The sequence below is a fragment of the Genypterus blacodes genome, unplaced genomic scaffold (assembly GCF_046128005.1).
Source record: "Genypterus blacodes isolate CSIRO-AG114 ecotype Tasmania unplaced genomic scaffold, CSIRO-AGI_Gbla_v1 ptg000021l_1, whole genome shotgun sequence".
In the NCBI taxonomy this organism is placed as follows: domain Eukaryota; kingdom Metazoa; phylum Chordata; class Actinopteri; order Ophidiiformes; family Ophidiidae; genus Genypterus; species Genypterus blacodes.
The window spans coordinates 6,570,809-6,714,602 of record NW_027466834.1 but is presented as its reverse complement, the minus strand read 5'-3'; the positions used below and the strand labels follow the sequence as shown (position 1 = coordinate 6,714,602).

At 43.4% G+C, this 143,794-nt stretch overlaps 6 protein-coding genes across 6 annotated transcripts; 3 read left to right on the top strand and 3 right to left on the bottom strand.

The window, feature by feature from the left end:
- Nucleotides 1-24,846: 24,846 nt before the first annotated feature.
- On the top strand, nt 24,847-58,665 carry sema4ba (sema domain, immunoglobulin domain (Ig), transmembrane domain (TM) and short cytoplasmic domain, (semaphorin) 4Ba). Its single transcript, XM_076142289.1, has 15 exons — nt 24,847-25,013; nt 39,068-39,511; nt 48,641-48,801; nt 48,935-48,997; nt 49,348-49,446; nt 49,986-50,097; nt 50,213-50,329; nt 50,561-50,718; nt 53,258-53,439; nt 53,561-53,711; nt 53,872-54,082; nt 54,260-54,375; nt 54,818-54,975; nt 55,106-55,197; nt 55,322-58,665. Exons 2-15 carry the CDS (start codon nt 39,394-39,396, stop codon nt 56,092-56,094), a joined length of 2,511 nt encoding a protein of 836 aa, XP_075998404.1. The 5' UTR covers nt 24,847-25,013; nt 39,068-39,393; the 3' UTR covers nt 56,095-58,665.
- A 731-nt stretch (nt 58,666-59,396) lies between these two features.
- On the top strand, nt 59,397-67,287 carry rasef2 (RAS and EF-hand domain containing 2). The gene is made up of 17 exons (XM_076142535.1): nt 59,397-59,789; nt 60,729-60,881; nt 62,328-62,418; nt 62,714-62,809; nt 63,412-63,489; nt 63,596-63,711; nt 63,819-63,887; nt 64,121-64,202; nt 64,329-64,399; nt 64,524-64,713; nt 64,807-64,908; nt 65,369-65,513; nt 65,619-65,700; nt 65,812-65,926; nt 66,009-66,122; nt 66,240-66,316; nt 66,411-67,287. The coding sequence occupies exons 1-17, from the start codon at nt 59,473-59,475 to the stop codon at nt 66,511-66,513; spliced, it is 2,001 nt and encodes a 666-aa protein (XP_075998650.1). The 5' UTR covers nt 59,397-59,472; the 3' UTR covers nt 66,514-67,287.
- fkbp16 (FKBP prolyl isomerase 16) lies at nt 67,199-88,673 on the bottom strand. The gene is made up of 8 exons (XM_076142022.1): nt 88,190-88,673; nt 87,879-88,048; nt 87,244-87,332; nt 70,479-70,696; nt 69,098-69,279; nt 68,808-68,885; nt 67,617-67,754; nt 67,199-67,526 (listed from the first exon to the last, which is right to left on the bottom strand). The coding sequence occupies exons 1-8, from the start codon at nt 88,671-88,673 to the stop codon at nt 67,440-67,442; spliced, it is 1,446 nt and encodes a 481-aa protein (XP_075998137.1). The 3' UTR covers nt 67,199-67,439.
- Nucleotides 88,674-92,025: 3,352 nt separating this feature from the next.
- On the top strand, nt 92,026-114,564 carry LOC142991904 (RNA polymerase II elongation factor ELL). The gene is made up of 12 exons (XM_076142077.1): nt 92,026-92,188; nt 94,063-94,110; nt 104,079-104,206; nt 104,785-104,944; nt 107,520-107,765; nt 108,430-108,554; nt 108,978-109,092; nt 109,341-109,803; nt 110,294-110,357; nt 110,749-110,920; nt 111,047-111,091; nt 111,205-114,564. The coding sequence occupies exons 1-12, from the start codon at nt 92,051-92,053 to the stop codon at nt 111,313-111,315; spliced, it is 1,815 nt and encodes a 604-aa protein (XP_075998192.1). The 5' UTR covers nt 92,026-92,050; the 3' UTR covers nt 111,316-114,564.
- A 327-nt stretch (nt 114,565-114,891) lies between these two features.
- On the bottom strand, nt 114,892-119,884 carry pex11a (peroxisomal biogenesis factor 11 alpha). The gene is made up of 3 exons (XM_076142615.1): nt 119,489-119,884; nt 119,216-119,331; nt 114,892-116,208 (listed from the first exon to the last, which is right to left on the bottom strand). Exons 1-3 carry the CDS (start codon nt 119,542-119,544, stop codon nt 115,640-115,642), a joined length of 741 nt encoding a protein of 246 aa, XP_075998730.1. The 5' UTR covers nt 119,545-119,884; the 3' UTR covers nt 114,892-115,639.
- Nucleotides 119,885-131,116: 11,232 nt separating this feature from the next.
- gnrhr4 (gonadotropin releasing hormone receptor 4) lies at nt 131,117-136,780 on the bottom strand. The gene is made up of 3 exons (XM_076142021.1): nt 136,271-136,780; nt 131,671-131,875; nt 131,117-131,580 (listed from the first exon to the last, which is right to left on the bottom strand). The coding sequence occupies exons 1-3, from the start codon at nt 136,778-136,780 to the stop codon at nt 131,117-131,119; spliced, it is 1,179 nt and encodes a 392-aa protein (XP_075998136.1).
- Between the last annotated feature and the right edge of the window lie 7,014 nt (nt 136,781-143,794).

The window sequence follows — 143,794 nt, the reverse complement described above, 5'->3', positions numbered from 1 at the left end:
CTCAGCAGCCTGAAGATCTGCTGCTTCACAGGCTGGGAGCATTCTGTGAGTGAACATCCATTAGATTTAATTTGATTTTGATTCATTATTTATTTCCAATTTATTCCGAATTATTCGTAACTCAGCCTTCTGAAAACCTGTTCGACATCACCCTGTTTACTGACCCTGGTGTTTTTAATAACTGGTGCTAATTCAAAGTGTTTGCTTTGCAGACCTTCTTTCATCTTCCTGAGATTTCCCAGAAATCATCACTGCTTTTTGAACATACTGTAAATGTTTGTTTGCGTGTGTAAGTTACTGCTGTCTCATTGTCTTTCACACAAGCCAAGTATATAAGTCTTGGACTCACCAGCCAACTTGTTTAAGAAGAAACTACAGAGGAACAAAACAATAAACTCTCCATGTCGAACCCTCACACATTTGCATATGGAGCGTATGATGGTTTGCATTTTAAGGCTCAATAACCTGCCAAAGAAATCAATCACTTAAATCAATCTCATGGAGTGTTTACACTGTATCTTATCTTAAGCAGATATCTGGAAATTAAGATAAGCACATAGAAACACAAGTATATTTAGCCCCACTTTTATATAATAGAAGCCCAATCAAAGCAATTTAGACTTTTTATTTGTCACTGTCTGTGTATCAGTTTATGTATGCAGTATGAGTGTATGAGTGTATGAGTGTATGAGTGTATGAGGGTGTGTAGTGGACAGGCTTCTCTACCCGCCTGCTTGGCCAGAGAGGACCGGTTCCCCTGAGTTCTATTCTTAAATCTGATATCCAAAGTTTGGAGCTCTGAATATTCTAAGTTGGATGCCAAAAACCTCATCCAAAGAAAAAAATATATTTTTTTCTACTGTTGGTTGAACATGACAGGCTGCCAAGTCTCACCCACTGAGTGTGAGAGACAAAAATGACTTAGATCACCCACTCTCACTCTGTAAATCCCCTTATATCTCGTTTTCGTGCAGAAAATTCCCAAATATCGAGGAGAAGCAGAATTTATATTGTCAAAACAGACCTTTAAACGGTTAATGTCTGAACAAATAACTCGCTTTCTTTTTGAAACACGTGTAGTAACATCACTCCAATCGATACTACACACACATTTTCAACCTGAATGATTTGATAATTGATGGATCAAATAAACAAACATCTACTATCGGTGAGGAAACCATGTGGAGCATTTGGTTAGCAAGTGCACATGTACATTTTCAGCCAATGTCCTTCGCTGTAAAGTGATGATGATGAGAGGTAGCAGATGGGTTCTTTTTACGGGCTGCGTTGCACACTGGCTCTGCCCTCAAGATAAAACACACTGGATCTGAAATGACTGTGGTAAAGCTAAAAAACATTAATGGCATTTAAAAAGCTTCAAAATACTTTTTTATCTGCATGAATTATTATGTAATTACATTTTTAGAGCATTAAGAGACTGCATCTTGAGTAGAGCGAGTTGCTATAATTCAGTTCACCTTTTATTCTACTCTAGTCTTCTAACAATCCGTTATTCTGTCCCCCCGCAGTCTTGTGCTTATGTTTTACGTATCAAAGGTGAAAGAATTCAATACTGGAAAATCATAACGCAAGAATAACAATAGACGAAGAACAATCATTGCTATTCATCTTGATGTCTTACTTCTCTTTCACTTATTTACTTATTTGCACACAATCATATTTAATTAAACAGGAATATATAACTGTCCTTACTCGGTTTGTAGTCGCACAAGGTTTGTTTTCAGCCCTCAGCATGAAGGAACTTAATCTATGTGTCAGGTTTTCTCTAAATCCTCTTAACAAAATACTGATTGAGGTACCGCATTACAATCAATCCCATTTCCCTTTACATAAACTGGGACCATAAAATAAGAATATGTAGGCTTATCATGCACAGTAGCCAACCTTCATTATACAGCATATCAGCTTCCCCACAAAGGTGACTGACTCTGTCCAGATGTTACTAAATTATATTCTTTTCAGTTATTTGATGGTACGGTGGAATGAACAGAAACAGTGCAATGAAGTGGATGACATAAACACCTACTCTCTTCTGATGTGATGACTGAGGTTAAGGCACCAAACAGATGCTTGAACAATTCTACAGTGGAGAGAATGGATATCAGCGTGAACATGAGCTTCCAAAAAAGCCCACTAGATGGCACTGGCGGTCTGTTCAAAAACTACACCTGGTCTGAAGATGATAGATAGATAGATAGATAGATAGATAGATAGATAGATAGATAGATAGATAGATAGATAGATAGATAGATAGATAGATAGATAGATGGACGGACTGACAGACAGACAGACAGACAGACAGACAGACAGACAGACAGACAGACAGACAGACAGACAGACAGACAGACAGACAGACAGACATGGTTAATTTTCCATTATAACCTCCCCCGCGTATAGATTCTGTAAAACAGCCCCCTCTAACGGTGATAAGGGAGGTGTGCACTCGCCCACAAAACTGAGATGTTAGTATAGCATTGAGTTACGCTAATTAATTTACTAAATGGCGAATACGGAAGAAAACCACCGCAGACTTCCCCAGTAAATCAGAAACGTGAGCTGAGTCATGCTTTACATTACGTTACATTGAATTTAAATAGCTATTAAAAGCTTAAAAGAAATGGAATTATTAGTCACCTTGCTAACAGCAGAAGCTAGAGCCACACAGAGCTGTGGGTTCGCACGGAGAAAGTTCTTCCAGTGAAGTAAGACAGGTTATTAAGATCATTATTCTGTGTAATTGTTGTGTTGAAGATGCTGTGTATGAAATTAGAACGTTGTTTCTTATCGTTTGGGCGAGGAAAATATGTCATGAATAATACACGATATTGTTTGTAGACGTTATGTCAATAAAGTTAAACAAAATGTAAAATATGATAATAAACCATAGCTTCTGTAGAAGTTAACCACAGTGGTATTTGGTATCTTTGTTATATTTAATGTTGAATTTACAACCTAAATTGAACAATTAATAACTTAAATCGGTAAATTATCGATTGAGCAACTTGATGATTAATCTATAAATGTTTTCTATCTTAGATTCTCTCTCTCTCTCTCTTTCTAACTCACTCTCTCACTCTCTTTTCATAGAATCACGTTCATCTAATCTACATGGTTCACTTCCCCTGGCTCGCCCCATCTTGTGTATCTAAACACGTAAAGGTAAGCACTTATCTTAAATTTACTTTTGTCTCTCTATAATGTAATGCAGGTCACAGCAGTCAGATCTGTTCCTCTTCCAACAAAACCTCCAGGCTGCTATTGGAGAGTGTTTAGGAGGCCACTAGGGGGAAACCATTACATCATTATATGGAATAATTCAGTGCAGTTGAGCATGAGATGGTTTGGTGCTGCAGGAGGTGGACAGAATAAACATTACTCTTGTCCAATTGAATGCAATCTGTGATGTCAACAAGGAGATCAATATTTGCCACCCCCCTGGGACAAAGTATTGGTATTAAAACAGTTCAGACCATCACAAACTATAGCTTCTAAAATCAACCAATGTGGAAGAAATGACACATTATAAGCTTCGCAAAGTCAGTGTTTTATTGCATTGTTTTGTCACGTGTGTTGATATTATGTATGTTATCATTCCGAAGTCTTATTCCCATACGTCACCCATAACACATCATACATTTTATTTATCATTTATCTTTCCATGTGGTGAATCGCAGTCCCTATAATTGGTAAATCCCACGACTAAGCACGGTAAAGTCATTCCACGTCTTCACCCTCAGAACATCTTAATCGATTTAGCCCCCGAATGCAGAGGTGAAGAATTAAAAATGATCTTCTGCTGCATCTATAATTTAGAGGTCACAGATGGACTTGTGTGTGCTTTTCATGATTGATTTGTGTAGGGAGGTTTCTGGATATGCGAGACACTGCTGAGACTGACAGTGGACAGATGAGGGAGGATAGAAGTAGAAAATTCATTGGTCTCTCTGCTCACAAAAGGCAGCACTGCATTATAGTGTGACAGTAACCTTGAAGGAAAAGTACTTGGTATAAGAAAAACAGCTGGCATTCCGTGGTACTTCTTCAAAATGTGTTAGAACGGAGAAGAAACAGGTGAAACACACAGAAGCTGCAGAACTGTTAATGGATGGAAATAAGAGCAATAAATAAATTCTTGCTGGCAACAACAGGGTTGTCTGGGGGGACTGTCTCTCTCTGCATGATGTCATAGCCTGCAGCACCCAGAGGTGCAGGTGCAGACCTGTCCTGGCTTTGACTTTGTTTGTATGTTTTACAGGGAGAATCTGTACCTGAGAACCTACGGGGCTCGGTGCACTAGCTGCAGTCGCCGTGTCTTTACTTTGACGACACACAAGGGGGCTTTAGGTTAATGAACTGGAAGAGATTTTGTTGATTCAAGCAAAGTTAGTTAAACATGGAGGAGGTCACACAATGACATCTTAAACCACTGGAGCTGGAGGATGTTAGAAAGCTTGTGGTCAAACAATATGAATAAAATATGGTTGTGCTCTGTGAAAGTAAGTCTGTTGCTGTCAGTTTTCTCTCTGATGAGTGTGAGGGAATGGATTTTGGTTGGAGGAATCGTTGCTTTTGTCAGCAGGTATATAGAGGAATTGGGAAAAAATGGTTGATAGTTGGTGATGATCCACCTGACTGAACTATTTTGGATTTGTGCCGTCACGATTAATAGATTATAATTGACTGACTCACAAAGAATTTATTAAAATTGCACATTATCGGTTATCGGTCATCCAATTTGAAGAATTATGAGGATTTAGTCAAATTATCAGTGGTATTGGGAATTTGCAGTTTTAATTTCCTCTTATCGTAACAAAATGGAGTCTGAGAAACATACTGTATACGTATAATCAGAGAAAATATACATATATACTCAATTAACAATCAGTAGATGAATTGACGATGAAAGTAATCGATGATGACAGCCCTACTTTGGATTTCTAATTCCTTCTTCATCAATCCAGCCTCGGAAATCACCTTCGATCTCTAAATTTCCTCAGTCTTTGACAGATAAATGGATGCCGTTTAAGTTTCCTCGCCTTCACATTTGTCTTTTAACACTCCTTGCATTTCAACATGAGAGTAGGTTCATCGTTTCAGACTTTGAGTTGATTTCTGTGGTGTCCGGCCAAGTGACAGACACTGAGCTTTTGTTTTTACTCTTCTGATTTAATCTAGCACCTGTTTGCCTTTGCAAAGCTTCAAGAAGGGCTCTTTGATATAGTTGTGTGTGTGTGTGTGTGTGGCTGCACGTGTGTGAGTTTAATCCTTTGATGCAAAATGGCGATGCTACCCGTTATAAGATCTGCATCCACTAATCCACGCTGCAAGGGTGGTGGCCGTGCGGCTTTGATTTGGTTTAATGTTTAAAGCTTAAAGATACTATGGAATATCTATATGCATAATTTAAGACTGGGTCACTCTGTTCAGTTTCAGCTCAGCTCGGTTTGCTAAGATCAAGCCAAAGACCTGCAGTGAATAAATAATAAAGCGCGGAGCTGCTGCAGTCTTTGTCAGAAAGTGTTTCAAACTAGGTTACATGTTTTCTTCATCGTTTGTCTCTGCACTTAAGCATTCTATGGATCTCTGTTATTACAAACACATTAATACCTTTTACAGAATACACTTTGGGTCCCTGTTGGCCTTTTTTTGGAAGACCGATCAGTCTGCAGCCTCTTTTTTAAGGAGTAAAATGTGTGTGGTGTTACAGATCCAGTAGAAGCGGCAGTACATCATGTTGATTGCTCTGTGTGCGCATGATGGGTATAAGCTCAGATATGTGACGAGTCGGAGATTCTGCTGCGGTGGTCCTCGGCTGTAATTGGTCTCGGCGGTCCGATTTGAGTGATACTGGGGTGTAAATAACAATCCTGCCTTTTCGCTGTGACGTCCCTCTGTCCCCGCGACAATCTACTGAACGACGAGGATTTGTTGTAAACAGCTGCTCACCGTACACCGAATGTGCAATTTCTAATTCGAACTCCATCCAAGCCTATTGTTTGCTAAGGACAAACTGTCTGAACCCATTTCAACAAACATAGTGATGTTAACGACACAGATGATTTATAATGTCGCCTTTTAACATCCAAAACAGAATACATTCAAAATGAAACGTTAAGTAATGTAAGATTCGGACAATTAAACAAATCTGCCTGCATAGAAAACTCGACTCTACACTAACATTGCCATCTTCAGCAAACATTCCCTCAATTATATGCTTTTAAATGGATGTTCAGATCAGAAAATAAAGGATTTATTTGAAGTTGGTCCCAATCAGGCCCTGTATTGACCCCGAGATGATGAAACAGGGTTCAAGAATCTTTTTTGTACTTTCTTTCCTTTCTAGTTGGTAAATTCCTTTTCATTTCTGTTTTCCATTTAAACCTCAGTGAGTTTCCATCCTATAATATCAGTCGGCAGCACTGGAACATAAAAGAGATGCTTGAACATTCTTCCCTTTAAAAATTTGGACAACACAAAATCCTTAACCTGCGTCAGAGTATTGGGTTTCCATCCTCTCTCTCTTCTTCTTCTTCTTCTTCTTCTCTGGCCACTTTTGAGTGTGCCTGAGGTCTGGTCAGACAGAAACTGTTTTGTTTGATCTGAATGGAGGGCCTGTAAACGGATACGTGCCGTATTCTTAATAACAGTCAGAGACTAAAAGCAAATCCCCTTTATGTGTCCCAATCTTCGCCGGTGTGTTTCCGAGTGAAACTCCAGTTACAAAGAGAAACCTTCAATGGCAGCAGCAGCTTCGCCCCGGTGCAGCATGGGATGTTGTGCTTCAGGCACTAATTCTCTGCTTTGATTAGGCGTTCAGTTACTTTAGTAGATATCATTTTCACTCTTTGTCACCTGGTAGATCCCCTTTTTTTCCTTTTATGGTTGCTATTTTCTATCATCAATCATCTTTGTGTCGTGAAATCCAGATAAAAGAGGAACTTTGTAGTTGTTTTTCTCTTCGCCGATGAAACGCCACTCTCGTCTTTGACTTGCTGCAGTAGCCTAAGGACGCGATGCTATTTGCATGAATGCCGTGTTACACAGCAAACAAAATGAAATGTCACTTTTGACACCTTACATCTGGGCAATGACATGTTATCTGCACACACACTGTAGTTCTGATGGGTCGCCTCAGGAGGAATGGTGAGTTAAAAAGCTGGATATGATCACAAAAATATTAATTTACAGCAACCAAGGAGAGGAGTTACTTCATTGTTATTATATTACCAGTCATAGCCTATTCAGAAAATAATTCATTTACCAATCTGCCACAAAACCCAGGATTAGTTTGATTGTATATTGGTAGAGCAACAAAGTGAGAGACCTTGATTTTCCTTCTGCAAAGCTTTTAAACAGTCTCACATTGAAATCTAATCATTATACTGCAAAATGGCATTCAGTCTAACAGCGTTCACAATGGAGATTTAGATACAACATAGATACATGACCTCACACACAGCTACGGTATATAGCTGTGATGTCATTCCTCATACGACAAACAAACCGGACAGACCAGGGAACATCTCGTCTCCAGAAAGACAATGTAATACACCCTATTCAAGATTTACTACTTGTTCATTTATGGCCGACTCAGTGTCAGTGACAGGACTGTTTAACAGATCAGATGTATGCGTCTGCTTATTTCCCTAAGGGGGGGAAGTGAGAAATGTTTTTTTCGTCGCTGTATGAATCTTTACTGACTTGACGTTCGCCGTACAATCGTGCCACTCTGTCAGTATTTAGCAATGGCGTGTTTTTGATGTGAATGTGCTTATTGCAAAGGTGTTTTATTGCACAGGGGGTGGACAACTACTCGGATGTATGTGTTAATTTCTTTCAGGTTGAATCTGATGACATGAGCAGAGGGGTCACTTCATCTCTGTGTTATTAAATGAGGAGGCTGCGGTTTGTGGCGTGGCTGTGTCGGTTTGCCTTATATTGCAGGCTATACCTTATGAATTGATTTTATATTCACCGCATGATATAGATGGACGTCTGCTTACAAAGAGGAAGGAAAATAACTCCTGATTGTAATATCGTATGTGTGACTGCAGCTGGGATGGATGCAGATCTGCAGACTGATTAAGAATACAATGGAGTGTAAATTTAGATATGCACGGCATGCTCCAATGTGTAATTACGCTTTGCAAACGGGATCGCCGAACCCCGCAACGGGCTGTGTGTGTGAGTGTGAAGATACGGGGCGCTCGATTTATAAAAAGAAATTCTCAGAAATCGTCTCTGCAGGCTCCTTTTTCCCCCCAACAATCAGGCAGAACTAATCCTTACATGTCGAGTCCCGTGATTTGAAGACTGGAGATCTATTCGGAGAACGCTTTCATTGAGAGATTTTTAGTCAGCGCGCTAAGGTAACACACTCAGGAGGTGTGATGTTTACAAGGCCGCGTGTGACAGATGGTCCGAAGCGAGAGAGCGGCCACCTCAGATCACAGCGTGCGCAAAAAGTCCAGACTTTTAAACACGTCCCTCTGATTTTGTGTTCGCCTGATGAGTAACACTTGAGCACTCTAGCTATTTCTAGCTTATCTCTCTTTTGTATTTAATTTGCTTTGTGCCCGAAAGATCTCCAGCAGGGATTCCCGGCTCGGATAAACTGCGTGGATGAGCTGTCACGAGTTAGGAATCGTAACATACAGGTAGGGGAGATAAACGTGTGGGTTTTGTGCGGACTCTTTAATGATGAAAGACACCTAGGTTTGAGTTTGGAGCGACTCTAGATTACTCTCACCCCTCCACCGACTACAGCTTAACTCAGCTGCACCGCACATCAAAAGAGAGAACTTATTATTAATAGCACTGCCACTACATTAAGCACCAAGTTACTTAATGTAGAAATTGCATATTATAAACCTAAGATGTCCACTCAGATACATGCATAGATGAGCTTTAACAGATGTACGATTCCTGCATACGTTTGTTTCTCTTTGCGTTTTCTCTTTTATGCATTTCTGAACTAATGAGCTTGCTTTTCCGGCCTATAACCCTCTCAGCTCTGTTTCACTATAGACAAGAGCATTTGTCTGCCCTTTGAGTTTTTTTTATTTTCCCTCAAAGTAGTCAGTTGCAAAGCTGTGGAATGCAGCTTTTTTTTTACAGCATCATCAATGCTTTAATGCAGAGAAAAAAGGGAATTGCTCCTCCCCCGCGAATGAAAGGATAGGGATTGAAACAATATGCTGTCAGGGCTGTTTTTGTTTAATCCACGATTCAGCTGAAGAATGATTCGATGATGTCATTGGTTTGTCGCTGTATGGAAAAGCTGCGGAAGACTCAATAAGGATGATTTTTGTTTTGTCTTTTAGATGAGGAGCTCAAGTTTGGTTAGTTTGGTGGGGAAGACAATAGATATGTACAGGCTGGGAGACGTTTCAACCGCTAGAGTTATTCCCTATGGAACTAAAAATATCTACTCACCTTATCCCAGCGAGAAGCATCCTGGAATCACATTTGCATATTATTGTTATTTGTCGTCGCACAGGTATTGATCTACGAAACCCGGACAGAGCACAGTCGCACATCACCGGGGCTGGCAGCATTGATATTCCAGCAACATTGCTTATGCATCGCACATGTCAGGGCCACACTTTATCATGCGGCAAAAAAAAATCACTCCACTCTCCCCACAGTGGCATCTATCCTGTTAAACACACGTGGATCAATACACTTCCCTGCGGCTGGACGTGTGATTCCCCTCAGTAATCGGGATGACAGTATCAATACCTAGGTTCACTGAATGAGCGAGCGCGGGTCTGTAACAAAGTCTGAGACAACATACACACAAGTCTGTCTTTGAGATACGCAAGGACCGAGTGTGAGAGAACGTCCTGCTGGCTTTAAGTGCCGGAGTTTGTCGAGGCGCTACGCTGCTATAGATTAGAGAGGATGCACGTCACGTTCTGTTCTCTTCCGATGAGCATTTATGATGATGACACGTCAGCTTCCAAGTGGATCAACTGTTATGTCCCTGTCTCTGTTGTTATTGTTATAAATGTCATCATTTTGGGGGATTTTGAAAGACAACAGTTTAATTTACTGCGTCACACTTTTCTTAAACATATATTTGCATCATACGGCCATAATGGAATAAACCTGTTGTGTTGAGATCAAAGAGAGTTCAGCTGGAATCTCACACGTGTCCCCTCCCCCCTGAGGTTTGATCCCTGGCCAGAGCAACATTATTTTTAACTCTCAAGCTTTGCAGAACTGAAACTAATATTTACAGTAAAGTATTTGCTCTTGACAAATGTGAATGGAGAGTCCCTGTGCACTCATAGCCGACTGCTCTAAAGGGGAAAATATCACTGTAAATCTGAAAGTGATCCAAATCTGGATGTATGTGGAAACACGTTCACTAATCACAATTTTATTTTGCAGACTTTTTTACCATTTGACCCTAACCGCGTCTGACAGAGCTAAGCTATAGGGGGGAAAGGAAAGTTTTCCCCTCGCCGGCTCATCTGAACTCTGCTCCTGAAGCAGACAGTCACTTGGCAACTGGCAACTGCGCTGTGGAAAAAAAAATAGGGTTTAATTATGTCATTCTTTATAGTATTCTCTCCTTGTTGCCTGGCATCTGGCGGTCTTGGCTTGGTGTTCACGCTTGCGAGGTTTTTAAAACTGTTGTTGTGGTTCCTCGCCGTCCGTGGTGTTGCCTTTTGGAATGTGAGCAGTTGTCGCATATCTTCTATCGTCGCAGCCTTTGAGGGATTGCCACGCGACCCAGCAGCGGGGCAGATATCCTCTGATCTGCTCCGTTTCTGGGCTGAGCTAAGTTTAGAGGCCTGCAGAGAGGGATGCGCCCTGAGAGGATATCTGGGTGCAGCACCGCAAAAACGGAGGCCTCTGCCCCCGCCCCGTATTGGCTGCGCCCTTCAACGCTTCCGGTCAGCGTATCGTTCCACTCGTTCGGTCTGCAGAACTCAACTCGGTTAATTGAAGATTCCTATTGACCCGTTCTGAATGTGCCCTCAAAACTCAGTCTGTCTTTAAATTCTAACATCTGGAAAGTTTGTGGAACATGTGACGACGTTGGAACAAACTGGGAAAGTGCTTCCCACTTAGCTTGAATCTTTCTTTTTCCAGTACAAAGCCTACAGTAGATGTAAATAGATACCAGCAGATTTGGAACTTTGAATCAAGATAAACCTAAACTAGCACTCTTTGTTTTACCTTAAAGTCATATTAATTGCACGATTCAATGGGGGAGTTTAGATCAGGGAAGAAGAAAGACCCCAGAAATGAGCAGCATAAGGTAAGCGAGCGATACGTTCCGCACCTACCGCAAATAAGATCTAACTCTTTTATTTTTCATGCTGTAGGATTTTCATTCCCCCTTTCATAGAAATCCTTTTTCTCGGCTGTCCAAGTAATCTTCCACAGCTGATATGATGTCAGCATCGGAAGCAAAATGGGTTTCAGCTAAAACCTTTTTTCATTTGTTGGAAGCGGAGAACGCCTGAAGAGGCCAAATCAGGTGAGCAGTGGTGGGCGTTCAGAACTATTTCAGAATTGCAATCGGGGATGCACACAGGCAATACCTACAGAATCACTGTATGTTTGCTGTTTGTTCAGCTACGACAGCTCGTAATCATTTTGCTCCAATTAAAGCACTTGATGCACACAGACACCAAGGATTTAGGATTATCTTACTTACATAAATATATATTTGTAGCCCTTGCTGACTCAGAACTTGGAACGCGTCGGTCGCCTCTCGTGACTCAGTTAACGGTTAGCACTGTTGCCTCTCTGTTAGAAGATCTGGCGTTCTGCTCTGACTCTGCCGCTCTGACTCTGCCGCTCTGACTCGTATAGCTTGCATGCTCTCCCCATGACTGCACGAGTAATCTTAACTGGTTTCCTCACACAGCCCAAAGCCATGCAGGTTAGGTAAACTGGAAACTCTTAAATTCCCCCGCGAGGCACGAGGATGAGTTTGTCTGTCTGTGTGTGTGTGTGTGTGTGTGTTTGGCCCCTGTGATAGACCGGCCACCTGTCCAGTGAGCCTGTTGCAGAATGAATGCTGGGACAGGCTCCAGCCCCCCCCGGCCCCCCTCCCTCCCCCCATGGCCCCCCGCACAGGATAAGCGAGCATAGAGAATGGATGGACTCAGGAAGGACTGATTACAAAGCCAACATATCAGCATATTGGAACCATGACAGTCCCTGCTGCTTATGTAATAACTGTTTGGCTTTCTCAGCTCATCACTCTCATGCTTTACTGTTTCCCTCGTGAAGTGTATTTAAAATCATCCACAATCTGCTCCTGTACTTATTTGGGATTATGGTTCAATTTACATTCAGTTACGACAGATACACTTTTAAAATTGCTCAAATATATATCTAAATGCGTTTTACTTGGCAGCATCCCTTTACCCTCTCTGTTAACTGTTCAAATATTCTCTATATATACATGCAGACCTCTGATGTTCTTTGTGGATCACCCCCATGACTCCAATTATCTGTAGTGATTAGTTATTTACATTTGAACTATAACCCCACTCTGTCATTAGGAGTGTGGCAGCCAGGTTGTTGTGGCTCATAAACAGCGAGGTAATGTGTTTACAGTTCACTGAACTCCCTGACATGCGTGCGTTTAAGCTGAGCCCTCAAATTACCGACAGCTCAACCGCTCCAGGTAACCTAATAACTTATCGTTTGGGAAGGATGTGTCACTGAGACGTGCTGGTTTCTAAACGCAGACTGAGAATTTTTAAAGTTGGTGAATAGACGAATATAAAATGGATAATGTTACAAAACTAGAGTACAGGCAGGTATATTTTAGTAGAATTAAAAGTTGTCTATTGCCAAAATAAGATCAAAGAATATGCTTTATGTGACATACAGATAAGACGGGGATAACTGCTGACAGTACGACATCACCACTGAAGAATAAAACTCATTTATGCCCCCGTTGCAAAACTCAAAATCAATCATCCTTTAAGTAAAACTATATATGCCATTTTAAAAACAGAATACATTTTTTTAGAAGATGAAATCCCTCATTGAAGAAGTAGCTCTTGTCAGCCTTTTTTAAAATCCTCTTGTTTGTCCTCTTCTTTGTAATTTTCCCTAATTTTTTCCACAAACACCAGGAAAAGGACCTGGGTGGTTTTAGTCCCAAGAATGATTATTATTGTTATTATCAATTATGATGTGTGTGTGTATGTGTGTGTGCGTGTGTGTGTGTATGTGTACATTATTACATTACGTTCATTTGGCAGACGCTTTTATCCAAAGCGACTTACATTACATTACATTTCCACCCTTCGCAGAGGGGGGAGCAATTGAGGGTTCGGTGCCTTGCTCAGGGGCACCTCGGCAGGGGCTCGAACCGGTGACCCTCCGGTTCCCAAGCGGAAGCTCTACCCACTGAGCTACTGCCTCCCCATTATATTTTATATATTTAATTTTAATAAATGTTTTAATCAATGTTACTTTTTTTGGGGAGTAAGTGTGTGTGTTCATCTGAAGAGGCGTGTCACCTGGCCTCTAAGCACTCTTTGGATGAAGCGGGCGTGCATTGTAATATGCCTGCTTTGTTAGCTCAGTGTGTGGTGACAACAAGGAGTGTTTCTTGGGGGGATGAGAGTGGGACCTGAATGTTGAAGCGAACATAATCGCTGCGTTGCCGAGGTAACGTAGAACACGACACTGCGGTGAGAGTCAGTAAAGGAGGTGACTGGCCAGGGAACTCTGTAACGGGAGAGCCTGAGGTAGTTTACCTGGAGCTGTTTAGCACTAAAGCCGTATAGCAGTAGGAACTGACCCATGTAGAGGAGGAAATATTTCACACATTAGCATCATCAGTGTGGGGAGCCTGTCACTGAAGCTGCTTAAAACCATACATGTGTGAAATTCCTGTCAGGAAGCATTCTTCAGGAGAGCTTCTCCTAGCTTGCAGAATTGTGAAACCCCCTTTTTTTTGGTCATTTCATTTAACAAATCTCCTATGTGCTTTAGTTTAAAAGATCCATGTTTTTAAACGGCAACAAAAATTGCTCCAAACTCACCGGCCACCACGATGTCATCGCTTCCCTTTCGCCCTGCATCCTCAGATATGAAATCATCCCTGCCAAACGTCGGCGTCTCGTTAGAAGCTCCATCATCGGCCCTGCCCTCTGGTCGGGCGAAGAGAGGGAGGAATTTGTGTCTCTAATATGCTGTGTTTTGTTAGCTTGACTGTAAACACTCGGTCAAATGCTCAGCAGAGGTATGGGATTGTAAAAATGTCCCGCATTGTGCCAGAGCTTCCTCAGAGCAGCTGGACCAGAATCCCTCAGATCCCCTTTGAGTCTCTTGAGGTCATCTTTCATGGTACACCTCCCATTCAGACCCAGGAGGGGTGTGTGTGTGTGTGTGGCAGGGGGGGGGGCTTGAAGGCATGGTGCCAAGGGTGGGGCTGTGTTATCTTTTGGCTGGAAGCACTGTGTATGCTGGGTATTAAGACCACTATTCAGAGGCATAGTAATGAGATGCAACTGCTGCTCTTCATCTTTTTGGCGACAGCAGCATCTGCGCAGCCCACTCTGCCATTAATATCTTTGACATCAAACGAAGCCCCCATAATGTGAATGTTTTACTGGTACTGTAGATCCCACTGAGAATCAATGCTCAATGTATATAAATGTCGTTTTGGTTTTCATTCTTACCTCCGCCGGCGGGATATCTTAAAGAGCTATTTATGGATTTTGATGTAGCTTGATGGGCAGGTTTAACTTAATCAAGGGCAGAACCTATTCAAATGTGGAAGTGGTTGGCCTAACGGTGGCGCTTTAATGATGAAAACCACTGAAACTTTAAAATAAAGCAGTATCTATCCCTATAAGCCTGGCCCATCTGCCCCTAACTAGAGTTTTTGACTTCTTGAAGAATTTCCAAAACAATTTATTTTCTCCTACAATTTTGTGTTAATGTCTGGACCAAGCCGAACAAAAGCTGTGTCTTTAAGTTGTTGATATTCCTTTGTGCTTTGCTATAATTCACTCATTCTAGTCTGTAACCTAACTCTCTGAAACAGCAATCGACCTGATGGTGGCGCTATAACAGCAGCAGGTGATTAATGATTAGTGATTAGAGGAAGAGACCAGGGGGGGTCATTTGAGAGACACTGTGATGATCGGAGGACTACTCGGCCTTGGCGGAGGTATGTGGTATCTGAGTGCCTTTTAGGGAGTATATTTGTCACGCATGTGCAAATAGATAACATGTATGGACCATTCCATTTAGAATTGTTTTCCTGTCAAAACAAATTGACATATTACAGAGCTTTAATTATGTTTTGTGGCCTGCATGACCCAGAGCCTCTTCGCAAAGTGTTACAGTAGCTTCTTGGAAAAGTGGAATACGTCTGTCCGTGCAATTTAACAATTCCTTTAATAGCATTGTCATTTCTAGCATGAGTGATGTCTGTGTGAGGTTTGATATTACACCATTACCGCTAATGTTACCGCCAGATACTCGCTCACTCACTCACTCGCCCTGCTCTGTAGCGAGAGAGAAGAAGCACAGTCGATCACCTTTGACCTTTGTAGTCGGGAGTATAGTCTCCAGGGATTGGTTTAGCGGGAGGAGAATTGAAGATGTTTCTGTAAAGTGTGATCAATCAACACCCGTGCATCATAGCTGACCACATGTGGTGAAATCTGAGTAACTCTACGGCACCTCACCCCTCTGGGTTTTTCCAATTTGCATTATGGAAATAGATTGCTTGTGTTGCTTTTAAAATCAGCCCCCCCGGTCTTGGTACGACTATCTCTTTTAAAACATCTGAAATAGCCTTTTGTTTTCCACGAGTGTAAGATGGTGTCACGTCTAGGTCGCCCCTTGTCCTTCAATACTGTCATTGTTTCTCCTCTTTTCTAATGAAATATTGGCGAATCCGCTTTGCATGTTTGAGACAGAGCAGGTCCTTGGAAGAGAGGCCTTTTACTGCGTGGGGGGAAATCGAAAGTTAGACTGCAGTAATAATATTTCAAGTCTTCTGTCCCCCGCGGTCATAAGGGTTCAGCCAGTGTGTGTTAGCAAAGGTCAAGCCCATCTGGAGCGCTGTTTACATTCTGGGGTACCCTCCTTCCTCAGGCGTGGCGGACTGAAGAATCGTGTCACACTCTGGAAAAGTACAGTCTGCATTCCAAGGCAACCTACAACACTTAGCATGTGCGGAATGTTGTATGTTCCATTTTATAGCGGGAGAGACGGACAAAAGAGCAGTTGGATTGATTTTCTGCCTGCCCTGTCACACTTATTAAGTTCTTCACTGCACACAGTGCTCCTTTTATTTCCTCATTCTGTTTGGGCGGATCGTAACTGAGATGATATTGTTAGTGTATTTGTGAAGGTCACATCTGCAAGTTGTGACAGTGTTTCTCTATTCCCACTTTGTCGGGCTGTTGGAATTAAAACAACACCTGTTATTGAAAAGGTTTTGATTCAGGCGCAATTATTTACTTTATTTGTATTGTTGTTTCAGTTTTATTTATGGAGAGATTGTTGATGGAGAACAGAACACAGATGGCTGATGTGAATTGCCCACAGATTGTATAGGGGCAAGGCGTGACCCTATAGCTGGTGACCAGTCCTTAAATTAAAGCTCCTATAGTCTGTCATTGCTGCCCCCCCGGTGCAGGCTGTGTCATCATCGCCCCTCTGGAAGCGGTTAACCTTCAGTTGGACTTGGCTGACATGCAGTGACAGCTGTCCTAAAGCCTTTCTGTGGAAAATATAACAAATGAAAACAACCTAAGAAAAGTGAGAACAGATTTAAAGGATGATGCTGTTTGAATAGGAAATAATTCAACATGGACCATCCATTAAAGTGACCAACATTGAAACATCATTAAAAACATGATCAAAGCAGAACAGAGTCGCTGTGTCTGCTCTGTTTTTGGATATGGCAAAACTGGATCTACTTTATTTTATCTCCTGCTATTTGTTACTTTATTAATTGCTAGTTTATTCATTCACCCACTTTACTTATTTAGTTTGATCAACAGATCCATCTTGTCTAACCAGTTCATCTCCATAATTTCTGTTGGGATAGATGTCACAGTTTAAATATGAAAAAATACACCTGCCTCCGATTAACTTAGTACAATAGAATCTGTTTCAATTCATCTAGCAACTGAGTTTTATTCTTAATAATATATGAGTGGTCCTAGAAACCAATACATTGCTTCATTTAAAACTTATGTTAAAACGCAAACTGTATCTAATTAAGTTACAAATGCTTTGTTGGTGCTGCAAGGCCTGAATGCATTCAGATTGGAATGCAGCCCAATCTGCCATCCACATATGGAAGTGGTCTAGCTCTCGTGGTATCAAGAGCCCTTATTTATGCAAGATGTCAATATGAGTCCTTACATTGAATTTCATTAGCCAGATAACACATCTGGATGCAGAGGTTACATTTTAATGTCCGGGCCTGTCGAATTCCCCTGTAACTTTATATTGTAATACGTCAAACATAGCGGAGTTCTCAATGAAAGCATCAATTGATAATCTCTTCCTGGGTTGTATGGCGCTCAGGAAGCAGAAGAGTGTCAATTTTAGCTCCAAACCCAAGTAAGACTGAGGAGCTTTGTCTTCTGTTTGTTATATTTGAGAGAGAAGGCACAATTGTTTTGGTTTTCTGCTGTTTGACAGAGTGTGTTTTGTTGGAATCTTCACCAGTCTGGTCCAGTAATGCGCCTCCATCTGACAGCATGTACGTAGTTGTGGGTGTGCATGTGTCTTTGTCCCGGAAGTTTTAAACTCCTGCGGTTGTTACTGACAATTGTTGTGAGTGCCGTTGTCACTGACGGTGGTCTGCGGTGCCACCGGTGTGTAGGTGGTTAACAGCTGACCGGCAGGAAAGGGGACCGACACATCCGTCCCATTATGGTCAGTCTCTGCCTCCCAGATGTGCTTAAAGGAGAACGTTCATGCGGCAGTTTCATTTAAATTTGTTATGACAGCTGAGTTTGAATGTAATCATGGTGGATACATGTTTAACCCCTTACAAGTCTACCTATCTAATGCCAGATTGCCCCCGAGGAATCTCAGATGACCCCTTTTTTTTTTTTTCCCAGAGGTTGAATACCAGCACGGCTTGTGAGCAAGCACTGGTCACGCAATCGAATTACTCCACAACATAGACATTACGTGGGCTCCCATGCCCCCACACGCAGACACAGACACAGCTTCACACACACACACACACACATACACACACAGTTTTTGCCCTAGAGCGATAAGTCACATTACAGCGCATATCATATTAATATCCATCCTGACAACAAACCCCAACGATACGACACAATTAAGAGCCATTAATCTAATTTAATAGCCTGAGTCTAACCACTCAGAGCATTTTACAGTTAAGAGATTATAAATATTGCATTTGCACTTGTACACGCATCGAAAAAGGCTCAGCGTTGACAGAGTGCTGCTACAAGGTGCGCCTCCTTTTCCTCGGTCCACTCCTCTCCCACCCTCCCACAGAAGCAGCCTATGATGTAATGTTCTTGCTGCTGATAGAGCAACCCCCTCTCCTCCTGCCTTTTTTTTTTTTCCTCTTCCCTCCCTCCCTCCCCTTCCAATTTGCTAGTGCCGCTTCTTGCTCTTGCTGGTGGCGGAGAGCGTCGGTGGATGCGCGCGTGTGTGTGTGGTGCCGGTTCAGCTGCAGCCCTCGGCATCTCTCGGGATCCCTGCAGAGCTTCTGTTCCTCTGTCACCACTACGAACGAGAGCCGCTCCTACTCGGCTACCGGGGAGACCTTGTCCTTTGCTGATAAAGGTAATTGTTCTTGTTCACGACAAAGGAAATGCATTGTTAAAGAGGGGAGTAAAGAGAGAGAGGGAGTAAAGCAGGGAGAGTGTGAGACAGAAGGTTGATTGAGTGTCCAGTTAGCTGCCCGAGTAAATTGGTCTGGTTTGCTGAAAGCTTCTTGTCGCCACGGTGCTGGATGCCATGGCAATAGATTAATGCTACACTCAGTGACTCCCGCGGTGTGTGTGTGTGCATATAGTATGGTTTTGGTTTCCATGGTAAAGATGAGACAGATCTGCTTGCTGGCTCAGAGGTAACACAGTCTGTGTCGTGGAAACCTACAATACCTATAGGGAAGTGATTTCCTATCAGTTGTGTCTTTTATACAATATTATAGCGTGTTTCCCCTCCTCACTTGTATTCCAAAACAAATTCAACACTATAACTCTGCTGTACTTTTTGATTATTGTTTGTTTCTATCAATCAGTGAATGATTCAGCGTAGTTAATTGAAACATGCATCTGTCTAGCTTTCCTCTTTTCCCCTGTTCTGTAGAAACTGGGCGTGTGCGTGTGCGTTATAGGCTGGATGCATGACATCGTCGGGGTTATCTGCATGCAGATTTTTTTTGAATGCCTCGCAGATGAATGGTGATTTCCCAGCGAACTGCATAATTGCCTGGTCAAACACTTTGTCTTCGTCGCCATCTGGGTCTTTTAACAACAGAATGTATAGTTTTTCTCCACCGAGCTCGGGGGGTTTGTTGTAAAAAACGTAGAAGATTTTCCCTCAGTTCAGTTGCTTAACCTTGACTCCTGAGCTACACTACGTCAGACGCTAGGTTAATATTTCATGTCTCGTCTGCCCCTTTATAACTAATTCATCCTTAGGATTTTCCCCTGGATTTGAATCATCACTCATTTTACAATCACCGCTCATCCATTCATCTCATTAAGTCCAACATATGGTCACCGCCTCCGTCGCACAGCACATCAGGACCGTTTCCCTTTTGTCGCGACTGACTTGATGAACTAACACATCTTTTAATCACAACCTCATTAACTCTGTAACGGACTAGAAGTCAAAATATTGAGTCTCTCTGGATTTACTCTCTGGACAAGACGCTCTGCACGGATTGGTCAGGTGGGGGGAACCATGTGGTACTTTTAGGGTCAATTTTTTGATTTCCCTATAGGGTAGAGGTCATGTTTACAGTGAAGGTAATTGGTCTTTGAGACACTGCAGACACAGAACATATCATCCCTGAGGCAATTATTCCTCTGCATTGGCTGAAGACTTGGCTGTATAGATACGGTGTGTGCACATGTCACTAATAGATGGGGCAGAATCGAAAGCAAGAACTGTCCCACTCGTCAGTTTCACCTTCGTCGTTATCACCTGGTGGACAAGGTGAATCAATGGACCAGGTGGAGTGTTGTAATGTACGGAGATGCCCTATTGGGACTAATGATGCCATTTGGACCGGGTCAGATATTGCAACTGTGCTCTTGTCTAGCAAAATTAAAAATGTCTCACAAGGTGTTGAAACGTTTCACGCCAGCTATTTTTCCAAAGTATTTCTTCTAAATATATGTAAATTAATAAACACGTGCTTATTTCACGTATAATCCAAAATCCAAATCCCTCAATAACCTCAGCTTCTCAAACCGGGGATGGTATAGCAACCCCTTCATAACGTCTATGACATGAGCTTTGGGAAATCTGTTCAATTAGATTCCCTGGCGTGAGATGAGAAAATGCTTGATTAAATTCCCCCTCTCTCGGAAAAAAAAAGAGGAGGACATGGGTATGGTGTGGTAGCAGGGTGTGTGTGTGTGTGTGGGGGAGGGGGAACGGAGGTAGAAAATGCAGGAAAGTTGAGCTGCTGCCACTCGCAGACTCGGTGGGCCACCTGAGGAGCACCCGAGCTGTTCCTCTCGCGTTGTCTGTTGAATTTTAAACAGGCCCTGCTCGGGTTTTTTTGGAGCTGCGGCATTGGCTGAGGTTTGTCAAATGCTAAATCCAATAAATAGTTTTTTTTAAGCCTATAATGAGAACCAGATGGACAAGAATAGAGGACAAACAGTCTACAGTTTATAGGTGCGTGTGTACAATGTAATGCCAACAACCCCTGCGATGTATTGTACCTTTGTGTAGCTTTAGTATTGTGTTTTTGTTGGCACTGTGTGAGAAAAGTGTTGATTCAACTCTATGGTAATGCTATGATAATGTGATGTTAGTGGCAGCGCAATGTTGTCTTGCAGCATACTGAGAATTATACTGGAGAAATTAGAACAACCGCCAGTGTCATGCATTACAATCTAACACCGCTAACTACAGCCTGGTACTCTTGTGTCTCTCTGACACGGAGTAAGGGATGACTCGGTGGCACATGACTGGCAGTGCCGGGAAGTCATGCGGTTTCGGAGTAGTGACTAATAGATAGAACACGGTGACACGGCGGAAAAAGAGCAGGCTTGAAGAAGTCTAATGAAAGGACCTGGCCTGAGTCATACAGATGATTTCAAAGCCCCGACGCCCTCCCCTAGAGATTGTTCATTGGCATCGGCCCAGCCAGAGGGCACTCAACACATCTCAGCTTTGAGAGCTTCAGTGTCAGAAGTGGTGGGGCGATGGGTTATGGGTGTGTGTGTGTGGCATCCAATCCATTACAGCTTCATCTCCAAATTGGTCCCGACCACACTACAAACTGGATGATCAAAATCTCCCATGCGCCCCAGCCGTCAACTTGAGACGTACACGCTTGATCCTCATGCTACTCAATCACTCAACGTTACGAACCGGTCAGACTCATTCAACCTACATGAGTCACACGCCTCCGTACTGTCACACCTGTACTCGGAACGTGCCAGAGAACTCATTCACTTACTAGACAGCAGTTTTGAAATGAATTCTTCGTCATTTGAAAGTATGTTTAAGGCTTTCATTCACTGGAAAATAAGATTTATTCCAGAGTTAATCCACTGTGATCGCCTGTTTTACAAAAGCAGAATTCACCTCAGCGTTGGATATTTGTGAGTAAACGCTGGAAAATCCAACCTCTTACAAATCAAGACATGTCAGCATGAGTGTTTTACAACGTCCTGGCATCAGGTTGATACACAGTTTATATTTACCAGGCTTAAGACAAAGGAAGACCTTGACCCAGTGTGCAACAAAAGAGCTACTGTGACTGTCATAGCTGTTTTCTTCTGGGGCACGGATTCAGTTTGTTCACCGATTCACATCCGAACGGCGTTTCACAGCTCAAGTTGCTTTCTGATTCTGTTCTTTGAGCCTTTTCCTTTTTGGATAATGAATCTGAATACAGTCGGAATTTTAGAGTGACCTGTCGTAAACTACGCAAAGCTTTGACGTTTTGGAATCATTATTAAAGGTAAACAGTTTTTCACAGATTGGACAGTGCTTGTACTAATGATGACATATTGATTCACTGTGATTACACAGTCACTCCTGAGCACAGTAGCGAGAAACATTGCTGAGCGTGAGCTTCCTGTCTTCCTCCCTTGCGTTCCCTCCCTCGCGTTAGTGGTTTTGTCAGCCCCGGTGGCTTTAAGTAGCCGAGTGGTGCTATCTTCTGTGTTTCCATTAAGCTAATATGTGAAACAAGAGGGCTTATCACTGCACTGTAATTCCTTCACTGTTCATTCATTTATGTAGATGTCAGCACCTTTACTGGCTTAGTGTGAAATATGCTGAAGAGGATGATGAAGCTCGTATAGTCACCATCCCCCCCTGGAATCACCAAAGCTTTACAGTATGTGTCACATGTTACAATGAAGTGACAATTTGTGCTTGCTTGCGGTGTGGAGGTAATGAAACGCAGCCTTTTGAGAGAATTGACAAACAGCAGTCCTCCTGTGTTTGCCCTGGTCTCAGACACGTGTTTAGACGTCTGCCAGATCATACGAGTCGCCTTATGCCGTGTGCTGTTTTACACAGGGTCATCAGCATGGCAGGGGCAGGTGGTCCAACTCCAACCAAGAGGTGTATTGCCAGTAACAAGGGGTAAGATGTCAAAGCTTTAGACTGTAAATAAGACTTTCACAAAGTATCCCCCCCCCCTGTCATCTTTGGAAGTCTCCGAATCTGGACTCTGTACCTCACTGAGACACTCCGAGGCCAACATTGCGATTTCCCGGCACCTCAAACTTGGCAATGCATCTGCCTGCTTAGCGGCGCTTGAAGTGTATAATTAGCAACATCTATTTTTGAAAAACAGGCGTCCCCGTCTCAACACCCCCCCCCCCACTATCTCACACATCTCTCTGTTTACCCTGGGAATATTTTGGGAGATGGCATGTGAAGTTATACGGGTAGATTCCCTCTTTAACAAGAAGCTTTTTATTCAACTGGTCATATACAGCTGTGAGATATTTATGGGAAGGTTTGAAACATAAGCAAACGTGCGTCAGAGTTGTGATTATTATGAAGATACCATTGACGAACCAATCAAAGCTTTGTTTAGAATATGTAAGGAGAAGTTTATGGTTCTTTATGTCTGAGTTTGCCTTTCATATTTGACGCAAAGGCCCCCTTCTCAAGCTTTTGTTGCGTCAGTTGTGTTGTTCTTTCAGTGTCATGGCCTGAAAAGCTTGTCCTTGCCAGTGTCTGTGTATTATTTTAGAACTACTTTGTGGCCCAGCTTCACACGGGCTCCCAAAGTCTTTTAAATCCATGCAGCGAAGTGAATCTCAGATGAATTTTGGTGTCGGTTATCAAGTCCCGACACGTTCCGTACTGTTACATCATTCCAAGTTTGTCGCGTGGGTTAAGTGTTGCCCCTTGTGTGTGTGTGTCGACACACACTGTCCACCGGTGTTTTTCCAGCTCTGTCACAGTGTTTCAACACCGACTGGGGAAAAAAACAAGCTTTGAACTAAGAAGAAAAAAAGAAAAGAGACTGTTCTTTTTTAGAAAAGATGAAAATGCAAATGTTGATGACAAAAACATGAAAATGAGTGAAATCGTTCATAAACCCGCAGAGCTTCCTTTAGAATAAGACCTCAAGTCCGCCGGTTAGCAGCTGTGAAGCTTCAGCAGCTGGGACTTATTGCGCAACATAGCTGGTAATAAGGTTTTAACGCAGCTTGAAGTTCAAACAGTGATATTAAACACACAAAGCCGCGCATACGTAACGATTCTAATTTCAGACGGATTGAAGTGGCTCATACTTTGGGTTGTTGAAAATGACTGTTAATTACTGTCATTAAAGTCAGTCTTTTTATGGGTGCAAACAGCTGCCCGACAAACAACAAACTAACAACACAACACAAATCCTAGAGAGAGCTAAGAAATATCAGCTCCAGTGGCTCCAGTTCAATGTGTCTACAACTTTTTCACTTCATTATTGTGTCAATATTGAAATGTCATTAAAAACTCATTAAGCTGCTACTCACGCTATATTGTCGCCACTCTGGGAGCACATTATACACACGGTTGTGCCTAGATCGCTTGCCTATTTTATTGTGCCGTCTAAAACAGTGGTTTCCAAAGTCTGGTTCGCGACCCCCTGGCGGACCGCGAAGGTTCTGCCAGTGGGACACGAGAGGTCAATAAAATTTAAGGTAAATCTTGTACTTAAGTTTGAAATTTGGAGTATATACATTTATATTTATATTTTATATAAGTACTTTGGAATTAGACAACGACAATACTTCATCTTATTCTCATGTGTTGAGTTGTAGATTAAAGGTTTGGATGGGCAGCAGAACATTTTCAGATTTCAAATTAGGCCGCAGCATGCTCTAAAACATATTTGAAATGTATGTTATATATATATATAATACTTAGATTTGACAGCATGGCTTTGACACTACAGTTAGAAATATGGCAAAGATTTGTCAGAATCATCTCTCTCTCTCTCTCTCTCTCTCTCTCTCTCTCTCTCTCTCTCTCTCTCTCTCTCTCTCTCTCTCTCTCTCTCTCTCTCTCTCTCTCTCGCTGTCTGTGTGTGTGGGTGTGTGTGTGTGTGTGTAAGGGGAGGAGCGTGTGTGGAGTGGCCAGGCTGTAGCTGTAGTAGGACAGCGTGTCAGGCAGAGGGAGAAAGAGCAGAGCAGCAGACTCAGAGCTCAGACTTGTACACCTTTAAACGCCGTCGCCTGTGTTGTGGATAATCTTTGTGTCGCTTCTGGGAGGAACGTGATCTCTGTCTGTGTCGGAGACCTTTTGCACATCTGAAGGGAGTTTGGAGTTCACTGTAGAGTGTAAGTACTGCTGTTATAGAGCCTACTTCTGTGTTCATCAACTGTGCTGTGCCTTTGGCTCCATGAATCATTGATGTGAGCATGCCGACGTTCCTCTTACCTGCTGGAATGATGTCATACTAACCTGCCATTTACCTGCTGGAGACAAACAAGCAAGGGGTTTGTTGTCAGGCTCTCCCTAACAGAGTCAAGTGGGTGTGAGCTGACAGCACACAGCACTCCTCTGTCTCCAGTAAATCATTATCACAAGGTGATAGCAGGGCAAGGGGGGTCATTAAAGACCCAGGCTGACTGCGTGTCTGTGTACGCATGTGTGTTTGCACACTTGCATTTGGGAGTGAGTGAGTGTGTGCGTGTGCCTTTGCTACCCTTGCATTAAGTGATGTTGGCGTAGGACTTATTTTCTTTGGAAACACAGCTATTTACCAGGGTGTGTTCCTATAGCGAGGCGCACTGGCTGGTGTACGTAGGAGTGTCTCAGACTGCAGGTCTAAGCCAGCACAGTCAGCGTGCGACTGGGAGCGGGGCCTCTATCCACAGATACCAGTCACAGTGCACTCACACACTCACACACTCACATTCTCTGTCTGCCCAGGGAACTCTCTGAGTGGAAGCCTTCAATATCAACTTGAAGTCTTAATTGTCTTAGAGTGTGTGTGTGTGTGTGTGTGTGTGTGTGTGTGTGTGTGTGTGTGTGTGTGTGTGTGTGTGTGTGTGTGTGTGTGTGTGTGTGTGTGTGTGTGTGTGTGTGTGTGTGTGTGTGTGTGTGTGTGTGTGTGTGTGTGTGTGTGTGTGTGTGTGTGTGCGTGTGTGTGCGTGTGTCTGTGATAGTTGAGAGCCAGCAGCAGAGTGAAAGTGTTCTTGTGTTGTGGTACTTGTTCATGATGTGCTGTTGGCAGGGCAGCTACGGGACAGAGGCATCAGGTGTTTGTGCGTGTAACTAAACCCACTCACCCGCGTTGTCTTGGCAGCAGTTTGGGAACTTCTGCCAGATCGTTTGGGGCGTGGGTTGGAGTTAATGTGCAGGAACCATAAATGGTAAAGTTTGGCAAATCCCGGTATCTTTATTCTTTCTGCTTACTTTGAGCATCCGCTGCCAAGTACCTTCTGCTTGAACAGCTCTTAAACAATGATAACTGAGGCAACAGAAGCAGGTTGTTCTTTTTTTGTCATTATGTCGTTTATTTCTTAGTAATATGTAGAGATGCTCATTAGTTTTCCAGGAGGAAAGCCGGTATCTTATTTGGCCTCAAAGAAGCTTGATATGCCCCTGAAAGGCCAGTCCATCTGGTCCGGAGGGTGCACACACACACACACACACACACACACACACACACACACACACACACACACACACACACACACACACACACACACACAAATCAGTGTGGTGTGCAACAGGGCAGCTGGACATGAGAGATAACTCTTTCAACAAAAGCTTTTGCAGAAACAGATACTGAAATGATCAGCAAACATCCACCCATTCTAGAATAAAGAGGATCTTTTATGGATCTTTTTTTTTGGACCAAGAAGAGGGTGGAATAATCAACCCGCTCCAACTCGTTTGCGACAGAGAGAGTTTTGTCCTACAGACTCTTATATGGAGATTGGTTTCTCTGCTGCAGCTTTCTAGGGGAAAAGCCGACGTGTGCTGACCTCGTCCTGGTGTTTTCTTTTGGTTTGATCCACAAAGAAAACAGCTTGCAGTAGCATTCTGGATACTGGGGGGCCTTGACAGTGAACTGTGTGTATGATGCTGTCAACAAGGGTTTGGCTCCCAGGTAAAAGGATGGTGCCTCTTATATCAATACCTCAAATCCAGACCCCATCATGCTATTAATGGTCCTTAAAGGGAGGGATAAGATGTTTATTTACGAGGTGATATATGGAGTGCAATGTAGCTCATAGTAAGTGGGCTTTATGGACCAAACTCAGCATTACAACAACTTCCTTTAGATCCATCTTAGTGCCATTGTGCCATTGTTTGTATACTCACAGCTACTATTCTGAGCCGTGGTCTGTGGTCTATCTGTTGTTAGGGTGTTCTAAATCTAGTTCTAAATCACGTTTGCTGATAGAATATAAGCCAGGAACGAGGAGAAAAATATGCTGTTGTGTTGTGAAGCAGCTCAAAGCAGTGAGCGACCTGTTGCAGATTATTGAAGCAGGGGAAAAAAAGAAAACAAAGACAAAGAAATAAATCATACAGCATCACACTTGTGTCACAGCGTAATTCCCTATATGCTGGCCTGGCCCCGTGGAGCACATGTTTCCAATCTTTGTCAGCACATCCCAAGGGCATTTTCTCAGCATTAGACTTCTCTGATCCTTCCTCTTCATCTGTTTACAGAGTCAGGTCCACTCTTTCTCTGTGCATGTGCCTGTACCATATGGTTTGGCATCGTACAGTGAAAGTGTGTGTGTGTGTGTGTGTGTGTGTGTGTGTGTGTGTGTGTGTGTGTGTGTGTGTGTGTGTGTGTGTGTGTGTGTGTGTGTGTGTGTGTGTGTGTGTGTGTGTTTCCTCTAATTACTGAGGATTTTTGTCTGAATACATTTTAAGTAAGACTGCTCGATATGTAATCTTCTGTTAAAGTGTTATACATTTTACAATAACTCCAAAAGTACATTGTTTTTAGCACGGTGGCTTGGCAAAGGAACAATTTTTCAAAGTTGTTTTTATTTGTCACTATTCGTTGATGTCTCTCATATCCTGTTTAGCAGATGTTTTTAAATTTAGCAACGGTTCCAAAGCAGTTCCAAAGTTATTTTGTATCTGAATGCGACGACTGCAACGAGTGACTAAAGGGTTAAAGGAGGGGTGGGGGCTGTGTGGAGTGACCAGCCACTTGTAACCCGAAGGTTAAACAGAGGCCTTCAGGGAGTCCAGTTACTGTGTACTCACTGATGGGAACTCTGCAAACACGCATTCTGGGAGCACAGCAGGCTCTTCTGTTTATTCCCCAGTCGCGCTCTGTGCCACGATGTGGGAAACGACTGCGGACATGGAAAATGTCCAAATTGCTGTTTATACTCCGACGTCTCAAAAGAACGTCAGATATGCCCTTTAACCCGTATCAGACACACACCAAAAACACGGAACAAAACACTCCGGGGGCCTCGCCTTGTTCACTTAATGCCTTATTTTATCTGTACACACGGCTGTTGAACAGCTTTGAATCGCCATGTGGAGTGTGTTTACACGCATGTCAGCACTTTTCTCATGTGCTGGTGTGAGAAATCGCAAAATTGTGTTTTCCGAGATTCCACCTCCCCTGTCACCCTTACACCTGTTCCTTTTTTCTAGGTCCATGAATAATTACTCACCTCTATTTTAACCCTCAAAGGCATGTGCGCATCTATACTTTTAACTTTGAACACACACGTGTAACACACAGTGAGTGTTAACTGTTGTTAGTGTGCCTCTTGACACGAGTGTGACAGTTGCTTTGATTAATGGAATGAGCCTTCAAAGTCTTGTTTAGCAACGCGACCCTTCCCCCCCATTGCTGCGATTTGATATCTCGGAACATTCCAGGTTGTGCCCTTTACTTTGCTAATGGTGCTTCTGACCCTTTTAGACATTCCAACAGCAACCCGCTGATCACAAACATCTAATTACCTCACTGTAAACAAGCCTTGCCCTTGTGTACAGTACCGTCATTCTGTTAGAAGTGACTAAAAGGGAGATAGTTAGGGAGATAGCAACCCAACTACCCAACTACCCAACTTCGGTAACTTTGGACGGGAATAGCACTGGGTCGCCTGTTCCTCATGTTCCTTGTTGATAGTTAGGAAAGAGAAATGTGCAAAGGAGGATGACAGGAAGGTAGAGTGATGCCGGTATGTAGTCATGTCACGCATAGCTGGAATCCACAAACAGAGCAGTTAGCCAACGAGTGCTGCAGTGTTCACATAATGTCCAGCACGAAGACTCCTCGCTTTTACACTGTGGATCCATCCGGCTCTGCTCTGTTCCGTTCTGTGCTTCAAAGTCCGTAGCTCTCCTGCATCTGCCTTTTATGGTAATGCAGGGGAAAATCTGATTTCACTTAGCCCCCGTGTTGAGTAACGGCTTCAGACTCGGGAGATTGTTACGAGAAGATATTTTCTTTTCAAACATCTACACACAAACTGATCTTTTTATAGCAACGGTAACATAATCTGTTTTGACCAGTGCTTTATGTCCCTAGTGCTTGAGATAGAAATGGAGATAAGGAAGGGGGTTAAGTGGAACAGAGACCCCACGACAGCATCAGACTAAAAGCTTCCTCTGGCAGAACAAGCCGGACCTGGAAGACCGGCTGCTCAGGCAGATGTTATAGGTGAGAGGCACAGTAGATAGTGGCGTCTGAATAATTCATCAACTTGGACTGAAGATGTGATATATTAATACGCGGCACAAGCCATCTTCAGGCCCCCTTTCAGCACTTTTTGTGCAAGCGTGAGTGGCTGCAGGGCTCGGATCCCGGCGTCTCTGCTTTCTTTCTGGCAGTTGTCCACCAGTGTCTAGGCTGTCTAGGAGACAGTTATAGATGTGCTGCTCTCTGGCTCGAGCGAGGCTTCGAGACATCTGGCTGCTCAGCATGCAGGTGCAGTAAAAGCTCACAGGAACTAACACTGTTGATGCTTTTGCCTCATTATGACTTCTGCTGCTGGTCAGTGGCTGATTTTTGCCTATATAGTAACAAATAATATACTACATGTCTTGTCTGTCTCTACTTTCACAAGTTATATGTGTTGTATGTGAATTTTCTTCCCTGATTTTAATCCTTTTTGAACCGGTGGATCGTTGACAGTGTAGCTCGGCAGAAATATCCAGAAATACTCTAACCCAGTGGTTCCCAAAGTGGGGGGGGGCGCGACACCTAGAGGGGGCGCAGAGCTACTCCGGGGGGGGGCGCGGCACGGGACCGGAAAAGGAGCGACATGAATAAGTACCGCCTCAGGTAAATGAATGAGAAAAACTTCTGATCTATAAAAGGGGGGCGCGAAAGGAAAAAGTTTGGGAACCACTGCTCTAACCTAATACTGCCTAACTTCCTTATTTAAACGAAACCACACAAAGCATGGTTTTCCAAGCAGTGACGCAGACAAATGCAGAGAACTGAAGTGTGCTGTTTGTGCTTCCCCACCAGTTTGGTTTAGTTTGTGATCGAAGCAAACAAGCATCTGTTTATTCAGCCCATTCCCATAGGAGATCCATCAGCTTAAAACGCACAATTTATAAATAATATGTTGGATCTACGTCTTTACTCCTCTGGAAGGTCAAAGCCCCCACATAAGCAACGGAGCGGACGCTAGGATTTGTCGGAATTCCGTGACTTGCTCGGGGACACTTCAGCGGGGTGAATTTTTGCAGACATAAAAATGTAAATATTTTGTTTAACCACTTTCCCAGCTCTCTAAACTGGTTTATGTCAATCTAATGGGCTTTGGGCCATTTGGAACCGTTCCTGTTTAAAGAGGCAAATGCTTTATCCATTGGAATATTTGGAGCTTTTGCAGATTTGCCTCACTCTTACCAACATCTCAGGGTAAAAAAATAAGACGGCTCATTATTCCCGCCGTGGAAATCGCTCATTTCACGTTCCGTGTTCGTAAATAGGTTGGAGCTAAGCATGTAGTTCAATCGGTGCTGACCTCTTAGCTGCGAAAGTAGGTGAAGATGTCTGAGGACGTGTCTTGTAGGCTCTTATATCACAGTGAAGAGGCTCAGCTTTCTAGTAACAGATCATTTCACCTCCATCTCTCCATGACATCAGCTCCCACCTACACGCATCCAGCCCGCGGGGGCCGGGGAGCTGTGTGGACGTGTCAGGACTCTGATTGGATCTCAGGTGCGCACCAGTGTGGGTTTTCTTTCACTACAAACAAAGAGGTACATGAACTTCAAGGGTCCTTTTGAAGTGAACACCACCACTCTACCAGAACCAACTGAGATTGTTTGAGCTGCAACGGGTATCCTGTATATTTGTACTTCTTCCTCATCTAATTTATACTATACACAAATACAGTCAACACATCACATGATTTACAGTTCTCTACCCATAAACTCACTGCCAAGTTCACTAAACTCTGTCATCTGATAGGTTGCTAATCCCCTTATTATGCTTGTCTGCTTAAATAAAGCAGTCAGTCAGCCTTTAAGTCATTATCCTCGGGATCATTGTGGGCCCCATCATATTGCGGCATGCTAGACCCGCACACAGTCTGATTTATCCCACAGGGCCAAATCTAGAGAATAAACCTGTAAAGTTAAAACCAAAATGAGCAATGCTGACTTGACATATATGCACTTGGAAGACTTATTGGCCTGGGGTATGGGCTGATACTTTGAGTGACAGAAGCTTCTTCTCCCCCGTATGGTTTTCCAGATAAACTGCCCTCGCAGGTCAAATCTGGTCGTCTTGGACGTTGCGTGTCAATGATCGGAATTTACCCTAAATATCGGCATTGTAAGGATTCAGAAGATGGCTGGGATGGCTGGGATGCCAACGCCCTAAGTGACTCCTTAAGACTCGGAGCAAAGAATGTGCAGCCTGCTATTGATCCCTTACTAAGTGAGGTCACCGAATGTGGGGGGTAGCTGCCCCTGATTCGGACCCCACATAAAGGAGGACGGCCACTCCCCTTAAGATATTCAAAATTCAGTCTGTGTGCTAGAAAAAGAGTACGAGGCAGATTCGACTGCTGCTTTCCTTCGCATATTTTAGATGTAGTAGAGAGTGTCAAGAATGTCGGTGCAATATTGTGTTCGCAGAGAATTTCATCTCATCTGCATCTTCCCAAGGTGCATTTTATCATGCAGAGTGAAGCCTGCATTCAAAGTCTTCAATCTTTATAGCATTTATTTTATTTTAAGAATATGCAGTCAACCCACAAAGTCCTCTTGACTGATGACTTTATCAGCCCTTAAACCAGTTCCGACATATTTAATTCACAGTAGGCTTTATAATGTGATCAATAACGGCTCTCCTTTTGATGACTGGACTGCCATTGCTACAGATTTCAAAAACAGACATTCTGGAAAGACATTCACAGAATAGTTTGCAGGTTTTAAGAGAAAAGGAAGTCACATTATAGTTCCGAGCTGCGTACAGGAAGCTTTCAGGGATTGATTAGCTCTCAGTGGATATTTTAGCGACTAATGCATCATTGTAAAAAAAACTAATTTAACCAAGGTTTGTTTTGTGTAGCTTAACAAGGCAATCCAAGATCATTAACACACATTTAATGGGTGTACAGTTAAACACACAAGCCATCATTTAGCCCATTCAGAAGCGTATCACCCCTCTGTGCGAGCGGCAGACTCGTGCGACCATTTTGCGTTGAATCATTTTGCTCGTTCCAGAAATGTGTTTCACACACTCGGAAAACACTGAGTTGCGCTAGAGGCATGTCAGTGTTCTGTGTCATCAGTGAGTATGTTGAGAAACTGACATAGCGAGTCTTTTATCAGTCTTCGCACAGTGATGGATGTGTTCAGCTCTTTACCCAATGGCCTGTAGCCCCAGCTTCTGTCTAAGCCTCTAAGCTACTGGAATGCGTGCAGCTTCTCACTGCGGACATCAAGGGGGAACAGCCATGCTGCTTTGTTTACGGCCTTTCATGGATGTCACACCATCCTAATCAATTACAAAGTGGACAAATTTTCAATGGTTCGCAGCCACTTGAATGGTTCGCGGATTGACAAGGGCAGCAAATATTAAGGCAGCACAAATCCACAATCTCTATCTTCAAATGAAGGATCTGGCTGTTGTGTGCTGAGTGTTTGGTGTAATTCTCCAAGTACATCTGTTTATCAAACTAATTAGATTGGATCAAAGTAAACCTGTTGATTCTTTTGAAACTATGGTAAGTTCAAGTCAAATGTCGGGTTGGGTTATCGATACAAATAACAGTCCCAGAAGGCTCAGCGTTGTTAGACAGTTTGAGTGTTTCTGTAAATATGTAACCTTAACCTAAGCTGTTCATCATAGCCCCGCCCCCTTCCCCCCTTTAAAAAACAACAACTGAAGCCAAACAAGAACATGCCAGATAAATCATCTTTATAAGAGTCAATGTTTCACTCCTGTTTCACTCCAGAGAGACGTTTTGCCCAGATAAATCTTGACAAATGGATGCGTTTAGAGAATGGACGTGAATGTTTCAACAGGCCTGACCTACTTACAGCAGCCAGAAAGATCTCCTCACCTGCGCCTGGCAGACGCCAACTCTTCTTATAAAAACACGAGCTGTCCAGATCCACCGTGCTAAAAAGTAAAATACTGTCCGTTTTTATTTCTCCCATAAAAATCTTTAATGCGTCGGTTGCTTTTGATGACTATACTGCATATGCTCACACACTTTCTTTAAATAGTCCCTGAGCTGTTACTAAGCTTACTATCAAGTGACTACTGTACATGTGTGCCACTGAACACCCTAGTCTGGTTTCAGATGTGGGAGACAGTGAATGTTGGTGATCTTAGCTGAAAATATAGTCAAGTTGAGGCTGAGACTACAGTTAGGGAGAGCAAAGAGACCCGACAAGGTAAACTTTCCTAGCCGCTCATAGAGATGGCTGCTATAAAATAGTATAGTTTATGCTTAAGCTAAAGCTAGCCTATATCTGTTTTAAGATTCTCTTCAGCAGAATGTTTCAATCCAGAGTATTTAAGTGAGCTAGCTGTGTTGCTCATAATCAATTTATGCACTTTCTCATGGATTAACATGTCGCACATCCAACCATCCACCCTGGAGAAGTGTGATCATTGTCATTGATCTGTAGCATTTCCTTAGACTCAATCAACAGCTTATATAACTGTAACGTGTTGGTTTGGTGTCCTTCCTGAAGCAGCCATTTAGTTAGCAGTATTTCAGGTGTAGTGGAGGTGTTACCTTTCACAATATAGGGTGTGACAGGAAAACACACTGTGGAATAGAAATGGGCCATTCAGCAAGATACAGGGAAGGCTACCTCCCTAAAAGTGTATCGCCTTACACTGGACCGTTGAAACCTATCCGAGTGCAGCAGGACGTACCGACTTCTCCTTCAGTGCCTCAGTTATTCACTGTGTTCGGAGTTTATTAGGAAATGGAACACAGAAAGTTTTAATCCAGGTTAATAATGTCTCCGATGTGTTTTGACAGGGAGATTTGGCTCGAGTGCAAGAATAAAAAAAGGAGAGCTAAGCATGGAAACTCACAACGCCAGTACGGATCAGATCTGAACGGGTGAGACTAAAGTTTCCCCTTTGTCCAAATACCGAAAAAGAAAATGTGAGTTTGATAAGTTGATTGGCATTCCTAATTCCAGATGATACAGTCTCCACAGTCTCCTTGTGTGTTCTGCAGCCTCAGTATTATTGAACCTCCCTCCCTTTCTGTCACAGAGCCCCTGCTGGTCTGCTTTGGCCCACTTCAGTTCTGATAGTGATACCAGGCCCGGCGACAGACCTTGCTCAGCTACTTTACATTTCATCAGCAAGCTGCTTTGACTGGCTTTCACATCTGTTATGGAAATTTGCACACAGGAGAAATGGAATGAAATGGAATATCATTTCAAATATTTTCACTTCCAAAGACCAGTTTGACTTAGGAGAATATATAGGTTTCAAAAGACAGAAATGATGAAATATTCTTATCCACTTTCACGGCCATATATTACAATAATCTATCAATAGTGACTGATGGCTTCAAATTGAGGAAGTGAAGAATTTCATGCAGTCAGCTCAACCTTTGACCAAGTGTCACAAACCCCAAGTGGTGAAGGAAGCTTGATGAATTTTTAACTCCACTGAACCCTTAAGTTCAAAATGTCTCCTATCTCTGCTCAATAGTTTAATAAGATTTTAATTGTGCAATTAAAAGTCTTTGGAATAGCATATGGTCGTAATTACTGCGGGATGGTTCACTCAGGGATGAATGAGCCATTAATTACTCTTAGCTGGGTCTGGGAATTGGGCTCAAAATGGGTCGGGGAAGGGAAGACAGGAGAGGAGTGGGTTTTTCCTTTTTTTTTAACACAGTCACCTAATCACAAACACAGCCTGCAGAATTCCTGTCGCACAAGCGGAACTGCAGAATCACTTAAACAGGAATCACAAAATTAATTGCCGTAATGAGAGCAATGTCTGAATTACTCTCTGCATTGAAACTTCTCGCGTAGTCACTTAGTCACCGTCATTGATACTTCAGCTTTGTTACTTATGTTTCTTGTGCCTTACTCACAGATGAGTATCTACAGATATGGGTGAGCGCTTGTGAAATCAGCAGAGAAAGTAGCGTGACACGTTGTAGAACTGTGTCAACACTACTCTCCCACTGCTCGCTAAGGCCAATCAGCTGCTCTGTCCATATGTGCAGGCTTGCTCTTCCGTTAAAGCCTCTCCTGATAGATGATACCCTCCACGTCTCACATCTGCTCCTTCACACATCTGAGAGTCCTTCAGCAGGAGGCGGGGGGAGTGGGGAGGTGGCGATCAGGTTGAAGGCCACATCTGTGAGCATGTGACCTGGGTTGTCCAAGTGGCTTGACGTAGGTGGCCATCATGAGTGTGTGTGTTTGTGTACAGGTGGCTTTTTAAGATGACAGACATGCCAAGATGTCGTATTTATCAGTCAACACTTTTCCAGTCGGGCTGCGTGTGGAATCCAAGCTGCCTCGACCCCTCCCACTCCACTCAAATGGCAAATAGTAACCGCCACGCCACCTGTTTCAGTAGCATAAGCAGCGCTGCTATTTATATAACTCAGTCTTTTTTCAGTAAGTGGCGCTGTCACAAGACGGGCTTTGCCTTCCAGTGATCTATAGTTATGGTTTTACGCCAAGAGATGTATTACAGGCAATGACTGCTAAAGATTACAGGGAATGTCCCTACTTGGGTAAATACAAAGCTACTTCCTCTTTTGTGTTACAATCCCCCGTGACGTGGGAAGATAATGTGTGATTTCACAACATGAACTGCTCATAAGTTTTTACGAGAAAGCTTTATAGCGTCGTATTACTAAATACAACTTTGCATGAAGGCTGACTGTATTCTGCCAGCTTCATTCCCTTGAAAGTAGGGAAACAGTGGCTGTGTATTACATTTTCTTATTGCAGCCACATGCAGGGAAGGAAATGATCATTTTTTTGTTTCACCCCCAAATGTGTTTAATGATTTAAAAATGATTTAAAAATTAACATCTTAACTGATCAGAATAGTAAATACTAATTAATCTAACCAGGAACAGAAAGATTACAAATTAAGCAACATAGACTTTTGTGCCATCTAACAGAACCGAAAGATCAGAAACTATTTCCGGAGTTTGTTATCACATCAAATAAAATCTATTCCATCAGCAGATTATACCTTGAAGTGCCTTTGTCTACAAATGATACCCACTATACTTACTGTAGGTTCATCTTTAGGATGTTATTCCATAAACACAAGCCCAACACCTCCAACAAAATGTAATTTCAAAACATTTCAGCTGTCTTTATTAGTCATTCATTTACCTTAATTAATTAGAATGATTAATTAATTAGTTACGGTCTATTGAATTAGAGTCAGTTGGTTTTGCTCCCAGTGCAAATGTTTGACTTAGTCATTGTCTGTCAAAGCTGTCTGTCAAGCATTACTCATGTCCAATTGTATGAGCAAATACCTTTTGAACAACAATGACATGTGATCTCTCTCCAGCTCAACAGGCTCTATGTCTACTGTATGTTGTGATACAAGTTCCAAAAGCTAGGGCGCCGATGCTGTAGGATTTAAAAGTGATATATATATAAAAAAAACCTTTGATTTATAATGGACAGCAGTATCAGAGCACACTGTCAGGTCAGTGAGGCTGTGAAAGGGATGATTCAGTTTATGCATCATGCAGGAGAGAGCAGTGAAGTGTAGAGCTGCATATAGATTCCTTTGCCATCAGAAGGGCCCTTGTTCTCTCTCGCCCTCTCTCTCTCTCTCTCTCTCTCTCTCTCACACACTGAGTCGGGCCCTCTTCGTATCTCGGTTGGATCGCGTTTGATGCATGCAGGTTCTCTTTTTTCCCCCCGGACTGTCACACAAACCCAGAATTGATGCGAGCCACACCGCTTGTTGGTCAAGTGCCGTCTCACTCCGCGATTGTTCCGCACAAAAGAGACTAATGATGCTTGTGGCAGCTCCTCCCTCTGTCTGTAACACGTTACAGTCCAATGACATCACATAGACTCCTGGCAGAGAGAAAGGATTGGAAATGCGGTCCAGAGTTTAAAGTATAAGCCTGTCCTAACCTGGTCTGCTTTTGTCATCAGATCAGACTGTGGGACAAAATTCTGGTGCCCTTCATAACTTTTCCCACATAGTTTGGCACACACTGCTACAGAAGGTAGCCCTTTTGATTTTACAATTTCATTTACTGAATGAAAACACTGACTCACCTGCTTCTTTCCCGCTGACTCCACAGTTTCTGCTGCATCTTCCCCCGGCATATCATAATTCAAGGACTTTTATCGGCACCGACATTAATATCTAGCCGGGTCTAATTTGAATGAACCTTTGTTGAATATTTGTCAGTTGTGGAATAACTTCCAGGTGTCTAACACTTACAGAAATACCACTTTTCTAGTTGTCTAGTTGACCTTGTTCAGAGCCAGAAAAGGTGTAGGTAGTTAATTTCATTAAAATGTGTTTGTTGGTATTGATTTATTATATTTCAGTCAGTATTTTTGGGGGCAAACGTGTAATAAAGTTGTGATTGTTGTCCTTTGTCCTTCGTTTCACTGTGTGTTGTTATTCCTCAACACTCTCTTCTGGGAGGCTGAGGTGGCACGACTGTCACCGTCTGTTATTCCTTTGTGTAATTCTTTCGTGTCAGTACAGGATTTGAAATTACCCCCTTTGGTTCGTGTTCTCTTTACGGTGGCATTCCTGCTTTTAGAAATGTCATTTACCCGGCTCAGATTTGGGAATGTCTGTGTTTGCGACTTGTGTCAGACAGCCTATTGACTACAAGAGTCATGAAAGCCAGGAATAGCTACACTACCTTTTATCATTGATTACCTTTCCTCACATCAACAGAATATCGCTCGGATGTACTTTAATGAAGCTCTCCCTTTGGCAACTGTAATGGAGTGTTTGCAGATGTAAGTGGGATATCTGTATTGAATTCCCACCACATCTGACTTGACGTTCAGTGCATCAGCATCAGTGTGTGTGCCTCTTAACTCCTCTATTAAAATAGCAGTTGTCTTGTGGTTTTGTTCTACTATTTATACCACAAGCGACGGAATGTGTTCATCTGTTGTTCTCGCCACAGTAAAAAAGCGGCAAAAACAACTCAAATTAAATACTTATGATGATTGAAGCGACTAACAAGGTCCTGAAAAGTAAACTTATGCACAGTTCCTCTAATTTCAAGGCTAGGAAATCGGTTCAGTTCAGCTAGTTCCTGTAATCTTAGCTGTCGTCTAGGTGTCACACCTTTTCATTGGCATCGCGCGTGAACTTTCCAAGAAAATAGCGACTTACCATCAGCAAAGAAACAGGTGCAGTGTGTTTGTAAAGGCTGTTTGTCAGGTATTGCCACTATCAAATTAACCTGAGCTGGCCATTGTTCCTAAACAAAAACATCCTGCAATACACACTCATTCACGTAATAAGCCGTTAATGCGGCGTTGTACAGCTCGTTCACCTCTCTAAACAGGAACAGAAAACAATGCCAATCACCCGCAAATATGTACGTACGGTAACGTGTGGTGACAAGGTCAGATGGATTCTCACGAAGGAGAGAACAGGTTTAGATTTATCCCCAGGCACTTTTCTTGCTTGAGATATGATCAAAATGCACTTTCTCATGACTGTTACATGATCAGAGTTGTTGTTTTCAGGTGACGACGGCCTTCAATGCAGAGTTCTGTCAATAACAAGGAGTTTTTTGATTTGCGTTGGAGCTGTGTAATACTCCACTAAGGTTTCAGTCTCTGCTGCGCCGCGCTGTGCTGTATTTTGTTGCCAGTTTCCATTACAAGGAGAGTCACCCCCACAGGCTGTTTATAGAGCGCACAAATCTGAATGAATGTTCCCTCTGTGCACCTTTTACAGATCTCACCCTGCCGTGTTGGCGTACACATGGAAGCTGACTGGAGGAGCGTTTCTGTCCTGAGAGGCTTCTTCTGAGGTCAGAGGTCTCCATTCCATTCCGAACCCCGGCTTTGTCTGCCCGCCCTGAAGGAGTGCCCCGACTTCACTTTTTTGACAACAGCGCACAGGTCTTCCATTCAAGGAGCCCAGACCTGCATTGAGAGACAGCGGGAGCGAGGGAGAGAGAGAGAGGAAAATAAACAGAGGGTGAACAAGACTCTCTTCATGAATTCGGCAAGATCCTAAAAGGCAAATACTGCATTTTTGGCCGGCGGTCCCGAGGAGCCATGTGGACATTGAGTATGGCTTGGCTCTGTCTCCCCGCCTACACCGTCCTGCTTGTGGGTTACGTCCACACATCCGTCACAGAAAACGACGTGACTCCACGCCTCACCTTCTCTTACAGTAAGTGCCATCTCTTTGCTTCCATATAGATCCGCCATGTCATTGTTTACCTGCTGTACGTGGGGGGATTTCTCGCCCCTAAGCTCTAACCCTTGAATGAGACGCCTGTCGACTGTGTATACCTCAACACGTGTACGTCATTCCTTTACTTTATGGGGCAGGAGGTTGATGTTGAAGTTTCGGGGTGCCTGGGGCTTCAATAGAGGCTTGTGTGAATTCCTTTACATGAACAGGAGCCCTTGACAAGCTGTGAATAAACAAACAGTGGAAGAAAAGTACCTGCAGGTCCCAGTTACAAAGTTAAGAGACCCTCTGACAGCACCCTGAGGTATTTCATATGTTCTATATGTGTTGATTTGCTTATTTTGTTTGTATTTATGCAAACTTGCCAATTTCTCTCTTCAAATAAGCCGGAGCTGTGTTTAGATTCACATCTCATCGCTGTGCAACGGGTTTCTCTTCCTCTCGTGTTCACGTATAATCTAATGGCCACCAGTGCCAAGTAGTGACATCATCATCACTCATGCAATTAATCAAATGTAGCAAAGGATTTCAGATGACATAGGTTGGCTTTAAATATTTTATGGGCCTCGGCGTCTCTTTATTTTCCGACGACCCCGCTGCAGAATTACTTGGATAAATGAATCAAAATAATAGATGAGGACGATCACCCGGGGCTTTAAGAGGACTAATCTGCGGTTAGTGACTCATGTTCAAGCATCATTTGAGCTTGAAGAGACAGCCAATGCCAGTTTCTTTGGCTTGTGTTGATGGATCTCTCTTATTAAGGGGGTAGATGTAGGAGTTTCTGCGCAGGGACAGTTTTGATACAGGCAAATACATCAGCCACCACGCTTGCCTGAGCTTGTACCTTTCTTCGTGTTGGACCTTGATACCAACAGGTAATCTCTCTCACACTCTCTCTCTCTCTCTCTCTCTCTCTCTCTCTCTCTCTCTCTCTCTCTCTCTCTCTCTCTCTCGCTCTCTCTCGCTCACTCTCGCCCCTGCCAGCCTCAACAAAGCCCAAAGCTCAGCCCTGGTGGTGCGTTTCAAAGCAACACACCCCATCGATCACTCACTGAAAAGATGAGTTGATTCTCCCTGTTCTGCCTGACAGAGAGATTAGCTTTGAGGGCATGTTGCCAGTGTTGGAAGACCACCATAAAGCATGCAAAACCCACATGTCATATGCTTTCTGCACAGCCGAGGCCAAGGGAGGATCACTTTTCTATCTTGAATTTTATTTCAGTTTGCTGTAAATCATTTATTTTTGCGTAGTACTATCGGAGTTGTAGTCTAGTTTCGCTTAAACTTGGAGAGGCAGTGACCTTTCTGCGAGTGCTCATACAGGAAGTAATCCAGCTTTTACAACACATCAAAGTACATTTCCCATAAAACTTCAATTTATCTTATCCTACTGACCTACCTTGCCTGACTATAAGCTGTTTCACTTCATGGGCATTACTGTGTATAAATGTATGCTTTAGGTTTGACAGTGGAGAAGCGCCAGGATTTGATATAATATACTGTATATATTGAGGGAGACACCTGTGTGAAAAAGACAAGGATTCCTCTACCGCATGCTGTTGTCCTGGGAAAAGACTTAACAAAAAACAAGCTTCATCCTGATCATGAAGGTTACCAGAGCCTCGTGATAACGGTTTACCTGCGGTGGTTAATGTCAGTTCTGCTCCACAGATATTTCCCAGCCTCCCTTTAGAAGAGTCTTTGTCACATTGTGTTTACTGTATCAAAGCAGGAATACAGAGCTGCGGGCCTTCTGGGAGCAGGATTTGATGCAGTAGAAACCGGTCGGCCCCGTCATGGTTTCTGGCCCTCTCTATCCTATGTGGATGCCAGTTTAGCTTGACAGTTTGCATGCTTTTAACCTCTGTGGCAGAGGTATGCCAGACCCTCTAGGCTTCTTTTTTTTTATCCGGCAACATTTTCCTAGACAGACTGGCCCTCCCCCTTCTCTTTTTCTCTCCCTCTCCTGTATAGACCCTGCCTCTGCCTTAATGAAGAGGGGTAATCCGCCATGAATAATGAATAGGGATTTGTATGTGTGTTATGGTGTGAACACTTGTCTGGTTCTCATTATGCGGCTATCAGGACGGATCATAGGTTCAGAGAGTGGAACTTGCATCTGCTTTTCTCTTTGCTTTTTTGTTCCAGGCTATAATACAGGCCACGTTGACCGGCTTAGTGTGTTATACCTCACGCTTTGAACGCACGCGCACCTAGAAGCGGTTTACGCCGCCCCGTCTCTGCTTGTTGATGTATTCAACCCTCTAAACATCATGCGTGTGGACAGTTGTGCTTTAATTGTGTTTAGGGGGCATGGACGTGACCACACCGGGAGTTCCAACATGATTAATAATATCAAAGCTGTCATGTCTGGAGCAGTCAAATCAACTCCTCGCAAGTAAGTCAGAACGACAGCGGTGTCAAGGGGAAGTGACAGTGCTTTAAAATAGTTTGACCAGCAGTTTAACTCTAGGCTAGACTCTAATAAAGGGCGGGAGTCAACGAAAGTCAATGAAAGTGTTTGGAGGCTGCCGCTTTGATTCATGAAGTATTCGTAGTTTATTAAATGTTAAAATATAATTAACATCTCAAGAGCCGTGCAGTTAAAATGCTGTTCACTACGTCTAACAACCAAACTTAATCCATTATCGGCGTTGTAATCAATTCAATGCGGTTGGTACTTAATTATTATTATTAATTATTTCAGCCATAGGAACAAAGTCATTAAATGTGATTCTTTTTTTAGTACAACATGGTGTTATGTCCCTGTATGTCATGTATCAGGAGCCAGTAATGCAGGCATGTAAACTGACCAGTGTCCATCTTAGCAACCGCTTCCCATCCATCATGTGATGACAGATCATTGATCTTGATATCACCCCTGTTTATGAGGCCCACTCTGTCCGCCAGGGAGCCGATCCATAATTCAGCAGACCTTGTAAAAACACTTTCATCGCTCTGCACGGTGTTTGCGAGGACATCCCAAAGGTTTTTCTTTGCACGCCGCGTGACAACGGGGGGGGACTGTACACGAGGTTAAGAAGCGCTTGTGATACTCCTGCCTAGGTTCACAATAGCGGGCCGGAGTCGCGTTGAGTTCTTGATAAAGCAGCAGCTGGTTGACATTATTGTGGTTAAATCCAGGGTCAGCTCCTGTTGCTTCCTGACCAACAGATCTGGATCACCCAGCAGCAGTCTTCATGGGAAAAAGGGACGATTCATGGGAGCTGAGGTGCAACCAGATTTATATACTGCTTGTTTACAGCCATTTGGGAATTTCCTGTAAATGTAAATGTGTGTCCCAATAAACTGCTGGTCTAAAGCCTCTTATTGCTGATTCCTGCTGTGTGAGTACCTGACATGCATACTTTTCTCTTCCTTAAGGGTAATCTTTGCAATTTGCATCGCATTTACCGTACACGCAGCTCTTCTCATCTGATCTTGCAGCGTTTTTACTTTCCGGCTTTCATTTCCTAAAGCTGTTTTCAGGAGCGCCGGTGTTTCTCGGCATCAGCATGGTGCGGTGGAGACAATATCCTGCTAACAAGATGCGGCCCCAGAAGTTACCAACACAAACAGCGGGCTCACAGCTTGCCTAATGAATCTCCTGGTGAATTGACCCTCTTGGCCTGTTTTCTTAATGCACTCCAGATGCTTCATTCTCCGTCCTTCAGCTTCCCAAGTCGAGTCCCGCACACAATTACCCATTCAGTGGCTCTTATTAGCTAGTTTTAAATCCCCCAGGGTTAGCTTAGTTAGCGCTGCGATACGGCCTGTTTTCTATCTTCTTGTCATCGCACGTTGTGGTCACAGTGCCGCTTTTGACATTGCTCTTACGCTCTGACCCATGTGGGTTCCTGTCACAGTGGCAGTTGTTACATTCTCAACAAAAGGGTCTTAATCACTTCCTCACAGAGCAGGGGGAATCACAGAGGTTCATCTGTTCTATCTCACGCAGTCTTTCATGGAAACGGTAGAGAAGCCAATGTCGTCTGATCCTATGTACGAGCGTATCAGATGTTTCATTTCATTTTTTGTCATTTTCCAATTCTGGCGCTCCCTGCTCCAGGTTATACAGCTTCAAAGCAGTTGTCCAGGGTTTACTAGTGCAGACTGATGAAGTCCAGAGCGATATGTCTCGTCAAGGTGAAGTTAGTTTATGCAACTTCTTGTGTGTACTGTTAACCCTGAATAGATGCATGAATAAGACCTTCGCTTGTCTCTACCTTCCTTTTGCTTCTCAATGGATGAGAATTGAAGTTGTAGTTATAGTCAGAAGAAAGAAGGCTTCATCATTCTCTCGCTTGCTCTTCATCTCATAGAATATATACAAGGCCATTTTTTCAAAGTCCTTTACTGTTTCGACTATGACCTTGTGAAATTACAGATATATGGCACCATCTTTGTACCGAAGTTAGAGATATTCCATGTTTTCTTGTCTGTCAGTCTGCCTTGTTAGAGGCAGCAAATGTGTAATAGGAATGAACAGGCTTTGACCCCGTTGTAAGGAGAGTTTGTTTCATCGCTCACTGGTACTTTGTGATAATCTCCACAGTAGTTCTGCATAATTTAAGTCAACAAGAAACAGGTGCTTCAAATGAGCTTTTCAATCTTCAGATCTCCTGAACATGCAGCTGTAGGAGCTGCTCGTTCCCCCCTCCCTTTCACCCCTCCTTCCATGGCCCTCCCATCATATCGGCGGCCGCTGAAACAGCCTGATAGTTCCCTTACAAAACCAGCCAGTTCGAGCTCCGTCACCAAAAGAGAAATTATTTTACAATTCCCCTCCGGAGAAGATGTTCCGTGCTTTTAATTATCTTTGTCCTTTTTTTGAACACAGGCCCATCAGGAAGCAAAAAAAATGTGGTGGGATTCCTTAAAGCCCAACGTAATTAATTTCCCCGCTACATAGATTAGCAAGTCAGTCTAGGCGAGTATTTCAATTCATTTAGCAGTGTCATTTGCAGAAATGACTTTTAATTACATAATTACGGTAATGATCGCATATTGCCTACAGCTGCCAGAGGTTGAGCCACTCTGTTCATGCACTTGTATGGAGGGTCACAGATGAAGTGCTCCGAGCCTGACAAAGCTGCTCTCTCAAAGTGGAGACCGGAGGAGCGGCGATACGGTGAGGTGTGACGGACCCCCAGCTCAGCCCGCCGCTGTCCTTCTCCTGCAGAATAACTGAGAATATGACAAAATCAGATGACACACAAAACCTCTCACATTACTATTCTAAACTTATTTTTCTTTGAGATTTTCGCTTTTTTTATTTTTAACAGCCAAATGAAAGTATTCAAACTTAAATTGATAATAATAAGGCCAAATAAGTAAAGCTGTAAAGCATCCATTAGCCCTTTATGTATCTGTATAAGGGCAACAATTTCCAAACTGATTGGTCGAGGGCCCATTGCTCCTAAAATAGGAAATATCTTCATTAAAATGTACTTAACTGAAATTAGTGTTACTGTTCATGAGACATACTTAAAAAAGTGAATTTTAATTATAAGAGTTCTTTTGCTATTTTTTGCTCCTGCCAAGCCGTAAGTTCAACCTGTGGTCGATGGTTGATATAGCTTTGATGAAATGGAACAGTCCATTTTAAATCATAAAAGGATGACATGCAGTAGTTGTGATGCTGTGTGTTATACCTCTTCTATTGTGACGTTGGGGCCTCTCGGCTTCTCTCCCTGTGGCTCCTGCACATGCAAGCTACTCATCTAATCTGAAGTGCCTCCTCTAAACCCCGGCCGCTCTGTTTTCCCTCTTTCCCCCCTGTGTGCATCATATAGCGTTTGTAGGACTGCTTTGTCACGAAATGCCCTCCTGGGAATTAACCTCAGACTGTAGAACAACAATAGAGAGGATTCTTTAAGAGGCTGCGGTGTGTGTGTTGAGGAGAGTCTTGTACAGGTTCAAATAGGAGACAGTCGTCAGCGTGTAACGTTTCTACAGGGCAACAGGCTACATTGTGTTTTGACCTCTAGCAGTTACTCCATCCTAATTCTGTGCTCACAGGACTGCTGTTGTCCACTCGTGTCCAGAATGTTTCAGGTCACAGAGTTCACATGCATGCGGAATGGACCGCCTCATAATTTATCATAATTTACAAAAAGAATAGAAGTATAGATATACAGCTGCAGCTCAATGAATTAGAATATTGTGTAAAAGTTCATTTATTTCAGTAACTAAATTCAAAAAGTGAACCTCTCATATATTATAGATTCATTACACACAAAGTGAAATATTTTGAGACTTCATTTGTTTTAATTTTGATGATTTTGGCTAACAGCTCATGAAAACCCCAAGTTCAATATCTCATTAAAAATGGTATATTGTTCAATATTGTAGCCTCATGATGTCACACTCTAATCAGCTCATTAACTCAAATCACCTGCTGAGGTTTCCTGAGCCTTTCAATCGTCTCTCAGTCTGGTTCAGTAGGCAACACAACATGGGGAAGATAACAGATTCTTCTTTATTGAGCTGTACATGTAGATATAGATGTTCAAACCTCTGCATCTATTTGTTAGAATTGAATAAAATTGAATTAAACCTGCTCTCCTGCTAGTAATGTAAAATATTTTAACAATTCGATGTTCCTTTTGGGTTGACATTACTGATAAAAATAAATATATGCTGGGGGGGAAATTATGTAAAATCCAGTCCTTTGTCCTGTTAAGTATAATTGTGTAATATTCTTTTAGGAATCTTCTGACAGACAGTTTCTAATGTGACTTATGTAGTGCAGATAAATATGCATGCCTGCACTCTTGAAGCCTTTCCTGTCGTGCTCACTCGGTGTATGTATAAAACATGTAGTATCTGCTGTAAAGTGAAGGTTTAAGTACGGCTTTAACAATCCCCCATCCCGCGGGAGAGTAAGGTATAGCAAACTAATAGGGAAAGATGATTAATGTTTTCCTGAAAGTATGAATGGAAAGCTTTGCACCATGTCAGACCCTATTTAATGACGCTCAATTACGCTCCCTATTGGGCTTTTTTTTTCCTCCATCAACTGTGGCCGCTAAGTATGACAGTGGTGATCTGACGCCTCTGTGGACCCCCCCCCCTCCCCCCCCATCAAAGCTTCCGTTATGGTGGAAGCGCTGGCCTTTGTCTTTCCCTGTGTAAATCACGGTTACATTTACAAATGGCTCTGTGGGGAGGAACATACGGGGAAATGGTACCGACATGGCGCAGCACTCAGTTTCTTCCTGTAATGATAGTGTAACAGAGAGAGAGAGGGTGAGAGAGTGCAGTACACGGAGCCGAAGCCTCTCGTGGTTTTTACGGACAGATTTAACCGTAATAAGGCCTTCTGTTGCCGTGGTGATGAACTGCCATTAACAAGTTGTTTTCCCAAGGGGGAGGAAGTGTCTCAGCCTGCTGTACCTACCCCCTGAGGTGTGGTTATATCAGGTCACACACACTGCGGGGTATATACGCATACTGTGCTTATTACCATTGGAACCTTAATGAGTCCTTTCTCTATCTGGTCTGGATTCCTTTTTAACTGGGAAGTGCCACAATTGTAATTATTAGCGACAGCAGCTGTGGTTTTAATCCGCCATGTTGAGGTTATCTGATAGTAATGCGGCTTCATTAAGGATGGCAGAATGTGAGGACGCTTCCTGCTTTTGTGTGCTGGCAGACAGTCGTGAGCATCCGCATATTTTAGAGGATATGTGACTTTTTGTTTATCTTTAACGAGCAAACACTCATAGATCAGTGGTTCCCAAACTGTGGCGAGTGAGTGTGTGAGTGTGTTTATACCGTGTGTGGTGCTTGAAGTAACCTCTTTTATGCAGAGAATCAAAGCAATTCAAGTCTATGCTAATTTTATGACTGTGGGAAATTATCTACACATGAAATTGGGTGTTTAAGAAAGAAAGAAGATTCTCTTTTAAGTCTTTTATTTGCGGGATTTTAAGAGACCGAATTATCCAATGTGCAGGCTGTGTACTTATTTTACAAGAAGGTGTCAGTAACTTTTAATTAATGCTCCTACGGTAAACTGCTGCAGTTAGTTTCAGTGCAGCATGCAGGCTTCAGGTCATTGTGTTGTTTATAAGGTGGTGCTTTGAAATAGAACCGTGCTTCCCCAACCTTTGAGCCAAGTACCGTCAAAAAAAAGAATCAAAGAGCATATATTTTTTAAATAAATGTGAAATCAAAACGTTAGATGACTCCCCCACTAAAGTCAATTTGGTAGGTTTTGTTTTCTTTGTTTGGTTTGGTTGTTTTGGCCAATTTCTCAACATTACAAGGGCAAAGTTTCTGCATCAGAGCTTCAGTCACTTCAGAATTCCTTCAGCTCCCTTTCACTGTTTATGTTGGCATGCAATTAAGGCAAGTTGTTCAAACTGGGCCAGGAGTGAAGGCCTCCAGGCTGCTGCGAGTTTGAGATACACACGGGCCTTTAAAGCAGTGATTAGCATAGTTGATGATTTAACCCTTGGCTTCAATCAGGAGGTGTTAATGTCGCTGGAACAAAGCCATTCGCTCTCTGTAGAGGAAAATCTGTATTTTTCTCCTCCCTTTTTCCTCAGTACTGGAAGCTGCAGATGTGCAGACACACTTTCACACACCCACACCCACACAGACACACACACTCAGACCCGTACGCACAGTGATTTCTTTGGATTTATCATCTATGAGCTCCAGACCCTCAGTTGTGGTCTCGCTCTCCTCCAGGGAGCAACTAGAGCCAAAGAGCAATACAGCATGAACAGTCAAACAAAGACAAATGATTTGAATTCCATTTTCACCCAAAAGCCTTCTTGGTGTATAGGTTGATCATGTGCTTCTGTTTGAATAATATCTCACTAAATCACTAAACATTCATTGTGCAAAGTAGATAGCATATGAATGAAAGACAGGCAGGACAGTGACAGGAAGTGCTGACGTCTAATTAAGAACATCTACAGTATATAACATCTATATTTACATGATAAATATTTTCAAGAGGAATGTGCTTAGTCAGGGGCCTCTCAGCATTTTCTATAAACAGCCCGCGATGGTTTGTAAAGGTCATAACGAGAAAAAGGAGATCTTCTTGACATTCATGCATTGCACCTCTTTTGTCTTTCTGTCCAGACGCCAAGGAGAGACTAACCAAACACTTCTCCATGGGCGGGGTCTTCAACTACACCTCCCTCCTCCTCAGCAAAGAGGACAACATGCTGTACGTCGGCGCACGCGAGGTTCTCTTCGCTCTCAACCTCACTGACATCGGCGCGGTAAAGCTGCAAAAGAACGTAAGAGCGCCTCTGCAAACTACATCATATGTCTAGAAGACTATGATGTTGTGTCATGTCATGTCCCGGTGATGCGGTGTGACTGTGACGCAGCTCTTCTGTGTTATGATAACGCTGATCTGTCTCCCTGCAGCTCACGTGGAACACTCCAGAGAGGAAGAGAGACGAGTGCAGCTTCAAAGGCAAAGACCCGCAGGCGAGTGAACGTCCGGTGTGAAGCTGGAGTTTGTCCCCGTCACTTAAGGTTGACGCTGGTTTCTTGTCTCGGTGGAAATACACCACCGAGTGTCCCGACACTGGAAATTTCCTGTCATTTTCCATTTGACAACAATGGATTTTTCCTCTCCTCTCAAATACTCCACCTCTGACCTTTCTGCTCCACAACAATCAAACATTGTGTAATCAGTGGGATGCATTGTGCGCACGAATAAACAGATTAGCAGGAGTTTGATGTTGATAAATGCAGGTTCATAACTTTTGATCTTTTGAAGTGCGGAGACCTTTTCAACCAATCTAACAGCATTTCTGTACCTGTTTCCCCAATAGACGGATTGTTTCAACTACATCAAGATTTTGCTCCGTTTGAACAGCACTCACCTGTACGTTTGCGGGACGTACGCCTTCAGCCCCATCTGCGCTTACATCGTAAGTGTGTGTCGGAAACCTTTGTGTCTGTCTCACCGAGGCTCGCCCATATTTGTGCTGGTTTGAATAGAATCCTACCAATGATGTTGATGTTCCACGCACATTAATTATTTAAAATAGTTTTATTTTAGAAGAACTTGCATGTTGTTTGCTTTGATATTAGATTATAGAGGGGAAAGCATGTGAGATGGGATGTGCTTCTTCCTGCCTGTAAACTCACTTATCAGGGTGGCCCAGGCTCTGCCCAGACAGATGCAATATGAAGTGCATTATTCTTTATTCAGTTATCCCACTGCAAAAGGAAACAGATCAAAATATTTACTGCGTGTAATTGAATTATATGAAGTAGAGATCCTGTTTCCATTCCTTTTCTCCAAATCTCTAAAAGCCTTTTATTACAATCCATAATAATTTACAAACAAAAAGCAACAACCTCCGCTTCAACTTTAAACAAAGATGAACCGACCACCCTGTTATTGTGGGACAAACTAACATGTGATGTGTGTGTGTGTCTGTGTGTGTGCTTGTGTGTTGAGCAGAGCACTGCAGATTTCTCCCTTGTTAGAAGCCAGACAGGGGAGATTGTTACGGAGGACGGACGAAGCCGATGCCCGTTCAACCCTGACTACAAGTCCACCGCTATCATGGCTGGTAGGTCCCAGAATTCCCTGCAACAGTTGATGAAATTCACATTTGATTACACCTTTTTGTTTTAGTGGACCATCGTAGAAATCAATAGAGTAACACCCCTCCCTCCATGTTGCAGATGGAGAGCTGTACACTGGTGCTGTCAGTAATTTCCAAGGGAATGAACCGGTCATTTACAAGAGTCTGAGCCAAGGAACTGCTCTGAAAACGGAGAACTCGCTGAACTGGCTTCAAGGTACAATCATCACGCGGACGCCGCCAACATCTATAAGTGCTGAATAGTATACATGTGATATCAGAAAGCGTGAAGTCGAGATGATGAGCAGTGTTAACGTGCCGTCGGCCCACAGTTCCTGCAGAGCTCATGTTTTCAATTCACCGCGTCGACGTCACTGAGACTTGGGATATCCGTCCTTGGATGCAATCGCATTCACCGACGGGATTGTTTGCGTTGCTTTTCTTTCAGATCCCGCCTTTGTTGGCTCTGCCTACATACAGGAGAGCCTACCCAAGGGCAACCCGGTGGGCGATGACGATAAGATCTACTTCTTCTTCAGCGAGGCAGGGAAGGAATTTGATTTCTTCGACAACACCATCGTGTCACGCATTGCTCGCGTGTGCAAGGTGAGTGATGCGTAGATGAGCATAGAGTCCATCTTTAAGCTCTGCTTTTCTCCCTTCAGCAGAGACATCCTGATCCCTGCTCACATCACTGTTGGAATCAGTGTTCCTACAGTATAGGAGAGTGCGTTGTGTGCACAGTATGCAGCTGTATGTCCTCCCAGTCTCAATCTGAGATGGAGGCCTGTAGCTCACACTCCTTGCGCGCACTGATGCGATGGAGGATTTCTTGTTATAGATAAACATTCCTCCTGCATGTTTTCCGTGTGTTTGGTTCCGTCTCTCCAGATCCTCTCCTCCCTGCGTTCTTATCGCGTTTCAGCAAATATTTGTGTTCAGGCAGAGTTCTATAGCCAATGAGGAATGGCGTACAATTACTGTAGCACAAGGTCTTGCTCGCACAGAAATGGGTTATCACCTGCTGGAATACTTCAACTCTGGGCTTTTAAACTGAAATACAGACCTCACAGTGATGTTGACATTTTTAGAACCTCCGCAGTTCTCTAAACACTATTAATGATCTTCTACAGTTCCAAATCTATCTCTGTGGAAAGGGGGATAATGTCTATCACAGGGCGAAGGAGGATGAGGAACACTAGCTGACAGGTCATTCACCCCCCCGAAGAAAAACATGATGAATGAACAGACGTGTTTTTAGGACATGTTTACCGCTCCAAAAAAACGTAGCGACACCATGTAAGATTAAGTTTAAGAATATAGGCGCTGGAAAAGTATCGACTTTATTTTCGGGACGCGGCTGTCTCCAGGTGTTTGCCCCAGACCGTGACCCTGCTGTCAGATAAAGGAAAAAAAAGGCGCCACCTCTTTGTGTCACGTTTAAGCCGCAGAGGTGGAAGGGAGCCCCGCTGTCAGTCACCGGTCCCACATTCACACGCCGTCCAGATTGTTGACTGCAGCTCCGTTATCTCCGTCCGTTCGTTCCTTCGCTCCAAACAAATACATTCTTTCCATTTAACAGACTTATGTAAATATCGACTGGTGTAAGCGTGTTGACTTTGGGTGTGGCCAGATACGGCTGGAATAAGTACAGAATATAAACCCTCTCTCTTGCTACATATGATCGTATCCCACAAAGAAAAAAAGTGTGTCATTCTTTGGGAGTTCCCTTCTCTAATCTCTCTGTTTTCAATAGAGCTTTTCAGCGTTAAACAGAGATCAATGCGGTAGATGGGTGGTGACAGTCAGACTCCTACACTGATTTTAATACATACAATACATTTCCTGTCCCTCTTTCTTCTTTATAAAGGCTGATTTAGACACAAAAAAACAAAAACAAACCAACCAAACAAACACAACTTCTCATCCTCGGCGGCTTTACCCTCGTCTGCCGCGTCGGTGGCGTCTCGCCTTCCGCAGAGATGTTTTAACGACAGGATTAATGAATGGGATCCGCTCGCCTCAATTACTCAGGAGTCAGTTAAGATATAGAGTGGCATTAAATTATAAAAGTGGCTTCAGTCAGTGGAACCAGGGAATATATGTTGCTCATTATATGCCTGGCTTACCTCAACAAGTAATTGCCGCGGAAGCTTAGCATTGGTCACGTGTCATTTCCCTTCCCCATCCAGCACTGTCATTTCATCTGATTAATGTTACACTAAAGTGGACTCGTTTGAATCTACCTGTTACAGGGTTCTTAGTTAGTTTGGCCCATTTTGTCTCTTTCCTCCTTTTTGAAAGCAATTACTTCCTCCAACGTCCAACCTTGTTAGATGTATTCCAAAATGGGAAACCGTCTAATTGCCTATTCAGGCGTGTGTTTATGCTCGGTGTGTGTGCATAACATCTGTCTATACACCTTACCGAGAAGTGTAACTCTGTTCTTTTACAGATACCACACGTGAATCACTTAGTTTCGTTGACGTACTGTAGCCGCTCTCCAATTTGCAGCGATATCCTCTTGTACAATCTGCGCCGGCAAATTAATCTGCGTGTCACAGAGGCCTCACGCTGGAGCTGGCTTTGTACGCTGCTGCCAAAGGCCCCGGATCACAGCGGTGGTGTCAGTGAAGGATCGTCTGAGAGAGAGGCTCATTTTGTTCTTTTTACGATTTAAAAAGCGTTTGCCCTCGTCAAAGCCCCCCAGCGTTTTTTATTATCTGAGCCAGTTGTGATGATGTATATTGTTTTCGTGACCTAGAAGTCGGCTGCCTCGGGTTCTATCTGTTTTTATGGACACAATTGATTGCTCTCATTATGGTTTTACTATAAGAGCTTAACATTTTTCAATTACTGAAATCAAACGGCTCCACCTCAGAGCAGTTACTACAGTTTCTAAATATACACAATTATTTTCCTAAAGTCTTATAGAGCATTTGATATAAAATCCAATAATTTCTTTTATGATAACAGGCATCTTGTACAGGCAACGTAGTACTTATTTCTACAACTATCCTAAAGTAGTTTATACTCTATATGTCCACACTAACAGCTACAGACAGGTGTCAATCGTGTGTGCTTACCCCCTCTACTGGCTACATGTGTTACTTCGTTGTTTGGTCAAACCCTGCTTGCATTGCAGGGTGACAAAGGAGGCGAGAGGGTCCTGCAGAAGAAATGGACGACGTTCCTGAAGGCGCAGCTCCTGTGCTCTCTTCCAGATGACGGCTTCCCCTTCAACATAATCCAGGACATGTTCGTATTGACGCCCAGCCCAGAGGACTGGAAGAACACGGTGTTTTACGGCGTCTTCACGTCCCAGTGGTGAGAACTGGTTTTGTTCATTTTTTTTGTATTGAAAGAAGAAAGTCAAGAGAGGAATACAAGTGTGAGTCTCTAAACCTTCTCTCTGACATGTTGGATATACTTTGTAATGTCTGTTTAGGTATAAGGGAGCTTCAGGGAGCTCTGCAGTGTGTTCCTTCACTATGGACCAAGTGGAGAAGGCGTTTAACGGCCGATACCGCGAGGTCAACCGAGAAACCCAGCAGTGGTACACGTACAACCATCCTGTACCAGAGCCTCGGCCTGGAGCGGTGAGTAGCTGCATACTGCCCTCTGCTGGCTGGACATACACTCAAACGCCACAACCATCACCTCCCAGCAGGCTGATTGCACTCTAATCAGTGAAAGCCCTTAAACAGCACAGATATCCTGTTGATTGTGGTTGATAAAGTGGTTATGTCGCCTCCACAGTGTATCACCAATGTTGCCAGGGAGCAGAGAATCTCCTCCTCGCTCCACATGCCGGACAAGGTGCTGAACTTCGTCAAAGACCATTTCCTGATGGACAGCGTGATCCGCAGCCCGCCGCTGCTACTGAAACGCAACGTTCGCTACACGCAGATTGCTGTGCATCGAGTCCTGGCAAATCACAAGGCCTATAATGTGCTCTTCATCGGCACAGGTACAGGAATACACACACACACACACACACACACACACACACACACACACACACACACACACACACACACACACACACACGCACACACACGCACACGCACACACAGAGTCATCTGACCTGTTGTATCTGTGTTGTCCATTAGAGTTGAGTTTAATCTAATTCGTTCATGTTTCTCAGATGATGGGCGACTTCACAAAGCCATTAACATCAACAACAAGATGCACATCATCGAAGAGATGGTCGTCCTCCGCGACTCCCAACCGGTGCAGCACATTGAGCTGGACTCAGAGAAGGTACGGTGGAGCATTCGGAGGAGAGAGAGAGGCTCCGTTTGTTTTATCGAGCTCTCTCACAGCGAGAAGTAATAACGAGCTCGCTAAATGCATTTATTGGCAGTTTAGGAGTTACATGAGCCATGAAGTGTTGCCGCCTAAAGGGAAACTCATGTTCGGTGAGATAATTACATGGAGCTGTCTCTCTGGGGAACTGCAAACAGCTGCATGTTTAACAGCTGGAATTTCCTCAATCTGAAAGTCTGTCCCCAAAAGTCCTAGTCGCGGATTTCTTACGTTATGGCGAAGAACCCGCTGTCGAAACTGATACAGAGGAAAGATGAGGGCAGTGTATGTAGATCAGGGTCAGAGCAGGGAAGACACTGGATGAAAATAGTAACCCACTAACTGTATTTGGGCCACTGTTCTCCCTGTCCCCTGCCACACCATGTCTCCTGCACAGGGTCAGCTTTATGTTTCCTCTTTCTCTGAACTGGTGGAGGTCCCAGTAGCTAACTGCACTAATTACCAGAGCTGCGGGGAGTGTGTGCTCTCCCGGGACCCTTACTGCGCCTGGAACGGGAGGCAGTGCGTGGATGTCAGACGGGCTCCGCCAAGCAAGTACGTATCGGCACTGTACAACCGCCTACTGACTGTTTTGCACGTTTAATAGACACCTGTTCCTAAATGATGCGAATAGAAAAGTGTTTGTTTACAAATCCCTCTTTACAGTAAGATGTTTGTGTTTCAGTCTCTTTCAGCAGGATGTAGATGAAGCAGACACATCAGTCATTTGCAACAAGACAGCACCCAGCCCACGGTTTGCTAAACCTCCATCTGCACGTAAGTGGACTCAGCATGTTCACAGTCTGTTCACAACTGTCATTATGGGAATGTTGTCTATCTTCATTTACGCCATATCCATCTTTCATCTAGTAAATTCAAATCTACTCTGGCTTTTTTACAGGAATGCCTTCATGCCAGGTGATCATCATACCGGCCAACACGTTCAAAGTGCTGCCCTGCAAGCTGCGGTCTAATTTGGCTGAAAGGAAGTGGGAGTTCAGCGAGAGTGCAGGTCACTTCCATTACCCGAGCCCAGAGGGGGGTCTGGTGGTGGTGTCTCAAGCAGACCGGCAGGAAACCTACGAGTGCTGGTCAGTGGAGGAAGGCTTCAGGCAACTGCTGGCCAACTACTGCGTCAGGGGCGAGGCCAAGCAGGAGAGCACCACCCTGACGGGCCGCTCGCACACGCCGCAAGTCTCCCAGGAGGACCTCTTCATCCTGCCCGAGGAGGCACGCTCGCCGCAGATCAACACCAAGACCTACTGGAACGAGCTCATCGTGGTGTGCGCGCTGCTGGCGTTCTCCCTGGTGGTCTTCTCTCTGTTCGTCATCTACAGGAACCGCGACCATATGAAGTCCATGCTGAAGGAGGGCGAGTGTCCCAACATGCAGCAGAAGAAACCCAGAATAGTCGGGAAACCGGCGGAAAACCTGCCTCTCAACGGCAACGCGGTCACGGCGCCCGTGTCGGATCACAAGGGCTACCAGACCCTCAACGACAACTACATCTGCAGCACTCCGCCGCACGAGTGCTCGTCGCCAGACAACAGCAAGAGCTTCTCAGAGTCGGAGAAGAGGCCGCTGAACTTAAAAGAGAGCCACGTGGAGATTTCCCCCACGTGTCCACGGCCACGGGTGAGACTGGGCTCCGAAATTAAAGACTCCATCGTGTGAGGCGGCCGGCCGTGATGAACTTTGTGTCATGTGGAGCGAATCCACTGTACGCTGACAGGAAAGAGTGCACTTGTTGAGTAAAGCAAAGCCCTGAAACGGGTCAACTTAGGATCTCCGAACTCTTTAACGGAGAGACATTTCACTACACAGATTTTGCACTTTGTCTTTTTTCCGTTCTGTCCCTGTGGTCCATGTATATTTCCTTTTTTTTATTTTCCTGGTACGCCCCCCCGTATTTAAAGCACACTGAATAAGTTCCAGTTTGCCTTCAGACAATTTCACATAACGGCTCACAATGGAACGTAAACAAGTGCGGAGGCTGCGTTGTCTGTCCGTGATTCAATTATATAATTTCATAGCATTTACCGCTCAGTCCGTCCATATAACCTACAGGTAATGCTTCTGAAAGTCAGACTGATATTTTGACATGTTTTCACTGCCGGCGGACGCATTGTTGTTGTTGTTGTTGTTGTTGTTGTTGGATTCTTCTCATGTCTGCCATCTGGTAAGAGCCAACGCTTCACTGAGGCTATGCACTATGTACTGTACTATAGCAAGGTAAACATCCACGCTTCAGACTATACCCTAACAACCCAGCCATTACGGATGCAGAAGTCAAAGAAGACATGTTGAGATAGTCAATTGGGGAAAAATGTGTTTACAAAGAGTCAGAGATTGCAATTTATGAGAAAACAAACAATGGGAATAAGGAAAAAAGGACGAAGCGCCTTGGTCCCTGCACACCAAAAAAACAACAACAAAAAGTACCACTGGCAATACCGGTGTGTACAGATAACACTGATCTCTGTCCACTGTAATGATGGAGATGATTCCAGGTATTAACATGCTGTTCTGAGAGGCAGACTATGCAAAACAAATAATGTGAAGTGGGGCAAACACCAGGGAGACCTCACCCGAGACTGAATAAGCACAAAGGTGTCAGTACTGTGTATCAGTGGCACTGCACACACACATGCACACAAACACACACACTCACTCGTATAACACTCAATCTAAGTATGTAGGTTTTTAGCCATTTTTTGAGAATCTGGTAGAGAGATATAGCAGATATAAGGAATCCCAAAAACAGATAACAGTTAAGGACCCAATACAACTCAATACTGTTTATTTATCCCATTATAAAATCTGTAAAACTGATCACAAAAGAAGAAATAAGAGATAATTTAAGGTCCTGCGCCTCCTCGCACGCCTCTACAGCCTCAGCTTTGTTTGTTTTCTTGTTTTATTTTAAATCTTAAATGAGGATGTGTCACTGAAAGGAGGAAGTTGTCCCTTTCCCTTTACCTTACCATCAACAGAATCCTTGCTTAAGTGGTTTTGACACGCAGCCATAAAAGCAATAATTTCCATTCTAACATTCAACTATCAGTGTAATAACGATGCTTTGTGATCACCTTGATTCTCCATCTCCTGAGACTAATAATTCATTTATAATATATTTGATCCAACAAAGTTACGGGGCAAGCTGCCTCAGCAATGTAACCTAAGTCCGTATTCTAGAATATTATTTAGGTCGTACCTTAGCCTTTGTAAACTGGTCAGTAGAATTACAAATTCATAAAGAAAATATAGTAATAAATGCAGGAAGGCACATTGCTGCAGAAACTCTGAATGCATTCGTTTTGCACATAATGTTGAAAAGCCTTAGTACAGTACAGGTTAGGGATTTAATAGCAAATGCTGAATGCCTTTTACACTATAAATAAGAGATGTGCCTCTCGGGATAGTAAACAAACCAGGTATTAGTGCTGTAGAGTGAAACGCCCATATAAGGTCGGTAGATGGGGGATTGCTAAGAGACAAGATTGCGTACCATGTGCTGTATGAGCTCAGCCATTCATGTGCGCGAGGAAATGTCTTTTTTTTTCTTCTCTTCTTTTTTTGGGGTAGCGTCAAACCCAGTCAGGGACTAAATTCTTCAAACTGTAGCAGATAAATAACCACTGGCTGATTTTCAATTATAGATAAGCGTAGTATTAAGTTACAGTACAGTGAATGCAAAAATGGCTGTGTGTGGATCTGAAAGACTGGTGACCTGTAATCACATCATGCAGTATGATCAAATAATTCATGCTTTGACTGTTATTAACAACATTGTCTCATGGCAGCTTTTAGTCAAGTCGCTGTCATCGGAAACAATACTCAATTTTTTCCCAAACGCGGAAAACAAATAAAGAAAAATAGTGGTTTAGTATTGAACATGCTTTTTTTACGACAAGCCTAAATTATTATACGGCTGATAATATTCTGAACAGTTATCATACTGGGTTGCAGTATCGTCTGTTTCCTCTGAAAAGAACCACTATAGTCAGGCCTTCAATTTGTGACAGTACACGTTGCTGAAACTCTTATCAATATGTATTGTAAGTAAAAGTTTATATGTGAAATTGTTTTGTAAGTTCAGCTGCCAATGTAAAAAAATATTGTGAACTGTATTTTTTTGTATCATACATCACTACTGTTTTTTTTTTCTTTTTTGTATTGTACTGTATATAAAAAGCACTTTATTTTAATTTTTCAAATAAAGATAAAATGGATACTTTTTTTATTTGGCTTAAGGTCGGTGACTTTTAACTTTAGTGTTTCCCCGCGGCGTGGCTCGTTGTTTCCATGGATTTTCCAGTGTATTATTCATCTACATTCTGTTACTATCCAGCTGTTTGGTATATGCGTTGCTACAGTGAAAACAGCAGGTCAGCGGTGAGTGTGCAGCCTAAGTCAACACATAATCTATTACTGTAAATAGAGTGTGACAGCAGCTCCTTATCTGGGAGGCAGAAAAGACCATCTTAAACGCTTACAAAAATGTTATTAAAAGATAGGAATCCTGCTGGCACAACAGGCTCCATTAGCGTGCCTACATTAGCGTCTGCTTCCCAATACACACAAGTGACTGAAAACATAGTGTAAGAATTAAAATATAGTCCCGCTGGCTTGGGTGTGGTCAAAGACAAACACTGCAAAGGAGTGTATCTCTGATAAAAACTCACACGCACACGCCACACACACACACTCACCTGAAAGATAAACAAAGCAAAGACGAGTTTGATTACGTCTCTAAATGTGATCTGAGCATTATGACGCATCACATTCTGCTACAGGTGTCCATCTTAAATGCAGTCAAACTCATTTTTATCAAATTACTTATGGTTCAATGAGGTGAACTCATCGACCAAAGGTCGGAAAAAAAGTTGGCTCCGCCCACTTTCTGAAACCACGCCCACTTGGACCAATCAGCTGCTTAGCGCCTGTGGGAGACGCTAATTTGGAGTTCGCTTCGAGGCTTTTATTTTGAAAATGGCTGAGTAAGGACCGTAGTTTTTAACCGCCGTATGTGTGTTTATTTAATACATTGCAATGGACAAACCGAGCTTGGAGAGACTGTTTTCTGCTTGCGACGTGAACAAGTCCGGCACGATCGAATACGAAGACTTTATGATAGTTTGCAGGGAGCTAAACGTCCCGGAGAGTGAAATCAAAACGCTGTTCGAAAAGTTCGACTCTGACGCGGATGGGTGTATCGACTACAGCAACTTCTCGTCCCGGTTTCAGGAGGTTTCCGAGGACCTAGACCTGGCGGCCTTCGACGGGGGGAACTCCCGAAACTATGTCCGCCCGTGGGAAGAGTTTGTGGGCAGGAGGATGGACGCTGAGGTGTCGCTCCTCTCCGAAGGGTAAGACCGTAAGACACCTGTCACTACTTCCTCTGGAAACTAGACACTAAAAATGCGATTATTTTGTCTCTATTTGGCACAAATCCAGTCTAGGAGATTCATAACCTCGATTTAAAGGGCGTTGTTAATGTATTTAATAAAGGTAAGGCCCATCGACGCTGTTACTCATACAGGTGTGACGATTATTGATACAGTTTTGCGCGTCTCCCTCTCTAAAACAATCATCAGGTGAGAACTCGTGACGTAAGAACATAACACCACATAGTTACATTTGTTTAATCACAACACAGTCAGATAAGGATTGCACGCTTTATTGTTTAACACGTATCCTGGGACTGAACATTGTCTAGTGTATTGTGACTTTGTCTATACATTGAAAAACAAATTAGACAATAAGAAATTAGAAAAACAGAATGAGTTTCAATTTACAATTACAAAACACAGTTAATTCCAAATATTTGTGTTTTATTTACAGTAAATGACTTGTTTCAGTGCTATATTAGACAAACTAATAAGCAAGTGGGCGCTGCTGGGAAGTACTATGACGTTTGTTGCTATTATTATTATTATAATGGTTATTAACAGGCTGATTTCCAAGTCAAATGGGTTTGTTAACTCTGATTGCAGTTCTGGTTTGGTTTACCTTCATAGGCCTTTATTTACTTTGTGAATTTTAAGCTTGAATGTCCACAAACCCAACCAAAATAAAATGACAGACATGTTATGCTTTGCAAACCTGGGGGAGATATGAAGAGAACCCAGACCTTGTTTAGTGTTGTTATTGGCTCAACAGTCTCTCTGCCCATGACTCCTGCTCCAGCAATTGAAGAAGTCAGTGGATTCAGTTACAAGACATAATAATACGCCACAGTGGGTGTGGTAAGATAACAGCCCTGTCCTTTCCATTGCAACAGTAACATGTTTGTTCTATTCCCGTAGTCTTAAAGAACAGTTGGCTGATCTGTACCAGGCCATCCACTCCTCTGCAAACACCATGGTCCTGCAGCAGTATGAGGGAGTCGTACACTCTCTGATCAGTCAAAGCCTGGACAACAGACTGGAGTGTGAACAGCTGGAAACCAGTTTGAAGCGGTAAGAAGGGGTCTGATCATGGTCTTTGCTTCAATCAGATCTCATCGAATCGACTCTAAATGTGACAAATGGGTCATTTCCCCATTGGGATCCTGTAGAATTGTGTGTGTGTGTGTGTGTGTGTGTGTGTGTGTGTGTGTGTGTGTGTGTATGTGTGTGTGTGCAGCAACTGTTGTGTTTAATCTGAATCACAACTTCTAAAATTAAATAATTCAGTGGTTTGAGTTTGGTGGAATTCATTCAGCACTGACGTTACCTTGCATGAACCCATAAGTAGTGATCTGCTGCCCTCTAGTGGCTGAAAAGCACAACGCCATTGACTCGACTCAGGTCTTTGAGCCCCCAGACAGTGACACCACTGTACTAACCTGCCTGACTAAGCAGCTAATGGGGCCTTCAGTGCTGCTGCAGTTTAACATGCAACCTGCCAGCCGGCTCACTGGTCTCCATACTTAGGAAAGGAGACAAATCTAAGCTGCTAAATGACCGCTGTGACTTGTTGGTCCATCAGTATAAGTGTATTAGTGCTAAAGGGGCCTTATCAAATGGAAAAACCTTCTTTGTTCACCATCTATCTCTCTCTTCTCTGTAATTGCTCGTGCTATTCCGGTGGCGTTGGAGGTTGGAGCCTGTCCCAGAGTTCTTTGGGTGAAATGTACAACCTGAACAGTGTATCCCAGCTAACACACATTCACACACAAACACAGAGGAGGACATTCAGGTTGTATTCAAAAAGGAGAGAGCTGCACTGATAGGAAGGACTGGACTCTAGATTTAAAAGATATGTCCCAAGCAACACACTGAAGTCATTCCCATTCAGAATTTCTTCATATGAACACTCAACAGTGTCAATGCTGTTGTCTTGTCTGTAATGAGGTAAATGTATAAGTCTTCAGTCATTTCCTCTTGACCTTTTAAAGCACTCGTCCCCGTCCTGCAGGTGGACATTTTTTTTGTCTTTGTGCCTTTTCCATGGTTCAGTCGCTACAAGGAATGAGAACGGCGACATTCCATAGTCAAGGAAGTAGGAACACTTAAATGTGTTTCCTGTTTTTGTTTCAAACTTAAACAAGCGCCACATTTACGACTGAATATATATTTTCAGCAGTAAATGAAATAAATGCAAACGTAACGCAATGTTGACATTAAATTAGCAATAAAGATGCAACTTTATGGGGTTAATCCGTCTTATATTTAGAAATCCCACTAACAAACACGCCCCCTCGCCTCCGGTTGGTTCAGGCGCTGTGACAAAAGTGTTTACAACCTGATGAAGGGCAGATCAGCAGCTAGTATCTCATTATGGTGCTTCTATGTGTGAATGGAGTCTCACTGCTATATCCACTTCTCGGACTATTCTTGGAGCGTCGGAGAGATTTGCAACACAAACTTGAGCATATGTGTTTGTCTTTGCGCGTGTGTGTGTCTGTGTGTGTGTTCCAACAGAGCAGAGGAAATGAACAACAGTCAGCTGGCAGAGCTGGAAGATGATCTACAGCACCAACTCGCCAGAACAGAAGAGAGGGTGAGAGATGAGGTGAGTGTGATACTGGACCGTATTCACACTGAGCTGTTACTCCAGTCATTTACAGGGTTTTCACACTCGGAGCAGATGGCCTGGGCTGCTTAGTAAACAGCTACATTCAAACAATACACAGCACATGAGGGAAAAATGAATCAAATATGAGTTCCAGTGCAAGTTAATTGACTTAAACTTTGTATTCTACATTGGTCTTGTTACGTGTTTCACAAAGAGCCTCTGTGAAGTGGGATGAAAGCTCCTCTTCAAGGCCAGAGCTGCACTTCTAACGGCTCGGGTTTCGTGTTTGCAGGAGCGTAAGAAAATGGAAGGAGTCGTGTCTAACATGCAGAGGAGGCACGAGAACGAGGTGGCCGACCTGCATTCCTCCGTGGACCGGCTCTCAAAGGTAGGGGATCTCCTCATAATGATGGCCTGAGAATGTGGTGGGGTCATCAAAATGGTCATTTCAGGTCTACGTGGTCTCTGACTTGGCTTTTTTGGAAGTTGCAGCATTCTGGACATATTTGGCTTTAACTGCTTGTGGGCCTTTTGAATGAATCCCTGTGCTAAACAAGTTTATTTGTTAAAGCCTCTGAAAGCTTAAAGCCCAGACTATCGATTTCAGAAGGTGCATTGTAGCAACGCAAAGTGGTATTTGGGAATCCACATGATTTGTGTAGCTTGTATTGTGTAGTTCATAACCTCTTATTTTCACACGGCCGAGGCTCTGACAGCACAGAGATCCCTTGAAGGGATCAGGGGTTCAGTCAAAGGACAACATATCTGATACATGAACGCCAAATATCTCCAGAATGCTCCAACTTTGAAGAAAACAGTGTGAGGGACAGAGTTCAGATGTGCACGATCTGTAATTCATCACCACTCTGATCACGGCCAGAACATTTTTGTTTTGTTCTTAGAAGCCTCACTGTTGTTGATTTGTTAACATCAGGGAAAGGTTCAGCTGTTGTTTCACGTTTAACACTCGTGTGTATGTTACCAATTAAGAGCCAGGAGGAATCTGAATCCAAACAATCCAAGGAAAAGGTGGTCAGACTGAACAAGCAACTCAGCGTTCTCACACGTGTAAGGCGTTATTTATTATTATTCATTTCAACGACATGTGGATACTATAAAGCACCGTTCCAGCCTCTCTCTCTCTCTCTCTCTCTCTCTCTCCCTGTCCCCTCAGGAGAACGAGCAGCTGCAGCGCTCTCTCCTCCAGGCGCAGACCAACATCGCCGCCCTGCATTTAGAACTGGACAAACTGAAGAACATGTACGCAGATCAGAGAGCGCAGCACAAGAGGTGAGGCGGCGAGGAGGCGGCAAGGAGGCGGCGAGGAGGAGATAAGGAGGCGACGAGGCAAGGAGGCCCGGGCAATATTGCTAAATGTGTCTGATGTCATTTCACAGAGAAACGGAGGATCTGCAGAGGATGCTTATGGAGTACCAGTCTTACTCCACCCAGATTCAGACGCTCCAGTAAGTCGATCAGATCTCTAATCAACACTCGTGCCCGGTAGAATCTTGTCTCTCCAGTTTGTCCTCTTCTTCTTCTTAATCCACCAGAAGCAGCGACTTTGCTGTGTTCACTTGTCAGACTTTCTACAAAGATCTACTATTGTTTTGTCCTTTTAAGTTCAACCAAACTCACCCTGTGTCTGTAATACACACGTCTGTTCCCTGACCTTTGCCCTCTCCTTCCTCCTGCGCAGACAAATGAACAAAACGCTGTATGACAGTAACGACGGGCTGCGCTCTGCTTTAGCCACTGAAGCTACGGCAGCTAAAAGAAGGGTAGGCCTCTTGTTTGCAGCTGATATACTGTATTTACTCGCACCAACTGACAGGGGAATGTGTTCATCCATGACATTAAACTTCTCCGGTTGCGTGTGTGTGCGTGTATGTGTGTGTTCCCATCAGCTTCCTCCCCAAAATGAAATCCCAGCCAGGAGGAGTAAGCCTCTCCGACAGAGCACACTCAACCGCAGCAGGTACAGAGTTTTTCCCCCCTCCACACCTGGCTGCGTCTGCGGATTGATCTCTGGGCCGTAATTAAATTGTCACAGCTAAAGCCGACGTGTGTGTGTGTGTGTGTGTGTTTGTGCTCTGGCGCAGCTCAGAGGAGGATTCCACTAAGTTGCCTTACTCCCATGTGGCCAACTGGGCCGATAAGTACCTGGACAGCGAAGTGCCGCTGCCGATGGACACGGCCGTGAGCTCGGGCAGCGATTACGACAGCGACGACAGCAGAGGCTCCGTGGAAACCGTGCATCATAGTTACTCATATGTGGCGTCTGATATGGAGGTCAGTGCCAAACTCCTGCTTTAACAACACAGTCAAATCCACTGTAAGCTGTTGATGACTGAAATGACTGATTCGTTTTCCTTGTTGCATCAGATATCGGATATCAAATCTGAAGCTGTAGTGTCGGTGCTGCCCAGCAGAGGGAGCTCCATCGCATCGTCCATACGGAGGCGTTTGTCTGCTTTTTCCGCAAAGGTAAAACAGGTTTAGCTGTTTAATGTCTTATAGTAGAATAAAAGCCACAATCTAAAGGTTGTTTCACGTACGAGTCTTCTTAAATCAACCAAACCCAGATTACTAACCAACCTGAAAGTGAACCAGCTGCAAAACGACCTCAGCTTTGACCTTTAAGGGGGCACAGGTCACTTTTTGATGAGTTCTCAGGCCTTCTTATTGTTTACATCACAGAAGGGTCGCAGTTACGTTTGTATGGCAAAGCTCAAGGGTCTTTAACCATAAAGCAAAATGCAAAGAAGGCTGCTCTTTCCACTTTGTGCACACATCAATTGAACCCTAACCTTTGGGCTCAGTGTAGAGCGGCCTGAGTTAGTTTAGGGTTGTTTGCATATCCGCACAAATACACTCGCAGCAGTTAAACAAGCCCCAGGTTCATGTGATGTTTCTGTACGCTTATGTTGTGTTACGTTTAATAAAGCCGTCAGAAGAAAGCATCATAGAAAGCGAGGGAGCCACTCCAGTGTACCGCCTGGTTCTGGCCGGAGATGCGGGATCCGGAAAGTCAAGCTTCCTGCTGAGACTGACGCTCAATGAGTTCAGAGGAGATATTCAAACTACACTGGGTGAGTCCCAACAGTAAACAAGTCACACTCAACAAACCACACACAAACCAGATTGGTTGCTGACAGTTGATGTTTGATGACTGACATCTGCTATTCTATTGTCAGGGGTTGATTTCCAAATCAAGAAGATGCTAGTGGATGGAGAAAAGACCAGTCTGCAGATATGGGACACCGCTGGGCAAGAGAGGTACTGGTTTCTCATTGACTGACAAGGAAATGGCAGCAGGAAAACAATGCCATTGGAACCTTTTATCAGCACGTTCCGCTTCATTTCTCAGCGTTCTCTTCCTTCTTCCAGGTTCCGCAGTATTGCCAGGTCCTATTTCCGTAAAGCGCACGGAGTCCTGCTGCTCTATGACGTGTCCTCAGAGAGCAGCTTCCTGAACGTCAGAGAGTGGGTGGATCAGATCCAGGTGACTGGCGTGATGCCGTGTGACGACGGGCCACCGCACAAATCAGCAGTTTGAGGTTAATGGTTCTCCTTTTCTCCCTCAGGATTCAACAGAGGAGCGAATCCCTATGTGCGTTATCGGAAACAAGGTGGACCTTCGAGACGAGCTTCCTCAGGGAAGCTGCGTAAACAGTTTGCACGGAGAGAAGCTGGCCAAGGTGTGTGTGTGTTTCTTTCCCCTTGGTGTAGAACCTGTTTATAGAGCCGCTGGGCCCCCCCCCCCAGGTGTCTAAATAAGCCGGGAGCAATCAGGTGTGTCATGGCTTTGCTTGCAGGCATACGGCGCCTTGTTCTGTGAAACCAGTGCCAAGGAGGGAACCAACGTTGTTGAGGCTGTACTTCATCTAGCGAGGTACGACGCCGGCGGCAACGTTTTTGCACTTCCAACGTTCTTCTTTAACATCTGCCCACATCACATTTGCTTTTCTTTCCTTCTCTGTCCTCAGGGAAGTAAAGAACAACGTCAAAATGAGGCCGCAGTCAGATTCTCGGGTCAAACTGAATGAAAACAATCCGAAGAAGACTCTGAACTCCTGCTGCCGACGCTAAGATAGACGACGCAACGGATGGAGCTCTGGCCAGTAGAGCAAAGAACACCGTATGATTTTAAATTTTGTGATGAAGAACATGTTTACCGTCGGTCTGTCAGCCACTGCAAAACCAAGACCTTCAATGCTTTTACCCTCACAACTTCAGTTTGTTTTTATAACTGCTGAAACTCTGATCAAAGACTGAGAAGTACAAATATCAGATGCACTTATATTTCTTATAAGATGCTTATATTATTCTTTAGGTTTTGTATTTATTTGGTAGTATTTGTAATTTTGTAATAACAATAAATGAATCTATTGATTTTATTCCAGTTAATTATGGTTAATGACTTCGGTTGAGATGAAGATATACAGTAGCTTTTTAAAGGAGATCAATATTCTGTGTCTGACGTCTGCGCTCGCTACTTCAAACATGACGAGCAGGAAAAAAAGGACAAGCACATTTGAATCGGATTTTATTAAGCATCAGTGTAAACAACACACAGTTGCCGTGTCACAATGCAAGCTTAGGACCACCGGCAGTTTGTATTGAACATCTCAGACACTAATCCAATGAAATGCCAGATGAAGGACAAATCTTTAAATTTGACTGCTTAATGTGTTTTCAGATCATTAACTGTCAGTGCAGCTTTATAGTTATAGTATAGATGTGTTTTAATGAATTATTTTTTTAGTTATGTATCATGCATCATGTAGAACCAGAATCTATTCCAGGAACGGTTTCAGGGCAGGAAGGAAGGACGGAATTTTGCAAATAAAAGCCTAAACCAGAGCGATGTTTGTCAGAAATCTTTTAATATGTTGGACGCTCGTAATGTAAATTGCATCCAAGGCTGTACTATCCCCATTTTTTATGACCCCTTTGCTAAGTGCATGCAATCGTTTAGTGAAACGTTTCTCAAAAGTTCTTCCTGCATCAAAATGTCAGTTTCTTGCAGTCATGATGACCGACGTCACCAAGCTGCCCAAAGCCACCACCAGAGCCCCGAGTAGAAAGGTCCAGGAAATTTCCTATAACACAGAAACACATGAGAGATAAATTTTGTCTTTTATTAAAATAAAAGGTAGTCATGTTTGTTTTTAGTTTGTGTTCTTCCTTACAGGCAACTTCTTCTTTGAGGGAATCAGAAAAGGTGAGACGTTGGCCCCGAGCATCCTCTCAGCTTTAGTGCTATATTCTATGATTTCGCTGGACCCTGATTGCCTTCTGACCAGTTTGGATAATTCAGCATGGATTGCCTGCAGAAAAATGTGAACAAAACAAAATACATTAAAACAGTTAGGTGCTTTACATGAAGACATTGTAGTACTTTCGGTTGTCCAGCAGGTGGGGGTAGAGATCTAAAATACTGTAATTACGCTCCAATGCAAAATTCAATGGACATTTGCACCAGCTTTCATTCAGGTTCTGAAGTTTTAGCTCCACAGAAATATAGATATGGATCAATGTATTTACCATCCATTACTTCTGCTGCCTGTTTCTCTGTCGCCGGCTACAGAATGCAAAACAATAACATTCTCACAGTGCGGCTAAATCAGGTTTCTCCAAAGTTTTTAACCTCCACTGAGTCAAGGCTGTAATTACCAAGGCAGCCGATATTTTGGTTTTGTCTGGACGAGACCAGGCCTACTGTATGTGTGAGTGTGGCAGTGCTCCTATAGGTCAGGTCAAGTCTTCAGTGTGATAAAAGATCAAATGCAGCTCACTTACAGCACAGGTTTGTCTGTATTCTCTCTGTACAGGGTCGACTGTGAGTTTCTAACCTTCTGCTTATTGTTGTTATTGTTTGCATTATTTCTCAGGGTTTTCCCAGAGAACTCCGAGCAGTGTGGTCGGACCTGTAACTGCCAGATGTGTATTTGTGTATTCTGTGTAGAGGATCTGGATGAATACACACAACCGCACAAGCAAGATGGAACAGGCCTTCAAAAGAGGCACGGAATGGTTTTGTTTCAGCTCCCTTAACTTTCATACAACACAAGTTTCCTTTTGTCATTTCAGGGAGGTGCTGTGCTAAGTTCCCTCAGAGTTTTTCCATAATTTTCTCATGGAGTCCAGTCCGTGCTTGGCTCTGAGAGAAGTCTTTTAGAATAAAAACAAAAATATTCATTCAATATTAATTTGGCCATACAGTGGCTCTATGTATAAGTTTGGGGGTGTAAGTTTAGCAGTGACCGTGTGTGTATGTGCGTGTGTTTGTGTGGGTGTGTGTGTGTGTTGGCAGGAATTCACAGGCCCAATTTGAAAGAGACGTGGCGAGAGGTTGGGCTTGTTCACCCACATAATCTCACCTTGGTGGTAGGCTCCAGTTTCAAGGCCTTCTTCAGTATCTCCATGGCCTCTGTATATTCTCCCTTGTCAGACAGGAGCTGAAGGAGAGACGCAGCAAAACCCAAAGAGCAGAAAAACCAAAACATGTAGTGAACAGATGGCAATTATGGCAATTTTAACCCCATCCTAAACAAATTATCTTTCCTTACAGGAAGTCTTTCTTGGAATAATCATTCGTTGGCCGATAAAGTAGAAATTAGATTGTGTTGTTGTTGGACGTGCAGAGTCACTCGATCATGCGCTCCCTCACCTTTCCTGCTCTAAAAAGGGCCTTGACATTGTTGGGATCCAGGGTCAGGACATCCCGACTGGTGTGCAGTGCCTCGTCGTGCTGTTCCAGTTTGAACTGGGCGGCCGCCAGGTTGTTCAGACACTTGACCCGGTAGTCCTGCACCTCGTCCTCCTCAACCTTTAACCCACCGTCGTTGCCATCTTTGAGGAGAGAGAGGGACACAGCCTCTTACATCACAACCTCAGCTGTAATATTAACGCAAAGGAGGGTTTCAGTGTAATTTCAGCTTGTTGTTCGTTATTTGAAAATCCCCCAGTGAGCAGCACACCTCCATGTTTGATTTTGACACAAAGTCTTGTTTATGTCATTGGGGGAACCTCATCATACTTCCTTGCAAATCTAATTTTTCTTATTTCCGCACAGCAGTCTGGTTTAGAAATGACTCAACAGTGCCCTCTACAGGATTCATACCACTTTTTTTCCCACAACACTAAACTGGTGAATATGAAGCAGGTTTCGTGATGCTTCGGCAAATGTGTGTGTGTGTTTGTGTGGCTCGCTCATATTGTGCTTACATGACAACTGCACGTCTCCATTAAACCCCAAAGCCATTCTAATGGTTATTGGTAACGTAAATCAGGGCCTCATCTGTGTGGATGTCTCATTTGTGAAACCTTTCCATAATGACACTTGACACTGTTACACTGTGTAAGAAGAAATGAGATTGTACTCATGTCTAATCTATGAGTGCATGTGTGTCTTTAGTCGTGTAAGATTACTGCTTAATCTCTTAAATGGCATTGTGGTCTCCACTAGACTGAATCAAATACACCAATCATAAAAGTAAAACAAGTCCTAATTGGCCCAAAATGTAAGTGGATCATTTCCATGTTTCTATCTTGCCGTCTTTCTCATCTGCTAATGATGTGATTACGATGCAGGAGTGTGATCCTTCTCTCTTCACCGCCACAGACGATTCAACCATCGGTCCATCATCGCTGATACGTTATGAAGCGGTTCGTGCTTTTCTCTTCGCCGACTTATTCAATCGAATTTCCCTCTCGGGCCCACCCTGCCTCGTCAACCATTAAAGTGATTAAGAAGGTGAGAATAACATGGAAGTTGATTATGCAGTAAGAATTAAGCGGAAAACATTTGTTGTGGCCCCCGTCTGGGTTAGATGTGGCTCTGTGTCGTGAGTGGGTTGTAGCAGGGAGAGTGTGTGTCAAATATATGTGCAGTGTGTGTGTGTGAAGGTGTTTCTATGTATATTTGGTTCTGCAAGAGCGCATTTGCTACGAGATAATGGTGATCTCAGCTATCATCAAACTCCTGCTACACCCTGTTGCCTTAAAATGTTCCCTATGAATAAATTCTGATTTGGATGATGCGTTACTACCTCTGTTGTGTGTGGTGAGCACATCCAGAGCCATACAGTAGGCCCTGGCAGCCATGCTGTACTCCTCCCTTTGGAAATGGAAGTTTCCTCGCTCTCGCTTCTGGTTGCCAATTCGGATGCGGTCCGCTATGGGCAGAGTCAGAGGGTCGGCTTTCTCTCTGATGTCCAGGAGCTGCAGCTGGTAGAGGAGAGGTGTCCAGGCTGGAATATCAGGCTCCCTGCATGTGCATACACACACGCAAGACACACACGCAAACAAACACGAAAGAAGGTTCAAACATCAACTTGAAACTATAAGAGCAACGTAAAGACAATTTAAGCATTTACGCCCAATGCAGTGAAGTTGATGGAGATGATGGAGATGATTTATAATGTATTTGCTTTATCATTCACTTAATATTTGAGGCATTGTGTCTGGTTTGTGCTGAGCTGTGGTGCAGATATCTGTGAACCACTAAAAAGGAAAAAAATTCAAAGATAACACAGGAACACTCGCTCATAAATAAAATTGTGATCACAGAATCAAGGCCGCAAATTGAATATTTTTGGCATTTCTCAATATTGTATGTATTTTATTTTCCTGACAGGTGCTCCCTATGAATGACAACATACTGTTTTCAACAACAGCACCCAACCAATCACACACACATCCCCCACCCCACAACTTTAAATGTCCCTGAGTGCTTCCAGTTCATTTCAGTTGACAAGAATTTGACACTGGCAAAGCTGTGAGCCAGTTTACTCAAGAGTCACTCAGAGGGAAAGTTAATTTGGTTTTCAATCATCTGGCTCCTGTGACAGCATGGTAAACAATGGGCCATTATCAGTTATACTCTGTGGCAGCTCGGCTTCCAAAGGTGTGTGTGTGTGTGTGTGTGTGTGTGTGTGTGTGTGTGTGTGTGTGTGTCTGTGTGTGTGTGTGTGTGTGTGTGTGTGTGTGGGTGTGGGTGTGTGTGTGTGTGTGTGTGTGTGTCTGTGTGTGAGTGTTAGTGTGAGTGTGTGTGTGTGTGTGTGGGTGTGTGTGTGTGTGTGTGTGAGAGAGAGGGGATGCAGTGGGAGTTCAGAGATCAAAAAGTTTTGGGAGTGATCACAGAAAAATACCGAAAGATAAGACAATATTATGTTTGAGAGACTGATATGTTTAATCAGTGCAAACCTAAACATGCATAATCAAAAATAGATTAATCAGGACTCATCACAATTAACAAGATCTGAAATGAGTCAAGTGCTGTTTCAACCCCACCCAGTGAGTGCGTGGTGCAAGCTGATAGTACTGGGAGTTGTGTCGGGTAATGAATTATTCAAAGTGGTTGTGTCAATGACACAATTTATGTCTGTCTAACAGAATTAGTGTATCCCCTGTTACTGGGAGGCTGTATCAGCAGGTAGGATCGGATTACCCTTTCTCCTCTCCTCTCTGGAGATGATGTCCACAGTTACAGGATGCAAAGAGTGTGAAACCAGCAGCTGAGCTCAGGCCTCAGAAACCTGAGCCGCAGGAAGTAACAGTCAGAGACCTTATCGTTCGCAGCCGTGAAGAAGTTGATGCCGTTTGCTTTTGGGGAGGGCGAGGCTACTTTAGACAGAATGACTACATCCTCTCTGTTTGGTTTTGTATAGCGTAATGCGCTCACGTGGATCAGACCTCGCTCGCCCAGGTGTTGTAACAGGTGTAGGAACAGTGAAGAAACAGTACAAAACAGTGTAAAACGGCAAGACATTGTTTGATATCCATAACTTATTGGGATATCCGGCTGACAGAGATACAAACACATAGACAAACATGGCTGTGGAGGATGTTCCTCTCTGAAGACACTTCATTCATTCATCCAGAACATGTGTACATGGCTTGGGTTGATTGGGGTCATGTGGGGTCATGTTTTCACCCCACCAACTGTATCCAGCACACACAAGTCATACAGATGAATGGACTGAAGCGATTTGTTGTTGTGCTTGCATACTTTTCTCTTCTCTTATCTCACAATATTACACAATAATCTGAAGGCTGCATGTTATGTAATATTATGTGCGCAAGGCTACAACAATAACACACTCGGTGTCCTACAGTGCCCTGCTAGCAGCTGCTTAGGTGACTACAGACGCAGTGGCTTCACCTGGGTCCTGTCCCTGGGTCCTGTCCCTGGGTCCTGTCCCTGGGTTCTGTCCCTGGGTCCTGTCCCTGGGTCCTGTCCCTGGGTTCTGTCCCTGGGTCCTGTCCCTGGGTTCTGTCCCTGGGTTCTGTCCCTGGATTATGTCCCTGGGTTCTGTCCCTGGGTTCTGTCCCTGGGTTCTGTCCCTGGGTTCTGTCCCTGGGTTCTGTCCCTCACGCTGAGGAGAGGTGTTGATTGTGAGGTTCTGTTGAGCTTTATTTCAAAATTTGGTGTAATTCCAGCAATGCTACTTTGCAATAATCTTATATTGTGAAAGTCACAGTTCAAAGCTATTTTCTGATTCCTTATCACTTGCTGCTAAACAGGAACTTAATATCACTGACTCAATTAATTAAACATCTTAAGAGCATCTTGAGAGTTTTGCTAACATAAGGGGGAATAAGGAGGTGGAGTTTCTGTCTCTTATATAAACCATAGAAAAAAATTCCACTCCTGCAAAACACTGATGGAGTTGGCAGTAGTCGAGTGGGTGGAGCTTCCGCTTAGGAACCGGAGGGTTGCCGGTTCGAGTCCCTGCCGAGGTGCCCCTGAGCAAGGCACCGAACCCTCAATTGCTCCCCCCTCTGCGAAGGGTGGTAATATAATGTAATGTAAGTCGCTTTGGATAAAAGCGTCTGCCAAAATGATCGTAATATAATATATAATATAATATTTTAACATGTGATTACGTAACAACATAAGATTATAATGTTGCCAGGCAAACCTGACAGAACAGGTTTGGTAGATGCTGGGAAGCAACCCCATTTAGACTTCAGTTATAGGAAGGACATGTGTACTATAGGGCACATGAGGTAATGTGGATATTCCAACATACCAGAACAGTGAGACTGGATCAGTGCTGGTAAATCACACAGCCAGCACAAACAGATCTGTACTGGAGAGGAAGCGATGAGTCATATTTTTATCAATTCAGGTAAACGCAGCAGCGCTGAGTGCTCTAATTAAAAGTGTCACATTAGAATCCCAAAGCACCGACCTGTGGACGTCACACAACTCATCAGGAAATGAACTCTCGCAGAGACGTCAACATGCTTGGCTCTGTGTCATGCTTACAAATGCAAGAGAGCGTCTAGAGCTTCCAAATAAGGCAAATGCCAATAATAGCTACAGGAGCCTCTTACAAGTACCTTGAGCTTTAGTGCAAATAACTATTCATCCAGGGGGCAGATCCAGGAATTCTATGTTTTCAGCTCCTTCAAAAGTAATAAACCAAATCTCAATGAAAAAACAAATATCTGGCATATTTATCAACTTAACAAAATCTGCTGTTAAATGTTATGACAAATGAGTAATCAGTTTTTAATTAAATCTGATAATTGGATGGTAAGTGGCTCATTTGATTATGAATAAATAGAAAATCTATACCTGATGCTCATTGATGATTTTTGCCAAATGCACTACTTTAGTTCGTCAAATAAAAGTGAACAATAGTGAGTTGTTGTAAACATGGTAAAAGACTGACCATGTCTGCTATGATCCTCTACTGATTCCTGAGTAAAGCCTCCCTCCTGTGGGATTCAACAGGTGACCTTTAAGGCATAATGCCATTAAGCTCTGCGGCCAAATGTGTTTACCTGCAATATGCTGAGTACTTTAAGCAGTATGACCCCTGCAGTACCCCGAAAACCAAGCAGCGCCAACGCAATGATGTCCAAAAACACTCAGACTTAATGTGAATAGCTGAGAGTTGAGCCTCCATTGTTGCCATGAGCATTAATCAAAACAGGCATGACCGGCGAGCTGTCAGGTGTAATTTGAGAACGCAGCACGCTGACAGATCTATAAGGTTTACCGTGTCATGTGGGTCAGGACTCAGGACTGATTAGCACCACAGTGCTATGCTGCTACGCTGAGCTCAGCCAATAAGCCCCCAGGGTCTTATTAGTGCAAACAGGAAGAGGGGCTGCTCAGCGTGGTAACCTCTTGTGCTGCCATCAGCCAGCCGGCACCACAACCCAGCGAAACCTGAACTCGCAACCCGAGCCCGGGTCCACATCCTAAAACCCGGAGCACAGAGCACAGGCCTCCACCTCCATCTATTCCTGTCAGACTGTCTCTACTTCCCTCATACACAGACTTTAAAAATGTCACCTGTAGTTTTTTCAGATCCAGTCATACTGTTTTATTACATTTGTTTCTCCACCAGTGTGGATTAGGAGGAAACTTCTTGTGGCAACTTTACACAGTAAAGATCTGTGAAAATGAAAGCAGCGGTGGTGTTACAAAGAATCTTCTCCACTTCAAATCATTATGGAAAGAAACAACCCTGCAGTTGACCTTTGACTCCAAACAGAGTAAAGGTTGGCGAGAATGTACACAGATGCTGAGATAGTAGGTGTGTGGTGCTAATACGGGGCCTTCAGGAGCAAAACAAAGCCTCGGGAGACAGATCTTTGCTGAGACGAGCCAGCAGTGACAGAGGACAGAGACAGGGACAGGTTGAATCCCAACTTACAGAATCAGGTCGACCGATCTTTCTTTTCTTTTTTGTGCAAATGTGTGAAAAATGTGGTTTTAATCAGATATACAAGATATACAGTAGCACTTTCTTGAAGAATGAGCCACGCCACTCAATTTGGCATGGCAAAATTGGATGCAGGGATAATCTCAAGCAAAAAAACGTTTTGATTCTATATATTACATAACATAATAAAAGGTAAATGTGAAAGTAAAGTGGCTTTTATGTAACACCAGGCAGAATTGGTCCTGACCCTCACCCCTATCAACCAACCTGTCAACATACTGTATACTCTATCTATATTATAATGACATTTTACCAGTAGAAACCAGTTGTGCCACAAAAAATGAAGGGCCCCATTAAAAAACCTGTCGCATCAAGCAAAGTCCAAACTACTTCTAACAACAACAATGACTGTTTTCCTCCACAGCCTGAGCTCTGACCCTATGTCCTCCCTGCACCAGATCAACAGTAAACGGATGGACTTTCCCCTCTTGTGTCATGGGGGGAAGCGCGCCTCCTTTGCACTGTTGGATTTGACTCAAGAGTCGCAGCCGAGCGAGCGTGTGCAATAGACACAGGGCTGACTCACTGTTGTTATCTGTTACCCCCCCTCCCTTCACACACCGCCCCCCTCCCCTCCCCCCCCTCACCGGCCTGAATGAAAGGGAAAAAACGCTTCACGGGGGAAAACAGCAGTCGCTTTGACGTCACCCACTCCATTTTAAAGGCTGGAAAGGCCAGCAATGCGCCTCATCCTGGTTGCTATGGCGATGACATCAGACAGTACACTAATATAATAAATGTGTGGTACGGCTTGTATGATAACACCGTATGCGGCAGGATTTACGAGGCTGTTAGTTGAAAATGGATCTATTCCCGTTGCCATTCATGTCTGTTTTGACTCTTGGACAGACGTGCTGCACCAATACAGCTGCGTTAAGGCGCTTAGCTCTAATCCAGGCCTGGGTGAGACGTCACAGCTGCTCTTCCTCGCCTGCTGCTCTTCCCTCGCCTCCTGCATTACTAGTTAATTTGGTACAAAACAGCCTCCAGTTCCCACTAGAGATCTGTAAAGGAGCGGCGTAAAGGAGGGCCTCCTCAGCTGAGCGGCAGACTGCTGCTACCCCGGCATGCCTTCTCCTCCCATATTTGTTTTTAGTTCCCCCTGCTGCAGCAAGCCAATGAAAGTGTGCAAGCGGGGATCACAGTGGAGCGACTGCCTACATCCTCCTTAAAAGTCCCTGTATAATCTAGAGCAGATTTCCTTAGCCTGTTAAAATGAATCCAATCTTGGCCCGGAGGCAATCTGCAGGGAGCATGGTGGATTCTTTATTAGCAGGGATGTGCGGCTTCCTGGCAGCTCAGAGGGAAGACGGAGCATCAGCCATATTATACAGACAATATGTAGAGAATGAACAGAAAATAGAGTGCAGTGGTTTGCGTGTGGTAAGTGGGATAATACCTGCGGAAATTATACAGATCGAGACTTGAAACAACAAGCTACTTTTATCAAAATGTATTTGATCAAAGACTCGTCGCAATTTTGTCATTTTAATTGGAACACCTGGTGCAAACTTGCTTAATGTTGTTAGCATCGCTTCCAGTGATAATGGACACATGGCAGTAGTAATGTTAATCAATTTGTGTATTGTTTTCTGTCTTTCTGTTGATAAAAACCTGTCACATCTGTTTCACAATTTCAGTTTCCATATTTCTTCAAAGGTTGCTGCACATGTTGGTTCATTGAGTGCAACACCGCCCCCTGTGGAGACGTAAATACTCACACACGGATAAACGAGAACCCTCTTAGAACGCCTTAACTGTGCAGCACTTGTGTCAGACTGCAAGAACACAGGTGACGAGGTCGATGTCATAGCAACCATGAGTTTCAGATTCAATCTTATGCAATATTGTGAAATATCTGACAAACATAAAAGCCAGGATGACAACACCCTGTATGACCCCAGGTTGACATTTATATCAGCCTGTGCCGTTATCTGCAACTGATCTTAACGGGATCGACTGAGTATCCATAATCAATTAGTTTGATCAAGCAGAGGCCGACAAGCTGCGGGTTCAGCCGCAGGGACTGAGCTTTAATTTCAGAGGATCCTCGGCCCTTTGAGCTTGAAGCTGGAGCTAAGCAGCTATGACAGCGCAGATGTTAATGTCTACTGATCACTGAAACAGAACCTCTGCCAGATTTTGGGTTTAACTTTTGAGCCTCAAAGCTTTATAAGTCACAACAAATTGTACTGTAGGAGCCAAAAAATCCGGCTCTTTGAAGGATGAAAGTCGTTCCCCTCCATTACTATTATAATTCACATAAATGTATGCCGACTTCAGAGAAGATATCAAATCTCTGAATCTTGTTTGTGTATTTTCTGTTTTCTCATTAGATTAGCGTTTCCATTTGTCTTCAGATCAAACATGTTGTCGGATGCGTGTATAAAATGTTTGTTAAGCATTAAAATATTCAAGGAAATGAATCATCATTGAGTTAGACTGCTACAGTATCTGCATCCCTCTGTGTGTTTACATGCTTGTAGACATTACAGTGTTTGTGTCCACAAGCTGGCCGTCGTTTAATGTACGATATTCTAGTGCCGGTATAAATGTCATAAACAGATATTGATCAGAAATTAATTTCCCTTTCCCTTCAAAGTCCAAGCTGTCACTGAAACTAGATACCAACCACAGAGGAAATGTCAGCATTTCTGGAATATCGCTTTGCAAATAGGACACACAACAAACAGGAGGCGGTTATCACTCCCTCCACTCACTGATTAATAAGTCAGGTGTAACTTAAAAGCAGCAGGTCATCACCAATGTCTTTAATGTCGGCCATATTGGAAGATCTCATTTGCAGGCACATGTTTGTTATGTTGTTTATGGAGTTATTCTCTGCACAGTGTACAGAGTGTAACATTAAACATGGATATTTCATTCTCCTTCATATACAAACATATACGGATGTATTTTTGTTGTCCAGATATATAACTCCTACCATGACTCCTGCCTCCTTTCCTCTGAGTCCTACCCTCTCTCACACACGCACACACACACCTCCTAACCTATGAACCCACAGACCAGCCTGTATGAGGCTGAGGATATGAAATGAAACCATTAGCCCTGTTTTCTAACCACCACCGGGAAGTATGAGAACCGGAGCTTCAATCTTCAATCAAGCAGTTGAGGGGCTTTACTCGACTTGACCCGAGCTGGTGGCAATGGCGCAGGGTCACTCTGCTCACGGCGGACAACACTAGCTTCCATGCTGTCTGGAATTTCTTCTTGCTTGTACTCGAGCTAGGAACAACTACAACCTTCTGGAACCTTCCAGAACCTTCACGGTCTAGCATGGCAACATGGCAACAATGCAGCGACGCAGCTAATCCCATCACTCAGAGCTATCAAACAACAGAGTGCTGTATATAATGGGATCTCCTTAGTTAATCCTTCAAGCTTTAACACTCTGCGTCTGACATCTATCTTGCACTGAGGATGTCTGTGGGAGTCTGCCAGTCATTCAAATTGAGTGGAATATTTGAAAAATCAATGTGTTTGTGTGTGTGTGTGTGTACAGGCTTAGTATGTGTGTGCAGATGTTTGTATAGTATGTATGCTGTACAGTCATGTGTGAATTTGTATACACTGTGTGTGTGACATGTGTGTGTGTTATGGTACAATGTGTATTTACCTAACGCTTTTGTTTGTGTGACTGAAGGTGTGCCGTCTGTGTGTGTGTGTGTGTGTGTGTGTGTGTGTGTGTGTGTGTGAGAATTATGAGGCCAGTTGTGTTTATATCGTTTCTACAGTTTTTTGTAGGATGTGGCCCACTCTCTTACATCATCACAGACGTTTAATCGAAACCTTAATTTAAACATTAAGCAAAACATCTCTATAATCCAAAGCCATAATCATCAAAATTAAAACAAATAAAGGCTTGAAATATTTCACATTGTGTGTAATTAATCTATAATATATCAGCATTTCATTTTTTTAATTGAATTACTGAAATAAATGAACTTTTCCCCTCTATTGTAATTCATTGAGCTGCAGCTGTATATATACATAAAAATGCAACTCTGACATATGAATAATTGCATTGTAGTTTGTCTTAGTTTGTTATTATGACCCTACCTTTAAAATCAAACAAAACCTCTTCAAAATTAGAAATGTCCCACCCGCCCTCAATCAGTCATGGTTTCAGCCCACAACCAGATGACAGCAGCAGGTATGAACTCAACTTCACTCCCATGTGCATTTTGTGTCTGACGTTGCTTATTTGGAGGTCTTCTGCTGGACTTTCTCGCCCTGATTTTAAACACTTGTTCGGATGCTTTACACTTTGCTGTTGTATGTATCTTGTCACTGTGGTTGTTGCTTTCTTGGCCTGTGTGTCAACTTGTGTAAACTTGCTTTACGCACTGCTGTTACACACACGCACACAAACCCATTGTCCTCATGTGAACCAGGGAACCACACCTGAAAAAAAAAAAATCCAAATTTCTTGCCCGTGTGCTTTCGCTTTAAACAATCAATGCAGCAATGTTTGATTTGTGTTCATGTTTGATTATCTGAGTGTCATGCTGGAGTAGCTGCAGCTGTACTTGGCTCCTTCCTATGAAACTGCAATGATATAATAGTGTTTGGGTTCATGTGTAATTATTGAAATGAGATTTATTTTGCTGTTTTGTGCTCGGACTCCAATGTTAAACTTCCCTTTTAAACATGCACATCTGTTTTTCACAATGGCAGCTGGAAATCCACAGCACATGATTCAAATGCCTTTTATTGCATTTATGCTGCTTTTCATGAAGTGTTGGGACTGCAAAATCATGGCAATATTGGCATCAGCAATGTGTTTGCTATATGCTATGATCACAGTCTGGTACTACATACTTTAACACATAGTGTTAAATGTGTTGCTGCTCTGAGTGTTGGCAGTGTGGTTTCCTGCTTTTTGCTTATCTGTGGACGTGAATGGACTGAATCAATACCTGATACAAATCTGTGCAAGGGTGCAAGGTAAACTTTGTTTTGCAGCATTTGCATGACTAAATCAGAGGGGTTATTTCAAAGTCTAATCAACCCCCTCGTCCTCGCCGTGGGAGGTGGAAACGGGCCGAGTCCAGGTTTGCCAGACAGGATGCAGCCTATGCCAGGTAACTCTGCTAGCTGAGCCTGGTGAGTATCTGGTCTCATCTGGAAATGTGCTGGCTAACGGGGCTCTGGTCAAACCAACAATGAGTTATTATCGCTGTTGACTTTTAATGAGAATTGAATTCGCAAACACTTTTTGTACTGAAATGTCAATTTCAAGTACCAAGTATCCAAGTAGTTGGGTAATTTAGACCAGGTAGGCTCGTCTTTAGCATGGCTCAATCAAGTAATCGTCTACAGAATGTTTTTCCCTTTTTCCCCCATTTTAATTTTTAATCTGCGCCCTAAAACAGTCTGAAGGTAAGACATATTTCCTTACAGCCTGTTATGCCTCATGTCTCCGTTACAGTGCGCTGTAGCAAACACACAAACTGCTGTGATGTAATATTACCCACCGCAATAGAAAAATCGAAAACAAAATTTGATAAAAATATGTCACCACTGTCCCCACAGTCCAACCTTCACATAGAGGTCCCTGCCAGAATAGATAAGTGTGTGTGTGAGTGCGTTTGTGTGTGTGTGACAGACTGCTGCAGACATCTGATGACGATGTACTGACGTCTCGCCGGGATGAGTCAGACTCCATATCCCCGCAAACACCACCTCTCCATCCCTCCACACACACACACACAGACACACACACACACTCCACACAGCTATACCACATCTCTTTTTTTTCCGCAGCCATCACCTCAGCTCTCACCACACTGCTCTCCAAATAAGCCATGTGCTTATCCAGGAACATTGTGCAGACATGCTGTTGTATCACTTCGAGCAGAGTGTGTGATACATTTGGCATATTAACCCCAAGACACACACCAGCCAGCATACATACTGTAGCTGTGTCTGTGTGCGTATGTGTGTGTGTGTGTGTGTGTGTGTATGTGTGTGCCAGCGTATCACTGCCAGTAACAGCTTGCCCCAGCACAATCCCATCTGCTTCCATTCTGCTGGAGTTACAAATGAGCAAAATGCATCAAGTGTGTTCATGAGTTGCCTGGCAACTCTGTCCGGCATCATGTCTGAGCTTATGCTATGGGAAAGGTGCGTTCTTTGAGGGTCTGAAATAGCAACCTGAAATTGTAAAAAACATCACAAGAGGTGGGGATAAGGAGTGGGGATGGGTGGGCGAATTCCCAGGAAGCAGCTGTGGGAAGATTTGAAGCAGCTATGAACACAAAGCAATGGAGACGTAATACAGGAAGGTTCAAGGCCCATGCCTGAGACAATCAATTTGTTTTCATTGAATTCTATTGTGTACAGTACAGTTTTGTGAGGTTTTAATGTGAAAATTATACAGTACATCCTGGACAGGCACAACCAACCCATGATCTATGGGGCAGAGCATGCTTGGCTATAATAAGAGTACATTAGATTACTTTTGAAACCAGAGTCTTGTGCAGCCTTCTATGTTTTGTCATGCTCCTTTAATCTCTCTCTCTCTCTCTCTCTCTCTCTCTCTCTCTCTCTCTCTCTCTCTCTCTCTCTCTCTCTCTCTGGCTGTGTGTAAGAAAAAGTCAGATGTAGGAAATGCAGGAGGGTTGCGCTGCCATCTCACGTGTGTTTCTTCCGTGTGTCCCTCTCGCTATGAATAACGTTCTCTGTTGTAATACTGTGGTTATACAACGCGTAGAGCGTCTCCAGTCAAGCACCAGACAGGAAGTGTTGTCGATGGAGCACGAACAGACAACATGTTTTGACACAAACACGAGAGAGTAATTTACGACACAACTCACATATCCACCAGTAGGCAGACAATCGTCACTATTAAATAAAGGGTAAAAACTTGCACAAGCAACTGGTCTAAAGGTAATGAGATCCTATGATGGACAGGAGATACAAAGATTTGTCTTAAAGTATATTGATGCAGCCCATATGAAAGGATGCAGATAGATCCAAAGAATCTAAGGAGAATAATGGATACAATTCGGATTCTATGACTTAAACATCTCCAAAGGTTATTGGACGAATCGTAAAAGTATTCAGCTAAATCCATTGAAATCAACTTTTTCAGATATCCTGCAAATAGACAAACATGACAAGAGACACTGGAGCAGACTGACAACCAGCTCAATGCAATCAATACAAAACCACTCTTGCAAATTAACCAAACTTTAGTCCTGCAAGTCTTATCACTGTAAAATATGCTATCTACAGAGAAGCGCATAGGAAAGGTTTCAGTGGAGGAGATTTACCATCCTGTACCCTGCCAACAGTGAATTTCCCAAAACATAAAAGCAGAAGTAGATATAGCTGCAGGTAGTTACAGCCAAGGCTGCGTCGATGAAAGAGATAAGCCTGCAAGCGCTAAGAGGAAAAGGTAAACATCAGGGAGATTAGATGAGGCACATGCACAGTTTAAACATTGGTCCAAGTGGCAAAATGTAGCCGCGACACCGGGATAACACACTCTTTACATGTCAGGATTGTAAAACAAAGAGTCAAATCCTGTTCCTATTTCGCCCGCACGTTTCTATACGGCTCTAAGTCAACATGTTGAGTCGAAAGAAGAGCACACGCTGATTAAGAAGGGCGTCTGATTCTATCTGGAGTGTGTTACGGCTGGCTGTGCTCGCTGGCGTGCTGCAGGAGCGTGAGGTCAGGGTGTGGTTTCAAGTCAGCCGGCTGTGTGTGTGTGTGTGTGTTGTGAGTGTGTGTGTGTGTGTGTGTGTGTGTTGGGAAAGCGAAAGACATGGCCCAACAGCTAAAACTTGTTTAAGTCACGTGACCATACAGCCAAGAGTTCAGCTGCAGGCTCGTTGCTGGAATCCTTCAATGATGACAAACAGAAAAACAGAAACAGATTTGTTCCACGTAGAGTATCAGAGATTATTCGCTTATTCCTGTAAAGGTGATGGCACCCGGCGAGGGGACGGATGGTTTGGATTCATCACAGCGCTGCGTTTGAAAGGTTACATTATTCATTTGACCCAAGCTGTGTTCTGCAGAATGAGTCATAGTAGCTTGCATTTAGAGAGGAACTCTACCTCAGAGATTCTCTCAGAGAGTGGACAGTGTGTTTACCTACCCAGAAACAAGGGTTGAAGGGTCGTAGGCATGAAAAAGTGACACAAGCGAGTATAATTGTGTGGTGAGTGATTCAGTGTAGCTGATCCCTGCCAAGACCTTCATGTTATGAAAAAGCAGAACTGCAAGTTCTCTGCCATATCACATTACGATACGTGATAAGAACTGGATTACTTTGCAGGAAGAGGAAGAACGCACATGCAGATAAACAATTTAAGCAGACTCAACACCAACCTTTAATTTGTGCTAGAGAACCTAGACAGCTCTTTTCTCTTGCCAGACGTCTGTCCTTGGTGTGAAGAAGGAGAGACAGAGTGCGTCACGTGTTTCTGCCATCGTCTCATTTGCCTTAAGATGGCAACGCCTTTAAGTACCCTCACTCATCGTGGCACACAGTTGACACATTCTCATGTTGCCAGTTTGCACTGCGGAGCCCTTTCCTTTGCTTTGTCTTTGTCCTCTGAGAATGTCGGTGTTAACTTTACAGCTGCATTCTCCACTGGATGCGGGTGTGTCTCAGAGGCCGACAGGGACGAGCCTGCAGCGTTGACTCAGATAGAAGATTGGCCCTGGTGCACATTTGTAAGAGGTAGCTTCACTGCTCACTGCAGGTCATCTATTAGTTCTACGGCATCAAAATAAACAAAAGAAAAGGTCTGTTAATGACCACAACATTGCTTGCAATAAGGTTTAAGACTGGAGTTGTTGTGCAGGTATTTATCTTGACTTGTTAAGATAATTACAAGGTTGCAACGATTCTCTTCTTCTGGATATTAGCCAGTGTGTTCTGACAGCTCGGCAATCGGACTCAACAAAAGGCAGCAAACACACAAGGTAAATCCAAACGATGTCAAAGAAGTGACGGATATTACACAATAACCATAAATCATCCAGACAAACTTTTCCCATGAAGTGAAGCGCCACCGGGCTCTGTCCCCGCCCTCATAGGACTTGTGTGATCAAGTCCCAGTAGCCATGAGGAAGAGCTCCCCTAGGGTCAAACTCTCTCTCTCTCTCTCTCTCTCACCTCCTAAAGTAAAACTTGTTTGTTTTTCCTACACAGACAAGCCAACTGACAACCATCTGCTTTGTTTTCACAGTGTCTCCATTCAAGGATGTGCACTTGGTGTGGGGTTATTTCATTCATTCATGACACACCGATGCAAAAAAGGGATACTGTCACTTAATCAATCAGCATAAGCTCTCTGTACAGTCAGTTCCTCACATAGAGTCATTTAGATTCAGCAAATAACATAATCTCCATCCATAATGCTGTATATGTCTCACAATTATAAGGTAAAGGCAGAAAAAAACAGTATCACTTGCACGTAAGGTTTCAGTGCTTGACTCATTTAACGTTTTTATTTAACCATTATGCTTTTAAAAAATAAAGCAGCTGCCAGTGACTCTTGCTGTTGACTTCGGGGGTTGTGAGGGGCTGAGGAGGTGAACTCCCCTGCCTTCCCTCCCCTGTTTAGGGGCGTTAAAGCAGACCCAGTATCAGATAATGACCTGCTAACTGTGTCAGCACTCAGCCTAGAAATCCACATCTCTACGTAATATGTCTCAGCAGGATATGGATTGATGCACGCTGCTTTGGTCTGAAATGATTAATGCAACAAAGTCCCTGCGTCAAATCTCATCTTTAAAAGTCCCAGCATTTCAACGATTCGCAGGACAAATGTCAGTGCTCCTCGCAGTCGATTGATTCCCAACCAGCCAGCTTAATCTAATCAATCAGGTAAATAATGGCTCCTTCTGACTTTTCTGGGAGGTTTCATTTACTTCACCTTTTTCAGGAGTTTTCACACGGCAGACTGCAGACCACTCTGCTGTGCTGAATCATACTGTCTGAGCAGCTTTGCACACTTCTGTGAAGTGCTCATATTGGCTGTTTGCAACAGGCGCCTAACAGAGTTCAATCAATGCATTCACCAGGAAACAGGGAGAGGCTGATTTACCCGCAATGCCTCTATGTTATATCCAGCACAGACACACTGTAACACGCTTATCTTAGCTTGTGTTCAACGTTTACACCTGTATGCTGTTTGTACTGCAATTAAGGCAAAAATTTGATTAGATTAGATTCAACTTTATTGTCAGTGAGCAAGTACAGGTACAAGCCAATGAAATGCAGTGTAAGTACAAATACTATGGAATTAATAGGATTCGGTTCATTGAATACAGATGTTTAATTGTTTTATGAGGGAAAGCGCAGAGATTGCTAACAACAATACAGAACAATGGATGCCATGAGCCATATTGATGCTTCAGCAAATCTATTTACAATCACACGAGCTCTGTGCACCAGCGTCGAAAGAAAGAAACTGATCAACTGCCTTACTTGTAGAAATTATTTTTTAACGTTTATGTAAATGTCTTGATTGTCTTGCTCAAGGACTCAGGGAATGGGCCCAGCGTCTTTGTATTGTTTTCCCCGAGGCTCATCTCTGGATTCCCTGTAGTTCCATACATGTGTGACAAGCAGTTTAATTAGGTCGTTTCTCAATTTTCTAATTTGTCATTCAAGTCCATCATCCAGTGTATTTAACTACAGTGACTTTGGAGAATATCAGATTGAGGGCAACAAACAAGCGCAGCCGGTCGCTGGAGTGTGAAGGAGCTGGCACGGTGCTCTGATTGTCTACCTCAGGGGCAAAGCTAAATTTGACTCCACAGCACACAACCCTAATCAGCTGCATCAAAACAATCATTAACTAACCTCCCGCTGCCTCCCCTCTTTCTCTGCCTCACTCGCTCCTCACACAGAGGACCAGACACCGCACAACACCTCAGAGACTCACTCCCAGCACCTCACACCCACGTCCCGTCGTCCCCTCCACACAGCTGCGTGAGACAAACAGGACCTCACACGCCACAGAGACTGGGATCACGTCACGTCACGCAGCAGTACCCACACACACACACACAGATACACAACATAAAATGAGATGTAATAAAAACATTGTCGTCACTGATGTCCTGAAGCAGCTCTCACTTTAAGATTTATGCCCCTTTGATGGCTTTTATAGCCACGTGATATCTGTGTGTGCATGCCCACGTTTGTCTTGCTCCTCTTATTGATCTGGCTGTCTGGAAATGTCAGTAGGCACTACATCTACAAAAGTGAACTTAACTTCGTCATTCAGCACGAAAAAGAAGCCTGATGTGGTTTTAACTATGAAATTAGAAATGCACTAAAAGAGAAGCTACACCCACACAGCAAACAACCTTTTTTCGATCCATATGGGATGACAGCTCACCAAGTTATCACCGTGACAGACAGACAGAGAGACAGGCAGACAGACGAAAAGACGCCAGTGATTACAATACACCCACTCGGCTGCACACGAGTGTAATAATGGTAAATGTGCTTGATGTGGGCTTATAGAAACTCTGGCAGAGTCACTGAACCTCTGCAGGAGATTGTTTTGCTGCAAGAAAAAAATGAAACCAACCAGCAAACCGGTTCACACACTTCACCTACTACACATTTGCTGTCAACGCCTGCCTCACTCACATGTCCGGGCAAACTTTCCTCCAAGTGCTTTAATGAAATGTTATTCTTTGCGACCTGAAGAATAATGCTCTGGCTCTGGTGTTATCTGAGGTAAACATTAAATAATAAAGACTGAAACTGATTCTCAGCAGTGACACTCCAATCTCTCCTCTGTGTTTGTATTGGCCCTTTAAAGGTCCAAGGGTTATAAACCTAAGCCATTGGCTGTAATATGAGTGCTGCTCTCCCATAGGCTGGAAGGTTACAAACACACCATTCAGCCGCTGCCTCAGAATGGTGTTAGGAGGAGGCCATCTGCTCCTGTTTATGGTTCATTAACCTCGCTAACCGGGATAACCAGGCTGCCCCCACAGCAACAGGTACAAGAGCTTCTCCCACTGATCGATCCCATGTATTCGGAAAACAATACAAACTCCTTACCTTCCCAGAAATCCATAGGTATACTGTGAATCTGCCAGCAGTAGTGTGACCTCGCCTCTCTGCATGGATATGCTGCACTCCTCCAGGGCCTGCAGGTGCCAAACAGCAGGGTGTTATCTAAGGGCCACTGACTGACTGCATGCTTTATTTGCAGCTTATTACACAACAACTATAAAATCATAGCCAGGACAGCTGCGTCAGGATTCTTATCGTTTCTCGTAATAACAATATGTGGGTTAATTTCTGGCCACTGTTGGCTCTGCTGCTGCAACGCTTCACAAGCAAATCTGAGAGAGTTTCATTTAAGAGTGAGCTCAGCACATTCAGTTTCATTTGTGTTCAAACTTTGACTTAAACTGTAATGCATGTAAACAATCAATCTGGGTATCTGTGTGCATTTCCTCACTTTTTTTCCAACATTTGTTGGAAGAGATACAACATTCTGCTTAGGAAAATATTCAGAATGGTGGACAGAATTCAGAAAATTCTATTAATGGTTGAAACGTTATGGGCCAAAACCTGACCAACAAGGTCATTCACTGTTATTCAATGTAGTAAAACGACTGCTGCTCTTTCTTATTTGTGTGCTGTCATAAAAAATGTTCTAGCTGCCCTGAAGGGCTAGAGTGGTGCACCTGGTTTACATCTCCCTCTCCGATTACAAACACAAGTTTAGAGTCCTTCTCCACCACTGTGAGGTCCTCCAGGACACACTGCATCTTGGCGGTAACCTGCTGGCCCCAAAGGGGGCGTGGGGCCTCTGGGGTCCCAGGCTCCAGCACTTTCTTCCTCAGCAGGCGGTCATCTGCCAGACAAAAGCAGACATGGTAGTGTAGAGGAAAGGTGGCTGATCTGCTGCTGTGTTATTTTAGACAAGTTTAAGGTCCAAATTACATGTAAAGAGCAAAGTTAAATGAACCAAACACATCAGCAGATCTTGTCCTACCTGTGATGTCCTCCCAGTCTTCAGCCTTGAACAACTCCTCAAAGGTGCTGGTCCACTCTTCCAGTACGTAATCTTGAAAGAGGCTCTCCACTGACTCCCTCTGCAGCACCTCCTGTTCTGCCGACGGGTCTTGAAACCGAACTGTCTTCCAGCTGTTTGTTTTACTGAGTCTCCTCTGATTTTTATACTCTGTCTTTTGTTCGCCATCTTGTTCAGAAGGATCACAGGGGCTCTTTACCTGGTTCTCTTCACTCAGAGGCCCACAGCTTTCGATTTCTCCTTTGTCCTTCCCACTCGGCTCCTCTGCCGGCTCGCGGGGTACCTCGGCAGAACTGTCCTCATCGGCGAGCGCAGGAAGGACCTCCATTGCCTTAGATTCCTCTTTACACTCTTTACTCTCCTCGCAACGTGTGCTTGGCTCCATCTCACTACACAGAGCGAGGGACACCATCTGTGGAAGCCGCCGACACAGCTGATCCTCCATGTCAAGCCTGCTTTCTGCTTAGCTTCAGTTTTGTGGTTTTGCTGTGAACCAACTTCTTCCCGCTACTCTCCTCCACAACAAAAAGTATCTCCATCCATGTGTGACATTACAAAATAGTTGCAAAAATAAACCATCCACGCTTTTGTTGTTCAACCCAGCTCAGAATACATCACTGAATCCTATCTGCAGGGCCTCATTGCGGCTGCGGTTGAAGAGTTTCTGCTGGTCCGTTGCCCTTTGACCTCACTGTCCCCTGCTGATGTCTGTCTCAAGTCTGCACAGTCCAGTGATGGTGTGCGTAGCGGCAAGAAATGACCAATGTAAAGAAATTGTGCAACAACAATGAGACTCTCTTTAGATAGCAGGTTTGTGTGCCGGTAATCTCTGGGATTAGACGAGGAAAACCTAATCTGACAGAGCGTCTGTAAGCTTCTTAATGACTTTACCACGCTGCCCCATAAAGCAGTTTCCATTAATAGAATCCACAAATAAGATCTGAGCAGCTACAGCCTAAATTAATATGAGTATTTTTAATTTTCACTGTTTTAAAGAAGTAGTACATAATAAGATTTGTGCAACAAGTTTTCCATCCGTTCTTCATTTCCGAGCCGCCACTTGGATGGGCGTAAACCATATGCAACTCAGCCCGTGATCCGATTGGTTGTCTCTAAATTGCTGCGGTCAACAAAGGACTGTCTGAGTATTACACTCGCAGTGTGTCCAGTGTTGTGTCCAACCATCCATTGGAGTAATAAGCGATAGTGACTGGCATTTCCTCAATCCTCCGTAGGTTATAGTTTTCCAGTTTGGAAGACATTTCAAATGGTCCCTTGCAAGATAATTGTAGCTAATTGTGACTAGCTAAACTTTCCCTCCAATCCAAAACTGCTTGTTAGAATCCAGAAGGTTTCATCATTTCACATGTCCGAGTTGTTACATACCGTATGGACACATAAGTTTGAACGGTTTATGTGCAGGAGTGCAAGGAAAAAAACTATTTTGTGTAATATGTGTTCTTTCTAACATTTCACATCACACATTTTAATCTACAGTATGAAGATTCTTTTAAACATTTTCAGTAGAATATGCTAGAATCCTCATTACAGAGTAAATCCATAATTTGCCTGCTTTGTGAAAAACAAAATTCCCACTCTGTAACGCGGAATCGCTCCATTAGCTGACTGGAGGCGGAGTTGTGAATCCACCCAAACCACAATCTACTAGAATTCCCTCAGATGTATTATAAATAATCACATTCTGTACATAAATTTACAAATACAAACTGTTAGAAATAGCTGTTGTAAGATATGTGTCAAAGCTGAGGTGTTATTTATTTAACTAGAATGAGTTTGTTCTTCCCATGGCACATAGTTATTCTGTTTCTCTGTCTACCGGTAATTTCAATAGTCTGAAGTTTGACGAGATGGAAATTTGCAGTATGTAAATAGCAGCAGGAAGGGAAGATTAGTTTTATATTAAGTCTAAACCCGTGACGTTTATCTCACATTGAGTACTGAGCTACAAATTAATTAAAAGCCTGCAGTCTGCTGTATGTTACTTGAAAAACATTCCACTTTTCAAAGAGGCTGCTATCTAGATATGAGGAATGCAATAATGGTCATTAAAATGTCACAGGGCCGTTATTTAGACATTATGAATATGATTACACGCATGAATAGGAATGAGCAGAAAATGTATTTGGTAATCACTTCCTGCTTCACTAATAAGTCATTCTTCGCATTTCACCAAAGCACAAAGATCATATAAATTAACCAAATAAATCATAATTATAATAAGAATATCTTTTTCATGTTTAGAGAGAAAACAAGAGCTGTGTGGAGGCAACACGAATGTTGCTGGAGCAGTGTGAGGATACAGTTATGAATAACACGACACTGATAAAGTCAGACAGATGTCAACATCCTTTTAGCCATATGGTGAGTAAACACTGTACTACAGGCTGTAGGGCTCCGCTTTAATCTACTGTAAAGATACTTGGTTCATCAGGGATTTAGAGCTTTAATGAACTCAAATCCCATATTTGTAGTTTGTTATTTCAAATTGTTGTTCAGTGATAAATCAACTTTATTTGTTTGTTCACAACAAACGCAAATAGAAACTTTACCTGAACTCATAATGAGGCACTGGGGGCCAGATGTGCAAACATGAAACACGCAGCACAAATTGTTGAGCATTCGCAATTAGCTGGAAAGGAAAGTCTGATTTACTAAGGTTTAGCTAATTATGCAACCAGTGAATGTGTCCACCTACTAAGCTCATTTGCCTAGTGAACGAGAGTTTAATAGGTGCAGCTGAATGATGGAATCTGTCCATCATTCTCAACAAGCTCAGAAAATAAACAAAAATCTAAATTCAGTGATATTGAAATTCAAATACTAGTCAATGAAGTAAAACAAATATTAAAACATTTTACAGGGATGCACTTCAGCTGCTAAATACTGAATTTGGGCATCTATTGCTCCTAAAATCTATGTAACCGGAGTAACCAGAAGAACTATGAAGGAAAGGCTTATGATCCGGTAGATGTTTCTGTTCCGTGATGAACTGAGCTGTCATACTTTGCAACAGTTGTGTGTGTGACACACCTTGATGACTCATGTGGCTACAAACAAACACCAAATGAATACCAATCAATAGTTCATAGTTTTAGAGTGCATTTAGACACACTGATGTCATACATTGATGTTCTCAAACTGAATTGTAAACAATGTGCGGTTTCAAGACATTTCATTTCAGCTGAAAACGGAAATCCTATGATTTGCGGGGAAGGGTTAGGAACTAAAAGTATAAAATAGAGGCGAATCAGTATGATTTTATTGGTTTAGTGATCATAAACATGGTGTTTGCACAAATCTCAGAGTGGTGACCTTATCTTAACTGCACGGTGAGGACGGTTGCAGTCTTAAATTCATAGACCAACACACTCTTTCAACGTCACTATAACAACTCTCATATGCTATGGGGCCCTAAAAACAGCTGAGCTGGCCCTGTGATTGTGTGTATACGTGTGTGTTTGCACTTACGCTAAAGTCCAGTCCTGAATCGAAACTTAACTTCAACCTGGACTAAAAATAACAGAGTTAGAAAAACAGACAAGATAATAACAGGGTGTAAAATCTCTGAGCATGGGCAAGGCTGAGTGAGCTGAAAAGCGAAGGTTTAAATCTCTCTCTCTTTCTCTCTTTCTCGCGTCAGTTTGTTTGCTCTCTCTCTCTCTCTCTCTCTCTCTCTCTCTCTCTCGCGTGCGTGCGCGTGCGTGCGTGTATGTTTGTACCGGCGCCGTAGCTCCGCCCCCCGGGTCCTCTCCTCCGTGACGCGCGGCGTGGATGTCGCCAACAGAGCTTTCAGTAGTGGAAATGGCAGCGCTGAAGCAGGAGCATCGGTATGGGCTCTGCTGCGGCAAAATCAACAAAAACGGCCCCAACCAAACTCTGTACCATGTCAAACTCACTGACACTGCCATTAAGACGCTGGAAGCCTACCAGAACCTCAAGGTAAGCGCGAATTCCGGGCTAAATATGCTAGTTTGCGCGTGCGTAATATGTCTTCCTAACCATCTCCAACTCCTAACAACTGTAAGAAGCCGTTTGCTCTTACTCCCATGAGAAGAGGGGGGATGGAGGAAAAGTTGAAATTGTTTAATAAACAGTCAAACTATCGAGTATAATAGATATACGCGTCGGTGCTTATGTTGCAGCTTGTGTTTGGTTTACTCCGGCTCGGAGTGTTAGCTTGATTTTAATGTGATCATAACAACCAACGCGACAGACTTTGATGAATGGAGGGATTTACTTCAATTCTCCCAATGCCTGAGTGATATTTGTTTTGAAGCAGAAAAAAAGGGGATCAGCCCGTTCTTTTTGCGAGTGTGTGTGTGTGTCTCTGTGTGTGTGAATGTGTGTGTTTGCCAAAGCGTAATCTCCCGAAAACCAGAAGGTATTAAAGTTGTCGTAGGTTGTGATTATGCCGTGAAAAGCCTGATGTGTTGCCCGAATTGAAAGCTATAGATCCGCGTCTGAGATGTATTATTCAGGCTCTATCTGCTCTACGGGAGAATACATTTCGCTCATTTCGCTCTCAGGAATAAATTAATGAACAGAGTATCAAGCGTGTGTTGGGCTCTTCTGTGTCGGGAGACTGTTTTATGGTCTGTAGATTGCTTTTATGGTCCATTAGATTAGACCTAGATAGTTTTGAGTCTATCTGAATGGTCTTTCTCTGAGGAAAAAAAAGCCTCGTCCCGCAGTTGTGATTGTAGGAGAATGATGATTTGTTTTCCTTTTTTTTATCCTGAGCCGTCAGTAGAGGAATAAAGTCATTCGGCGCTGTGCTCCGTGCGTCATCGCCATCATAAAAACAAGGGGTCTGGATGCGGGGATCACGGCTCAGAGGGGGTCTGCGAGCTCTCAAAACTTGGTCGCTTATTGGGTGTCGGGACTCTGCAAGTTGTTGCTGGGCTCTTGTGTATTATTGTTGTATTGGTGTTTTACACGCCCAGCTCGGACCTCATTGGCCCAGAGAGCCAGAGTAAAAGCTCCCTGACAGCCTCCTTCCCTCCAGGGGCCAAAGGAGCAGGAGAGGTTACTGGAGAGTACTGGACTCCACCACTGTGTCCTCAGGATCCCCAGGCTGCAAGGGGCTCCGTTCTAGATTGTTAGAAAAAAGGAATATGTGGCAGACGTAGCAAAAAAAGAAAACCTTTGCATTTGACGGTTCATAGTTTGGAATGCAACAAAGCCATATTGTGACTTTGATTGGATTTGACAAGCCAAGTGTGCCAGTTTGTAGTAGGACAAACTTATGCCTTGTTGCCTAGATAGTCGAAGTTGACTTGATTCACGTATCCAAGCAGGAAACGCGAGTCTCCTGCACGCCGCTGCACAGGGGGCGTATCAAAAGTACCTTTTTAAAAGAAATATAATTAGTTTCAGGGGTCTTTCCTTAGGGATCTGTAGTAATCTTTATTCATTTAGATGAAAAATCCACCCCTCTCTCACACACGCACACACACACTGGCATGCAGCAAACTGATTGACATGAGCAAAGTTTTCTGTAGGCTACATCAATTAATCAGACACATTCCTCTGAAGATTAAGGCCAGAAAGCCCTCATCCACCGACTCGGCTCCGAAGCAATATGACAGTCATTCACTCGAGCCTAAAGCTGAGGGGGAAACGGCAATTTTGACATGTTTGGTGTTTAACGAGGGAACGTTTACACATCTGGTCTGATCGGGTCGAACATTGTAGCCGTTGTTATCCGTTTCCAAAAATCTGGAAGTGGAAGAGCGGCGATATGTTTTCACTCATAAAAAGCCTGAATCAGTGACCAATTTCTTCTTTTTTCTCCTCTCTCTCCCTCTCCTCAGGCGACGCTATCAAATCAACCAGCGATTTGCTTCAAGGGGAGCCAGGGGGTAAGATGTTTCACATTTCACATACTCTCCCTAATGCCTCAGAAATTGAATGTGCTAATTAGCTCTGATTTGCTCTGGAGCACACTTATGACACTGTGCTTCTTATTTGATTTTGAAGCCTCCAATAAGCACCGTTATTAAGCACACACACACACACACACGCACTCTTAAACTCATCAGACCTGCCAGGTTGAAAAGTGCTGTTGTGATAATATTTAAAGGATGATTTGTGTTTTTTTAACTGATTTTAGACTTGAGCTGTTCTATCAAAGCACAATTCTGTAGTGCTGTGTCAGCTATTCTGGAGTACAAATCTACAAAACAGTGAAAGCGAAAGAGAGAGGGAGAGAAAGAGAGAGAGGGAGAGAGCATTCCTGTGAAGCGGCTGAAAGAAAGATGCCTGTGTCCAGTCAGATTAGCCCAGCCAGCGGAGCAGCCCTCCCCGGCTCGGCCTCGCTCGGCCTGCTACACGTTTACCACACAATCGGCCCTGTCTAAAAGGAGCTGTTCTAATCCCCTGCAAGAGCCGATTGCACTGACGAAAGTGACTTTGCTCCGTACACAAACGCCGGCCCTGTGTGTGTGTGTGTGTGTGTGTGTGTGTGTGTGTGTGTGTGTGTGTGTGTGTGTGTGTGTGTGTGTGTGTGTGTGTGTGTGTGTGTGTGTGTGTGTGTGTGTGTGTGTGTGTGTGTGTGTGTGTGTGTGTGTGTGTGTGTGTGTGTGTGTGTACGCTGGCCCTGCGAGCCCTAAGACAGGGTACGCTATACCCCCAGGCTGCTAGCCAGGTTACTGGGTCAGGCTTGCAACTGGGGAGGCTTTGTTCAAAGAGGGGGGGGGGGGGGGGGGGGTAGGAGGAAGGGGAGTCGGCGAAACCCCAGGGAGCCCCCACGTCTCCACGCCTGTTGTCTGTGTGCAGACGTTAAAGATCTGGAATACAGGAATTATACGGAGAGCAGGGGGAACTGTTATTTCTGCTTATCAGGCGCTGCGAGCGAGCGTATACACGCAAATGTTTTTTACCAAAACACAAACAACGCGTGTACACATGGAACTGAGCACATGTAAGACACGCCAGCAAGATTAACAGGCTCATGAGAGAGTCTTTCTGTGAAGCAATGTTAAGTGTCTGCAATTTAAGTGTGCTTTAATCATTGAATAGGATTTGGTGATTATATCTGGGGCTGGCACATTACATATTCAAATTGCTTTACGGAATTCAAGCATAGGCTCCCTCCCCCCTCTGACAATAGTCCCCCCCCCCCCGAGCTGGACGATTGGGCATTAATGAGGTAGCTCCATCCATTGGTGGGGGGAAGGCCAGATTAAGCCGTTAGTGGGGGGAGGATGTTGGTTGAACATGGCAGTCTGGCGTGTAACAGACAGAGGGGGATAACCAGTATCTGTGTCTCCAGGTTGGAGGGCTTGCGACATTACAGATGCAGGTGTTAGCCTAGTTCCTCTTATCCCGCTTTTGCACAGAAAATTTCAATTCCTTCATTCCTCCCCCCCCCCCCCCGGGTTGAAGCCCCCCCCCCTCCACACCCACACCCACACCCACACACACACACACACACACACACACACACACACACACACACACACACACTCTCTTTTCCCAGAAGCCGCACCAGGCTCAGGAGGTCGCGCAGAGATTTGCTTCCACTGACAGTGACCAGCTGTAGAGTTCTCCCCCCACCCCCCCACATCGCAGGAAAAAAAAGCCACAAACCGGAGCTCTTGTGATCTCGTCCTTGCCGGCTCGTGTCATGTCATTTCCTGTAAGGGGGGGGGGCACCTCCAGGGCCACGAAAACCAGAGGAATTCTAACAAACCGGCGTCCTGGCAAGGCTCCACGGCCCGGCGGTATCAGGGGCCCACGACTCCTATCGAGAAATAGCGCGCTGAGGTTTTTCGCCTGCCTTTTTGTTTTTTCTCTCTCTGACCCTGCGGCATTCAGGCCTGCTATTGGAAATTGTCTGCCGAGCTTGTAATCACGCGACGGTAGAAGAAAACGGGCCCTCGGATTCCTACGGAAGGAAACTGTGAAACTCGCATCAATAAAAATAGCGTTTATTTAACTCCAGGCGTACGCTTCCTGTTACGCCGCCTCTTTTTACTCGTCCGAATAGGTTGCGGGTGAAATTAGAGGCGAGTGAACCGAGGTGAACTGATCAATAACCATCTAGAGGAGTGAAAGGGAGAGGAAAAAAAGAAAAGGGGGCAGTTAAAAGCAGAGAACATGATGCAACCAGAAAGAAAGAAAAAAAAAAGAATCTGAGAGAAAGTATTTTCACATTTCACAGAAGCTCGCATATGAAAAGAGAATGTGATTCTGGATTACTTTGAAATGGTTGCCAGGGATTGGAGAATATTATTCCGGACTGCTCTGGGCTCCCACGGCCTGGAATTTCACATCCTAGTGCTTATTTTCCTTCAGGCCTGGCAACGCAGGGGCTGCTCACTGGCCCCGATCTGCATCCATTTACCCAGAAACGGACCTCGCATTAGTCCTTGTTTATTAAATCCACGCCGCGGGCCACGTATTGATTAGGAAACGCGTTCTTTCCCTTCCGCCACCTCAGCTGGCGCGCCTGACGAGCAATCACTGTACCTGAGCGCTTAGAATGCACACACCGACAGAAGTTCAGTTCGAACTCCGCGATACTGTAGCGCCGTATCTCCTACAGTCAGCTGTAACGCGGTGGTTTCATTTCCTCCCCCGGTTCGCAAAAGGAGGCAAATTGCAATTGGCAGAGTAATTGAGAGGATGTTTTTGTTTATAGCCTCTCGCCTGTGTCGTATGTGCACAGCTGCCACATAAAGGCAAGCCGTGCCTGAGATGAGGAGAATGTAGCGGTGCTCTTAGAGATATTTCTCATGACGACTGTGTGTGAAGGCTTTTTCAGCTTCCCCCCGGGCTCCGCTTCCTTCGCCCCCCCCGGCCCCCCCCGGCCCCCCCCGGCCCCCTACGGCCCTCCCCCTGGCTGCCCTCTCGATTATTGTGCCATTTCACTCCACGCCTCGTCTGAATCCTTGGAGGACACCAGGGCCTCTAACTCGCACTCGGCTGTCTTGGCTTTGCCTCCGACTGCAAATAAGCTTCTTCTTCTTCTTCTTCTTCTTTTTTTTTGGCTGTGTGTGTGTATGTGTGTGCGAGTGTGTGTGTATGTGTCCGTGCACAACTGTCAGCTTCTTCTCTTCTCTTTTTTTTCTTTTCTTCCTGGAAGCTAATTAGAATAACAATAACAGGAATGCGGTCGGAGAGCCGTTCTCTCCCTGTGGCACAGCGCTGAGTGGGAGCCATGTTCCACGTGTTTCTGAAAGGGCACACGCCTCTCTATTCATCCAGATGTGTTTAGGGAAGCTGAAGTCCTCCCGTTGTCTTTCCCCTGTGAGGTTTCCCACTGTATTTTTTCTAGAATACAACGCTAGCTCAGGATTGTTCATCAGCAATCAGCCACACAAGTCTTAACACCGACCGGGTCCTAAAGGTGGTGACACACAAACAACACGGCTGTACATTCCAGGATTAGATGCAGCGGAACACTTCGTCACACACTTAAGTTGTGTACGCTTGTTGCGGCTTTGTGTTATTTATTTCTTAAGCCCGGCGCAGGGGGAACGCAACAATTAAAAGACGTTGCTGTTACCCGGGGAAACCAGGAATAACAACAAGAACACCGACGGCAGCGCTTGTTGTGAAATGGTTAGAGTAGAAATGCGCAGTACGTCGACAACCTGTTTGGTCGGTCATAAAGATGAATTACGAGCATGGAACTCCTGACAAACTCGGAGTCAGATAACACACTAACAGAGTTTAGCAAAACAGAGTATAACACCTTTTAATATTCTCAAACGTTTAGGAGTTACGTGCTTGTCATGTATTCCTCTCTTTTCAGCAAAAAAGCTACATCTCAATATCTTACAAAGTTAAGGGAGACTTCATTTAACAGTTAACACATTAAGGTGATTCTAAACACAATTTAAAGAACACACACATACTGTTTCCATCGTCATGTGCAAATGCTCTTAGCATTCTAACTATAGTTCAATATTTAAAACCCAAGGACGTCCATTATCCGGCCTTGGCTCTGGCCTTTATTTTTTCCTGATTTTTTCAAAATGCAGCACAACAGGATATGAGCAACACAAACTCTAAATAAACACCGGCTCAGGCGTGAGGCCCCCGACAGCAGAGGGCAAACTGTACAAACCTGAGAGAGACACACACAACTTCAAGAGTGTAACTTAGTCCCTTTTGTTATGCCGGAGAGGCGGTGAAATAGAGACTCTTCATTCCATCTACAGAACGTCAAAGATTATCGGAAACCAGTTGAGGAAGCACAGTAGGTGTCAAAATCAGACAAAAACAGTGTCTTGAGTCTTGTTACATGCTGCGTAACTCCAAAAGTATATCAGATATACTGTTTAAAGCCGATCTATATATAGCTGGTAGTGCATTTGACCAAATCAAGATGTAAATAGCGACTGAAAGATAACGCACATTAAAGGGTTTGCTGTTGTTTGGATCGTCTCCCCGCTCCCTGCGACTGGAGTTTATGCGTCACGTTGTGGGTTTGTACTCATTTCTCCCACTTTTAATCAGGTTTGGACGTATTTTCACGCACAATCTGTGAATTGTTAAAGGATTACACACTGCCTGCCTGCCTGCCTGCCTGCCTGCCTGCCTGCCTGCCAGTAGAGTCCAGTAACGGGAGCTCCGTGCGATGCTTCCAAATGATTTTTGCTACTGGCTTCAGAGTGTCTGAGGTCTAATAAGCGGCATGCGAAGGGAATTTCATCACGACCCAACACTGTCACTATATTGCGTGCAAATTAAGGAAGGCTTTCAGTGAGAGAATGAACGTATAATTCAATTAATTTGTTTTTGTGTATTCTTATTCTTCGCACACTTTAATGAGAGGCACTCCAGCAGCAGGCTCGTCACTTGTGTGTTCTCTTTTTAAACACGTATAACTGTAGGCTTTCAGACAGACGCAGCCACCGCTGATGTCTCCATCCTTCCTGCCTAGAAGAGGAAGGCACCTACAGTTAGGAGGGGTGGGCTGTCAGGGGTGTGTGTCTGGGTGGGGGGATGGAGAGTGTTTGTGGAGGTTGACAGATTAGCCTCAGCATCGTGGAGAAAGACTGATTTTGCTTGGCATAAGAGGCAGTACCTTGGGGGATGCTCGACAGTTGCCCATCCCCATATCCCCACACTGCTCCCGTCAATCCCCACCCCCTTCTTTTGCTTTCCTGTCTCTACCAACCCCCCTCAGTGAATAGACCTCGAGCGCACAGGAACCACCACATCCACCACTGAAAGCACGGTTTAGACTGCGAGTGCTGATGTCTCACGTTTTGTTTTGTAACAAATGAGTCACAGTTGGAATTGTGGATGGCACTAAACAAGGCTGGATGACGGTGAACGGGGAATAATCATCTAAACCTGCGCCGTTCTCTGGGACTTTGTCTGGACAACATTGCAACGCCGCTTGTGTCATGAGTGCTGCAATGACACTCAGCGACTCAACTGGTGGAGTGTATAACAGAATCAATAGTAATCCATGGATGACATACTATGTGTTCCTCAGGTTTGCAGTTACAACACAGAGTGTATCCTGAAGAGGCACATCTTCAATACAACAAACACATCCCTGATCCATCCCCCTCTTCACAGATGAATCACAACGGTGTCGGGCACATTCCTAAAGGAGGACCGGCTATCCCTCATGCACTTGCTCTATTGGGAGCCACCCCCACCCCCAACCCCCAATTCCTCCCTCTACTCCCCAACAACACACGGGCCACACGTCCCTGCTGTTCATGAATAATCCAGGCGGGCCGACGGGCCATTGCACTCAGCTTTGTGGGGGAAGAAGCTAGAACAAAAGACGGGCGGCTCACAGAGCAGCTATGGCTGAGTAGGCTCAGATGAGAAAACAATGGTAACTAGTGTCAGTACAGACAGGGGCAGGAGGCAAAGACTTCAGAGTAAATCACAGATCCAGGCGCCCGCTCCCATCACAATGCTGCCACGGCAAATACCACAGTTGGCAACCTTGGCTCCTCGCTCTCGTCTGCCGAGCGAAGAAAAAGACAGAGAGAGAGAAACTATCCTCTCATCGCTCGCGGCAGATGTTTGGCTCGCAGCAGCAAAGCAGAGGAGAACAGTGGATCTGCTTAGTCCAGCTAGTTTCTTTAAATCTCTCTCTCCTCAACAAAACGGGGAGGGTTAAGAACCCCCAAAGAAAGATGAGCAGTTTAAAACACGCTCGGGGAGTTAAAGGTGGACTTTTACAAGGACATCACTGATGCTGCCCTTTGTCCTTGTTTAACTGCTGAGCCCCCTGCCAGGAGTTTCTGTTCCAGTCCAGTTCACACCTTACAACAGCTTGAAAGTATTTGACATCTCCGAGCACGCCGTGGCCCTGGAGCAGCAGATGTGGCCGGGCCGGGGCCACAGAGGCGGTTATTGTATCGGCCTGTGCGCTCCGCAGGGGGGGGGCCCGCGCTGACAAGGTGCTAAGGATTGCCAATCCCGATGCCATTTGGCTGCTTTGACTGTAACTGTCCGGCAGCTAAGCTTTGCCGGTTAATGGACTCACGCCGCCGTTGCTCTTTGTTTTTTTTACGAGGCAGCTTCATTTTATTAAACTGGCAGATGTTAATATTAGACTCAGATTATAATGTTATCCCCTAAGCCTTTCTCTGATGAATTAATCAGGAAAGGATTTCAGAAATCGTAATTACAATACGGAGAAATTTCAATATTTTCTCTATAGAAGTTTTCCCTGGACAAATAATTGAAATTTAATAACTATCTGGTATTGAAGTGAAACAGCTGTGTCACATTACATGGAGAAATGATTTAACATGGCTGGATGTGCTGCATAATCTCACTGTAGTGTAGATTAAGTAAGTAAGTAAGTAAGACTGTTGTATTTAGCAGTATTCATCTTCTTCATTAAGACATCATTTGTTATCATCACTATATACAACATATTCAAGTATTTAAAATCAAAATTACCTTTAAAACTCACCTAACCAGGGCCTCACTGACATGAATGTGAAAGCTGGACGTTGTTAAAATCATATTTTTCAGTCGGCTGTCTTAACTGAATAGTGTTTCTTCTTCTTTGTTCGCTCGTGGGACGTTTGCGTTTTGTCATACTGCGGGTAGTAAACGTTTCTATTTCGGCGTCGAGGGGCCGGAGCCATCAGCGATTGTATAACTGAGGGGATATTTGACCTCGGTCCCTGCGTGTGACCTCTGGGAGTGCGGGGGCATCCTCTACTTAAAATAAGATGGAGGGGGAATCTGTGCCGTGTTGCCCGGGGGGATAAGGGATCAGAGCAAAGCCCCGTGACTCAGCAGCTCCTTCACAATATACACCATCTCTCTGATTGACAGTGTGTGTGTGTGTGCTACCTGCCACTGAGGGAACAATCCATAGTTGATTTAATCAGCGTTGAAGAGGTGATGATGATGATGATAATACAGGCCACCTGCATACACACATGCTGTGATGATAAGTCATTACCACATACAAAGTTATATTCAAAACAGCAAACTGTAGTGTTCTGAATATTCAAACTACTGCAAAGATCATAGATGCAAACCCAAAGAACAGTTCTATAAGGCTGGAGAGCAATGTTTGTCTTTGTTTCATCACCTGCTGTGTTAAAGATGGACATCACAGGAATATACTTATGTGACAACAAGTTATGTTACAGGAATGCACGTGCCAGCTGTTTGCCGTTTTGCCAGCTGACCTTTGAATCCAGAGCTGTTCACAGGCTTGTTTACACATCCACAGATAGCAGTTTGGTCAGGTTAAGTTGTTTTGAAGTCATTTCCCTTCTGCGCTACTCCAAGGTCAGGTCAGGTGAGCGTGAGGTGAGGGAGTGAGTTTAGCCCCCGGAGGAGCCCCTGCAGCGGGAAGCCACGGGTTAAATGACATATGGTTACAAAGCTTGGAGGGAAGCTGTGAATAAAACGGGGTGTGACCTCTGAACAGTCTGACCTGAGTGACATTGATTAAAATTAGAATGTGAAGTGTGCTCAGTGGGAAGGGATGGAGGTGACAGCCAAATCTAACGCATGGCTGCATGGGACGTGGGGATGCCAGCGCCACGCTCAATGTGTGTGTACGTCAGGCTGCGATCTGTCGTCCCCAGGCTGCGTTTACGCTACAGAAATTAGATATTAAAACCATATCTGATCTTTTAAACCCCTATAAGGAACTTGTTGCTTCTTGTTTAGCTTCTTGAAACACTAATTCTAAAAAGATGGCTTGTTTTTTTTCATTTCTAATCAGTTTTTTGCTCAATCATGCTCATTAATGAGATCAAACCCTAAAGCAGACGTCTGAAGGATTTCACCGTATGAGCAGCCGGACAGAAATAGGTCAGAATTAATGGTCAGTTGTGCGTCCCGAGTGTCCGTGGCCTTGTGGGCTGCTTTGCATTCGTGTTGACATGGGTGGGCCGCACACACGAGGGAGAGAGCTAGAGGCTGGTTGGGGGTGGGGTGAATGGCATGCATTGGGTTTCAGGAGGGGAGGAGGAGGAGGAGGAGGAGGAGGAGGGGTGTGACAGGAGGAGCTGTTCATTGGCTCCACGCTGCAAAAAAAAAAAAAACTGCTTATGGCTTTGCTGCATGACTGGGCATTTGTGACAGCTATAGTCCGGCCTGCCACATCTGCCAGGGGGCACTGCACTCTCTGCCAGTCAGCCTATAATCAATCACTTACCACGAATAACAAAAGAGCCACTTTCAATCGCTCTGACTGGCGTTTGTTTGTCTCGAGACCTGCAGTTAAGAAGTCTGTGTACTTTGGTTTGACGTGGGACCACGGCGTCCACCACAAAGACTCACTGTAAATGCGGTAAAGCGATACTCGGCCCCTGCGCAGCGGCGGCGGCGGTGGCGGCGGCGAGCGTGTATTCGTGCCGGGAGAGGACGGGGCGATAATCATTCTCGTGAATCTAGGACACGCTTCCAACAACTGAGACGCAGCTGTAGGCAGTGTAACACAGAGCTGCTGCCCTCTGTTCTGTTCTTGTTTTTTAAAGGACATATCACCTGTTGGTTAATGACTTTCAATGTTTAACCGAAGCCTTTTAGCGGAAATAGGTTTGTAGGTCATTTTATGTAAGATGTTTCTAGCAGGGACACACTCTTACCCTGCTGGGTTTGTTTGTTGCTAGGGAGCCAGGGAGCGCAATACGAGGAGAGGAGGAGAGGAGGAGGTTATCGAGCAAGTACAAATCTGTCTGCTTATATACCATTGTTATGGTTTGCATAGCCAGGCTCCGCCCATGACCCGCTACAGGTCAGCCTCTCTGACCCCGGGAGGTCCTGGAGAGCCTCTGTGATTGGCTGAGGTTGGAGATTTTTAGGTCATATTTAAATGCGTGATTTAAAAAAAAAAAGGAGAGAGAGAGACCAGGGAGGAAAGTTTGCTCTCTGGTTTACAAGTGTTTTTCCATTTTCAGATTACTTCCACTCAGATCAGGCGGCATCTGGGAGAGATGAAGCGTGTTTATTGTATGACACGTCACTCCACACACTCATAACAGCCATAACACAAATCAGCAGCAGCAGCAGAGCTAGCAGATGCATTTCAGCACGGCAGAGCGAAACACAGAACACTGCAAAATGGGCCAAAACCAACAAAACTCTCTGACAAAACTGGCTTTTTGTAAATGAGCTTGGAAGCTTTTTGATTTGGGGGGGCGGGGGTGGAAAGTGGTGGAGTTTCAAGACAATAAATAAAGCAGATTCAGAGTGAAGGAATGAGATAAAGAGAATAGTTTCACAGCACAGCTTTTCATACCAGGATCAAAGTGAGTGACTCTACATTCTAACGCTGTGATGCTAAAGTGGATCAGGTGGCAGGGCAGCTGTTTCATCGTCTTGTTTGTATTTCCAACAATTTCCCTCTCTCTCCTCCTCTCTTTAGTACATCAAGATACCGGCGCCGTCCCCCGACTCTCCTGACGCACTCAGAGTCTTCTCCTTCTACCTGTCCAGCGACAGCAAAGACAAACCTCAGTCCAGCTTCGACTGCATTCACCAGTATGTCTCAGGGTAAGCTAGCGCTCACAAACGCCCCCGCCTCAGTCCCACACACGTGGACACGTCGGTGTCAGATGGAAACCGGAGGCTTCCCAGACAGTGACCTCTCTCTTAAACACACCTCCTATTACAATTCCAGTAGCTGCTGACCACATATGAACTGTAGTAACAGACAGTACACTGTTAGGCTATTTTCATGCATGACTACAATAATACTCCCAGGCTGTCGTACCGCAACTGACCTCAAAGGTGTGACTAGAAATAATTGGGAACACTGAGGCAGTGTTAGTGGCCGCGCAGAGTCCCAGGCTGCATTGAAGGGTTACATTAGTGCTGCTTTACTTGGCCCTGTAGCTCTCAGAAACCTTTCAGTTTGAAACAACTGCACATTTGTTGTTTACTTTAAAACACAGGAGAGGGATTTGCATGCAGACACAAGTCACAGCACCGAGTCATGTGTGCAACAGACCACACTGCATTTTATTGTGCGGCGGCTCGAGAGTCGACGGTTTTGATTAATGACCCAAAGATTGAGCCGAGCCAAAGAATTTGTAACCTTAAACTCCTCTCTCTCTTCTCCCCGCGAAAAGGGAGGGCAGGGATCACCTGGAGGGCCAGGGTAGCATTCAGGACAAGATCACAGTGTGTGCCACAGACGACTCCTACCAGACGACACGGGAGCGCATGTCGCAGGTGGAGAAGGACATATGGAGCCGCTCAGCCATCGAGATCAAGCCGGGGCCAAGTAAGGTTTCTGCTTTTAACGGCCGCGTCTATATTCTGCTTCTAAGCGTTCCGGCCTCGGTTAACGCGGCAGCCGTCAAGCACGGAGGGAAGAGGACAGATAATCGGCGGGAGAGCTCATGTTCTCAGAAAGCTTAAGATGCGTCGCTCCTCACCAGTTCATCCTGCTGATAATTGCCATATGGCGTGGAAGTTATCACATAATTGATCAAAGCAGTGGGTTGCAATTATTCACGGCGGAGGGATGCCTCTCTTTCTTGTAATTCCCCTCCATTTGGGCCAGATTGCTCAGGCGCTGTGCCAGCTCGCCTGCCAGCGCCGTTAATGTGATTGACTTTGCCAGGAGTACGTGCTAACAAGTCTCACGCTGAGCGGAGGAAGTTCTGACTAAAAGTTTAATTACAGTCATTGGGATTAGGTTCATTTTCACACTGAGAAAAACATCACACATTCTCTAAATATCATCGATAAAGGAGGCCAGGGTTAACCCGGGGGTAATGTAGGTCCGAGACGCAAGCACCTCCATTGTTTTCAGTTCATTCTCCGTACTCGCCGCGCCGCTCACCGCCGAGCTGTGAATCCGTGCCTCATCATTTATTAAATCGACCATATTGCACATCAAGAAATAAACGAGCTGCGCCTCACGACATTTAGAGCTCCCCCCCCCCCCCCCCCCCCCCGTGACTTTAAACATCACATTATACGAAACGGAAACAACGCGGCGCCGACCATCAACGCTGTCCAAATCAGTTGTCCGGCCCCCAGATTCCACAGATTCCACACATCAAAGCCTCTCCTTACGGAAACAATCTCTTAGCGGGGCTTTTGCATAACTGAACTAATTTATAATGGTGAAAAATACGCAGCAGAGTTGGGAGGATCTCTCCTGATTCTTCTCCTCAAGCGTGTGAACTGGCTTTGACTATTCCTGGACACCAGAGAGAGGGGAATGAAAGGGTTATGGATCAGCAGTGTTGCGCTCTACAGTCTGAAGAGTTCACAATCATCCTGTGGCGGCTGACTGTCTTTTTACGGCGCACTAATAGTACACTCATCTGAAAGAAATGTCTATATACCCACTCCAAATTACAGCTTTGCACAGGAGAAAAACTTCCACTATTTACAATAAACTGTATGATTTAAACCTTAATTGCCCCTAAGGGAAAAGATGCAGAGGATGTCACAGGCCTAGTTTTGGATTAAGATTACTTTTATAAACGATACCCTATACATTTTTATTCCTAACCAATAGCCTCTCATCGAATCTGAAGCCGCTGCGGTTTTCCTAATTTGTTCACGTGGCTTTTCTACGGCTTCATAAACGGATCAGGTGTCCCGACCTGAGCCAGCCTGTCGTTCTCTTTTCGATCGGCGATAAATTCCCTTAAGATTTCAAACACTTCCCTCAAGCTCATCTACTACTATTTACTCCGGTCAAACAACGGCTCTAGCCGCCGCGTATTTACAACGCTGCCGTACAGGTTGTCTCAGCCAAGGAGAGAGATTGGACACAAATCAACAAACAAGCTCCTGCACGACTACGTACAAGTTTTACACTTAATCTGCTGAGGAGTATTCCATGATATTTAGATTCCTGCACATTCTGTTGCAGCAAATGAACAGTTTACTGGTGTTTTACTACTACTGGTCTAATACGCCGTCCCCTGTGAAAGAGATGTAAAGTCTCCTGACCTGAAGCAACCTCCAAAGTATGTCTTAAAGTTGTAATGAGATTACGGTCTGCAGATATCTATAGGCACAGCCGCTCCACCGCCCCGAGTGCGTCCAGCTGAATTAGTCCTGCAAGAGGAAGAAAGGGCCTCTCTGTGTGTGTGTGTGTGTGTGTGTGTGTGTGTGTGTGTGTGTGTGTGTGTGTGTGTGTGTGTGTGTGTGTGTGTGTGTGTGTGTGTGTGTGTGTGTGTGTGTGTGTGTGTGTGTGTGTGTGTGTGTGTGTGTGTGTGTGTGTGTGTGTGTGTGTGTTGGGCCTCTGTGTGTGTGTGTGTGTGTGTCTCGGGCGCTTTAGTTTCCATGCTCCTCTGTTTACTCAGCAGTGGGCTAAACCTTCACTGTCAGCTCCTTCACTGTTCCCTGCTTCCCGGTCAAACTGCCTCTGCATGGCGACGCTGCAGGTGAAAGAGTACAGGAGGTTTGGTCGAGGTGATTTTTTTCCGATTACCATGAAGGCACCACCTCTAACCCACCTGCTCCATTTGCATTAAGCGTGCCGTGACAGTAAGGGAGGTAAAGGGAAGATCAATGTGCGTGGGCCTGCTTTTGCCTTTCAGAAGAGAAAGATATGATTTGTTTCCCTATCCGAGCCTCGATCAGGAATATTCCATTCCCTATTCAAGGATATCATTGACATATCCTTTCGTTATCAGATCAGTCATCGTGTTTGCTGGCCGTTCACTTCCGTTTAGCGCTGCGATCCATTTATCAGTCAATATCTCCAGCAAAGAAACCGGTTCCTCGGTCGTGACGTTGAATGGAAAACATGATACTGTGACACCGAGTTGGCTGGGAAACCATGTCAAAACAATAAAGTGTCTCTGTCTTCTCTTTGTTTTGATCTCAAGGTAAGTGCGTGAAGGTCCAGAGGAAGCAGGGTCTAGTATCGGGGTCAGATAGCAGCAGCGGCAGCAGCAAGCACTCCCCCAGCAACAAGAGGAGCCTGGTCCCGAGCCCTGTGGCACACCGGCCCTTAAGGGATCGGATCATTCATCTGCTGGCCTTAAAGCCCTACAGGAAACCCGAGCTGCTGCTGTGGCTGGAGAGGGAGCGGGCCAGTCCAAAGGACAAGGCTGACCTGACCTCAGTGCTGGATGAGGTGAGACATCTGGCACATTGCTATGTCAACACGGAGACGGCCGGCGATTCAATAAACGCAAACGCAACAAGAAAAAACAAAGAGCTGTGATTGTTGCACGTGCACATGTCTGTGTGTCAGGTGTTCCCATGGCTTCACATTGTATGCATAAGAGAGATGTGATCATAAAATTCGACTTAGCCACGTCTGGATTGACTAACAACAAACCTAAGATTCACCGCCGGCCTCATTTTTGCAGAGCGACCCGCGGTGCAGCTGAAGAGGTTTGATATCCCTCAGTTTATTCTGAGGTGCAGATCTTCCTGAGCACACAATGCCAAAGTGTCCCACTGCAATCATCAAGTTGAGACTACGCCGCCGCCGGTAGCTGTAATTAGGACTGTGCCTTAATTATCTTTGGAGGAGAAGATTGTGTTTTGACAGGAGAGGGCTCGGGTGTGCAGCAGGGATCTGACTACTTTAAAAGAGCTGGAAGGGGTTTGAGAGGCACTGTGGGCGGATTTGTTTTTTTCACGGGCAGGGTTCACCGTTAACACTAGACACAATGTAGACCCACGAATGTGCTGAAAGGTCTTAGAGGGTTATGGGATCGTTTGTTAAGCTTTTACGTCTGTTCAACTCCAATCCTGACAAACGTTTTGGGGGGGATTTGTTCCATTTCCAGGTCGCCAAGCTGAATCCCAAGGACCATAGCTTGTCTCTGAAGGATGAGCTCTACAGACACGTCCAAAAAGACTGGCCAGGCTACGTGGAGGAGGAGAAGCAACTCATCCACAGGCTCCTAACCAGGTTGGTAGGAAATCCAGGCACGCATCCACCGGGAGGAGGAGGAGAGGGAGGAGGAGGAGTGACTCTGTTTTACTGCCGTCTGTATGAGGAAGAAGCTGTAGGAAGCAGATTACCGCCGACGAGGGTTTGGTCATGGAGGTTAAATCTGCTGCTATTGTTCTGCCCGCTGGAGACCTCTGGATCTCTGCGGTCATCTCCTGTAGATTAATGGCTCCAGAATCACCAAACACACACACCGCGCAGCAGAAAAGCGTGTAGAAGTATAAAGAATATTCACAAAAAGCTAGAAAGTTTAAAAAGCTGAGTCTGTTTTGTAGCTCAAGTGCCTTTTTCCTTCCCGTTTGTTGTCCCAGGCCGTTTACCTCGCAGAATAAGAACAACCGTCTTAACTGAAGGTGCTTATGTTCCTTCGTCTTTCTTCAGGAAACTTCAGCCTCTGCACAGTAGCCAGATGAGGAGTCCCCAATCCAGCCATTCATTCCACAAGACTCCTGGGGACTCTCCCTCCCAGCTGAGCCCTGCCAAGAGCCTCTCTGTGGTAAGAACTCACCTCTCGCCAGCAACTTTGCTTTCCTTCACTGAGAACCATCAGGGAAATGAACTTGGACGGTTTCTATTTTGTGCGATTGACGCCGAGCAGCACAAGACTAAATACTTGTCAGATTGAAAGTGCCTTTGCATGCCAGCGAGTTGTGTTTGTATACATCTATACACTTTGACAAAGAGATTGTCCAGAAGCAAAGAAAGAAAACTCACTGTGCTCTCTTTGTTTTGCTTTTTGAACAGAAGCGTCCATTGCTCCCCGATCCCTCCAACTGTCAGACTCCCAAGAAACAAAGACTATTAGACCCGTGTTTACCTCTGCAGTCCCCATCTCCCGGGGACTGCGGCACCAACGGGCCTCGTAGCTCCTCCAGTCAAGGCAACGCCACCACGCCCATCAAACTGGAGTGCGAAAGAACCAACAATCACGTCCAAGGGAGCCCCAACGGCCTGCACCCCCGGCACAAACTCAGCGTCCAGTCCGCGGCGACGTTCCCCAAAGCCGAGAGAACGGCGCCGCCTCCCAGCGCGCCCAGCCCAAAGCCCCCGCACACTCAGCCCTCCATTTGCACTGACCAACAGCTCACCAACGGCCAACACAAGAAGAAGAAGTCCAAAAAGCACAAAGACAAGGAACGAGAGCGCTTAAAACCCGACTGGATAGAGACCAGCCCCGACCTGAAGCAGAAGCAGGAGAATATCAAAGGTGAGTTCAATGGTTTTGTTCTGTAATCCGTCAGCTTTCATTAGCAACTGCAAGGGAGAGAAAGAAACATCTATTCTCAGTGTTAGGGCAGAGCTGTTGTTGCCTATAGTAACCTGGAAACAACAAATCATTCATCATCATTTAAGAGAGTGGTGAGTAGCTTTAGAACTGTAACACTTCCTCCGCCCGCGAGTCCCCGCACGCCTCCGTCTAAGTCTGTTGATGATTGACTGCAGAACAGCTGGGTGACCTACGGACCGGTGCCCCCCCTCCGCGCGCTCCGGCTCGCTGACGTCACCGCCTGCCTTGGAACAGATCTCTTATCGGGGACAGTGATAAATGTTTCCAGCGGCTCTGCTACGTCGACAGCATTATCATATTTGCATTGGCATATTGCTTTAACCTTTATTTTCGCTCTGTTTTTGCCTGCGTGTGTGTGTGTGTGTGTGTTTGTGTGTGTGTGTGTGTGTGTGTGTGTGTTTATCTGCAGATCACGAGCGGGGGAAAACACATGTCAGTCGAACGTCAGCAGAGGACCTGCCGGATTATTTAATGTAAGTCGACTCGTGGTTTGGTCCTTGTTTCCAAACGCAGAGATGAATCACGTAAACACTGTCGGGTTCCAGCTCAGTCTGCGGGTCCACGTGCGTTGTTGATTCACCATTTTCTCCTCAGCTCGTCCCAGAAAAAAGGGTTCATTTCAGCTTCTAAACATGGATATAAATAGTAGGAATTAAACCACATGTCTTAATGGGCTGTAGCAAAGCTTCACTGGGAATGACATGAAAAACAAATGAGCCTATGTCTTATATTTATACATCTGGTCAACACATCACACAGTCTGCAGCTGTGACGTGTCAGAACAAGCCCGCCGCTGTTCTGCACTGCCACCTGCTGGATGGTTTGGAGGGATTTCACGAGGATTCTGTCGTCTCTTTCCCTCAGAAAATACAGCAGCGTTAAAGCACTGGAGCAGCGGCAGCAGTACAAGGAGGATTTCTGCGCGGAGTACGACGAGTACAGGGCTCTGCACGACCGCATCGGTGCCATCACAGAGATGTTTGTGCAGCTGGGGTCAAAGATCAACACTCTCTCCCCGGGAACGCAAGAGTACAAGGTACTGACACGGACACAGGACGGATCACAGTCAACATCTCACTCACACACACACACACACACACACACACACACACACACACACGCACACCGTAGACTAACATTTGGTTTTTGTTGATCTTTCCAGCTCATGGAGGACCAAATACTACAAAAGTACCGAAAGTATAAGAAAGTAAGACTTCTCGCAAGCTCTCATTCTTCTTGTGTAGCACTAAAACCTTTGTGTTGTATTCCTGAACGTTCACACTTCTCTCTCTCTCTCTCTCTCTTTTCTCTTTATTTCAGAAGTTTCCCGGTTATCGGGAAGAGAAGAAGCGATGCGAATACCTGCATCAGAAACTGTCGCATATCAAACGCCTGATTACAGATTACGACCGAACGCAGGAAGTCTCCTAGTAATCGGCCTCTGCCCTCAGCGGGGGAGGGGGGGGGAGGGGGGTTTCTAACTGGACCAAAAGACTCCTCTGATGGACTGGGAATGACTGGGAATGACTGCCCAGGCTGGGGGTCCCGGAGTATCTCCAAACCCCTCGGATCACAGCCCAAACACTTTTCACTTTAACTCATCCTAAGTGTTAACGCAATCGGGGGAGAGGGGACGGGAGGGGGAGCCAGGTTCCTCTCATCAAAAGCGGGAGCCGAGACCACCGACTCGTGATCCATCTGACGCCCCCCCCCCCCTTTAACACTATGATGTCAGCGGTGCTTATTAGCCGCCGCTGTCATGGCTGGATGTTGTTCTGCTGTAGGGAAACAAAAAAATGGTTAGAAGACAAAATGAAAGCCAAATCTGTTTTTGTTTTTGTTCCTAAATGCTAAATAGCTGTGATCACTCCTGCCTGATTGCATTTTGTATTCTATCCTTTTGTCTTGTTTGAACTAAAAAAAAAAGAGTTGATTTGTAAAAAAAAAAAAGTATTACGTTGATGGTACAATCAGTTTAAGGGGAAGATGAACGCGTTTAAGGTCCTTTATATTGAAACACTGGTACACAAGTCACATCCTGGCCTCATTCAGAGAAATACTCCTGATTAGATAATGACAATAACAAAAGAAAGTTCCAGAGCGTCTCAACTTTACTTCTGTCAGATTGTGACACAGTTTAAAATTGGGACTTAACACTAAAAAGAGCTTGATGTGAAGTATGAGTGTCACCTTTCAGTCATGAGGAAGTGTGTCTCGTAGCGTTCCGTCAGTGTCCCATGCTGGAATCTCTCACAAACCTCTACACACACCCCAGCATAGTGTAACACACAGCCTACCATGAACTGCCTTTGGTTACATAAGGAAACACACAGCCCTGTGTTTACGCTGTACATGTTGCTCTTTTCACTTTAGTCTCCGTTTCAAAGCTTACAGGGTAATTTACTTTGGTCTCGTCTAAACACCCACATTTTACATTTTGTATGATTTTTTTGATCTGGTTGAAGTCTTGATGTTTATTACGGGGTTTCATTGAATAACAGTGATTCACATCAGTCATTGTGACATTATGGTGTTACTTTCCTGAACGTTGACTGTTTGAATGCCTTTAACAAACTGAATTGTAATTTTTAACTACGACCCCTGTCAGTAAACCAGCTTAACCAGTTTGGGCACAGGGAGCAGGCTGACCTCTAGGGGGCGCCTGTGTGACTCATGGACTCATCTTGATCATTTTACTTTCTTCAGGCAGGTCCATTTGAATCACCACACGCTGTAATTCCATTAGACCGTACTTAGCTGTGGCCCTAAAGTAGGAAACCAAGTTCAGATGAAACGTTGCGTCGATGTAGCTGTACTCACTTCTGTTGTCTTAACGGTGGCTGAAACTAGGAGAAGGAAGATAATATATGCCTTAACATGTATGACAGACATTTCCAGGACCCTGATCCTCCCTCCCTCCCTCCCCTTCCCCCTCTGTGGCGTTACATACTTTGGTTTTAGTTGAATCTCGGTTGTCTTAAAGTATTCTCAGAAGTTGTATTTAAATGTCTTTTTAGTTTAATTTAAAAAAATCCAGTGTCTGGATTGTTGTTGTGCAGCAGTTGTATCATCTGTGTAGATGTCTTTACATGTGCGTCTGAACCATTTTTCTGTTTTTAAATGTCACATTTTCTTCTCGTAAATCTGTTGGATAATCACAAACCGGATAGGAACTCCGTCCGGTTCTCCCTCCAGCGTTCTCTATTGTGTTAATAACGATGCGTTTCATATTCTATTGACGTCTTATCTGATGGTCAGTGGGCTCCGTGTCACTGACTCATTGTGCTCTTTGAATACATTTGAAGGATCTTTCCCACGCTCTGGATTCTGGGATGTGAAGTCGCTCATTCTTGCTTCGTATTCATATTTCTTAGAATGGAATATTTATAAGCACTGAGCATTGAAGGAATCAGATCTATTTTAAATATGAAACGGAATCAAATCATGTGACTTTCTTACAGTAGATGCATTTTGGGTAAGAGCTTGTTTTGTTACAATGCACAGATGGATTGTATTCAAAGAGCACACGGCCCACAAGAGTACTACAGTTTAATAGTACTGAAACGGAATTAAACATCACATTTTTGGAGCTTGTATCATAACAAAGTATTTAGCATCCAACTGTAGTGTTGTAAGCGATCTGGCCACTTCTCACCTGACTGATCTACAGTTATATCGCCTCTATCGTTCCTTAGACAAATAATCTTATCCTGGTCAAATCATTCTGAGCACTGACACTGGACTAAAGCTGCTAGTTGATGATATTTTCGTGCCAATATTCTGTATTTTTCAAGAACAAATTGACTATTTTCATGCCGCCTGAGCTTTCACCTCTCAATAAATAAGTCAATAATTCAGTTTAAGGGCTTCCCAGAGTAACGCTGCTGATCAGTCGTGCCGCAGTCAATACAGAATCAAACAATCTGCATCATATCTATGAAAACGGACGGCACAGCTCGGCTAATATTTATTTGAATAAACGACGATTATATCAGCAAACCATTCCTCCTGTTTCTTATATTTGTTTTGGGGAAAACCCACGGCGAGCTTCTGGCGCAGACTGAATTTGACCTTTTTGCAGGAGCTACCCGCTGCTGTTCGGTGCCTTTTCACGCAGAAAGCAGAGTCGCTCTCAAATCCATCATTGGTATTCTGGAAAACCCTTGAGCCGACAGTATTTACAATCACAGATTCGCGTTGTTAGCAGGGATTTTTGATACGTTTTTGAACGACTCAACTTCACATTGGATGCCTTTGCAAAAAGAAAAAACGATGTTACATGTGCACACAAAGACGATGTTCAAGTTCAGTTGTGACAATGTTGTGCGTTTTTCAGAATGGAAGGTTTTCCAGGGCACCAATTTGTGTTGGGTAGATGTCACATCTGGAGGAATGCACACCTGGATGTTTGCTGTGCCTGATTGGTTTATGAGTACTGGAAGAAACAATGCACCAACAGAAAACGTGAAATGTAATTTTCTGTCTCTACTTCAACTGCAATGGATTTACCTAGGAGAACAAATGTCTCTATTTATTGCTTATTGTGTGTTTGTTCGTTTTTTGGGGATTCTACTTTGCTTAGTTTCTTCATTCTTTTTCACAGCAAAAACTCAGACGTACGGTGAAAGGGAAATGGAATATATTTTTTAAATTTCCGATGGTGGTTGCTTTATCACATCATCGTCTCGAAAAAAGCTTTCAGAAAAAAAAATGTATTGTTGTCTCAAGTTATATTGAAAAATAAAGCTCTTTTCAACCGGTTTCACTTTGTTTCCTCAAGAGGGCAGTGTTGCTTTTCTCTCTCTCTCTCTCTCTCTCCTCACATCTGATGAACTTCTGCTGTGCGCACTGCTGTGGGTCCTGAGGAGCAGCTTGAGAACCTGAAGTCATTTACAGGAGCAGCGGTTCTCAATCCTGCTCTTCCTCTCCATCTCTCTGCACCTGCTGAGCCACATCAGATGTGTTGCATAAAAATGAGTTCAGTATCAGTGGACACATGAGATTAAGTGAATATATTAAGACTTTAATCACAAATATGCATGAAGAAAATGCCTTCCAACTACAAAATGAATTTGCATAGATTAATTTGACACAAACAGTGCAGGATTTGGCTCTCAACTCTTAACATCTAACACAATCTGATGTCAGAGTCAAAGTCCAGGCCAGGTCCTTAAAGGCTAAATGAACAATCAATAACAGGAGGGAGGTGATTGAAGATCATTTGAGGTTTGTGAGGAGCTTTTTTGTTAAATCATTGCCATTATTATAATCAAGTTCTATTATACAGTACATTCAAATTTGACAAACACACACAGATCCAACCTATGCACCAAAGTAACCCAATTTGTGAGTTAACACAATACATGACACCTGCTTATTAGTGTATCGCAAGACTGAATCACAACGTGCTTTACTCCAGTGTACCAGCCCGACTCTGACCGGCCCTTAAACCCAGTATTCAAAGAAAACATGGTCTATATTTCTAAAACACCACCGTAAAATCAGTTTATCTGCTTGATCTTGACTGTAAAAAGTATTGAGATTAAGGTACAAAACTTTCCAATCCATTCATCCCCAAAACAGCCAAACCTTTCAGTTACTGCTGGTTTGGCTTTAATGTCAAAGGATACACACTTGTTAGAAAAAGGTGCTGGTGGTTTCTGACTGAAGTTGTTTTTGAGTTCAGGTTAACCTCAATCAGTTCAACCTGTATTTCCTGATTAACCTGACACCCAAAGTCATTCCAGCTTGGTCATCATGGTTTGATTTTTAAACCGGGCTGTGCGAGTGTAACAATCCCAAGCAGCGATGACATCAGACCACAAAAGCCAACCACTCCAGCGTTGGACTTGTAAATACCCAATCTGTCCAAGGGAATGAAAAGATCACATATGTTCTTCAGCGTGTCCACGGCAACAGCAGGGTGCGATTTCAGACTCTCGATCAGCAGATAAACAAACGCGTCCAGCTGAGGAACGACGACTTCAGCCACTTCGGGACTCTCTTCCAGGTGTCGGTTCATTTTCTCCCTGAACTGCTTCTCTCGCGCCTTCTGCGTCATCAACCGGATCGTCACGTAAAGATCCCGGGTCAGACTCATCACCAGGGAGAAAAAGTAGCAGCGAGAGGCGTTCAGGCTCCAGCGTTCCCGGTCGATTTCCCGGATAAGGCCCACGTTCCTGGCCCAGAGTACATTGTCGCAGATAAAGTAGAGGGCGCGGTTGAAGTTGGCCACGGTGAGGCACAGGCACAGCACCGGGTCAGAGAGCTGCACGCTTCGCTTGGCAGCCTCAAAGGAATTCACTGCGTTTCCCAGCCTGAACACTGACAGAGGAGGGAGACAAACAGAACAATCATCAGTGTAATATGAAATGTCAGATGATTATGTCACAGTAGCAGTCCACAGTGGATACAAACTAATAGAGTTGGACGCATTTAAGCCAAATAATCTCTCATGTTATTACACTGAGGGACTGAGCTTATGGTTTGACGCGTTACTCTGACTCAGGCGCTTCCTCGCTACCTCATCTCTACGGACAGCGGCTTCATTGGCTGCATGTACAGAGCCACGAACGCAACATCTGCTCTCACACTGTGAGCCGAAGCAGGTCCCCTCGCATCACACTCAAGATCAACTCTGTTCTCTCCAATTTTGGGAAAAGTAGACGACCTGGTGAGTTTGTGCCGGGAGTTCAGGATCCCTTGGATGTGGTTTCTGGGTTCCTTTCGTACTCCATCGCTGTGTTTCCTTGACCGGAGGCGATACGAGCCCCATTAGTTCCTCAGTCTCCGTTAGAAGGAGGCTGCAGAGGTAAAAACTAGTCGAATCATCTTTGTTTTTGAGGGGGAGTCTAAGATTTAACAGCTTATCCTAGGCAGCCAGAGCCAAAGATCTTTAAGGGCCTAGTGACTGCAGATTGATACAGAGGGGACATAATTAGGCAGCGAGCTGACAAAGGCTTGGCTCTGTGCGAGTCAGCCACCGCCATGATTGAGCTCAGCACCAACGGCAACAATAGGGACGGAGACGGACAAACCCATGGTCTTTATTGTATGACTCCGCTCCAAGGCAGCCGCTCACCCTTCATATCCACAAGGAGCTTACGTCAAGCCTCTGTCTGAAAATTCTCATTTATATTCAAGCCAGAAAAAGTTTCAATAGACGGCAGAGCTGCGTCGTTGACTCTTACGGTTCTACAGATTCTGAAAAGGCTACGGAAAGTAAATTACTAAAATAATTGCTTTAGGACACTGGTTTGATCCCTGGTCTTATAATAATACAGCACCGTACACGTATATGCTCCCCTGCCCTGCAGCACACACACCTGTAGAGCCAGGTTATGTGTGTTTAAGCCAATCAAAGCAGGCTAATCAAGTGTGTTTATAGAGTGTGTGAGGGAGAGTGTTGTGGTTTCACCGACAAGGAATTAATTAGGACATTCAAACTGATTAAAATTCTAAAAAATATCTAGTAATTGCATGAACCAGAATGACTTTATGTTTTAACTGAGAACATTTCTGATTGAAAGACACACAATTGTGCTGTTGCGTCTCCAGCAGTTCACGCTGAGCAGCCAGGACAAACTGAATTGGGTTCTGTACTGATCTGCAACCGTGGGCGACCCACACCCACACACACACACACACAGGTGTCAGAGTGCACTACAGTTTGTATGTAAAGTAATTTTCACACATTTTTTTTAAACAGCCTTATAAATATGTATGTCACAGCATGTGTCACAGCATGTGTCACAGCATGTGTCACAGCATGTGTGCCGTATTTGTGTGTGTGTGTGTGTGTGTGTGTGTGTGTGTGTGTGTGTGTGTGTGTGTTAAGTAGATGGAATATAAATTAAGTGGAGATTGGATCAACTCTGCGGTAGAAACAAATGAAAAAGTGCAATTTTATAGGCTCTGTATTTTTAAACTACTTTTGTCGTTCCTATTCTCCAGTAGATAAACAAAAACATCTATCATCAGTATGAATCATACGCCTTGTGTAACATCTTCTTGCGTAGGCCAATAAATGGCATAAATGAGACAATAATTACAGGAAGAAGACTGGAGGTTATGTCTTTAAAATATGGGAATAGTGAATAATTGAAAATATTCTGCTGGGTGGAGGAAATCCAACAAGTCAAGCTGTTATTAGCCTGAACCTTTCTGCATTATGAGCTTATCCTGGCCTTGGTGAGAAGATATTGACTTTGTTTTGAGTGAAGGCTATACAGAATAGAAATGATTAGCAACAATACCATAGGGCTTCTTTCTGCCAGCATACATGAAAGGAATACGTGCACAGAAATAATGACTGAAATGACCAAGACGTCGCTTCACAAAGAAACCATTTTCTGGTCACAGTGCTGTTATATATTTTAAAGCAGAACAGAACAGATTGATCACAAGCCTCCAGGCAGGATTGTTGCTCAGTGAAGGAAAATATCAAGAGGAAGATATATCTATATATTTTAGTCAGAAAATCCATCAAAGACTTTCATAGATGATAAAAGGGAACAATGGAGCTGACAGAGTGTAGTTTGGTGCAGTTGTTGCTTTAGGTCATCACAGAGCCCCTGAGAGCAAATAGATTTCATTAAGTTTTCAACCAGGGACCCATTAGGGAAGATTATGATGAAGTTGTAGTTGCTTGAAGTTGTATAAGCTTTAATCTACAATGTGTGTTCTTATATATTCTCCAATTACTGAAGCTCAGATTCTTCTTCATATTATTATCATTTATTGCTGTATTGTATATCAGAGCTGACATTAGTTTAGCTTTTATAGCATATTTTCGTCACAAAGTCAAACAAAATCAAAACACACACATATAAACCTTTTAAACTTAGTGTGCAGCTTTATACAGCTATCAGCTCTTCATCTCTTCAAAACACTCGTTACAGCATAAATATGGCAAAGTGCACTCTTAGTCTCACTGCAGGGGCGATAAACAGGCTCATGCATCGGTGAGACGGTGGTAAAACGGGTCATCCATTAACTCGAGTTGGTGGTTCGAGTCTCAGCTCCATTTAAAAGAAGAAGTCGTGATCCTGACTCACAATGTAATGGACATAAACTCAAGTTGACCAAGATTTTATGATGACTTTGTGTGGACTGTAGAGAATTTAGAAATGTTCCTCCATTGTTTCAATTTGTTCTCTCTCTTTGAAATTCCCAGCTTCTCCACCTACTTCACACCTGTGTGTTTGAGGGGAGCAGCTCTTTTTAAACTGCTTCCACTCATGTTTTAACATTCTCCTTATCGTGGTATTGTTAGGTTTGGGGTCTCCCTCATATTGTGGGCGGGGCTCCATAAATCCCAGTTTATACTCACGTTTCCGTCCAGCGCTCATGTTCTTTTCCAGATTTTTCAGTTTTGACACCAGGTCCTCTTTGCCAGAGCTATTTCGTAAGAGATATACAGACAGTGCACACGCATACTGACATGTTCTGAAAGAAAGAAGGGAAAGAAAGAAAGAGAAAGGGAGGGGTGATCACAGTTACTCTCTCATACAACACGTTTTCCCCAAGAACTACACGATGTCCCAGGTCAATTCAACATTCATCAGTAGTAAACATTCTTACCCCAAATAGGCAAATAACTCACCTGAAGACCCGATCTCTTCCTTGGCTTTGACTCGTGAATTTAACAAACGTGTCCATTGTGAAATCGATAGAGAACAAGTTGTTCCAGTGCGGCGCAGGCAGGTTCACACACACGCGCACTCTAATCGGACTGTATGTTAGCCTTTATCAACTTCTCTCTGTTGTGTAAAAAGTATAAAAGTGACGTTAACTGTTCGTGCAAACCACCAAAATCCAGGCAGATTATGCCAACTAGCCACACACTCACATCAAGCAAAGACACGCTGTTCGGCTTTACGTTACACCGAAGCTTTACACACACACACACGTCCACTTGTTTCACTACGGAGAGATTTACGGACGGACCAAACGCCGGAACGGATTTACAATCCGACAAATACATTATAGTTACTATGGTTACTTAAAAACGTACATATTGGTATCACAAAAGGACATTAAAGGAAAAGAAATGCGATTTCAATAGGAAGAGTAGGTACAAGATAATATCTCCATTCTTTTTAATCCAATAAAACAGTGAAGATGATGATATAATAAATAATAATAATGACAAATAAACTCATAATGTCGCAGCCACATAAACATCAACTTAACTATTTATAAATGTTACAAAGTTTTGTTGTGGTGAGTTTGCATGTCTTCTACAACAATAATGACAATAGTCTTATTGCGATGGAAAACTGTATAGTAATATGTAATTACAAGTTGTAGCTGATAGGGGGCAGTGCGGCAGAAAGTGAGTTTCTTTTACTATTTGTTTTTATTGAAGCAAACATTTAACATGTCATGACAGTGCGCATACAGTTATAGGATATTGTGGAGATCATTTTTTATACAGAAAGAGGGGGATATATAGATAGATAGAAAGAAAGAAAGAAAGAAAGAAAGAAAGAAAGAAAGAAAGAAAGAAAGAAAGAAAGAAAGAAAGAAAGAAAGAAGGAAGGTTATATTATTATTATTATTATTGTTGTTGTTAAACTTTTTACGTAGAAAGTGAGTTTTGATGAGATGATAACATTTCTGAAAATGTTTATTTTACTATATCATACTGTGTATTTTCAGAATTAGTATTTATTAAATGATAACAGCGCCGATACAACAACAACAATATTCATAATCATCATCCTCATCATCTTCATCATCACCATCATCATCATTGTCATCGTCATCATCATTATAATCATAATAGCAATAAGCATAATAGTAATAATCACAATCATAATCATAATAATAATATAAATGACATTGTCTTCCATTATTCCACTGAAGGCTTAAAATTATTCAAATTAGTACCAATATAAAAATCTTTGTAGATGAAAATTTGATAATAATGATTTTGGGGCCAAGGGAAAAATCTGACAAAAACACATAAAAAACACATTTAAGCAGCAAAGATTCATTAAATCCATCATCTAAATATCTGTAATTGTGTGTAATGTAATGTATTTCAACAGATGTCGTTTCATTTGTTATCCATTGTGAACGATGTCAGTTAAAATACATTCAGTTTATAATCTGATGACTGAATTTAGTATTTTCTAATGTTCATCATTGTGTGCGTGAAACTCAAAGCTGTTCTAGAGTCGTATAATAAATGATATAAAATACATAACTGTGCATTTGTGGGCAGAATTCTCATTACCAGCTTATGGAACCAGTTTTCCTTGTGCAAGACATGTGTGATGCATGTGTGATTAAAACACATGCACACACACAGAGTGACACTTGTCCTAGTAAACCTGTTGCAGTCCTTAACTGCCTCTGATTAACAGGTTGGCTCCGTGCATGGTTTAGCTCGGCCATCACCGTATCAGTGAGTTAATGTGAGGTCATTGTTAAGCATTTTGGAGTAAAGTGCTGTATAAGTACAGCCCGTTAAACTTATTACCACAATAGAATGTGTGTGTGGGTAGGTAGGTGACGTGAAATGGTCACCTCAATCAAAATGACATTTAGATAATGTCATGGAATGGGTATGAATAATATGAAACACCGCTGGTGTTAATGAAGTGACCTCAAATACTGCAATGACTGTAAATGCCATGTCCTTCAGCACGCAGGAAATACAATTTCAAGAGGCATTTTGAGATTCTGAGCAAGAAAATGTTTCTTTCATTACTATCTATCATTTATAATCCAGTCTTGAACTAATAGATGATCAGCTGTAGAGAGATCTAGCTGTAAAATGGTCCTGTTTTCTTCCTTTTTGCCTTATTAATACTCAAGCCTTCTCCTAGTTTCCCCCTAGTCACCTCAGTCTAACCTCTCACCCCTAACCCAAGCCTCCCTCTATCCGCCGTCCTCCCCCTGCCTCTCCTGCCCCAATTACTATAATTATACAAATGTGACACTAATTATGTTGGGATAGAGTTGTAGCTTAACAGGGAAATGTGAGTATGATTCTTTGGCAATTAGGAGCCTCAATGACCTCGTCAGCCTTCTTGTCTGGCCATCAACCGCTGAGTTTTATGAAGAGTCGTTTGAAATGAGATACAAATAAACAGTGTCTTTTTGTAAATAAGATGGGATGTGTATGTATCCAGTACAGTGGACACCACATATTAGAGTTATTACAGTGTACAATACAATATTTACTTGTGGTCTGGGACGACTCCACTGACCTTATTTCCTGCATTCTCTGCAGAATCACCTCACAGTGCTCAGCTGAATGTGAATGTGAACATGGGAATGGTGCTCATTGCCACTCTGGACAAAAAGACACACGCACGCACGCACACACACACACACACACACACACACACACACACACACACACACACACACACACACACACACACACACACACACACACACACACCACTCTCCAATAATAGAAGCTGGATGCATGAAAAACCAAATATGACTATGGGGCATGTAAAAGCAGGCAACCCTGACGTGGCTGTTGTGTAAATTATGGTTGCAATTTTCAAAATAGCCTGTGAGGAGAAGTGAGAGACTTGTTTGTTTGACCTGAGTCATCTGCACAATATGTACTGTAGGTTTAGCACGTATAAGCATGCTTTCATTTGTTTTCATTATCTGAACTGTAATGAATAATCAGAATCAGACTCATTACATTCAGCTTGTTTTTGAGAATTTTGCTAAATTCATATTGAAGCTCAGTTTGAAATGCTCTAGGTTTGGTCCGCTGATACCATTCTGCTGGGAATGATTTACAAAATGTGCTTTAGTGGTGAAGGGCACAATGCAAATCCATCAAAAGACTCTCTCTAAGGTTAGACAGCAAGTCCTTGGATGGAGCACTTGTTCAGTTTGAAGTAAATAAAGAGTTTATACAATCAGTGGATGAAGCCTGAAACTGGGACGGTGTGACTGTTCTGACTCAAAATCAACTAATTAATTGGAATGGCAAGTGTGTCTCTCAATGTAAAAAAGATTTGTGTATTTTGCTTATTTTCCATTTACTGAAAGCATTACCTTTGTGTTTCCTTAGATTCAGTTATTTTCCAGCATTTGGCATTTATTCTAACTTGCAGAAAACACATCAAAACAAATCCTCATTACAATGCCAGTTGAGTTGTGCAAACAAATAAAACGACCAAAAAATAACATCAATTGTAATATCAATAATAATTCTATGCAAAAACAGCACACACATAATTCACACACCATATGTTCCATGTATATGTTTCAAGTTTCAATTTTAACTGGTTGGACAAAACAGTGTGTGACTGTGTGCTGGTCAGACTGCCTGCAATTCTTCTGCAGAAAGAACTCAATAAACTGATTACATCCATGTTCATGGATCAGTACAACACAGGAACATCATCCAACAGACACTGACACATACAGAGAGACAGCTACAGACAAAGCCACGTCAGCTTGAAACATTCGTATTCTGAATTGTATCAGTGATCTTGTATTAGCAGATGGCCACACCAAAGGTCAGAGCGATCCACATGTGTCTATCTACACATTATAATGCTGGATGGGCTTTAGGCGGCTCTACAAGGTGAAGCGAGGCTGTGGACTGAGATTCAGTGAACTCTGGTCCAATGCATTACAGGCACAGATATAGAATAAAGGTGCTGTAAACAGGAAACACAAGAGCTTTTCAGAGGAAATGTGAATGGTTATCAAATGCTGCACAATAAAGCCTGCTGGATGATGAGGTGGATTAACAGAAGAGGGCTGCTCAAGAGGTTGTTGTGTGAAATCAGACACAACTCTGGGGACTGGCGGCATTGAAAAGTTTGTTTTAGAGAGTTCCTTTTCATTCGGATCAGAGAATCTGAATATGAGAAGTATCACACCACCCAACGGCACGTTGATTTTTTAAAAGAATTCTCCAGGCACATGGTTTCGTTCTCAGAGTCACCAGATCAGATTCCAAGCGTCAGTCCATGGGTGGAAAGGGCACACCGTCCAAGTACAAGCCCCCTTGAGTGAACACTCAATCATGAATGCAGCCTGAGAAAGCTGTGTACATTCAATTTATGGATGCCCTTCAACATGGAGACAAGTTCTGGGGTCAGTCCTGACACGATGTAGGAGGCACGATCCAGCATCTCCCTCAAAATAGCTGAGGGACTTCGGGTTAAGGGTACAATTCACAGAAGCATGAGAATCTTTAAAAGAGTCTGTCTCCAAACGAGAAACCACGGATAAACAGCAAAGATCAGGATGCGCTCGGGACACGGGATGCAGCTTTTAAATTCCACCCATCAACCGGAGTAACTCAGGGCAGTGTACTAAGCTCCCTCCTCTGTGATCTCTTCACATATGATGGTCTTATTACAGACAGCAGGCAGAGTGAATACAGGGAGGCGTAGTGAGGTCCCTTAGCTCTCTGACCCCTGCAATGATAGATGAGAGAGAACTTGTGCAGCTCTAGTCAGACATGACAATCAAGGCTCCAGGGAAAATGAGGGAGCAAATCAAGACATTGTAGTGTTAGTGTGAATCAAATGAAAGTGCTACAGACAAGTAAAATCAAGTAAAAATGTGTGCCACGGGTGCAGCCATAATCACAGCCTCTCATGCTGTGAAGGACAAATTAAGAACATACCAATAAAAGTGCGGACTGCTTGATTATTATACTTTGTGAATGCGACGATAAGCCACATACTTTTCTACCCACTAGATATTCTGTTCTGTGCTTGCCACATACTGACAGATTGAAATCTCATCAATCAATGACTGTTGTTGACAATATTGTTGATTGATGGCAAGACCCTAGAAAACCCTAGAGGATACGTCATTTCTCACGTGGTCTGCATTTAGCGACTAATAGCACTCAAAGATGTCATAGGATAGATAAAAATAGGCCAGAGTATAGCAATTATGTAACGTGTCGTTGCTTGGCTCCCGCTCGTTTCACGCAGGTAAATACCAATGCAGTGTATTTGAACTGTTGCACTCGCGTTGTTCTGTAAGTACAGTCTTCTGCAACCCCTGACATTTCCACTTCTGCGACATACAGACACAAAGAGAGAAAAATAAACACACTAATATGCACAGACGAGCTCTGAAAGCAATGAGGAGGCCAGTTATTACAGCGCGCAAGATGAGCTGGTCTGATAACAAATTCAAGTCACATTCAATCCTATCAGGCTCTGCTCGGCTTCACCTCAAGCAGTATTTGGACCTCCAGGCCTAAAACCTTCATACTGACATAACAGGAGGTCGATTTTCTCTCCATAACACACACACACACACGCGCACACACACCCTCTCTCTCTCTGATACCAATACTGTAATAATACAAATAATATCTTCTGGCCACCATATTGTATCTAATATCTTCTCTGGGGATACACATGGGAATCCGCAGGCATCTGTGATTCACCGTGTCCAAGAAGGACATTTGATCATGTGGGTGGTGGACTTCCAGCTCTACCTCCACTCAGAGGGGTTTGCGTCAGAAAGGGGGATGGCAGTCTGAGTCAGTAATTGATATTCTTATCTCACCAGGGACCTGCACTCTGGGCCTTTCTTCTGTCCAAACTTTGTACTTTTCTCTCTCTCTTCATCTTTTCATCTCTTGCTCCATATGCGATAAGAAAATCTTCTATAAAGCCGTTAATGAGTTTGTAAAGAAACCAAAAGCCTGGATTGGTATTCAGCTGAGATGTCAATTTAATTGTATTCAATTTTGTGAGACGTTTTAGGTAAGTTTTCAATTTCAGTCTAGTTAATTACTTAGGCAAAATGCAGTTATCACCAATTTGAAAAGCAACTCTAAATGCAAAATACTCTCTAAATATGTAAACGTAAATACAGAATGAAGGGGAGGGGATGTTGGTGGCGATGGAGATGCTGCGATGCAGAACTGGGTGTTCACCTGCTAAATAGAGACCCACACACTGCTTGTTATTTTTGAAATACATTCAGACCTTTCCACCTTGTTGCTATAGTAATATCAGTGATGTAAGCTTGCCAATGACGTATCTGTAATGATCTAGCGCGGCGTAACAGAAGAGAGCAGTATCAGAGTGCAAGGAGGAGGACGACACAGGGAGAAGAAGATACAGCAGAAGGGATGGTTTAATAACACAACACAAGGAATACATTCAGAAAGATAACTGATAATAAATAAACCGGGGAAACGGATAACAGGAAGGCCTTAACGCCATTAAAAAGGTAATAAACACAAATACATAGATATATATATAGAGCATCTCTCTCTCAGGGAAACTAAAGCCCACCTGAGCGACTGCAGAGCAACACAATAGATACTAATAAACAAAAGATAACAGAAGCAGGGGAGAAGTAGAAATCCTGACAAAGAACCATCATAAGACTACAGACAACAGAAAACCCAGACTAAATGAGAGAAAGCAAAAGTACTCAGAACACAGGGGTAAGGGCAAACTTACGAGGACAGCAGACAAGGACATAAGAAGATAACAAGGGAAACCAGAGAACATGCAAAAAAGCAGAACAGGGACAAGAAAGACGAGGAGATGGATCACAGAGGAACATGGGAACAAGTGAGTTGGAAAGCAGGAACGAAAAGGGACAAAACGACTAGAGGTAGGGGAGACGCAGACAATACTCACAAGACTGATGGCAATTGGGAACATGTGTGGACAATAACACAGGTGAAAACAATCAGACAAGACAGGAGACAAGAGGACAGGAAGTCAAATAAAATGGAAATAACACAACCAACACAGCATCAGAACTAGTATCAAAATGATAAGGTAAGATCATAAAAGTGTCACTCAGAAAGTTCTCAAATACATTTCATGAAACTTGGTGGACAGGTCAGATATGATTCTTTTATGATTCAGTTCCGGATTGTTGCTGCGTTTCGGCTCATTTCTCCAAAGCAGTGACGCAATCTGGACCAAAATACTCATACTTCAGGCCAAAGGTCATCCAAAGGCAATCACACATAATGATCACTGAAGTACCAAATAGAGATAGAAACATTCAACTACAACTATTGAGTAACCAAGATGATGCTGAATCGGTAGGGTGAGGACAATTTGGCCATCTCTTTGTTTGTTGTGGATCTAGACCAAGAATAAGAAGATCTGCACAAAGGTGATAGACCGATGAGCCGCTGTGGAGTCCAATTGCAATTTCATTCTCACAGACCCAGTTAACCCTGAGGTACTTCTTCAAAATATACAATATGGATTTTTGTCTTCGGGGTCGATCAACGGGACTAAATCCACAGTATAAGTATTGATGGGAAAACATGTTTTCATCCAATAGCTCATAAACTATTGATGCCAGAGAAGTGGTTTTACAGCTGTATAGGTTATGACAGCTGACAGATGTTTTATTCATTATTCATTATTTCCTGGCTTGTCAGCAGAGTCCAGGCAATAACATGTTAAATGTAATCAAAGTGAGACGGAGCCATAGTTCGAGGACTTTTGGGGCCTTGGGCGGTGAGACGCTCGTCCCTCTACTTTAGCTTTGTAGTTAAGTAGATAAACAACTTGTAATGAGCCGTCAAGTTCTTCGGGTGGACATTGGCTTGTGCTTGTTTGTTTCAGCTCGGAGCAGAATGAGTGATTAAGATGATTAAAAGTCTGTATCTGTGTCTTTGCTGCAGGGGATAAGCAGGTAGAGAGAAAGACACATGTTGATGATTGCTATATGTCTCACTTTGGTAAATGTGTGTTTGTGTCAGTCTGACCCTTTGCTTTGCAGCCTCTCGCACACCTGCAGCCTGTTGATAGGAAACACAATCCTTTCACGCTCCATTTCCTCTCTGTTTCAGGAAAAGACCGGAGAAACATATTTAATCTCTACTCGGATAACAGGCGGTGCAATTCTTTTTACAAGCTTGGCAAACTAAGCCACAGTGTGCACAGACTTGTCTTGCAGGCTTTCACTCTCTCCAACATCAAATGTGTGTTATACTGCAACTGAAAATAGTTCCAATTTTCCCCCATTTGAGTATCTTCCATCACAGTTCTGTTTGTGCTTGAGTTTTTCAAAAATGTGAAACTATGAGTCTGCCTTTGCATGAAGATGGCTGCATAGTCGCTCAGCTTAAATAACCCTTTCCAACCATAATAACCCTTTCTAACCATAACCCTTACCCTTAGACAGGTATTAACTTTGAGTATCTGTAGGTTTTTGGCTACAGACATCTGGACTTTGTGCCCACACTTGTGCTGAACTGACAGATCGATGAGTTTCTTGCACTAAAAATGTCAAATTAGACTCCAAACTGAGGATAAAAACATGTAAATCTGCATATCTCCATTGTAAGAGACTGCTACTACAATGGGAACAAATGGGCTTTTCACTGTATTATGTGATTTGGTGACTTTACATAAAAGATATTAAAGTAGCCAGACTGCTGAATTACTAAGCCTATCTGACAAAGGTGTCATTCATTTGAGAAACTATTTGAATTTTGTAATATCAATACATATATTATGAGCCAATACATGTGAAGACATTGCGTATTCCTCTTTCTTTCCTTTTATAAATGTATTCTCTCAACAGCATGCGGGTGAGTGCACATGGTTTGTGGCCTGTGTTTCAAAACCCAACTGAAATTTGTGCATGTTGATATGAAATAGCACAGACATCCATTATTATACAGTTTTGATCTCAGGTCCTTTGAACTTGGGTCCCACATGGTGGTGTTTTGTATTTTTTCTGTGATCTTATAAACAGCAGACGTCTGTAGCTGTCAAAGTTCATCCCAGTGCATAAGGCTTAGAAAAAATACTGAAAACTTATTATCTTCCTCTTCACATCTGAATCTGACCCAATAATAATATAGTATAATATAAAAACAATTTTCAGATACAGGAGCACCTTTCTATCTATCTATCTATCTATCTATCTATCTATCTATCTATCTATCTATCTATCTATCTATCTATCTATCTATCTATCTATCTATCTATCTATCTATCTATCTATCTATCTATCTATCTATCTATCTATCTATCTTTTCCTCTCTCCTCCAAGCTGTTACCAACATTTTCCTTCAATAGTAACGAGTCCTTCGTTTACACAAAAAAGTCAACTTTGACTTTCAACTTTTTCTCCTCACTCATGCAGTAACAAAAAAATATATAACTTGTGACTTTTGCCATGAATTCTTTTTCAGGGGTTGGTTGATTCATAGAGGAGCTGCTCCAGCAACAGGTTCAACACATTAGCACAAAGGTGTGAATGGTCTTTTGTTCCGCCTCCTGCAGTGACATTTAAGTTCACATAAAGGCATATTTGTTCTGTTCAATATGCTCTTTATTTGTTACCTTTACTGGAATAAAGTTCATCTAAGGTATTTTATCATTCCATGAGTATTTTCTTACTTGTTTGTCCAGCGAGGGAGACAGGAATTCTGTGATTCATTCCTTAAAGTGCAGGAGCTGCAAGCTAAAGTGAATTTCTGAGGAAATGTTACTCGCTGAGATTTCTCTTGGTGGCTTTCAATTTAGTGATTTCACCCTCTAATACTGTGAGACCTGACCTGCCTGCATAATAGCTATTTGATATGTTTGTTGCAGGGCCAAATAAAAAAAAAACACTTGAAGTTAGTGTCCGTTCAGCAAATGAAATATTCCATTGTATGCCGTGATCAATTTTGCATGGAATTAATTAAAGGCATGGAGGGCAATGAGCTCCCCACAGGGTGAGCATCAGGTCAGCTCAACCCTGTCTGTGAGAGGAATATCAATATAAATGGTGTTGATATTAGGATTTGATGGAGCAGTGGGTGAATCTTTGTTGTTTCAGATAATAAGAAAAAAAACAAATGTAAATGTCAAATCTAAGTGTGAATTGTCCAAATAACAGCTATCTGCAGGGAAGAGAGATGTTTATTTGTAGATGCAGCTACTTGGGTTTGATATTTTGACTAAAACATTAGCTGTGTGCAATCTCCTGCAGAGAAATAGAGCAACCAGACAAAGTGTTATTTTTGGGTGGAGATAGTTGAAACTTAACTATTACAAACTCTTTCATGGTCTCTCACAGTGACTTATTGTTTACCCACAAATAATGCAATAATGGATGGATGGATGGATGAGTGGATGGGTGGGTGGATGGATGGATGAGTGGATGGATGGATGGATGGATGGATGGATGTTTGTGTATCACACGACACAGCAAGTAATGACAAAATATTTTATTCCACAAATAAACACATTGCAAGTATAATGCACATGCCCTGTATAATCTGCCCAAGACTAACAGCATCATGCATACAATCACATTAGTTTGTGTAGATATTTGACAAAAAAATAAATAAATCTCAACCATTTTTACCTCAGAATATAATACAATACACAACACAGTACACTGTAAATACTAACACTGATACTAACCATAATACTGACACCTGCTTATTTAACAAGTCACAATATCAGACACAGACATGTTGAGCTGTGGGTTTGTCTGTGGCGCGGTACGCACAGAAGCCATCTACAGGATGGTGCTTTTGGAGAAAGTACATTCATATACATATAATAAACACTAAACAGCTGCCCTGATCAATAACAGATGATTTATCACATTCAGTTTGATCATGAAACAAATTCACAGTTCTTTTTATTGCACATAAAGCGCTACAAATGCAAACACGTCAATTTGCAGTCAATAAGCAATGCAACAAATGGAAATAATAAAAACTAACAATAATAATATAATAAATCTTTGAGTACAGATATATATTATTCATATTTTATATATTTGAAACACAAAAATACAATATTTCTTCTGCTATCAGCAAGGGGTGGTTGGTTAATATGAAGGTGTGATTTGCTCTCAAATGGAATTTCTACTGGTAATTCAAAGCTGTTGTGAGTGTCAAACATCATTATCAGACTCGGTGCTCAACACGGTGAATGAGTGCGAATGAGTAGGTAAGTGTGTGTGAAATAAACAAATTGGGCTCAATTTCACTCTCTTCTTAAGAGGATTTGCTGAGAGAATGACTTCAAGTCACCCTAGTGGTCTGTAAGCTTTATTTAAATGCAATCAGCAGTGTGTGAAATGGTGTGTGACATACAGCTCCTCCTTCAGCCAAACGGGGTCATCTGCCAAATATTGCTTATCATCACAACACACAAGACTCTGGGGCAGACGATAATAAAGAATCCTCTGACAAACACAAGTCTATTGGATCTGTGAAGGAAGTCACTAATATGTCAGACATCTCCAGGCTGAGTAGGTCAGTGATCATTCATATTCTGCTTATTGGGCTGATTTGCCTCGTGTCACATTCTGCGCCCTTGTCATTTCCCTCCACTTGGTGTGTGGCGTGACTAGCTGAGCCCATCCGCCTTTGGGGTGACGGATGAGTATTTTTATGAAAGGATGCTCTAAAAATCCCCGTCAGACAAGTGTTGTTTTCAAACTCAGTCCTCGTGTTTGGGCTGTGACGAAGATGAATGGTGAACAGGCCGTATGTGATGGGGTCAAGGCAGGCGTTGAAGAGGCCAAAGATGAACAGCATATGAGTCAACGAATGAGAAACAGTCTCCTCCATCTTTTCAGGGAATAACCAATACCACAGACCCAGTAGATAATACGGGGTCCAGCAGATGATGAACGATGTCACAATAACGATGCTCATCTTCAGCGTTCTCATCCGAGCCTTTGGGATGTTGTTGTGAGAGCGGCGCAGATGCACATCTCTGGAGACCACTGGAAGACAGAAAGAAACTCAAATCAAGCGCAGTCACAAAAACCTGTATTTGATCGCACGCCATAGCAGGAACAAAATGAAAGACTTACAGTTACTGTGGGCCATGCGGCTGGATATCTCAACAAGGATCCGTGTGTAACAGGAGATCATGATGGCCAAAGGGAGGAGGAAGAGGCACACAAAGGTGAACATATTATAGACGGTCTCCTGCCAGCGCTGGACGAAACTGCCATGGGTGGTGCACTGGGTAAACTTCTCAGGAACTGTGATGGTCACGTTGTGGAAGATGAACATCTGTATGAGTACACAAGAACAAGTCATCAGTCATCAATTCAAATACTTCAGTAAGTAAGAATTGCACATTAAGAAATACGAAAATGTTATTTAAATGTTAAAAGGAAAATTATGTGATGTGATGTGATTAGCAAATTTTAAGTGGAAAAAAAAAAATCATATGAGCATAATAAAAGTTTTGAATCAATGCAATCACAACAAGCTCCCAGTCCATCTGAAGCACCTAAGTCTTGACACTTTTCCTTCATAATGAGCACCAAAAATATGCTTATTTCTATTATTCAATTTATCTTTAACATTTCCCAGAAGTGCAGGTTTCCCAGGAGTGAAACCTGATTTACTTTCTTACACAAGAGAGAAGAACATCTAAAAGCTCTAAAAGCATGTATCCCTCATAAATACAGACACTTCATACATGATGAATGCATGCCCTTTCTCTGTTGTGTAGAAATCCTCTGTCATCCTCCTATGCTGTCAAAAATTGAATTTCCAGAGCGAATAAAAGCCGGCAGGGCTGAACCCCAGGGTTTACTTATCACCTCAATCAGACCTCACAACGACCACTGCCAGCATTCTTTCCTCCCCACCATAGACTGTCCCTCCTGTTGCCTGGGTGATGAGGTGTACACGGTCGAAGGTTCAACGAGGGCCTATGCAGACCAGACGGACTAGGATGCAGGTAGCATGACATGTCCCAAGGTCCTCAGTGACGTGAATGCAGGCCAGGTCGCCACAATGTGAAAACCATGTAAAGATTTACACGTTTGGCTGTGTTGGTCTGAGAAAAAAAACAAACTCTGTGGCGTTCCCATGCGTAGGCTGGGCTCATTAAATGCTGCATTCAGGCTTGGCGAGGGGTGCGGGGGGGTGCGGGAGGAGGAGGTAGATGTTTACACACTCAATCTTGTGAAAGGGCAAAAATTATAATTTGTTTTTGGACAAACGAGGCATACCCCAGAGGAAAGGTGACTCTGAATCACTTAAATTAATTATGAACCTGATTGTTTTCCCCGTAAAACCCCCCTTTTTTTTTTTACAACACTGGCATTGCAATGCTAATTAAGGGAAACTGTCTATGAATAAACTAGCTTTATAAATCTAAATATACTCTACAAATTGTTTTGTTTGATTGCATGTTTTTCTTAATATAAACTGTATAAGTGATGCTGTGTGATGACTGAAGAGTTGTGGTGTAATAACATCATCACTGAGCTGTCAATCTCAAAGGACAGATCCAAAGCCTGAAGCTAAAGCATCGGTTGAATATTAAAGACACCTGGGAGACACTGAGCTGAGAAAAAGTCATAACTCCAACATAACTCCAAAATATTTCTGTGAGCCAGTAATTGGAGGCTTAAGACGTGACAGTGGAGATAAATGGATCTCTCAGAGGAACATTCCAGACGTTTCATTAAAAAATTGGCTACTGAACCAGCAACAAGCGTTTTCATTTTGGTGCAGATCCAGAATTGTTTCATTCCTCGAGAATTCATTTTCATTTCCACAAATTTATCTGGTATCCTCTCTGCCATATGTGCGCTCGGAGTGTTTTCCAGTTTAAAGACCCACTCTCAAAATATGTTCATGTTTATGTGCAAGTGTAAATACAGAAAGCTGAATACTGCAATATCATCTCACAAATGCATCCGGTGCACTGCCACCTAATACATTTTCATAACAATCGTGCATTTAATACAATCCATCATAGATGGTGCAGTTTATTATGCAATAAAAAAAACACAGATGAAACAAAGCTACGTGTTCCGATTGAAGTTAGAATTTATCTATTTGTTTGTGAATGTTCAGTATTATAATGTTTATTCAGTTGGCTACCGGGGTTCATAGCATCATGGAAACGACTTCCTGCCTTATTTCTGATGCAACAAATTATGATGTGAGAATCTGTTTTCACATTGGAAATATTCTTGTCTGAGTCTGATCACCAACCAAAAAGAGCTGAAGTCTTTAAGTTAATAAAGATTCATAAGGTTTAGATCTGTGAGTTCACGTCACCCAACTTAACTTCATCACAATCTATGTAAAATGATAGCTGTTATGGAGAAATTATAAGATTCTTTGTAATGTGCAATTCTGATTACAGTTCATTATTTTCTGATCATGACCATTGAACTTGATAACAGTGCTGTCATCTGAGTTATTGTTCTATTGAAATCATGCAATACTTTGCTAAGTAGCTGGGGTTGATTCACCCCAATATCTCCTGCAGCCAACATCCTTTGTTATATGATTTCCATTATGATGTGGAATTCAAACCCCTTGAGATCAGATAAACTGGACCTGAACCTGAAGTTCTTTTATCTACCTATGTTGAACGCACTTATTGGAAGTTGCTTTGGATAAAAGCGTCTGCTAAATGACCGTAATGTAATGTAATGAACCTCCCTGAGCATCACATGACTGCAGCTTTGCAACTGAATGTGACTAGTCACCACAAAGTGCTTTTGCAAATGAGATGAATATGAGTGGAAGTGTTGGGAGATAAGGGTCTGAATGATATTTCACAGACGTACAAGTGCTGTTATTTCAGGAAATAATACTAATACTAATTTAATGCTAGAAGCAACTGTTCTGTACTTCCTGGTTTTGCATAATTATGAGTGAGAAGAGGCAGAGTAAATTATTGGTCTAAACCTTGGGAATTTTTTATAAAGCTGGCTGTGATTGCAGAGCCACTTGAACAGCATTTATGACATGAAAGCTCAAAATATGACAATATGTAGCATCACCAATATAACACAAGCGTTAACTTACCAAGGAAGACATGAAGAACAACCCAGGAGCCAAGTTCAATTCGTCTCAAGCCTCATGTGGTAGCTGATATAGAATTAATCCGGGATGATTTGTTATGTTACAGCTATTTAGGGAATTTATTACACTTATGATTCCACAGTGAGTCAATCAAGCTGCTGCTCCACACAAAGAGGATATCACACAGTCCCCAGTTGAGTACCCAAGTCTCAGAAATAGCCGCAAATAAGTGTTACATTGTTCAAAGTGACACTTTGAAGTTCAGTGTCAGAGTTTTTCAAACTATTCTACAAGGTTTCCACTTCTTAACTGACACTGCCGTCTCTCCAAAACACACAAAGCACCCAAGGCCAAACTTTTATGAATCAAATCTCAACCCATTTGTTCAAAATTTCTTAAACCCAAAGTACTTTTCCTTTTTATCTCTTTCAGCTGCTGAATATTCTGCTTTGGCATCAAAAACAAATTTGGGCTTTAGTTGGTACTGATGGGCTAACAAAGCTTTTCAATCTCAACTGCCAATGCATGATTTGATCCCCTGGTGTCAATCTATCAAAGCTGATTTATTCACATACATTTCCGTAGTGCATCTTTAAGCCTAAACCGGTGGGAAGCCTACAGGCATACTGTTCTTGTGTACACTTGGGACTTCTAACACTCGGGGACAAATGAAAGTGTTGACTGATCGGTGCATCAAAAGTCAGGCATCATCAAACTCATTTGGATTCATCCTCTGGTGGCCCTGAATGTCAACACCAGTCCAGCAAACACACATTGACATATTTCAGTACAAACTAAAGTCTCAGACTGCTGGGCCATCAGATGAATTCCCTCCCTCATCATCTTTCTGGATGCTGTTACCTCAGTGCACAAACCCTGATGTTGCACCTGTCGCACCGCATCTCTACTCACATCATTCAAACCTAACTGAGCCTTTAGAGAGATAGAGAGTGCAGATTAGATTTCAGAGCTCTTGAAATGAAGTGAAGGATTGTGGCCTGATGCTGAATTGTTTGTAAACCTTTTGAACGACTGCCAAGTCAGCAGCCTCTAGACAACGTGTAACACCCACTCAATTATACAATTTAATTATAGAACATCAGCCTGCCTCATCTGAGCTCAATCTTTCATACTCAATCAAGGGCTATTTTCTCTGCTGCTGTTGTTGAATGGCAGCATCTTGTGCTTGTGCTGCAGCAAATTCACACCGATGCCAATCAACCTGCCTGCTTGGAATCATTAAAACATTCTCAATCAAAGTTTAAGAACACAGCTTAAATTATCGATGTGCTATGCAAATTTGATGAGTTCACAGTGCACCAACTCGGTTTGCCACCCAAAGACTTCACAACAGCTTACGAAATTCTGATACAATGAGTCCACTGGGTCTTCTGTGGTTGTCTTTGAGCTCTTTAACAATCTAAAAATATCTAATTTAGTTTGAAAGCTTAGGTTCATTAACCTTCCTCCCTGCCTGGCAACCTAATTTAAAAGCCTGGTTCCCTTTCACTAGAGAGAGAGAAAAACATGCAGAATAGTCTCCTTTCTTCTGCTAAATATCATCAGGACAATGGACTGTTCATTAAGTGTTGGTTTTAGAGAGCTGGCATGTATCTGTTCACCTACCTGAGGGAGAGAGAGGATCACACTCATTGTCCAAGCCACTGTCAACATGATTTTGCTTTTTCTTTTGGCTTCGCTGATGCCCAGAGGATTTAGGATGGCTGACTGTCTGTCCAGGCTGATCACCACAGTCACAAAAGCACACGAGTACATGGCCACCAGCTTCATGAACATCAGGACCCTGCAGGCCACGTCGCCCGCCTGCCACTGGACCGTGATGTTCCACACTGCATCCACGGGCATAACGATGAACGTCACCAGCAGGTCTGCCACTGTGAGGTTCATTATCAGGATCCTCACGTGTGACTTGCGCTTGCCGCCATTGCCGGCTGCCCACAGCACCACTAAATTGCACACAGCTGACACTGCACACAGGGTGAAGGTAATGATGACCCTGACTTTGGCTGCTGTGGAGAAAGTGGGCAGCTGGAGCGCGTCTCCTTCTGCGCTCTTGTTGCACTCTGGCCCCAAACAGCTGATGTTCAGTGCTTGATCCTTCAGCTGGTGGAACATATTGAGACCAGGAGCCTGACTGACTAACTGAGTGGTGGTTGAGTGACAGATGCACTTTAGTGGAGACAGTTATCTCAGATCTTATCCACTACACCCTTTCTCCATCGGCATTCCCACTAGAATAAACTGGGGATTGAGGAATCTCCTGAGAAAGAAAAAGTATCACCTTTAAACCACAGTAGTTATCTTTTTATTAATTCTTACAGCCATGATTTTGCATACATGCAGAAAAATCATTTTCTTGTATAATGTCTGGATCTGATTGAAACAGTTCTCCTGCTACACGCACCTGTGTCTGCAGCATTCAATCAACAATAAGCTTCTAAGTCTAAAGATGCAAAATCACACAGACAGCAAAATAAGCCTAACACACACGTACAAGTGAGAAACGTGAGGAAACTTAATTCCCCCTGTGCGTCTAATTAACGAAACACTTCATTCCATCAGAATTTTTTGGGCAAACAATCGATCTCTCATATTTCATTTTCGGCGCAGATGAACGCTTCTTACCTGTAGCTGTGAGCTCCGGAGGTGAGCGCTCATGAGTGATCTCCCCTGACCGAGCTGGCGTCTCTCTGTGTGCCGCATGCAGCTCCAGTCCGCTTCGCTCCTGAGCTCTGACGCGCAACACGACAAAGAGACAAGATCACCCGGACGGGATCGATCGCTCTGTAAAACTGAGTCGATTTGACTTTCAAACCCCTAAAAAGAGAGTCACCCTCAACATCAAACTGATTGTGTCAATAAAACTAAACTCATTTCAGGAGATTTCAGACTTTAAATGTGTAGGAATGTGGCGGATTACCCGATTTCTCATTATCAACGTCACTACAAACGTAAGAATGTCGTTATTCCATGAGAGAGTTCCTCTTCTATCTCTTAATCTTCTTCTCTATCTTTTAAATCGACGTTATCATGCTGTATATTGCACACCGGAAAGACTTATCTCAGCCCTGTGCAAAAGTTGACTATGAGTTTTTACTTCTTAATTGCGTATAATAGTGTCTTGTGACTGATTGAAAAATTCTGAGCCTAATAGTGTATCGGTGTCTCTGGCTGATTGACAAGTTCTGAGCCTTATATTGTATTGGTGTCTCGTGGCTGATTGATAAGTTCTGAGCCTTTTATTGTATTGGTGTCTCATGGCTGATTGATAAGTTCTGCGCCTTTTATTGTTTGGTTTCTCGTGGCTGATTGAGAAGTTCTGAGCCTTTTTTGTATTTGGTGTCTCATGGCTGATTGATAAGTTCTGAGCCTAATAGTGTTTTGTGTGATATGGCTGATTGATAAGTTCTGAGCCTAATAGTGTAGAAGTGTCTTATGAGTGATTGATAAGTTCTGAGCCTCACTCAGGTGTGACAGGTATTTGTTTTTTCAACATAACTCATAACTCATCTTAACAATACTGGAAAGATTTTTGCCCAATTACGTTTCTGTCCATATATTGTTATGCAAAATGATGGTTCCATGTTGTGATGTACATGCAATGTCTTTGAAAATATATAATAATATGTATATAGATAATATAACAGCTGGCTTCATCCTGTTTTCTCACAAATAGAATCTGAGTATTTGACAAGTAATATGTGGGTCTCACCGCCCACGCATTGTGTCAGATCCCATTTGGTGTGTTATCTGTTGTAAACACAGCATTTCAACCCACAAATGAAGAATAAAATGATGTCACAAAAACTGTCAGAAGTAAATAAACTCATTTTTCTTTTCCTGATCTTGAGACCTTGAGGGAAAAGTCATTTTGACAGCATTTCACAATGTTGATGTAGGAAATGTCAATCACAGATGAATGTCTTTCATCGATCTGCCCTGTGTGAAGTAAGAGTGGAGGCAGCAAAATATACAGATAGTGGATGCAGTCGGTCCGAAAAGGCTACATTATCTTAATGAATTCACTTTGGGAGCGGAGGGAATTATCCGCAATTTCATGCATTTTTCATTTTTCACTCTGACAAGCCAATTCCTCTCCTCACAAATCTGTATGCCGAGCCCGATTTCATGGAGAAAAGAGATTGATCCATGCCGCAAGGTATGGCATATGCTGTTATTACCAATTCTATTGCAACATTGTACTTAGTGTTGCATTTATTTGGCTTTAGGTTCATGAACATTCCCCTACACATCAGCCATGACACACACACTCTGTTTAATATTCAGATATTGTGAATTTACTGTAACGCTACTTGTCTATTTATTTTTCAGGCATGGCTCAGGATTGTAGAGCAGAGGTCTAGGGATTGGAAGGTTCCTGGTTTGAATCCGGCCTCTTCCTTGAGAGTGCTGTTCCTGCATGTGCATGTTGGCTCCTTGCATGGTTTGCTCCCACCATCAGTGTATGAATGGATGAACATGAGCTCATTGTAAAAAAAAACTTTGGTGAAAGCACAGCCCATTCAAATCAAGATCCTCTCACCTGATATCCAGACACTTTCCCTCAGAATGAACTGAAAGGCAACAAGATTCTTTTCACATTTCTTATTAGAAGATTAAAGAATTTTGAGGAAACAATGGCAGAGGAAAAAGTGCTAAACCACTGGTCAAACTTATGAAAGTTTAATCATTTCTAGTCCAATCCAACTCCATTTAGTTCCACATATTGAGCATCCAGCCAGACAGTTTTATCTGTCTGAGTTCTCAGCCACCATCTAATAATGTCTGGTGAAATGTAAATTTGATGCAATTAATTTGTGATGCTGCCAACTCTGAAGTGTGTGTGTCATGGCTGATGTGTAGGGGAATGTTCATGAACCTAAATTTCAAAAACTGTTTTAATTACACTTTCTTCTTTTGTCTTGAAGCATTTTCTTTCCAAAGCTTGTGTTAAAAGAACACACTGTGCTTGACTTTTCCTCCCACCATCTAGTAATGAAGGGATTTACAAAAGAACAATACAAACACCAGTCAGAATAATCAGGGGACGTATTACTGCTCCTTCAGAGTTTTTCCAAAAAGCATGAATGGCCACAAGATGGTTGCCCGCATGATTAAAGATGCTGCTGAGTGTCTCGCAGATGTCGTTGAAAACCACAAGGGATGAGTCATCGCACGTTACTGCTTTTTTCCATTGTTTTGCTTGTGTTATGTCAGGTGACAGCTCTTAAGGAGGTGGCCAGGGCACTTTGAAAATCTATGTTCGAGCACTTTGAAAAGATTAAATATGATAAATTGTTCAGCTTTTTGAGTGTCTGGATGATAAGACCTTTATTTTAGAAGCATCTAAGGTCCTTTCTGCGGCTACGTGTTAGTGTACTGAAGCCATAAAGAGCTTCACAGAGCAAAAGTGCTGACATTAGTTCCATTTTGAAAAATATTGAATGTCCCATATCCATGACAACAATATTTCCATAATAAAGTGTCTTATATAAACTGATGCATGTCGAGGATAAGATGACTTAATCATAGTGCAGTATATCTTCTTTAGATCTTCGGTCTGTGAAAGGTTGTTTTCGAGACAACATTGAGAGATGAAGATGTTTCCTGATTCGGTCCTATGTCATGTTTTTCATTACATTATACAACCTCAGTACACATAATTATAGATATGCGTACAGCAAATAGAGAGAAATGTTTTGCTTTGCTGGCTTTATTCTGTTTACTTCCAAACAGATGTTCTGTGTATCTTACCAATAATGTTCTCAGTGTCCATGTTCAACTTTTTTATAAAGGCGGGACCTAAGGCAGGATTAATGAAATCCCATAAAGAACATTTCATAAATAAACATTTCGTGAATTCTCCCTAAAGATACAGTGGTTGAGAGGATATGCAGATAAGTGCTGCATTATATAGATTCCTCCTTGTCAGCAAATGCAGTTAATCAGTGCTTCAGGGGAGAATTAAAACTCTCGTGTGTTCTTGGTGGCTGCAAACTTCACACATATGGTACATAATGTATATAAACCAATGTTCAGTAAGCTTTTATATCCAGCACCTCACTTACTGGCTCAGCCCTTGGCTCAGAGCAGAGCACAGGCCACTGACCGCATCTCTATCCATTTTACCTGCTGCAAGGGAGATTACCCTTGTAGCTTTTACCTGTTGGCTGATGTTTCTAGCTCCCACGAGGTCGGCGCAGGGATGGAATTCTGAGAAGCCATCATTACTCAATATAAACTCTGCACTACTGAGCATGTGGAGGTTTGGAAATGCTGTTTTGTGGTTTGGTTTCCCTTCAAACTTCAAGAACAAGGGAGACCTCTGCTGTTCTGAGGAGTGATGGTCATTATAGCAACAGCATGTGCATAATGAAGCATGTCAAGCACTTATGCATCACATGGGGGACGAGAACGATGATAATTAGCACACATTGTATCTCTTATGGGGGGGATGCATCACAATCATGAATTTCACACGATTCCATCTAGTCGCGACGCCTGTGAAGGGCTGTTTCCTTTATTGTGAAAATGTGTTGCTCATCAACCCTGAGAAAAATAAACGTGTTAGTGTGTGTGTGCAAGTGCGTGTGTCTGTGTGTCGGGGGTGGGAGGGTTATTGGGAAACCAGTTTTATTGGAATTGAAGGAAGGGACTGTTGTCATCTTTATAGCTGTGTTTGTTGGGCAGCAGAGTAAACATAAGAGGTAGGAGACCGAATGTAAACAAGGCTTAAGGGATCAACCTGGAATCCTGACTCACCAACTGAGGACTCAGCCTCATTAGTCGTCGCACCCAATAACAGCTTAAGCTGCTATAAGCATTTAGTACATAAAGAACCTGCATTTTCAGAATGTATTCAAATTTCATGAATGGTTTTTGCACCTTATAGGCCTCAGCTTAAATGAAAATGAAGCACATAAAATGATAATTGTAACACTTCATGCCCTTTACTATGTGGTCTTACTCATGCATGTTCGTTTTCAGTGTTCACCTGCATTCGCCCTATTGTGTTTGTCGTGTTTCTTTTGGGAAAGCAGCAATCTGACTTTATTTGAAGGAGAGTTCAGTACTAATTGGTCTTCACTTCTGGCTTCCATTAACTGAAAAAACCCTTTCCATCCCATCACAGAGGAAGTCTGTTAGAGTGACTGAGGCATATCAATCTTGTCACACTGCTTTTCAATCCACACAACCATCAGGCAGGTCATCAGTGATGTCACTTGTATTGACTTGTCTGGTTGAGCTGGAAACATGAAAGAACCATCGTGAGGACATCGTGCTGTGCTATTAACACATCACCAGCGATACACGAGAGAGAGAGAATGAGTAATGAGGGAGTTGACCTATACATTTTGGCACTTTTGCCATGTGCAGAAACATCTCTTCAGTATGATCAGTGACAGGATGTTGAGGTGACGGTTACTTGGCCTGTCATGTCTGAGCTGGAAGTGAATTGCCTCTGCTGTCCTTCATAACGTTGATGCTCTTATATGAGATGGCCACTAGACTCGATGACTCACTAGAGTCATGTCTACGTACCTCTTAACTCCAGACAGCACAGACAATGTGGATCCAAACATATCATGAGGAACATTGTGTGTGTGCAAATGTTTCACCAGTCACAGTGAGTGAGGACAATCCACTTGATCATCTCTAATGTTAAAGAAACAGAAGGATCAGCCATTGGTTTATTACCAATCGTCTTTGGTTGGTTAAGTCAGTGGTTCCCAAACTTTTTCTTTGGCACCCCCCTTTTATAGATCATCATTTACCTGAGGCGGTACTTATTCATATCTCTCCTCTTCCGGTCCGGAGCCACGCCCCCCCCCCCCCCCCCCCCCCTCGGAGTAGCTCTGCACCCCCCTAGGGGTCGTGCCCCCCACTTTGGGAACCACTGGGTTAAGTTATGATGAAAAACCTCATCGACAAGATCGTCAGGAGGGCTGGCTCCGTCCTGGGGGTTGAACTGGATTCATAGGCCCTGGTGTCGGAGAGGAGGATGCTGCACAAGCTGCGTAGTAAATTTAGTAGTGACAATGACTCTCACCCTTTCCACCAGGTGCTGGCCTCATACAGAAGCACCTTCAGCAACAGACTTATTCCTCCCAGGTGATCAGACAGATCTACCACGCTTTACAGCATATCACACAACATGTCTCTGTATATCATATATACCCCACGTTATACAAGTTGTATAAATTGTAAATACTCTCACTTTCCCAGCCAGATGCACATTCTGCACTTTGTAAACTTTGTACTCCTTATGTACTTTGTAACCCTATTTTGTGTTCTTTGTACCCCTTATTGTGTGTACTTGTACCCCTTATTGTGTGTACTTGTACCCCTTATTGTGTGTATTTGTACCCCTTATTGTGTGTCCTTGTACCCCTTATCTTGCATGTATTCTGGCACGTTTTGTTTTTTGCACCAGAGGTGATTTTTTCATTTCATTCTCCACTGTACTGTAACTGCTGCACAGTCATTTCCCTCGGGATAATAAAGTTTTATCTTATCTTATCTTATCTTATCTTATCTTATCTTATCTTATCTTATGAATGGTTAGGTTTGATTGGTTGGGGTGGTTAATGTTAGACTGTACAGTATTGCTGAACTGTTAGATTACTTTTTATGAGTTTAAGTCCCTGCTGCCGTCTAAGGTAAACACTTTGACCTCCACACTTTTATTTTCCACTCCACATACATCACTCTGCATGTTCCATGTTGCATGGAAGTCTGACAATGAATGTGAGTCACAAATGCAGAATGCTTCTATGCACACAAAGAAACAAAGTCATGGTGCCATGAAACACACATTTTAAGTCTGGAAATTTGTTTTTATTGTATTGTCTTGTGTTGCTGCTATAATCCATGTATAGAAAGATGCATGCAGACTGACTGATTGAGAAGACAACAGACATAAACACTAAATCCTGGGTCATCTCTCATATTCTGGACACAGCTGCCCTCTTGTGGTTGTTATTGAGGAACATCATCACAAGTACTTGTCGCTCTCCACACCTCAAACAGACTGTCAAGAGGCTTGATGAGGGTCATTTTAGAGGAGTTGCAGTTGCAGCTGTATTACATAACAAAGGAATGTTGCCCTGATTATACTGTTCACAAAAA

What these genes read in the sequence shown, in the direction of transcription:
- gnrhr4 (XM_076142021.1), bottom strand. Translation starts at nt 136,780, where the DNA reads ATGTTCCACCAGCTGAAGGATCAAGCACTGAACATCAGCTGTTTGGGG. An exon ending in TGATCCTCTCTCTCCCTCAG is followed by an intron (nt 131,876 to 136,270) that starts GTAGGTGAACAG and finishes GTACTCATACAG; the next exon opens with ATGTTCATCTTCCACAACGT. An exon ending in CCGCATGGCCCACAGTAACT is followed by an intron (nt 131,581 to 131,670) that starts GTAAGTCTTTCA and finishes TCTGTCTTCCAG; the next exon opens with TGGTCTCCAGAGATGTGCAT.
- sema4ba (XM_076142289.1), top strand. Translation starts at nt 39,394, where the DNA reads ATGTGGACATTGAGTATGGCTTGGCTCTGTCTCCCCGCCTACACCGTC. An exon ending in CGGTAAAGCTGCAAAAGAAC is followed by an intron (nt 48,802 to 48,934) that starts GTAAGAGCGCCT and finishes GTCTCCCTGCAG; the next exon opens with CTCACGTGGAACACTCCAGA. An exon ending in TGTGCTCTTCATCGGCACAG is followed by an intron (nt 54,083 to 54,259) that starts GTACAGGAATAC and finishes CATGTTTCTCAG; the next exon opens with ATGATGGGCGACTTCACAAA.
- rasef2 (XM_076142535.1), top strand. Translation starts at nt 59,473, where the DNA reads ATGGACAAACCGAGCTTGGAGAGACTGTTTTCTGCTTGCGACGTGAAC. An exon ending in AGTGGGTGGATCAGATCCAG is followed by an intron (nt 65,927 to 66,008) that starts GTGACTGGCGTG and finishes TTTCTCCCTCAG; the next exon opens with GATTCAACAGAGGAGCGAAT. An exon ending in GCTGTACTTCATCTAGCGAG is followed by an intron (nt 66,317 to 66,410) that starts GTACGACGCCGG and finishes CTCTGTCCTCAG; the next exon opens with GGAAGTAAAGAACAACGTCA.
- fkbp16 (XM_076142022.1), bottom strand. Translation starts at nt 88,673, where the DNA reads ATGGAGGATCAGCTGTGTCGGCGGCTTCCACAGATGGTGTCCCTCGCT. An exon ending in GAGAGGGAGATGTAAACCAG is followed by an intron (nt 87,333 to 87,878) that starts GTGCACCACTCT and finishes TGGCACCTGCAG; the next exon opens with GCCCTGGAGGAGTGCAGCAT. An exon ending in CCTCAAAGAAGAAGTTGCCT is followed by an intron (nt 67,527 to 67,616) that starts GTAAGGAAGAAC and finishes TCTGTGTTATAG; the next exon opens with GAAATTTCCTGGACCTTTCT.
- pex11a (XM_076142615.1), bottom strand. Translation starts at nt 119,544, where the DNA reads ATGGACACGTTTGTTAAATTCACGAGTCAAAGCCAAGGAAGAGATCGG. An exon ending in GGAAGAGATCGGGTCTTCAG is followed by an intron (nt 119,332 to 119,488) that starts GTGAGTTATTTG and finishes TCTTTCTTTCAG; the next exon opens with AACATGTCAGTATGCGTGTG. An exon ending in CATGAGCGCTGGACGGAAAC is followed by an intron (nt 116,209 to 119,215) that starts GTGAGTATAAAC and finishes CTCCTCTGTCAG; the next exon opens with TGTTCAGGCTGGGAAACGCA.
- LOC142991904 (XM_076142077.1), top strand. Translation starts at nt 92,051, where the DNA reads ATGGCAGCGCTGAAGCAGGAGCATCGGTATGGGCTCTGCTGCGGCAAA. An exon ending in TCAAGCCGGGGCCAAGTAAG is followed by an intron (nt 104,945 to 107,519) that starts GTTTCTGCTTTT and finishes TCTCAAGGTAAG; the next exon opens with TGCGTGAAGGTCCAGAGGAA. An exon ending in GACCTGCCGGATTATTTAAT is followed by an intron (nt 110,358 to 110,748) that starts GTAAGTCGACTC and finishes TCTTTCCCTCAG; the next exon opens with AAAATACAGCAGCGTTAAAG.